Genomic DNA, 144,179 nt, shown 5'->3' on the forward strand with positions numbered 1-144,179 from the left:
ACATAAAATTATCGTGACTACCTTTTTTGTTTAGGCAAATACAACAGCGCTGTAATTTATATTTTGAAAAAATAAAATGCATGCAATATATACGCGCATTGCTTCAGACTACTCTGTAATGCAGCGCTTCTTTCAAATTCGAATCCACAGGTATAAAGGGGAATAATAAAACAGCGATTCTTTACATTATCAGTGCTTTGTTGGTCCAGGTTATTGACCTGCAGCAGCTCCCACGAGGTTCCATTGTTTATAATCTGGGGTTGGGACAGGGACTGTTCCATTCTACAAAGGGTGAAATGCGAGAGTGTGATCGATTCTTCTCCGCTGCTACTTGAAAGCAATACACCACGCAGGGGATGTATTACAATCTGCATCTATAAAAACAATAGTTGCTCTGGAATTGACATGTGCTTCGAGCGGCATCCTGTCTTGCTGCCACGCACCAGATATTTGCCTTCCGGGGTGGTGGTCTTATGGTAGCTCCCGAGGTGATAAAGGTAGCGGCGCGGAGCTGGCGGCTCAGTCAGTTCTCCCGGCGGCTGGGAGGAGGACGGAGCTGGGACGTTGGGCTAGCCCGTACGTAGCCTTACCTTTCTCCTACTGATCAGTGTGGGTGCTCGTGTCATGGGCAAAAGATAAACGCGGCACGGAGTTTTTTTTATATATAAATGTGAAATTTTTATAATGTAATTCTATTGGGAGTATATGTTAAGGAACAGGTAGGGTTAAAAAGCACAAGATGAATATTCTGGCTGAGAGGAAGGTTGGTTCCCATGGATGTTTCTTTTCATGCGGTGTTATTTGGGGGGGGGTCGGCTGTTGGGGCCTGTGGTGTCTCGGATGCGTAGGGGCTTGTGGGAGTTGTAGTTCTATTTCTACCCTCTTTCTCTTCCCCCCAACCTCCCGGCGGGTGTGAGGGGGATGAGGAAAACAGCAGCTCTCCCGCCCGCTCCGCAGCTGCGCACTGCCGTCACTCGCGCACCAGTTGCTCGTCCGGCTCGGTACTGTACAATTCACCCAGAGGGTTTTATTTTGGGCCCGGGCGGAGTGGGTGAGAGGAGGAAACGGCGCGATTTATGGACAGGCAAAGCCAATCGGACATCCTGGGGAAGCAGCAGTAGCAGCTGCAAGTTGGGCTCAGTTTGCTCCAAGGTATGTGTATCCCCCTTACGCTGTTCCGATGCGCTCTGAAGGTGCACAGAGTTGGAACGCATGCAGCAGCTCAGAGACTGTTCGGTTTTAATACATGAACAATTCTGTCACTTTCCTAGCGCCTCACTTTAGACTCGGTTAAATACAGAAGGTATTTATTAGATTGATTGCAAGATTGTTAATTGGCTGACTAAGTGGGGTTGCTGTCCTTGAAGGGTGCGATGGAATCTGATTGAGATATTTAAAGTCAAGAAGGGTATAGTTTGCTTCGGCAGAGGGTCAAGGGCCAGGGAATATGGGATGGAAATGATTAGCTGGAGAAGCAAAAGTGGCCTGAAAATGTTATATAGTAGATGATGACTGAAGTGTACTGCCGGCTGTAGCAATAAAGACAGATTCAATTGCACTGCTAAAGAAGGAGCTGAGTAAGTATCTAAAGGGAAAGAATTTGTAGTCAGGAGAACAAGGAGGTGCGAGGCAGACAGCTGTATTGTTTTTACAAAGTGCCATTATCGACATTATCTGAATTGTCTCTTTTCATGTGCAACCAGTCTTTGATTCTGAATAGCATTTTTTTTTAAAAAGTTAAGCATGTAGTGTTTGTAAATGGGCAAATTACTTTGGGGGAATAGCTGTGGAAAGATTTGGTTTAATTATAATTTGAGTGTCTTCATGAAATAAAAGATTTGATTCAATGGGTTGCTTGAGTAATTGCCTGCTGTAAATTGCCCGTAGTGGAGTGAGAATGGTGGGAGGAGTTGATGTGAATGTGAAGAGAAGAAAATGGAATCAATGTATGATTAGTGTGGCTTGGTGCTTGATGGTATGATTCTTTGATTTAATTAAGTCTCTACCAGCTTTCCATAGAAAACATCTCTAATTTAGTCTTTCCCCAAAACTGGAATCTAATCTGGGTAACTGCTTGTAAATCACCTTTGCTGCTGCTTCTCCATTGTAATCATATCTTTCCTTTATTATCATGTCCAGAATTGTATGCATGACTCTATGATTTTTCAGCTGCAAAATAACCTTTAATAACCTGCAATTCAGACCCAGTTAATGCACAGTTCTGCCGTTAATATATACTACAGCTGTGCATAGAGGATGTCCATCAGCTAATATAAGAAAGCAGTCTTTAGTTTTTATAGCCCTTTTTTTAAAACAATATCTGCTCTCATGAGGTTCCCCAAAATCTCGTACACTCACTTAATATCCTTTCGGGCGCCATGGTAGTTTCGCAGTTAGTGTAACACAATTACATCTTGGGGCATTTCGGATTTTGGACTTCAATTCTGGCGCCACTCTGTAAGGAGTCTGAGTTCAGAGTTCAAATCTGGCACTGCTTTGTAAGGAGTCTGTACGTCCTCCCTGTGGAATGTGTGGGTTTCCCCTGGGTGCTCCGGTTTCCTCCCGCAGTCCAAAGACCAGTTAATTGCTCATTGTAAATTGTCCAATGGTCAGGTTAGGGTTAATCAGGTTTGGTGGAGGTGGCTGGGGCAGTGTGGCTTGAAAGGCCTACACCATGCTGTATCGCTAAATAAATAAATGTACTTGGACTCATTTTACTGATTGAATATTGGTTTTGAAATCACAGATGTGCCTGGTTTCTATAAATTGCAAATTTCCTTTGCATAATTGCAGTGTGGACAAATGCATCTTCCTCAATGCTCATTAATGTATCCTTAATCCAATGAAATTATTAAATGGTGTTGCTCTTATCTTTATATGTTGATATTCATATTTGTTTTTTGGGGTTGAATTGTGAATTTGCAATTTAAAAGAAATTTTGCAATTTAAAAGAAATCTTCATAAATTTTCAGCTATGTCTGCGTTTTTTTTTGGATTTAGTTGGAAGATAGAATCCTTTGTGATGTATGGCATGCAGTCACATATAGCCGAAAGCTTGAAACAAGTCTTGTTACTGAATAGTTTTAATTAAAGATGTGCTGAGAGGGTGTAGTTAAATTGTACTGTATCCACCCATATGCAAAGTAGGTGTCAATCCTGAAAGAGAACGTTTGTGATTTGTAAATCTATTTGCATTCCATGTGCAATTTTGAGCATGAAGAACTTTTCAAGCTTAAACCTTTATTGATGGTAGTATAGAACTCTATTTTTAAATGTACCATTTGAACAGATATTTTATAGTTATGTAGCTTACAAAATATTTATAAAAGTTGGTGACAAATATTAGTATTTAATTTTGTTATAAGGGAAAATTGAGATGAAGTACATCTCAAATGCAGTTATTTTGTTTTGCATAGAGAAGAATCAGTTCTGTTGAGTGAACCCCAATCTAGCTCAAAATCCTTTGCAAAACAAATTTACCTTGTTGAAAATGATGTAATTCATGGCTTTGGATAGCAAAAAAATAGATTGAGTTAAAAGTTGTTGGAGCATTGACAGATGGAATTTTGTCCTGAGAAGTGTGAGATGAAGCATGTTGGAAAGCTAGTTAGAGGGAAGGCTTACACAGTAAAATATTAGGCACTAAGACATGTTGATGAACGGAGGGACCTTGGAATTCAAGTCCATAATTCTCGAAGTGATAATGCAGTGTGGTGAAGAAGCAAATCAAGTCAAGTTTATTGTCATTTAACTATATACATATATACCATCAAACGAGACCATGTTTCTCCGGACTAGAGAGTAAAGCGCTGTAGTATATATAACGCAACAACTTAGGAAAGGATAAAATCCAATATGAATTATGCATAAATTAAATATTGTAAACTGCAGAACAGATTAACCGACACTTCGAATGCAATGTGGCAGGGAGTTCAGAAGGCGAATGGCCAGATGGGAGAAACTGTTTCCCATCCTGAATATTTTTATGCATTGGAGACTCCTGTCTGATGATAGAAAGTCAGAGGATGTTGGATGGGTGGGATCCTTGATAATACTAAGGGCCTTGCGTATGCAGGGCTCCTGATGAGTGTCCCCGATGGATGGTATGGAGACCCCTATGATCCCCTCTTTCCTTCTGTGGTTCCTGCATGGGATGCCATGTTTCAACTTTACAAAACTCTGGATGTGATTCTGATTGCTACGCAATAGGATGGGGAGGTGGTTGCACTGATTGAGTGCAAATGAGATTTACCAAAATGAAGCGCGTATTGCTTACATACTTCAGTTAAATAAGCAAGGTAGCGAAGGCTACAGACCTAAAGAGGGCAAGTGGGATTGGTGTAGTTGGCTACAGGCATGGTGGACCAAAGGCCCTGCTTTTCAGGTGTACCGTGGCTGATAGAGGAGAAACTGGATAAGCTGAGTTTTCCCGCAAGTGAAGGGGGCTGAGTTGTGACCTGGTAGTGATACATAAAACTATAAAAAGCAAGGAGTATATGGTGAGCGTTTCCCCCATTGTAGGGACATTGAAAGCAAGAGAGTCTAGGTTTTAAAGACAAATGGAAGGTGTTTTAAAAGGGACAAGGGGAGTCAATTTGAATGGTTGATAACCGGAACTTGCTGCTGAAAGAAGTGGAACTGGATGGGACACTTTTGCAGTCACTAAAATGGCAAGGCAGAGAAGGCTACAGATGTAAAAAAGTGAGCAAATGGCATTGGTGCAGATGAGTATGGGCCAAAAGGCCTGTTTCTGTGCTGAACAACTCTATAGCTGTGATTTTCTCTTGGGGAGGCTTCATGATTGGTGATTTAGGAAATCATTTTATAAACGGGTACGAAATTTTGACACAGCCTGTTAAACAAAATAGTTGAAGGGGGTGGGATAGAGGTAGGCTGATTCCTACCTTCAAATGAAAAGCCATTAACAGCACATTGTTTTATTCTGTTTCAGTGTAAAGAATTGGGCTAAAAAGATTTTTTTCCCTCCCCCCAGGGGTCCTGAAATCACCTAACTAAGCTTGTGTCAGGTCTTGTAGAAGGAATGATTGACCCAGAAGAGCACAGTGAAAGGTAGTAAACAAAATGAAACATTAAAGCAGATGTATGAGCTCCGAGGATATCCTTTGATATAAGTTACCATTACAGAGTAGGATGGTGGGCTGCACATAGAATTGAATGTTTAGTTGATAAATATGTATTATAGTGACACTTGCTAATCCCCTCTAATCCATTTCATCTCCAAGCTTTCATAGTGTTTGGTAAGGCCTTGTGTTTCTTTACATGAAATGAAGTGCCACCTGATCTGAATTTGTTATCTAGATCCAGCAGGAAGTTAATTTGGAATTTATTAATTTTGCTGGAGACTGCTTCACTTTCTGTTTTGGGGTAGGTGTTTATATTAGAGACCTCATCAACCTGATTTTGCTGCTCATCTTAGAAGTTTGCGTCAGCTTGTTTGTACAATGTATTTTTTCTGTGACTCTTACATTTGCTTTGGAAATATCCCTGTTGAGATTAATGAAGAAAACAGTGTCACATTTCTAAATTCTGTGATCCTTCAACCAATAGCTCTGTAGTTATAACCTTGACGTGAAGTGAAAGTACAACTCTGAACATTTACAGGGACTGTGTAATTGGGGGAAAACAATGTGTATGGCTTTTGCATGTCACATTTCTGATCATTTGAGTATTCTAGCCTGGGAATATTGTATTCCTTTCAAATGGGAAGCAAGTTCTGGCAGGATGGGCAACTCCTAATCTTACAAAAATGTGCTTGAAGGTGTGTATCATGATAACTTAGCAGCTAAAGCTAATTGCATTACATTTTAGTGGTTTGAGCTTGTGGTTTCAATCATACCAAAACATTGAATTATAAATTTCAGTCATCCTTCCCAAGTGGATAATATGTTAAATAACCTTCAGCACATGGTGGAAGGTTACATTCCTGTAATATATCTACTGGAACAGTAAGTTGGTTGGTAACAGGAATATAATTAGGATTTGCATTGATTCTTAAAGGTGAAAAGATTATGATAATAGTAAACTATGCAATGGGTCAACAAATGATTTAAAAATATAATTAAATGGGTTTCCTGCAAGGACTTTTATGCCATTAATAATGTTATGTAATATTTTGAGCTCTTTTAAAATACTCAGTAAAGCTCAGAGTATCTTTAAGTTTCCATTAGGCAGCATCTTTGTCTTAAAATCCTTAACCAAATCCCTTCCTGGCCTACCTTTGTAATCTCTTTAAACTGTAACCCTTTGACATCTCTGTAGGCCCTTTTCACAGATCCCTCTTTTTTTAACCTCCCCTCCCCCCACTACCAGTTGTCATGCCTTATAGCAGCCAAGCTTTGAATCCACCACCTTAACTTCTAGATCGTTGCAGGTGTTTTGTGAAAACCAACCTCTCGAAGCTTCTGGCTGTGTGCCATGATGCTTCTGTGTGGTTTAGCGTTAAGTTTTCTTGATGTTTCTGGTATATTTTACGTGGTAAAAGATGTGTGTGAGTACTTGCTGGTTGTCATTGCATTGAACAATGGTCTTTTGGCCCTTTGAGCTTAATTCAAGTGAATTCTTGAAAATCTTGAGATACCTGATTAAAGCTATCACAAGTTGCTCTGGTATTGGTTCACCAGATTATAGATAATTTCATACTATGTGGAAGCTATGGTTTAATCTACTTGGTTTTCCTAGTTTCTTCAAGTTCTCTTTCAGCAATCCATTGGTGTTGGTTGCCTTTGGCATTTATCCCAAATTATTTGGCATTGACAGTTTGATATGTACAATTAGTTGGCATTGTTCGTTGACACTGGCTGCAGTCTTTACGGTACCCATTTAAGTGACTTACAAAGAGATTCAAGTACTTGTGTTGGGTGTTTTTGTGTTTGTGCATGTAGACTTTTAAATAGTTATTGTAAGGTTTGAATGAATGTAGTTCAAGTCAGTTTGGAGAACTTTTGACATACGGAGTAACTTATCCATGTATATGGATGCTAATCAAAAGTATGAGCTGTGGCAAATAATGCAGTTGTAGCACCCCTATAGAGGTCATTGTATGTGACAGAAGTGAAAATTCACTAAAATTGTTAAGGAGACCAATGCATACTGTAGTTTTTCGATCAGTGATTTGGTGATTTAGTTAAAATCATATCAGTATGTTTGACAGATTTTTCATTTTACACAAGAGATAGGATGAGGTAATGTGACTTAGAGCCATTCATCTGGCTAATGTGATGTTGACCTCAGTGCTTTCTTGTCCAATACTCAGAATGCTTTACTCCTTTATAGCACAAATACTTGTCAGCCTCATGGACTTAATGATTCAACCTTCAGAAGAGAATTCTAAAAATAATATAACTCAGAAGCTAACACTCTATGCTCTTCTGCCCACTGCATGTAATGTTTAATTAAATTCCTCTTTGTTTCTACCTTAAATGGGCAGCTCCAAATTCTGAAACTGATCCCCGACCATCTCCACATCTGTACTATTAGTTCCCTTCAGACACTTCCTTCATCATGTTTCCATTGTGTGCTAGCATCACCATAGACAACCCCTCTATCCCAGGATTCAACTTTTTTGAGCGTTCTCCAAATTGCCTCTAATACAAGAAAACCTTCAGGAATCTTTGCAATAAGGCCTTAAAGTTCCAGGTTCAGGTAAAACATCGTCTTGATTTTGTCAAAAAGACCAATATTCATTTGTTTCCAATTATTTGCTATTTTTGTGTTAGAGGCTTGCTGCTAGCATGGCTGAGAGATTGGCTGACTGACCCAAGTCAGAGTTGGGGATAAAGGAGTTAAGCATGGCTGGCTGTGAGTATGGAGTTCTGCTGTGGGGTCAGCATTGGGATGAAGTAGTCAATTCGACTCAACATTGGTTTGGAGGGAGAAGCCAGAGAGTGGTAGATGATTCAATCTGATTGGAGACCTGTGACTAGTGGTACTTTTTATTATCTATATTAATAATTTAGATAATGTAAACTGGATCAACAAATTTGCAGATGTGACACCTGAAGATTAGGCAGTGGGTAGTCAAAGGATAGCTATCAAAGTCTGCAAAGTGATCTGGACCAGTTTGGGAAAATAGGCTGAACAATGGCAGACAGAATCTGATCCATACAAGTGTGAGGTATTGCTCTTTAGGAGGACAAACCAGTGTAAGATTTACACAGTGAACAGTAGGACTCTGATGTGTGGTAGAACAAAGGCTCCTGGAAATACAGATTCCTGGAAGTTGTGTAAAACATTGGTGCGTCCTAATCTGAGTATTGTATACATGTCTGGTCATCCTAGTTACAGGAAAGATCAATAGGGTTGAAAGAATACAGAAAAAATTTACAAGGATGTTGCTGGGACTTGAGTATCTAAGTTGTAAGGAAAGGTTGAATAGCTTTGGAATTAATTCCTTGACATGTAGGAGAATGAGGAGATTTTGATAGAGGTATACAAAATTGAGGGGTATAGATGGGGTAAATGTAGGCATCTTCCAGTGAGGTTAGGTGACATTAGAACTTGAGGTCATAGGTTAAGGGTGGATGGTGAAATGTTTGAGGAACATGAGGGGGGATCTTCACAGAGGTTGAGTGTGGGATAAGCTGCCAGTGGAAGTTGCGGATGGGATTTCAACGTTTAAGAGAGGTTTAGATAAGTATATGGATGGGTGGGGAGTGAAAGGCGATGTTCTGGGTGCTTGTCGCAAAGGCAGGGATATATTACTGAGGTTCTTAGGCATAGTTAGACTGCATTTGGAAAATTGAGTGTTTGCACGACGTATAAGGAAAAAGGTGCCATCGCTAGAGAGAGTCCAGAGGAAGGTCATAAGAATGATCCCAGGAATGAAAGATTTAACCCTTGAAGAACACTTAATGTTTCTGGGCCTCTACTGGATGGAGTTCAGGAGAATGGAGATCTCATTGAATCCTGCTGAAGGGTTCTGGCCTGAAACGTTGACTGTACTTTTTCCCAGAGGTGCTGCCTGGCCTGCTGGGTTCCTTCAGCATTTTGTGTGTGTTGCTTGCGTATTGAAACGTCTGGATTGAGTGGACTTGGAGAGGATATTCGTCTTTGGAGTCCAGAATCTGAGTGACAGCCTTGGAGTAAAGGGATGATCCTTTAAAACTGAGATGAGGAGTTTTTCCAGCCCAAGAGTGTTGAATTGACAGAATTCATTGCCACAAAGGGCTAGGCATTGGGTGTATTCAAAACAAATATGTTTTTGATTGGTAAGAGGGTTAAGGGTTAGTTGCAGAAGAATGTGGTTGAAAAAAAATCACATGATTGGTGGAGTATGCTCAATGGGTAGACCTAATTATAGTCCTATATTTTATGGTCTTAACTTCGTTTCCTACATTATGTAGTTGTCCTGTGTCCATGCTGCTGAGTTATTTTCCCAAGTTACTCTGAGGCTACAAGGTGCACAAAAATAGCAGCAAATATCCAAACAAGCCTTTTTTTTAATGCAGGGAGTGGTAGATTACCGGGGTAGAAGCGGAAGCAGGCAGATTGGAGATTGAGGGTTTTAGATTACATCTAAATATGAAGGGATATGGATGAAACACAGGAGGAGGATATGTAGTATAAACTGACAAGATATGCTGTACTGCTGTATATCCTAAATGCTTTCTCTCTTTAATATTGTAGAAAGATGGGTACAGTAACTTACTGGAAATGGTACTGGACCAGTAAGTGTTCCAGTTCTAGGAAAAAGATGAAATTGGACTCAAAATATCTTTAGTCACTCTCTATATGCATAAGGTTGAAGAACTGCCTCTCGTACCCAATTGGCTATGTATAATTTGATTTTGATTCCTTTCAGGCAAGTAGAAATGTGAAATAAAGGGACTATTCCAACCAAAGAACAAATATTTACATATTATTTTTTGTCAGTGATTTTAAGAATAAGATTTTATGCACTGCAATTAAGAAGTTCATTGGGATGTCGTGGCAAGAAAATTATGTACCATTGTGCTTGGTAATTATTCTTTGATTAAAAATACTATGTTTTGTGTTTTAGTACGTATATAATTTGCTCCATTTGTTGCTTACCACTAAAATGTCAGACACAGATGTTTAAACTGAAATCTTATGAAATACGTTTGTGCTATTTGTGTAGGTGTTGCTGCATAATATGCTGAGGAAGCTTAAATGGAAAGTTTTGTGAATCTTGATGTTTGAATACTTTTAAAGGCAATTACTTTAAGAATCTATAAGGAGGCAATGACGCAGTAATGCTGTAGCCTCAATGCTGCAGGGACCCAGATTTAATTCACCCTTGGGTGCTGTCTGTGTGCAGTTTGCACCTTCTCCCTTTGACCTTGGGTGTTTCAGTTGTCTTCCGCTTCCCAAAGATGTTTTGATAGGGTAATTGGCTATTGTAAATTACCACCATGGATAAAAGGGAGAAAGAAATTGCAGGGACATAAGGAGAGGGGGAATTGGAAGCATGTTCTCTTGGGAGCCAAAATGAAGCTAATGAGCGGAATAGTCTTCTTCAGAGTCATAATAAATAAGGAATGTTTGTATTCTTTGTTTACCTTTTTTCTCCAAGACTCTTGCAATTAAATACTATTCGCTTGGGAGCTTTCTATCTCTCTGTAAGGGTAAAGGATTTTGTGTAATGTCCCATCCATCAGATTGGTGACTAAATGTTTGCTCTCAAGTAGGACTTGAACCAGTAATCTATTAACTTTCAGGAGTGAAAGTGGTATCACCGGTCTGTTATATTTTTGCATAATTATCCCTGTGCTTTAGCTCTGAAATTTTTGTATTTTTGTGCTAGCGTCTCTATTACTATTTCCTGAACATGGTCTCTAGCCTCTCCCTATGTTACCTTATCGTAACATTACCTTCTCTTGCTTTCCTCCACATTGTTTGTGCTCTCTGGAACACTTGTCTCTTTTTATCCCTTATTTTCGTCATTGCTTTTCTGCTTTTTCATTTGCTCTTCAATCCTCTGCTGCCAGGCACATTCTTTGTCAGTGGGAAATTGGCCATTGGCTTTTGTTGTATTTATAGTATCTAAGGTATGATTTTTGGTTCATTAGTATCCCCAGCTTTCTTTACTTTTGAAACTCGTGCTGTAAATCAGTGTTTTTCTATCCCTTTACCCCTACCTCTGTTTCATAAAACATAATCTTTTATAACCACCTGCCTGGATGCTTTTTTGTACAGCACATTGTCATTTTATGGCCTTCAGTGAACTTAATTGGTTTCTTTTACTATGGCAAAGGTGTTATTTAACTGCAAAGGTCCCAAGGTGCATTTGAAAGTAGAGCTGGTCATCCTGTTTCCCTCAATGTTTCCCTCAATGAAAGTCTCCAAGTCATTTTCACGTGGCTTTGGTAGGACCTTGCTATATAAAATTGAGTGTCAAGTTTCCTTCATTGCGAGTTACATTTCCATTGGTATTTCTTAGCTACAAAATATTTTGCTCCATCTTGAATTTGTGGGTGAAGCCACATAAATACAAAAGATTTTCTTGTATACTTGCATAGATATTGCAGTTCAGCAACCTGAAGGTTATTTTCAAATTTTCATTTTGACCGAAATTTCTATTCATCAATGTTTTCTTAGGAAATATTGAGGCATTAACAAAGACTGTGTTTAATTTCTGTCTGAATTTTTAAGATGTGGTCTGGGGAAATGTTTCCTTTTAAAACTGAGCATGCCTCAGCTTGTGGGTTGGAAAATGTGGGTTTAAACTCCACTTCAATACACTGCCCAAGGTGACAAACAAGCACTAGAGTGATATGCGTTGAACTTCTTATTTTTGAAATTAAATTATGGTCCAGTTTTTTTTGTTCAGGTCAGGATAAAAGATCATTTTTGGGGGAAAAAAAATCCTTGTATTGTAATAGTCATTCTTTGACCAGCATCACCAAATTTGTTAATGGGTTGACTACCTGGTAATTTGCACATGCTTAAAAATAGTTACATGCTGCACTTAACTATTTTGGGGCATCCAGAAGATATGAATCATGATTTGTAAAGGTATATTTTTTTCTTGGTTTTTGATATATCTGGATAAATTAGTTATTAATGGTATACTAAGCAGTGGAAAGGAAAAAAGGAAAGTAAACTCTAAGATTGTGCATCCCTGGTCATAAGGGCCTGAAGTGCTTTACTAAGCCAGTAACGGTCATTGTCTAATGTTAGAAGGAGAGTACTCTTATGTGAGATTTTAGAGCATGGCTACTGTGAAACTTTCACACCATCCTAACTTTGAAACTCCTCATTCCTTCATTATCAGTCCCAAATCCTGGCACTCCTTGACAACACTAAGTACATTCACTTGATCAATATTTCCATTAGGAATGGCTATTCTAAGAAAATAGGGATGGATGAAGTTAAGGATGTGTTGAATTGGCAAATTTATCACACCTTTGGATAACTGTGCACAAGGTAGTTTCTGAAGTTTATCTGGATTCCAAGCATTCAATTGATAAGTTATTGGCAACATCACATTATAAATGTGCATTTATGTTTAATTATTCCTCTAAATTTGTTTATATAATTTAAAAAATGTGCACAAATATGAAACCGCTATATTTTCTATCAGCTTTATATAAGACTTTTCCAGCATCAAGCCGATAATTTCAAATGACTTGTGAAAAGCAAATTGAATTTTGTCATTGTATGGAAAATAGTTATTGATTCTATTTATGGGATGCAGACATTATTGACAGGATCTGCATGACCTATACATTATTGGCCTTCAGAAGTAGGAGGTTGATCAAGTGAATGTACTCAAAGTGTTGTCAAGGAGTGCCAGGATTTGAGACTGATAATGAAGGAATGAGGAGTTTCAAAGTTAGGATGGTGTGAAAGTTGAAGATACTCAATTTCCCTGAGTATTAGCACTAATATATTAGGAGCTATGAAAATATATGCAATATTTTTCAAATTACTAACCAATATGTACTGCATCACATTTTGTTTCTCTTTATTCAATAGCTCTGCAGTGAATTACAAATTAATAGTTGGATGTTACTTCATAATCAGCTATATAACATTATTTCTTTTAGAACTTGTTTGGCAAGATGATTTAATTTTTATTTTGGTCACATGTATACAAGCGTTTGTATATATACACCAAGTGATTGATCAGTAACTCATTGCCAAGAAATAAAATAGCTTGGAGATAGCTTAAACACTTTTTCCAATATAGCGTGGTAAAGAAGACAACTGGCATACTCGCCTTCATTGGGGCATTGATTAGAAGAGTCATTAAGTTATGTTGCAGCTGAATAAAACTGCTACGTTTTAGTCATCGCATTACAAGAAGGGTGTGGGGTTTATGGAGAGGTGCAAAGGAGGCCTAGGATGCTGCCTAGATTAGAGTATTAGTTGTAAGGAGAGGCTGGACATAATTGAAATTGTTTTTTTTCTTGAGTCTAGGTCATTGGAGGCTGAGGGAAGATCTGCTTGAAGTTTATAAAATTTTGAGAGGCGTAGATAGACTAGATAGTCTCTTTCCAAGTACCAAGTGGTGAGTGCCTGAAATGGATGTATCACTGTGGTGTATAAGATCAATTTAGACAGACACATGAAGAGAAAGGGAACATGGGTATAGTCATAGTCATACTTTATTGATCCCGGGGGAAATTGGTTTTCGTTACAGTTGCACCATAAATAATAGTAATAGAACCATAAATAGTTAAATAGTAATATGCAAATTATGCCAGTAAATTATGAAATAAGTCCAGGACCAGCCTATTTGCTCAGGGTGTCTGACCCTCCAAGGGAGAAGTTGTAAAGTTTGATGGCCACAGGCAGGAATGACTTCCTGTGACGCTCTGTGTTGCATCTCGGTGGAATGAGTCTCTGGCTGAATATACTCCTGTGCCAACCCAGTACATAATGTAGTGGATGGGAGACATTGACCAAGATGGCATGCAACTTAGACAGCATCCTCTTTTCAGACACCACCGTGAGAGAGTCCGGTTCTATCTCCACAGCATCACTGGCCTTATGAATGAGTTTGTTGATTCTGTTGGTGTCTGCTACCCTCAGCCTGCTGCCCCAGCACACAACAGCAAACATGATCGCACTGGCCATCACAGACTCGTAGAACATCCTCAGCATCGTCCGGCAGATGTTAAAGGACCTCAGTCTCCTCAGGAAATAGAGACGGCTCTGACCCTTTTTGTAGACGGCCTCAGTGTTCTTTGACCAGTCCAGTTTATTGTCAATTCATATTTCCAGGTATTTGTAATCCTTTGTAATGGATCATATAGAGGAAAATGGGGACGGTTTCATCTGACATGGTGCTCAAAGGGCAGTTTCATGTGTACTAAGTGTCCTGGCATATAGTTAATACAATGAAGAATAAATAAAACGTATCTTTTGTGAGGTTAAACTGCATGGTTGATATTTCTTGAGGTACCCATGGTGCAGAATTTCATAGCAAAACAAAAGTTAAATATTTTTTTCCAAGCATTATAAAATGAAATTATTACTGAACTTTTTCAACATTTTTGTCAGCTTTATAGAAGATTGAAATAGTTGTTTTTGCATTAGTTTTTTTTCTGGCTTCAATTTTCATTAAAATCTCTGCATTATCTTGTGATTGGATAGGTTGTTCTAAGGTGATCAGTTGTTTTATTGTTTGGCATCTCCAGTTCATTGTGCAAATGAAGGACAGGTGCTAATTTGGTTGCATCTTGGATAAAATAGAAACAATTTTTCCCATGATCAAGAGAAAATTCAGAAGATAATTAAGTGAAGAAAAACCGTCAACTTGAAACACTGCATTTGTTTCTATTTCCATAGATGTTGCCTGATGAAATTAGTATTTCCAGTGATTTCATGATATCTCCCCCCCCCCCCTCCACCGATTTCCTTTGAGCCAGGTTATAATTGTCAGAAATCTGAATACTATGATCACTGTGGGATGAGTAGAGAGTATTGAAAAGAAAATTAGTAGAGAAAGATGAGTGTTATCTGATAATACCATAAGGCATAGGAACAGAATCAGGCCATTCGGCCCATCAAGTCTGATCCACCATTCCATCGCGTCTGATTTATTTTCTTTGAAAATTGTGAAAATATTGGTCATTGTATCTTGTTTAGCAGCTATATCTATTGAGGTGTTAATAATCTTGATCTGAGTATACATTTGTGTTTTTTCTATTTAAAAATGTGAAGTACAGGCCTATTGACTTTATTTTATACACTTTAATTTAGATCTCTTATTTTAACTGAAAGAGATTGGTTTCTTTTTGAATAGGGGCAATTACACATCAGGAAGCTTCAGTTTTGGCAAAACTTTACAAAAGTATACATTTGGATTTAAGAATTATTGAATTGAAAACACAAACCTGAGTAATTTTCCATTAGACCTGATATATCCAGGCGCAATCTGGGAGTTTCATGAAAACCTATTTGTGCACTTGGGCTTTTTTAGTGGAAGATCCTTCTGAAGATGTCTAGTCATAATTCCCAAGCTATTTCTTAATGAACTGAGTGAATTTGACAATATGTTGTATGAATGAGTCTGAAGTATTTGCTTTCACAGCCTTTTCTTTTTTGAAACTGAGCTGTGACAAGCCATTTGAATCCCATTTCCTATTAATATCTCCAAATATGGAAAAATAGATGGAAAATTGTGGATTTCCATGATGGCTGAAAAGTACTTGGTTAGTACTTAAGATCAAATGATCTTAAAACGTTGATCTTAAATGACTCAAAACGTTGACTGTTTATTCATTTCCATTGATGCTTCCCGACCTGAGTTCCTCCAGCACTTTTTGTGTTGCTCAAGGTAGATGAACAATTTCCAGTGCAGCCTACTAAATACTTAATTCACCTTGAGTTTTTCTTTGGTCTGTAATTCCTTTTCAGTTCATGTAAGATTGTGTTTTTTTGTCATGTCATTCTGACCATTGGAAACCAATCATTATCCAAGGTTTTCTTTGAGTCTGAGGCTTCCTCAAGTTCCAGTGGCAAAAATATTATACTTGTCTCATTCTTAGGTCCTTGATGATCAAGTGAGCATGCTTATTTTACATAATGCACAAATTAGGACAGAGTACATGAATGATCAGCTAATTCATTTTTTATTTAACAACCTTTATATGACTGGATGCATTGCTTGGCATTCTGATTCCCACAGGAGTTCTTCCTCTAAGCCCAAGATGACACTTAATTTTTGGAAGCTACCTTGTTGTGTTTTTGATTGTATTCTTAGTTTGTCATGTCTTCATTAACTTGTTTGCAATTTTCATGTTTCAACATGTAAGCTAACTGTGGAAATTACTTCCTGTCCTTCATCTGTTATCTCCTGAGCTTTTTTACTGACTGTTCATCTCCATCCATTACAATTGATTTCTGTAGTGAATAGTTTTATACAATAGACATGTGCCACCTTAAAAGTGAAATACCTCAGTTTTCATTTACAAACTTTAGTTAAGAAGGCAGCTTTAGTTTGGCCCATACTTTTATTTGCAGAGGTGAATTAGTATTGGAACAGTGTACATTTCATTACTTTATATTGTTTTGTAAAGGTTCCATCAATTTGCTACCACTTTATTTCATAATTGTTTTCCTCTCATCTGACACGTTTTTCAACAGGCACTTGCAAGCAATAGGTTTAAGTCCTGCTTACAATTGCTTGCCTTGAACATGAGTTCATTGGGGTGGATTTGGTCACTTTGAATGATCAAGTATGAATTCAATGCACATTTTAATTTGTTGAATGTGGATTTGGTTGGCTGCAGTTGTTTATTGCCTATTGTAAGTTGTGCATGGGGGTTGGTTATTTTAGAAGGCAGTTAAGAATTGTTTGTTAGTGTTAGAATTAAAAAGATAGATTGGATAGGCAGGGTGTTGAGAGTTCGGTGCAGTTGGATTGCTCTGGGTGCCAAGATGATTTGACGACGTCGAGAACAGCCTTTTTGGCAGTGAAATCCAGACCCAGAATGATTTATCGTGTTAGGGCCCGGGTTCTGCTGCGAGGTCTGGACAATTTATACACCAGTCCAGATAGTCTGGAGGCTCCTCTCTCTGATGCTAAGGCTGTGAGACTGCCCCCAGCTGCTGTGCTTTGTGCCTGCAAACTTTGTGGCGATTTGCCCCACTAATTTGATACACTGAATACTGAGGCTTTGGGCCTAGTCCGAGATTCTCTGGGGATTTGGAATTAAGGACTCAATTTGGCTCAATGCTGTTGTTGCTTGCTTCTATTGTTAGCATGATTTATTTTGTTTTGTTCCTCTTTGTGGGTAATGGGGGTTGGTCTTATTTTTTAGTTGGGTTCTTTTGGGTTCCTTGCTTTGCGACTGCCTGTAAGCAAACAAATCTCAAGGTTGTATAATTTATACATGCTTCGATAAATGTACCTTGAATCTTTGAAAAAGCATCTAGGCTGAAATAAGACAATCAATTTTGTTTCCTGAAGATACATAGTGCACCATTTCAGTTGTTATAAGCCTTGTTCAAACTTTTGATGGCATTTTGAATTTGTGATTCCAGCTGTTTTGTTCATAAATCAGCAAAGATTCAAAGTACGTTTATTGTCCAAGTATGTATGCAGTATACAACCCTGAGATTCGTCTTCCCACAGACAGCCACAAAACAAACACCAAAAAACCTGTTCAAAGAAAACATCAAGCAGCCAGTGTGCAAAAAAATTGTGCAAGTGACCAAAAAACGAGCGAATAACACAGAATACAAGCATCAAACCAGAGTCCTGAAACAGTAGTAATGTTCAGTCTAGTTCAGTTCAGATCAATTGAGCGCTGTTGTTCATTGACTGCAGGCCACAGAGCTTATTTGCCCCGATTACAGTCGGCCCTCCTTATCCGCGAGTTCCACATGCGCGAATTCAACCAACCGCGAGTCGAGAAAACCTGGAGGTGCTCTTCCAGCACTTGTTGTTCGAGCATATACAGACTTTTTTTCTTGTCATTATTCCCTAAGCAATACAGTATAACAAATATTTACATAGCATTTACATTGTATTAGGTATTATAAGTAATCTAGAGGTGACTTAAAGTATACGGGAGGATGTGCATAGGTTATCATGGATCGGGATTGAAAAAAACCGTAAGTTCTCTTACTAAGTCAGACAGAACAGGTACGTCTGGTATTATTTAGCATCAGTTAGTCAAACGTTTGTCTTAGTATATAGTATATATTCGAGCTTTCTATGCATATAGAACACTTATGTATTTTTCAGCGCCGGGCAATTCAGTGACAGACTGCTGCCGAGCGCGCTCTCCATCCGTGCCGGGTTGATGTGGAGGATCAAAAACCCAAAACCCAGTAATTAAACCACTGCGTTGCTTAGTAATAATTGTAGCTTTCATCGGGGCAGGGCCTTTCTCACTTTATCCTTTAAAATTGTTCCGATCGATGACCGACTGTAGCCTAATGCTTTTCCAATGACCGATGGCGTTTCACCTCTTTCCGATTGCTTTATTATTTCCACTTTATTTTCAATCGTGATCGTGATTATTTTTGTGAACAGAAACACAGTGGATTCAGAGCTCCGCCGCCAGGTCCTAATGTCCATCGTGTTGAGACAGGTTAAATAAGGTCTGGGGTTCCGCTGAGTCCTAAGGTCCACCACATTAAGACAGGTTGAATAAGGGACTTGAGCATCTGCGTTTTTTGGTATCCGCGAGGAGTCCCGGAACCAATCCCTCGCGGATAAGGAGGGCCGACTGTAGCAATAAAAAAAAGGAGTAACCAAAATACACACAACACGAATTACAGCATCCTCTAAAAACAAATCCAGTCCCCAAACTGCATCGATCAGACCTTGCCTAAGACCCAAGACTCTGTCACCTTTCTCCAGCAGTGGAGAGGGAGACTGACCAAACGCAGGCAGACAACCCTGAACACCTTTTTGCCTTCTGCTCTTTTCCTCTTTGCTTTCAGTCATGCTTGATGCTTAGAGCGACGGGAAATGAAATCAATCATGGGCTCACACCCCGTCCCCAGGCTGCTTGGCCTCCAGGCTATACACCCTGCTCGAAACCTCACCGAACTCCCTCTGAGACGGCAAAGTACCTGATTGCTCAATCGGCCCAAAGGCACATCATCAAAGTGTAAATGACAGGTTCACAGGTGGTGTGATTTGAGCTGCATTTTATAATTTTAACTTTGTAATCTAAAATATTAGTTGAGTAGCATGACCACTGTGTAAGAAGTGATTGAAATGTTTTAGTCTGTACTTTCCTGACTGGTCTTGTAGGCTAATGCACTTCATCTACTGATTGGGCCACTTTGTTGCTAATGTTGTCCTTTGGGATTGATCCAACCACAACCCTCCCTGCGCAGACACGCATTCTCTTTCTGCGATTCTTGGAACTTCCCATGATTTCATTTGTTATATTGCATTTTCATGCTGTAAGATGTCTTCAAAATTAGTCTTGAATTCTAATACAGAAAAGGATCTTCGTCATTGTGGGCTGTTGGGTACATATCATGAATATATGGAATTTAACGTTCTTGTGTTCTGGCTATATCTGAAGCTGTTCTGGCGTTCCTGTGTTCTGGCTATATCTATATCAACAGATGTAAGCAATTCATTTAAGCTTTATTCAGTGGGGCACATTGCTGTGCAGAGAGATAGATTCCCTTTTTGGCCAAAATGCGACTTCAGATCCACAACAACATTGTTAACTTAATCCTTCTAGGCTGGCCTTGTAGGTCTTTCAGTTTTATAAAATCAGCTTTATTTTATATTTTTAAAAAATGTAGTTATTGACCGAGGTACCTAACGTGGACATAGCTGAGTGTCTCAACCTACTTGACTTTACAAAGTTGTCCTCTCAGGTATCTGGGGGTCATTGTCTTTGTGAGGAAAGCAATTCCACAGAATAGTTGGTGAATGGTCTGATTTTGTCATCTTTCCTTGGCCTTAATGATAGGAGGATCCTTATCATGAGTGCCTAAGGATTACCATTCACAACTGATTTCATATAGGACATCCAGTTGGATGATCCATCTTCCCGTTCAGACCATCACAGAAGTCAGGTGTCAGCCAGTTCACATCAATCCACATCTTGTAAAGGAATAGCTAAGAATACAGTGATGTACAAAACTCAATCCAGAATTAACAGGATCTTTACATAGCCAAGCTGCTCTAGTATTGTTACGACATTGTCAGTACCCACGTGTTCAGGTATGGTACATCTGAACACAAAAGGTGCATCATATTCAATCCTGCTAAATACTGTTCTGTCTTATCTTAACTATAAATTGTCATCAATTGGCACTTAAACACTGATGGTCTTTTTACCAATGTTCATTGTTTCTTGCCAGGGCAACTTTAGTCTTGATCTCATTAGACTTATGGGCTAAAAGAGTGTAAATTCCAGATGCGAGTGGGAGTAATTGCCCTTCATATGAAACACCAATTGACTTAATGAGGCATCCTTAAATGTAGCTGAAACAGAAAATGGTAAACTTTCTTACATAGTCAGAAGTAGGGTATGTTTGTACAATGTTCACTTTCAATCAGTTCCTCAGCAAAGCTAGTCAGTTCCTGCTGTACTGTAAACCTGGACAAGGTGAAAATGTGGGATAAGTAGCCAGGAAAATAAGTGCCAGGCAGTGACCATCTCTACAAGAAGAATCTCAGAGGAATTTTACCATATCAGTCCACGTCAAGGTGCTGGTAGTTACTGTTAACCAGTTCAGTTGCATGAGCCACATGTAAGAGTAGGCAGAAGCTCAGTATCCTGTAGTAAGTAAGATGCTTCATGACACCGAATTGTCTTTATGCTATTTATAAACCTTAAAGAAAGGACTGATGAATGTAAGACCAGTTGCAGTCAACAAACTTAATACCATTCCTTAAACTTCTACTCACCCTATGACTGGTGGTTTCACTGTTTTCGGAATGCTCTGCATCTCTGAAACCCATGAGGTCTACGTGAAAAAGGGCAAGGCTAGCAATTGTGCAATTTATAGATTTCCCCCAAGTGACTACAATTCTTTATTGCTGATTGTAAATCTTTGAATTCCCTATCACTGTGGGAATTTGGAACTCCTGCATCTGAGGGACTTGCCATGTTTCAAGTGGCAGCCTGTCACCACCTTCTCAAAGGCATTAAGGTTGGAATATAAATTCTGGCCTAGCAAGTATCATGTAAATGAAGTGAATAGGCTCATAACATTGCAGTGGTGACCCAGCTAGTAATATAACTGTAATTGGAGCTGAGTTAGATTTTGTAGTCCAAGGTGTGTTATAGCTTCAGCATATGGAGATTTCAAATTTCACATAAAATTTGCAAAAATAGATTAAATTTGCAATTGTTTTTGAATTTCTGATTTGTAGTACAGGTCGACCTTCACTAATCCAACTACCTGTAATCTGGTTCCTTCGATAATCCAGCACTGATAATGCTTAATGTGATCCTTCTGTAATTTGAGATTTTCACTACTGCTCAGGTCCCAATGTTGCCGGATTAGTGAAGGTTGACCTGTAATTGTATCTTTACCCTCCAAATCTTTCTTAGTTATTTCATAAGGAATTACTGTAGGCTTGTTGGGTCTTTTTATCTGTATGAATAATTAATATTTACAATAGATAGTTTATTCATTTCTGTATTTTTTGCATTATCAGCTTAATGCTCTTATTTGAGTACTTTAAGCATTAATTTGGTGCACACATTTGATAAAATTGTGGTTTGTGGCTTGAAATTGCACAAGTATGTGAGATGAGGCTGCCTCAGCTTTTCATGGTTGATGTTGAGAGCAAGTGTAATGTAAAACAATGAGTTCAGTCCAAACTGAGTCAAAATCATGCAGTGCAAGAAGAGGTCTATGGAGTCAATCGTTCTTTGAAAGAGCTATCTATACTACTTATACTTTGTTAAGCCGTGTTTCTTCCCTGTTCAGGTTGTTTTTTGGAAGAACTTTCACCTCTCTGCATTTTGAAGATTTTCCCTACAGAAATACAATCATGAAGCACTAATTTTCCAAGATGCAGTTTTTATTCTGTCTCTTTTATGCTCTGATTATACAGTGAGAAATCAATTACTGAGCAATAAATTTGCTTCAGAATGTGTCAGGCTTGGCAATGATGTACAAGGTCAGTTCTCCAATTTTGCACTGATTGTGGGTGTTTGCGACATTGTGGATTTACGCCTGGTAGTGATTATCTTAAATATCATTCATGAAATGTTAAAAAGATTGATTTTTGTTCATGTTGAATGAACTAATAAATTTATTTAATTGCATAAATGCTAATGCTAAATATTGATTTGTTGTCTTTAACAATAAAAGAATCTTAAACTGGGGGATAATCATAATGCAGTAGTTTATACTTGGAAGAAGATGCTAACAAATAGTAATTGACATTGCATTTCTTGAAACTGCAATTACCCCAATCTTTATTGTAAATATAATACCTTAAGAGGATGTGTACGTGAATTATATTCTCACTTTTTTATGTAACTACCATAATTAGGCTATTTTAAAGCAGCATTTGCTAGCACTTTTTTTTTAAAATAAAAAAAGAAGTGTTACTCTAAATATACAGTTGCTTTGCTATTTCAGAGCTTATTCCAAAGTGCCTACTATGGTAATCTCATGAAGGTTTTCAGATCAGTCTGGGAATCGGATCAAATTCTTTTGATGCTGGTGCATTTAATAACTAAACTTGTCATTAAATGCAGACTAAATCTAGGAATTCCATATAAATTCTTTTCAGGAAAGTTAGCCGCTTTCCAAATGTGCTGTAACTTTTTTAGTATGACTATATTGCATGTCATGTCTGTGGATCTATTGCCAAGTTATTTCAGCTTTTAATAACTTGCTTTTATTCTGAAACTGCTTTGGGGTGGTATACATGCAATAAAAAAAACTTCTGGTTCCTTTTAAACAATGCACATAAATTACTGGAGCATCTCAGCAGGCTAGGTGGCATCCATGGAAAAGAGTACAGGAATGTTTTGGGACGAGACCCTTCATCAGGACTGGAGAAAAAATGATGGGTCAAAGTAATTTGAAACTGGGAGGGAAGGGGTGAAGTAAAAAGCTGGCAAGTTGATTGGTGAAAGAGATACAAGGCTGGAGAAGGGGGAATCTGATAGAGGACAGAGGGCCATGGAAGAAAGAAAAGGGAGAGGATCACTAGAGGGAGTTTATGGGCAGGTAAGGAGATAAGGTGAATGGGGAATGGCAAAGGAGAAAGGGGAGGGGGGACCATTACTGGAAATTTGAGAAAGCAGTGTTTGTGCCATCAAGTTGGAGGCGGCCCAGATGGAAGAAAAGGTGTTGCTCCTCCAACCTGACTGTGACCTCATCGACAGTAGAGGAGACCATGGACTGACAGGTTGGAATGAGAAGTGGAATTAAAATGGGTGCCTGCTGGGACATCCCACTTTTTCTGACGTACAAAGTGTAGGTACTCAGTGAACTGGTCTCCCCATCTGCATCGGGTGTCACTGACATAAAGGAAGCCATACTGGGAGCACCAGATACAGTAGATCAGCGGTCCCCAACCACTGGGCCGCAAAGCATGTGCTACCGGGCTGCGAGGAAATGATATGAGTCAGCTGCACCTTTCCTCATTCCCTGTCACACACTGTTGAACTTGAACATAGGGTTGCCAACTGTCCTGTATTTGCCAGGACATCCTGTACATTGGGCTAAATTGGTCTGTCCCATACGGGACCGCCCTTGTCCTGTATTCTCCCTCTCCACGGTAGAGTGTTCCTATGAAACCTTTCATGCCGAAATGGCGTAAAGCGAAGAAGCAATTACCATTAATTTATATGGGAAAAATTTTTGAGCGTTCCCAGACCCAAAAAATAACCTACCAAATAACACAAAACCTAAAATAATTCTAACATACAGTAAAAGCATTAATGATACGATAAATACATAGCCTATATAAAGTAGAAATAATGTATGTACAGTGTAGTTGGGAAGATTAAGCCAAAACCGATTTGTGGGGGAAAAAATCGGCACGTGTGCACATGCATGACTTTTGCATATGTGACATGCGCACGTCACATATGCGAACGTCACGCATGTGCACACAGGAACCCACGCAAGGCTTCATGGTCATGGTAGTCTTTCTCGGGGTAAACACAAGTGTGTCGTCAACACACACAAAAGATGCTGGTGAACACAGCAGGCCAGGCAGCATCTGTAGGAAGAGGTACAGTTGACATTTCGGGTCGGGACCCTTCGTCAGGATTTGACTGCTACTTTTGTCCCTTATTTGGGAGTGAGAAAGTTGGCAACCCTAACTATAAAGACATGTTGAGGTGAGTTTACCCCCCCCCCAATATTAAATCGGTCTGTGGTGCAAAAAAGGTTGGGGAGCCCTGCAGTAGATGACCCCAACAGAGACACAGGTGAAGTGTCACCTCACCTGCAAACACTGTTTATGGCTCTGAATGCTCGTGATTGAGGTGGTGTAGGGGCAGGTGTAGCCCTTGTTTTGCTTGCAAGGGTAAGTGCCAGGAGGGATAAGGAAGGACAAGTGCCTGGCCTGAGCTCCTCCATCGTTTTGTGTGTCGCTTGGATTTCCAGCATCTGCAGATTTTCTTTTTTTGTGTGATTCCTTTAAGATGCCTTTTGTTCAAGTTTGTTTGTAGTTTTAAAAAAAATTGAATTTATCAGTGAAATCAGCAGTCTGGCCTTGCACTAAGATAAATTTTGCCATCTGCAGGACTTTAACAAAACATATTTTTCAAATTAGAAAATATTTTTGAAAGCAAGCTGCATCATAGGTTTTTCAGTTAACTAATTTTATACGTGGCAAGTATATGATCTGCAGTTCTCTTGTATTTGAAGTATTGAAAGTCTTTCACCTCATTACGGTAAAATAGAAACAATAGTGGAGTTGCTTGTGTCCAAAGATAGAAACAGATCAGGTCAATGACTTTTTGTAGATCTAAAACACTTCATGACCAACTTTGGAAGGAGTTTTTAATAGATTCAGTGTTTGAGTATTTTTGTAGTAAGTTTAAGAGGTCCGGTCTAAAGTATCACTTACTCAATCTCATTTGCACAGTAACTATGAGAAAAATATTAATTTATAGTTGAATAAATGTTTCAATATAATGGCATTTCAGATTGAGAATGTGTCTATCAAGTTAAACTTCCAATTAATAAATATATTTTAAGTTCTAACAGCATTTTAAATACTTGCATCATTGCTAAATGTGCAAAATATACTTAAGGCACATTGATTAAAAAGAATCCTCTGGTAAATCATAATTCAGGTAGATGTTCAAGGTGTAACCTCATGCCCAATTTGAATTGGTGGCTGAAACTCACTGTTGTACATGACCTTTCTGCCTTGCGTACATAATTTGTCATTTAATGTTTTAATTTTATTTGCATAATCTAAACGTTTCAATGTGGGCAATGAATTTCTATCATGTGTTTTCAGGAGTATGAGCTTACTGTGTGTATATGTATGCAGGAACATGCATTTGATAGCCACAGGACAAGCTAATTAAGGATCTGAGACAGTCAAAATTGCGTTCACTTTTTTTTCTGGTTAAAACTTATAAGATAGCATTCCTGGATGTGCGTGTAATTTTATGAACTTCTGACTGCAGTTGGAGTTGTATGGGTAAAGCACTTCCCAACAAATTCAGAATTAAAATTGACAATGTTGTTGTGTATGCCTCATTATTTGATGGGTGGTTATTTACCAATGATAGGAATTGAATGCAAGTTCCACTCCAGGAGTAATATTCATTAATATGTGTGTCAATTTTAAGATGCTTCATCATTGTGATTTTTAATAGACTTCTGGACCATAGTATGTGTGCCACTATGGTTTGATATATGCCTTGATGCCCTTTTCCATTTTGAAAGTTTCTCAAGCATCTGGGGAATTTTTCAGTCACGATTTGCAAAGACCAGCATCTCAGTATCCATTTGAAAAACAAGACTAAACTGGGTTATCTGGTACAAGGAAAATACTGAAATGAGCTTTGTGGAAGGAAAAATTATTAACTTTTTTTAACTGTTAATCAATTTACAGTGAAGGCCCTCTTTCTAAATGGTCCAGTAGTTTTGGGGTGGGGTCAAAGGGGAAGCATATAGGTACTGGATTCTGAGTTCAGGGAATACTTTGTTCTTGGACTAAGACTTGTATTATCAAAGGTAAAACTTGTATCTGGTGGTGAGTTTCTGTAGTTTGACTAAGTGTGATAGAGAAATGTACCTGAACAGCTAAGGTTATTAATTTCAAGTTTTTATATTCGATATATAAACAAGATTGTTATCCATTTCCATTCTTTGTCTATGAACAAAATGAGCACCAGAATAAAACTAGACTGTAGTTAATGAGAGTTATAATAAAGTTTCAATAAACTTTGTTTCACTTTGTCTACTGTGAATGAATTTTGCAACAAAGCTTTTATTTCCTTGTTGCATTTGTAATTTAACAGGTAATTGAATGTACTAAAGGTTATGTTGGTTCGTGAAAGCTGCGGCTGCCATGGAGGCCAATGAATAAGAACAGGGATACAGTGCGGCAATCGGGGAGTGCATGGGGAATATTGAAACAGTACACAAAAAGCCTCCAATGCTTGCCAGTGTGAGCAGTGGAAAAGAGACAACTACCATGGTAACACTAATCACAGAAAAGCTGCAGAACCAAAGCCTGCAGGATATGACGTGCAAGACCTACAGCATTAATCTGGTAAGAGCTTCACAAACTTCCTGGGTAACTTGGTAGTTTTGACTCATTATTTAAATATCTGTTGTGCTAATCCTGTTTTCTCTCTGCTTCATTAGGGAAAGCTTGCTAAGTGACTTTGAATCATCAGCAGTATTATAGCTTCCATCACTGACTCTTAATATTGAATACATTTCCTAATAGCTTCATATTCCCACTTTAAAATGGAGATCATTGCTTTGAAATGTTCCATCTAATAGTGTCATCAGTTAAGGATAAGAATTTGACATTGAGGTTTAGATTTTCGTTTTGTGAATGTATTTTTTTTTGGGAACAATGTCTTTTTCTATTTGACATAGTCTGGCTAAAATGCCTTACTAGTTTAAGGCATTCATTGAACAATTTGATACAGTACAAGCTTGAGAGATCTGGAGATGGTGAATAATCTGGATAAGTATTAAAGTTAGAAAATGGAAAGTATGTTCTTGAAAAGTTCCACGATTGGAAAAGAAGGAAAGGTTTGACTGGCTTCCTGTCACCATCTTAGTAGGTCAAGCTGCCATTTGTATCTGCTCTGCTATTCTGCAATACTATAATCTTATACTTCAAGTTTCCCACCTGACTCTCATATCTTTTGAGTTCTTTCAGTATCCAAATTTCATTCAATTTCAACAGCTAAATACATATAGCTTTTTAGGGTGAAGATTTCAGAGCTAAGCATAAAGAAATTTCTTGTCTGTCCTCAGTAACTCTTCTCCAGAGGGTATGGTCTTAAGGCTTAGAAACTTAACCGGTGGTAGAAAACTTCTTAACATTGACCTTTTTAGAATATTATTTGTCTTATTGAGCTTGCCTCTTATTCTTCTGAACTGATGTGAGTCCAAAATCTTATGTGCTGCCTGTGTTGAATTTGCACATTCTCCCTGTGATTCGGGTTCTTCAGTTTCCAAAACACATCCCAAAGATGTGTAAATTTGTAGGTTAGTTAACAGTGGGTGGTAGAATGAGAAGAGTGGATTGGAATGTGAGGCAAATTTAATAAAAGAATGTGATTATTGTAAGTGGGTGCTGAGGTGGGGCATGGTAGCACAAGCGGTTAGTGCAATACTTTACAGTGCCAATGTTCAGCAATCGGGTTCGATTTCTGTGCTGTCTGTAATGAATTTACACATTCTCCCAATGATTGCATGGGTTTCCAACATGTGCTCTCGTTTCCTCACACATTCCAAAGACGCGCGGGTTAGGGTAAGTGTTGATGCTATGTTGATGCCGGAAGCATGGTGATACTTATGGGCTGCCCCCCAACACATCCTTGGACTGTTATTGACGCAAATGGCGCATTTCACTGTATGCTTCAATATTTCAATGTACATAGAACAAATACTGCTAATCTATCTTTTTCTTGCTGTGTGCACTTGGTGGACTGGAGGGTCTGTTTCTATTCTGTATGACCCTGACACACTGTTTTTCGTTGTTCAGGACACAGCTATCTTGGCTTTGTTCTGCTCCTTGATGTCTTGTAACTTTCAAGTCATGTAGTTATGCAGTATGTCCTGTGCTCTATAAGCTTTTACCAATTTGCAAATACAACCCCACGTTGCACAGCAAGATAGGTGGGCGTCCAGCAATCCGTCTCTGTCAGTACCATTACTAAGTAAGAATATGATTTATGTTACCTCCTCCCTGTACAGACACACATAGCTATTGCTCAAACCAAAATAAGCCTCAGAAATCAAGGACAGAAATTATGCCAGCTGACATTTCTACATATTGATCAGTTTTTGCGTTTTGGTAAATTGTAACATTTTATCAGACACATTTATCAGAACTCTACTGAAAATTAGGGGTTGTGTTAATGACATTGTGTGCTGGAAATACTGATTTTTGTAGAAGGTCAAAGTCTGGCTTAATTATTTTAAAAGGATAATATATAAAATAGGAAAGGTCTTATTCACTGGCAATAAACTTATGAAATTTTCATATGGATAGTGCACTTCATCAAAGATGAAACGTTCCTGTACATTTGATCACATTTTAAGTAAATTATTGACTTGAATTTTATCTCTAGAAATGAATGTGTGGTCTTTGCTACCATTGTATTTATAGCCAGCTACGGACTTATGCCACGTTTGTGAGTCATAAACGAAGCAATAATTCCTTTTCAGGAAATTCTGTGTGAGCCAAGCAAGCATGGTGTATCTCAGCCATTCAGATTTAAGAATCCTCCAACTAACTAAGCCAGGAGGGTAATGTAGTATACTTAGTCATAGAAAACAATTGAAAATTAGGTTGAGTGGGAGCTGCAAGACCCAGAAATAAAAATAATCAAAAATCATTTCTAGATTTAAAGATCCTGCAAATAATTAAACAACCAAAAAATAAAACTACACATTTTCAATTCAAGGATTTGTTTGATATTATTAAAGACTAGCCATGTCATTTAGAATTTCTCTTATTCTTTGATAGATGAGGCCTGACATTTTCTTCATCGTTTAGGTTTATCTAAAGGTTAATGCCCTTAATGAATGAAATCAGATTTGAGAGCATATTTGTCAGTTTTTATGTTGAGGATGTTGCTGTTTTCTTCTAAGCATTTCAGAGGCTGACGCTTGGTGTTCCTACTATGCATGGCAGTTCCTACAGTATATTTTCGCTACTTGTAAAGAAAGGATTGGCTTTATATTCATTTAATTTATTATATCTTCAGTACCACAATGAATTACTTTTTAAGTGTATTGACTTTTTTGTAAGCAGATGTTATAGCTGTAACTTTTTTCAATGAGATTTTAGAAGTTGTTCCCTCCCTTCAAGCTAATAGGCTTGGGATTTTGTTGTTTTGCTTTGCTGGCCAATTACATTATGTGGAAAATTTGAATATTATTATGAAACAAATGATCATGGAAAGTACAAAGTTTGTGTATTGGTTCATTGAATCAGTTTTTGTAGGTGTGTACACAACTGCTCCCCCCCCCCCCCGCACAGTTCAATTTGTGGTGGGTATGAAACCTTTGGACTTGACATGTTCAGTTAAATGTGTTAGATACTACCCTGATTTTTCTTTGTGATGTATGTGTAGATTGAACGAGGGCTGATTCCAGCTATTAATCTCAGGGCTGATTTGATCTATCTATGACATGAAGTAGAGGAATGAAACTACACAATCTCTGCAAGCTTGTGACATTTTTGTAAATGTCAGAAAATTGGAAAAAATTGTTACCAGTTATTGGGAGGAAAGGCATTGCAGGGTGGAATATTGCATTTGTTTATACAATAATAAATATTGGAATATGGGATTTGTTTATGAGTGATTGTGTAGTTGTGTCCTGCCAATTGATATTGAAAAGATGTTGGATTCTATCATACTTGGGACAGTATACAGGGGAACATTACAATCAACTCCTTTGTCATGTTTTCAGTGATATAGTTTGGAAACCTGGTTGCTAATTTTCATATGAAAATAAAAGAAGGTGCCAAACTAAAATCTTATGTATACAATGAGGCCAAGAGTAGAGGAAAACTAAGATTGGGAAAACTTAGACCAACAAAGAACCACTCGCAAAGCAAGCAGAAAGGAAAGGGAAGTTAGATTCTGAAGGGAAACTCGCACAAAGTAGAAGGACTAGTAGTAAAAGCTGTTATATAAAGGTAGCAAGGGTGGCTAAAGTGAATGTAGGGCCCTTGGTAAGTGAGAAGGAGTTAATATTGAGTAATGCAAAATGATTGAGGGTTTGAATTGCTATCTTGTCGGGTTTCACAGTAGAAGACATATTTGACAATCCAAAGGGGTTATGGATGTGATGGGAGGTGAGGAACTCAATACATTTGCTATCACTAAAAAAAAGTAGTACAGAACAAGCTAACAACAGGAATTCTGCAGATGCTGGAAATTCAAGCAACACACATCAAAGTTGCTGGTGAACGCAGCAGGCCAGGCAGCATCTCTAGAAAGAGGTGCAGTCGACGTTTCAGGCTGAGACCACAGGTTCGTCAGAACAAGCTAGTGAGTCTAAAGGTGGATAAGCTATTCGTTTTGATGCAACGCATCACAGGGTATTGAAAGTACTTGTGCAAATTATAGTAGAGGAATTTGTGAAAACTTGCCAACATTTTCTGGACTCCTGGCAGATTGGAAAACAGTGAATGTCATGCTACTGTTTTTTTTTAAAAAAAACAAGATATGAAGAAAAGACAGGAAAAGGCTTTTGGCCAGTTAACTTTGCATCGATGGTCAGGAAAATTCTTGCTGTCGTTAAGGAAGAAATAGCAAGATACCTGGATAGAAGTGGTTCAGTCAGGCATGGATTTTGGAAGGGCAGGTCCTGTTTGACAAACTTACTGGAGTCCTTTGAGAATAAAACATGCATAGTAAAATGAAGGAAACAGGTGTATTTCCAGAAGATGGCCGATAAAATGCCGCCTAAAAGACTGAGCCATAAGATAATGATACATGGACTTTGGTGGGGTGGGGGGAAATGTATCAGCTTGGATAGATGATTGGAAAGCCAATAGATACATATTAACAATTTGGAAGAGGGGGCCAAGTGTACTGTATCGAAATTTGCTGATGACACTAAATTGAGTGGAAAAGTAAATTATGCAGAAGATGAGAGTCTGCAGAAAAATATAGATGGGGTAAGTGAATAGGCAAGGGTCTGGCAATGTTGGTAAATGTCAGGCCATCTGGAAAGAAAAACAGAAAATTATTTAAATTGTGAAAGATTGTAGCATTCTGTTGTGTAGAGCGACTTCAGCGTACTGGTCCATGAATTGCAACTGATTTTCAAGAAAGCAAATAGAATATTGCCATCATTGGATTTAAGACCAGAGAGGTCATGCTGCAACTATACAATTCTGGTCTCCTTGAGAAAAGATATGCTGGCTTTAGAGACGATTAACCAGGTTGATTCTGGAGTTGAGGGGGTTAGTCTATGCCAAATTTCTCTCCTTTCTGAACAGGGCTGTTATTTTTGTGCCTTCTTGGGATCTTTCAGATTCTGAGAAATTTTGAAACTTTATGACCAATATACAATAAACTAACAGTTATCATCAGACTCACTCTTTGCAACATTGAGTAAGAGGTTGTTTTCTTGACACCACGTGTCAGGGTGATGACTTCTTCTGTATAGGGTGCCTCATTATTATTTGAGATTAGGCCAATCAGTGTAGTGTCGTCAGCAAATTCAGTTAGCAGATTGGAGCTGTGGGTCGCGACACAGTCGCAGGTATGCAGAAGGTAAAGGAGGGGGCTTAGGATACAGCCCTGAGGGGCACCTGTGTTGAGGGGCAGAGGTGAGCCACCTGCTGGCGATCTGACAGAAAGTTCAGGATCCAGCTACACAGGACAAGGTGAAGGCCGAGGTCTCTGAGCTTCTTGTCAAGCTTGGAGGGAATTATGGTGTTGATTGCTGGACTATAGTCCAAGGACAGCACCCTCACATAAGTATGCTGCTCCTCCAGATTCATTTAGGGGATTAATATTTACTTTGGGTTTCCACTTCCTATCGATCCAGTAGTATAAGCTCTTGCTTTATTCTCTTGTCTCTTTTCAATTTACTCATTTCTCCTTTTTGGCAAACATTTGCAGCTTCTGAAGTTTTTCCATTGTTGCTACTCATCTTCATTAGTCAGGAATGGTTTATCCTTTCAGTGGAGCCTTTATTAAATGAAATATATTGATACAAATTGAAATTTCAAATATAGGCTGCAATTTAACCACCAGCTCACTTTTTAATCCATTTTCCTTATCCAGTTCAACGAACTCTGACTGCACATCTTTGAACTTGCCTTTATTTAAGGGACTAATATCAACCTCAGACATTGGATGAAATTCATTGCTGTCATCAGTGTTTCCCCATGAGATCATTAATTGTCTCATTACTCAAATCTGGATCAATTTATATTGTTCATTGAAACTGTCACAAATGCAGAGGTTGCCTTCCAAACTTCCATTGATAGTTAATTTATACAACCTGTAATGAGAGTTTAAGTTTTCAGGGTAACCATGTCATTCTCGTTATTCCCTGTTATTTCTTGATTTGTACCCACCTGAAGTGTAGCTACTAGAAAAGTGCTGTAGATAATTTCTCCTCATGACTTCTTTCCTGTCCTTTTAATCGCTAAATTGTTTTTGCTTTTCTTTAACAACAGATAGCTACATTAATGTGACCATTGACACAAATTCTGTTGACCTTTTGAAATATTTTCAACCTCAATATTGAAATTTGCCCAAAGCACTTTTTACAGTGGTTTATTGATTAGTTGATGTGAAAGCAGTCTTGGTCAGTATCATTAAAATTCTAAGGTGTTGAATTTGGCCGGAGGGTATGTTCATTTGCTTACTTTAAATAAAAAATACGGTGAGCTTTCAGAGCTGAACCTATTGAGTAACCTTTCACCCTTTTTCATTAGAGGAAAACTGATGTATCAGCAAAGCAAACACTTCTTTAATAACTGCCATATATATTAGTTTTATTCAGATGCCCTCATCTGTAGTTCACTTTACAAGGCTTTTGGGTCTTTAGATTTTATCAAGTTTCTGTTCTGTATGACCTGCATATTTTAGTCCATTTTCAGTAAAGTTACAAATGAAGGTTGGTAATTGCTCCTTGTGTGACAGTTTCTCTTTCAGATAACTAACATCCTTTTCAGTTGCACATCCGAAGTCAATAAGTTTAGATTTCCTTGCTACCCTGAAGCTGACAGCCGGGCTTATGAAAGAGCCATTAATAAAAATATCCTCCCATTGCTTTTTGCCTCCACATACCTGATGTGCTTCGGTCCCTTTGCATTTCAAATCATTCAGTCATAAATTATACAAGAAAGTGATTTTGTGCCAGATAAAATTATACTTTTTAACAAACTGGTCTACGTTCTAAAGCTTATTTCAGTATTTCATTCTCCAAAATGAATTTGCTATTAATGTAGATAACCTTTTAGGCTTGACACCCAAAATATTCAAAATCTTAAAAGCACATTCTTGCTCAGCCTATACTATAAATAAAAGATATAATGTTTCCAACAGAGTAAAACTGAACACCAGACTTTTCCAGCACTCGCCAGAGCACTACTTTGTCAGGTATATTTGCTGCACTTTTTAAACCCTTCTTTTGAGAAGACCATTCGGGTTTCATTCTGCACAAGTGGCGGCTTCTATTTTAAACTCACATTCTCTTGTGACAAACATAAAAGTCTGCAAAAGATTTTATTGATATTCAAAACTTAAATATTAGTCCAAGAAAAATATGGTGTGACTGGGTTTGCTGAGAATTTACAGTACCTTGTTAAATTGTTTGTGAAGCTTGTGGGAAAGCCCATGTGGAGATGATTATTTTTCATGTTAAGGTTGACCTGAAGAGTTTAACATCAACTCTACATCTAAATAAGAGGGTTTTTTTTTTGTCCAAGTAATACAGTTGATTATTGATTTATTTCTCCTACTCTGGTCTATCTTGAGCTTGAAGCTATTATGTTATTCAGAGCTATGTTTTTCTGCCCTATGCCATAAAAGTGGCAGAATTTTAGCTCTGTGTACTATCTTTTGAACTAGAAATGTCCTTTCAACAATTTTATTTAACATCTGCCATCTGAAATGGAGCCAAACATTATTCTATGCAATGCTTCTGCTTTAACTGCTTTTTGAGAATGGAGTTTTAACTTTAGCTCTGCAGGTAATGGCAAGAAATCATGTTTAATTGCTTACCATTCAATTAAATGTTCAGGTACTGGCACTTTTCAAAGTAGTTAAATAATATTATCTGGCAAAATTGGCTATTGAGTAGTTGCTGACTTAGACAAACTAGTAGAAGCTTTCGACTGCAGACAGAGGGTTCAAAGGAGGTTCACAAAAATGATTCCAGGATTAAAAGCTTTATTATATAAAGAGCGTTTGAGCCCCTGGGCCTGTATTTGCCGGAATTCAGAAGAATGGATGGGGATTCTCATTGTGATACCTATCAAATATTGAAAAGCCTAGGTGGAATGGATGTGGGAAGGATGTTATCTATAGTGAGGAGTCTAGGACCAGTTGGCACTGCCTCAGAATAGAGAGACATCCATTTAGAACAAATGAGAAAAAAAATTCTTAAGTTAGTTGGTGGAATTCATTGCTACAGACAGCTCTGCAGGCCAGTTCACTTGGTATATTTAAGGTGGAGGTTGGTAGGTTCTTGATTAATCAGGGTGTCAAAGGTTATGGGAAGAAGGCAGGAGAATGGGGTTGAGAGGGATAATAGATCATCCATGATGGAATGACAGAGCAGATGCAGTGGGCAAGATGGCCTAATTCTTATGGTCTTAATAAAAGATCATGGATGACTTTAAATATTGATAAAGCCACAGTTTGCCATATTTATATGCATCTCTTATCACCACACCATAAGAGTGTGCTGGAATGGATGGCGAGGGAATTTGAATTTGCTGGGATGCAGGCAATATGTTGCGTGGAGTGGAAGACTGGATAAGCTGGGTTTGATTTCCTTGGAGCAAAGGAGGATGGACCTGATAAGAAATTTGTATGACGAGGCAAAGTTGTAATAAACTTTTCTCCATGGCAGAGGTGCCAAAGACCAGAGGGTATGAGTTTACGGTGAGGACCGAGAGATTTAGAGGGGATCTGAAGAAAAGATGAAATCTGGAAAAGACTGCTTCATAATGCAGTACTTTCAGAAAATTTTAAGATGCATCTAGATGAGTATCTGAGTCACTGAAGCATAGAATGCTATGGATCAAGTGCTAATGGGGTTAGTATAGATAGGCACGGTGAAGGGTTTGTTTCTGTGCTGTGACTCTAATTGCAATGAAGTGTTACCAGAGAACAGCATTGGATTCCCATAGTGTATAGTTTTTCCTGATGTTACTTATTGATCCTGGATAGTTTTGAGTCTTGACTTTCCTTTTTTGTGCTCCATGCTTGTACTGATACATGTATTATACACCATTTTCTCAACCTGACTTGCCACTGTTGATTGCTGCACACGTAGCCTCTGCTCCTGCACCCTCCGGGTTTTTGACCTAGTGACAGTGAAGGAATGGCTTCGTATTCCCAAGCCAGGGTGGTGTGTGGCTTGGTGGGCAGCTTCCAGATGGACGTGTTACCAGCTGGTGAAGGTTGTGGCTTGGAAACTGCAGTCTAAGGAGTCTTGATGAATTGCAGCTGGGCATCCTTTAGGTGGCTGAAACTGCTGTGACCATGCTTCAGTGGTGTGGGGGGGAGGAATGGGGTCTCTTATGGTATCGAGTTTCTGGTGTTGCTGAAACTCGACACCATAAGAGACCCATCCACTTTCAGCTTCCCTCACATTTGAGCCTTGTAGATGGTGGACAGGCTTTGGGGAGTTACTCATCACAAGATTCCTAGCTTCTGACTTGGTCTTGTAGCTATGTGTGTACAGCTGCTCCACTCCAGTTCAATTTCTGGTCAGTGGGTTATTGAAAGTGGGCTATTCAGCTATGCCATTGAAGGTTGGGGGATGATAATATTTTCTCTGGTTGGATATTAACATTACCTGACATTTGTGTGAAGCAAGTATTATTTGCCACCTATTCAGCCCAAGCCTAGATATTGTCTTGATCTCTGTCCACATTTAGATGTGGACTGTTTCTTTATCCCTATATTAGCAAATGTCCCTACTTCTGACCTTCAGTTGAAGGAAGGTCGTTGATAAATAGAGCAGCTGATGATGGTTGCCTGTAGGACTCTATTCTGAAGAACTCCCACAGAGATGTCCTGTGGCTTGAACCATCTTTGTGCAAGGTAGGATTTCAGCTAGGGAAGTACCCATTAACTTAGTTTAGCCAGGACTCCTCAATACCACGTCAATTGAGTGCAGCTTCGATATCAAAATTAGTTAGCACTTCATTTCTGGAGTTCCGCCACGTATGGTCCAAAGCTGTAATGAGCTAAAAGATTTTGGCAGAACCCAAAGTGAGGATGGCTGAGCAGATTGTTGCTAAGCAAGTGCCACTTGGTAGCACAATCAATTATCCCTTCCATCACTTTGCTGTTGCAATTTATCACCATCCTTTCTACAGCTGAGAATATTGCCAAGTTTTGTATCATCTGAAAATTTAGATATTGTCTAAATTTAAGTCGTTAATAAAAAAATTTAAGTTAAAAATGTTCCCAATGCCGATACCATTATTCATCTTCATGCTCTCTGCGCAACAATGTGACATTTGTTTTGTGTTACTCAGACATTTTAGCTTCCTGCTGTCAATGTCCCTTCATAGTTGTGGTGTTATATGTTATCTTCTGGTAGTCCATGTACATCACCCTTATCCATTCTGTTACATCATCAAAACATGTAGTAAAATACATCTGGGTGGTTACAATTTTATACTTGAAATGTTGAAACAGTTGCTTATGGTACAAAACTGACTGAATTGCTTGGTGCTTATTTTCTTTGAACATTGAATGAAAGGCTCATTGACTCCCGCAGCTCTATTTGTGCACAACTTTTACAGACATTGTTTCATTCTGACAGAAATAGCTATTTTAATTTGTGAAGATTTTGACTTAGTTTGTTCTTGCAGGCTGCAATATGTCTCAATTAGTGTGTAAATAAACACTTCTGAAGTTTTTAAGAAGGTTGAGGTGTTTGCACCCAAAACAGTGCATTTTTAATAGTATTACTCAATGATTAATTGCAGTGCAAGGGGACGATGCTAAACAATGATCTGTTTTTAGTATGCTTTTATTTCTATTAATGATCAAAGTATTATTCGTATAATCCCCACAGTTAGCTAGTTTATCATTAGGTTCTGCTTGGTTTATACTTCCGCAAACAATGATTATGTGAAATGGATTGGAAGTTAATTTTGTGAATGCATATAGATTTGTACATTTCTCATGATTTGCACTTATTTTCAAAAGACTATCAGTAAATGTTAAGACATTTCTGTAATCTTTGATATTCAAGTCTGTTACTTTAGCAGTCTTAATTGATAAAGTTAGAGACTGGTAAGTAACCTTAGGTGAGAATTTGATTATTAAACTTGGTATGTTATTCCTTACTGAAATGATCAAGTTAATCTTTTTCTATTACTTATCAGGGTGCTATATTGAGTTTGCTGAGATTCATTAAGTTTTTTTTTGCAGTATTCATTTGTTCAAATAAAAGCAATTAAAGACCTTAGTCCTATGGCAAACAAGAAACTATAAAGCTGAGTTCTGGCCCAAATCTCAATTTTATTGCATAGTCCATCTAATCACTGACTTTTTCCACAATTTTTATTTGTGGTGTTCAGTTATTTTCTCTTTGGTTAATTTCAGCACTCATCCGAGAAACTGAACGAAAGTGGCAGCTTGTTTCCATATGAAATTGTTGGTAAGTTTTCCTTGCATTTTCCTCCTTGGGCAGAATAAAAATAGTATTGCAGAGCTCTTACAACTTAGCAACTAGCACTGCAATAAGTAGTGCCAGAACAGTAAGTAAGCCACAAAGTTTCTCCTACTGCTCCAGCATTCAGTTTGATCACGTATATCTCAGTTACCCATTTTTCTATATCGTTTGACATCTCACTGGACATAAATCTGTAAATACAAATGCATTTTCATAGCTTCTTTAAAATAATGTCAAGTCACTTCGCGGGCATAATTCAAAAAAGGCGAGAATAGGAAAGAAAGGATATTCAGATGTGACTTGATCAAAATAAGGATCTTAAGGAGCATCTTACAGAGGTGGGTGAGGGGGAACTTGGGAGAGAATTTTACTGCTTGGGGTGTAGATGGGTATGGGCAGATGTGCATACTCTATCCTTGTAGTCTTGTCCCTTTAGCTGGCTTATCCTCTGGAAAATCAAGAACAGCTTTCCACTGGAAGGCAAACTGAGCTGTGCATATTTTCTATTTTTTAAATTGTCACAGAGTGTGGGTCTTTCAAGCCTTGTAGTACTTTTATTGAGTAATATGCTACTTGGTCATAATTTAATAATACAGATTGACTTTAGAAGAAACTGATTTTCAGTAAATATTAGAATTAAATATAGTGGAGCTTGAGCATTTAAATTTAGTCACCATTTTGTTACAAGTAAATCTGCATACAGAGTTAATACTGGATAATTTCTCCACTGGATCACTTTTACTTATAGACAGATTTGTTATCCAAAAGCATGAAAACACATAAACTGAGTAAAGTATTGAAAGGTTCTTTTTAAAATACAGTAAAGACTGGTAGTAAGATTTCTTTTCAAAGTAAAGCTGTAGTATTAGTTATCAAGTGGACCCAAGAAACTGGTCTTTTTGCAGTCTGTGAGGGTTAAGCTAAAATTAACAAAAGCTCCAAATGTCCTAGCTAATATATCCTGGATTTTTTTCTGCTACTTTTCATTGCATTCTTACGTTAGTAAGAAATTGTGTCCATGAGCTAAGAACATGAGCTATGTAAACTTTAAGAGTGATGGTTGAATGATATTTGGTGTGAGATGCTGTACGGGCAGCAGTATGAATGCCATTTTGTGTACAATGGTTTTGTAAACACAACTTTTACCAACTGTTGGGCCTTGCATTAAAGAGCTTGAGGCAATTTTCAGTATGATAGAAGTGCAGTTAAACCATTGGACTGGTAATTTCTAAGATCTGAAATAATTGTCTGTGGTTACAATCAGAAATTCCTGCTGGTGCTCTGGGAAGTTTAAACATGATTAAATCTGAAATTTAAAGGCTGGCATTAGTAATGACTATTAAATTAATGGGCCATTTAAAAACTCATCATATTAATGCACCAAGTTTCAGTGAAAGAAACTTTTTCTCAAGTAGTTTCTTGTACACAATTCCAGAACCATGAATTATAGTTTACTCTTGAATGGTCTGCAGACCATTTGGATGAACATAAAATGGATCGGCAGTAGTTGCCCAAAATTCATTTAAAAAAAAAGTCATATGTATGAACCATTCACTTTTTCACTCTACAAGTCTTAGCAAGCTTTTTCTGTGTGTTGAAGACTTTGGGGGGGGAAATTTAGACCATTTGCAAAAGTCACGATCTAGTGGCAAGAACATTGAACTGCCTATTGTGTAAGTAATAAACTTAGCAAGTGCTGATGCAATTCTGTGTAATCTCAGTTTTCAGCCTTTTATTTGTGCCAGTAAATGAAAAACTGACTCCTACCTTTTTAATCCAATGAAGGAAGGACAGATGGGTAGATTTAAGAAAAAGGTCGGGGGGGGGGTGGAGTTGAAGAAAAGATTTTTGAAAGAGCAAAATGAAAGGATTAAATTGCTAGGCCTAATTGTGGGTACAGCTTTGGTATTCTTGTACTAGTGTACCTTTTTTCCCCCAGTGACTATTGAAATATATCATGAAAGTTCAATTGTGACCATCTTGACGAAGGAACAGGAAGTGTTATCTAGTATGTGTAACATGTATGCTGGGTGAAAGACACGGTGCGCATGCTTAGTTAAAACAAGATATTTCATCCTATATTTTCTTTTATCCTAACTAAGATAAAGGTAAAATTTGACTGCGTAGTTCTGTTGCTTTAAAATTTTAGTATTTTATTCTGTGATGGAATAGTGTGCTATGTTTGAATAATTATGGATATTTCCATTGAAGAGGCATGAGAAGTTATTAACCTTGTTTTCACTCTTCTCTAATAGAAGAAAGTCCGTGGGCACTCGTTAATAGGACTTGTCCGATTAAAGCTGAAACAAACCGCAATGTGGCTTTTCCTTTTTCAACGTGCTTAGCTGACCACGTTGGTTTACAATGGCAGATCGACATGAATAAAAACTCTGTCTCCGGCTGGATCAGTGAGCTGAATCTCAATGAGAACTCGAGCGTTCCCTTGGCCCCTCCCACAAAACGGCATTGCAGGTCTCTTTCAGAGCCTGATGAATTGTCCCGGTGCCGATCCCCATGGAAACCCTGCAGTTCGAAGATCTGGACTCCTGTGTCGAAACGGCGGTGTAACAGTGGTGGCAGCGCAACTTTACAGCGCTGCAACAGTCATGGAAGTGCCACATTGCAGCGAAGCACAAGCATCAATATGCTTCAGCATACCAGTAAACACACATTATCCCTCAACAACAGTATATTTAATATCACCAGCTTCAATACGTCGCCAGTACCAAGACCCTCATCGGCCAGCAGCGGTTTTGTAGACAGTAGCGAGGGAAGCACATCAAGTATTCGTTGGAACTCTACTGGACCCTTTGATTTTAACCCAAGGCGGCGGTTGTCACTTTCGCAGGAACACATTACAGAAACAGCGAACCTCTTGCCTTCAGCAAGCAGCTCACCTACTTCCACACCGGAGCTGAGCCGCCGGCAGGGATTGCTGCGATGCCGCTCGCAGCCTTGCGTGCTGAATGAAAGGAAGTGTGGGCTAAAGCGCAGGCGGGAGGAAGATGTCAGGTGGACGCGGCCCTCTTTAGATTTCCTAAAGATGACAAGAGTAAGTAGGGGAATGTCTTTCCTTCTAATGTTCCTGGTAAATGATAATATTTTAGTTTGAGATGTGCCGAAAGGGCTTTAGATTTCTCCATTACTTTCAGTGTGTATATGATGGCATTTTCAACTTCACTGTCCTACTTAGCTTGCCAGCATTTTAGTTCTCTTAATTTAGATTTAATAACTCAATATAAAAACAGGCTTGTATTTCAGATAGTCTTTTCTTCAAGATCCAGTTTGAAATTATATCACCAAGTTTCTTACTGGATTCCATGCACTGCTGTTTCCATGCAATTATTTTGCTTGCTGGAGAGAAGTTGTATGATGCTGTAACTTACAAATTCAGTTAGGCAATGAAGAGGAAATATAGTGACTAAGAGTTCATAAAGACCATGGGTGATATCAGAAACAGTTGTTTTGGGACTTATAAGGAGAACATACCAGTTTTGGCAATTGTAAGACATGATGATCTGAAGGGCAACTTCCTTTGCCATAAATTTCTTTAGATTTTATATTGCAATCATTCATTTGTCTTCAAATTGTCAGCATCCAATTTGGAAAGTCATTTCAGTATGTAATGTGCAGTCATTAAATGTATGAAATGTCCCTCAGCTACACGGATCAATTCTGAATCTCTAGGTATTGTTTGCACAACGCTGTGCTGCATTGTGTTTGAGCCAGTGCATAGCAGCTGAAACCAGGCATCTTTAGGTTGGATGATGTTAGGTGTGGGTGTGCTTTGATCATATTCTACTCTTGAAAATGAAACTTGATTCTGTGGAGACGATTTATAGCATAATCCAGATTAGCCTCCTTGAATTGGGAACAAGGCACCTATTGTAGATGCAAAAGGTGGAGGTTCAAGAAAACATCTCAGATTTTTCTTGCAATTTTATGCCTAATTTGGGAACCTATACTGTTACATGTTTCAATACATGATTAAAGTTTATTGGTCTCAAACCTATCCTTATTGTTTAATAACTTCTGCATCAGCTAGTATCTATGGGAAGCATTTAACCACATACGAGCGCATAATCTCCACATAGTATGAGTCAATAAATTGAACAGCACATGCTAGCTTCTCAAATTGTGATTGTTACCTTTTTTAAAGGAGTCTGTTTCTGCTCTTGGTCTGTTTAAAAAAGAACACTGAATACATTGAGATAAATGTTTACAAGCATTGAAGTACTTGCCAGACTCTTATTTTATATTTATAAACTCATGATTTAGCAACAGGGGAAAACTAGTGACTGTATGAGCTAATTAGTGTTATTAGCCATATCAAAAACAACTATCAAGGAACTTGAGAAAGCATAGTATTTAAGCCTTCTTGCCAAAAGTGGGTTTTCGGGTCTCCTTCCTTCTCCCTGAATTCTTTTTTTTTTTTTACATTCCTATTTTTTCTCTAAATAATGTGATATTAAGTTCCTGATTGGGTTACATTTTTTTTCTTGTCTTCCCAGTTTTGATACAATATTTCTAATTGTTCGTGAGCTACTTCAGATCTAACTGTCCCTGTCAGTTAGGTGTCATCTGTTCAGCCTGGATTAATTATTGAACTTAAAGTAGATGATGGGGAAAGAAATGAATGCATATGGTAATGAGATTTACTGAAGTATGATTGGAAGGAAATGGAGAATAAGTATTGCAGTTTAGGCTAGGTCATTGGCTTGTACTATGTTGTAATTACCATCTATGGAAATTATTATATTGAGTCATTAACTATGTAGAGATGTTCTGACTCACTTCTAACCTCCTAACTCTCAATAAAAATTGCATTGCAGCCTGGGTCAAAAGTAGACAGAAGATGCTAATTGCACTTGACTTTGGGCATTATTTTGATAGTCTGCTGCTAAGAGTTCTGGTGAAACACAAGTGAATGACATCAACGAATAAACTTCAAGATACTAGCCTGCAACAAGGGAGAATTTGACAGTCTCATTTTGGGTATAATAGCCATGCAAGTGTTCATGGGCTATGTATTCAGTAGCATGCAATTTTCACAGGGCTTCTTCCTCCAACTGTAGGGCACAAGTTCCATTGCCTGTGTCAGATTGAAGTTTTTGTACCTTTCCTGAATAGGTAAAACTACTGTAATGCCCAAGAAGCTGAACATTCTGCTGTGCAAAGCAGACATAACTGAGTCAGTCCTTCTACCACAGAATGTCACAGTCCAATCAAATCTCTGCCAAATGCACACCTTCACCAAAGACAAGGGCATGGGAGTCGTTGTCATTTGCAGAGTGCACACCAGCCTTGTTGGTTACATGTTGCATGGCACTTGATTACTACTGAGTCAAACCTGCATCCAACAAAATTGAGAGGTTCATGGTGACATACCAATATATTTTTGATGTCACAGGGAATGGGCAATAAGTAATAGCTTACTTATTGTAAGCTGTGGCTCCAATGTGCAGGGTAGTTTTTTGCATTGTCGCGGTACTGCATTCCAATCTAATAAAATGAGTACTTGATTGGGAAATGGAGACTGAAGTTCAAACTTTAATCATTGTAGTTTAGGTGATCCATTTTACTCTATTTAGGTTGGGTTCAGGATCACCTTTACAACACATTGCAGGCTTTCTCTTGTTGAGGATTAAATTCTATTAAAATGAGATGCAGTTAGGAGAACTTAACAAATGCCATTTTTTTTTTGCTCGCATTGTAAATTGTTGCCGTTAGTTATTGAAGAAACTAAGCAATTGAATCAAGTGCTGACTGGGACTTTCATGGTTATTTATATCAACAGACTGTATCTAGGGACTCAGTACAATCTTTGTGGATGATGCTGACTTAGAAAGACCAATACACTGGCCAAGTAAAACTCATGATTTGGTAGGAAAGAGCGGATCAGTTACAGAGTGGACAAGTATAAGGCTCAGGATATTCATTTAAAAATACTATTTCTGCAGAATCAATTTATTTTGCTCCAGACACTGGTATAATTTCTTCAGAGTAATAAAGGAAATAAAAAGTGGGTTTTTGATAAGAGTTTAGAAAATGCTCAACCGAAATTGAGCCATAGTCCATGTTCATATTGGTCTTGAAAATAAAGTAGAAACCTAAGAAAAAAAAGTTGATCAGAATTCAAATAGGGAAACATAGGGAATAGGGAAAAATATATTTTCAAACTTATTCAGTCTTATTGAGCACTGAACAATAGGTAGAGTAAATAGAGATATCTGGAAAAGAATCAGCCTGAAAGCTCAGCTGTCTCTTTTCCCACAAATGTGACCTGACCTACTGAGTCTTCCCAGAATTTTCTTTTTAATTGCAGAGAAATAATGTGGAGTTTTCCAAAGAGGCAGAACAAAGTTTGTATTGAATGTAGAACAGTACAACACAGTGCAGACTTCGTGGCCCATGATGTGCTGACCTTTTAACCTACACTGAGGTTAATCTCATCCTTCCCTCCCACGTAGCCCTCCATTTTTCTTTCATTCACGTGCCTGTCTGAGTCTCTTAAATGTTCCAAATGCATATGCCTTACATCACCTCTGTCAAGTCTCTTCTCATCCTCTGCTCCAAAAAACCCGAGCCAATCAACCTTTCCCCTGAGTCTCTAATCCATGTAAATTATGAAACAACCAGAACTGAAGTCAGTACTCTGTAGTCTAACCAGAGTTTTATAGAGCTACAATATTACCTCACAGCTCTGGAACTCAATCCCCTGACTAACAAAGGCCAATACACTTTCTTCACCACCCTATCAACTTTTGGGGATCTGTAGACTTGAATGCCAAGATCCCTCTGTTCGTCCACACTGCAAAGAATCCTTGTACTCTGCGTTCAAGTTAGACCTTCCAAAGTGATAACACTTCACGCTTTTCCAGATTGAGCTCCAGCTGCCATTTCTCAGCCCAGCTCTGCATCCAGTCATTGTCCCATTGTAACCCACAATCTATTACACTATCCTCAAGAGCAGGGGTCCCCAACCTTTTTTGCACAGTGGACCGGATTAATATTGAGAATATTCTTGCAGACCGGCTGACTGGGGGGGGGGTGGGGGCTGTTGTTCAAGTAGGGTGAAACTCACCTCAACATGTCTTTTACAGTTAGGGTTGCCAACTTTCTCACTCCCAAATAAGTGACAAAAGTATCAGTCAAATCCTGACAAAGGGTCCCGACTGGAAATGTTGACTGTACCGCTTCCTATCGATGCTGCCTGGCCTGCTGCGTTCACCAGCATTTTTTGTGTGTGTTGACTGGACGCTTGTGTTTACCCCGAGAAAGACTGCCATGACCATGAAGCCTTGCGTGGGCACCTGTGTGTGCATGCATGAATGTGCATATGTGACGTGTGCATGCGTGTAAGTGCCGATTTTTTTCCACATATTGGTTTTGGCTTAATCTTCCCAACTACACTACATACATCATTTCTACTTTATATTGACTGCGTATTTATCATATCATTTCTGCTTTTACTATATGTTAGGGTTATTTTAGGTGTTATGTGTTATTTGGTATGATTTGGTAGGTTATTTTTTGGGTCTGGGAACACTCAATTTTTTCCCATATAAATTAATGGTAATTGCTTCTTTGCTTTACGCCATTTTGGCATGAAAGGTTTCATAGGAATGCTCTACCTTGGTGGGGGAAATAAGGGACAAGGGCGGTCCGGTATGGGACAAACCAATTTAGCCCAATATACGGGATGTCCCGGCTAATACGGGACAGTTGGCAACCCTATGTTCAAGTTCAACAGTGCATGACAAGGAATGAGGAAAGGTGCAGCTGACTCGTATTGTTTCCTCATGGCCAGGTAGCACATGCTTTGCGGCCCGGTACTGGTTCGCGGCCCAGTGGTTGGGGACCGCTGCTCAAGAGCATCGACCTTCATGTCATCTACAGACTTGCTAGCCCTCCCTTCTGCTTCCTCACCCAAGTCACATAGGTATCTCAGAGTTCTGCCTATTCAAATGTGTTGAATTCTAGCTTTGAAATGATTTAAACTTCCAAATAATTTAACTATGTCCAGAGTAGGAAAAAAACAGCTTGTATCCTCATTGAATGCATTTCAAGCCATGATGTCCATAGTGATGTTCATTTCGTACATCAGTTATGTTTAGTAATACTTTCTACCTCCCAGGGCAAAATGGTGCTACTTAATTTAAATACATAACTTTTCTAAATTGAGAAAATGATCTGTAAAGACTTATAGCAGTGGTAAGACAGGGCTTAACATTTAGGAGGAGTCCTTATGATCAAGGATTTTTGTGGAGAGGAGTGTGCTACCTATGTTCTTAGGTCTGACAACTTTACGTTCTGCTTTTCCTTTCTTCTATAGATTTATCCATGGGAATGACCACAAATAGGGAATCATAAAAAAGTGAGAGACGATTCATCTGTAATTATCACAGAAGCATACAGTATAGAAGAGGGCCCTTCAGCCCATTGAGACAATGTTGACTATCAAACACCCAATTATAGTAACGCTACAGTTTAACCCTCACACCCATAAGGTTTATGTAGCAATACTTATTTTATTGGAAGTAAAAATTGCAGCTGCTGAAAATCTGAAATAAAAGCAGGAAATGTTGGAAATACTCAGCCGGTCAGGAAGCAATTGAGGAAAGAGTTAATGTTTCAGATTAGAAACACTTCAAAATTTCTGTTTTCAACCTAAAGACCATAAGATATAGGAGCAGAAGCAGGCCGTTTGGCCCGTCGAGTCTGCTCCACCGTGGGCTGATCCAATTCTTCCAGTCATTCCCACTTCCCTGCCTTCTCCCCATACCCTTTGATACACTGGCTAATCGAGAACCTATTAAATGCACCCAATGACTTGGCCTCCACAGCCGCTTGTGGCAACAAATTCCACAGACATACCACCCTCTGACTAAAGTAGTTTCCTGTTCTAAATGGACGTCCTTCAATCCTGAGGTCATGCCCTCTTGTCCTAGACTCCCCATATCTGGTCTGTTCAGTCCTTTTAACAATTGGAATGTTTCTGAGATCCTCCCATATTCTCCTGAATTTCAGGGAATGTATACATCTTTGTCTGGTTGTTCATGGTGAAATGAAATGTTTACGATGTTTATTCATTTTAATCGGCTCCATTGTCATCTTTAAAGCTAAACAGAAACCTTATTGATTTGTGTTTGATAAGAATAAAAATGTAGCTGGGCCAGTTTTATTGCTAAATAGCAAAAATGTTGCTTAACCTATATCATGTATTTTTAAAAAAAAACCCACCTGACTTCAAAATGCGGCTTTCAAAGCAGGCTAAAAGCATTATTTTTGAATAATAATCGCAGCTTGAACATGATTGAGAATTCAGTTACTAATTGTCGGTTTCTGTTGTAAGTAGCAGAAAATGCAACGTGCAATGTTTGAGACCACAGTTCATGTTATTCATATTCAAAAATAAAAGTTTGAGATTGAAAAGAAATGTGCATGTTTAGGAGAGGTCTGAAAACTATCTCAAGCAATTGGTTTTTCTGTTGACTCATTTGCAGCATGTATATCTCAACAAAGGCAGGCTTGTGATTTCTGACAGAGGAGCTGCTTTGCAGCGTATCTTCCCAGTGTTATTTTTAAGAGGAGAAAAGGATTTCATTTTCCAGAATTTTATACCTGTCTGGGATGGGTCTACATGAAAATTACTGGTGTAAAGTAAGGCCATTTTTATTAGGAATCCATTTATTTTGTAATTAGTAGCTTTGAGGAAATCCATTGCTCTGGCACTCTGGCAAGGATTAAGGCTATAGCTACCACTTAAAGGATTTTGTATTCAGTTTTTTTTTCTAACTCCCAGCCATCCAAGAAGTGCATGTTTTATGAAGTATGTCAGTTAGAATACTGGAAATCTTAGTGTTGCACTGAATCAGAATCAGCTTTATTATCACTGGCATATGTCGTGAAACTTGTTAACTTAGTCATAGCAGTACAATGCAATACATGATAATATAGAAAGAAATTGCAGTGAGTGTGTGTGTCACTGCAATTTCTTTCTATATTATCATGTATTGCATTGTACTGCTATGACTAAGTTAACAAGTATATATTAGATTAAAAACAGTACATAGCATATTTTAAAAAGTTAGGTAGTATTCATGGGTTCAGTGACCATTTAGGAATCGGATGGCAGAGGGGAAGAAGCTGTTCCTGAATCACTGAGTTTGTGCGCCTTCAGGCTTCTGTACCTCCTTCCTGATGGTAACAATGAGAAGAAGGCATGTCCTGGGTGATGCAAGTCCTTAGTAATGGATGTCATATCTCAGGGGCACCGCCCCTTGAAGCTGTCTTGGATTCTTCAGAGGCGAGTACCCAAGATGAGACTGACTAACTTTACAACTTTCTGTAGCTTTCTGTGCACAGGAAGATGAACTGCTTTGGCATCTTCTAAAGCAGTCACCGTTTTGAGCTGAGAGCCTTCCTTTCCGATCCTGCTAAAGGGTCTCGGCCCAATACCTTGACTGATTACTTTTTTCCATAGATGCTGCTTGGCCTGCTGAGTTTCTCCTGCATTTTGTGTGTGTTTCTTGGATTTCCAACATCTGCAGACTTTCTCATGTTTGTCACTATATTCTGCATTCTGTTTTTACCACCTTGATATAATTTATTGCATACACAAAATTTTTGCCCTAACTCAGTACATGTGGCAGCAATAAACCAATATCTACATTGATTGAGGGATAAATATTGACCAGCTACCAGAGGCCTTTGAAGTAACATGGATTCATTCTTCTGAGAGGTCAGATGGAGACCGCAGTTCAAAGCTTCATCTGAAATGAGACGCCTTTGACAGGATGCAGTGCTCCTTCAGTGCAACAAAGTGATCGACAAGAGATTTCTGCTTAGCTCTCCTGACTAGAACTTGGGTGTAAATCATTCCACTTCAGTGGTTGGTGCTATCAAATAAACCTCTGTAATCAAAGGTTCAAAGTAAATTTTTTTTTAATCAAAGTCTGCAGTACATGTCACCATATACTACCCTGAAATTCATTTACTTGCAGGCCTTCAGAGTAGAACAAAGAAATACAATTGAATCAGTGAAAAATAACAAACAAAAGATTGACAAATAGCCATTGTGCAAAAGTAGACAAATTGTGCAAATACAAAAAAATACAAATAATAAAATAAGTAATACTGAGAATGAGTTGTAGAGTCCTTGAAAGTGAGACCACAGGTTCCGCATGTTGTGGAAACAGTTCTGTGTTGAGGTGAGTGGTGTTATCCACACTGGTTCAGGAACTTGATAGTTGAAGGGTAATAACAGTTCCCAAACCTGGTGTGTGGGAGCTAAAGGTCCTGTACTTCTCTGATGGCAGCTGCAAGAAGAGAGCACAGCCTGGATGGTGGAAGTCATTGATAGAGGCTGCTTTCTTGTGGCAGTGCTTCTTGTAGGTGTGCTCAATGGTGGGGAGGGCTTTTCAGGTGATGGACTGGGTGATATCCACCACTGCACACTGCTTTTCTTTGTTTTGCCTCCTGTATTCATACGTCCTGTTTCTAGGATCTGGAAATTCACCCAGATGATTTAGTATTGAGCAGATGAGTTGAACAATTCTTGTTTTTACCTCGAGTGTGGGATGTGGGAAGGCAGGGTGACCTCGAGTAACCCTGACGACTGCACATGCAGGAAGTGCACGCATCCAGCTGCAGCTTCTAACTGACTGTGTTAAGGAGTTGGAGCTGAAACTGGATGAACTCCAGATCAGTCAGGAGGCTGGAGGGTTGATAGACAGGACATGCAGGAAGGTAGTTCCACCCAAGGTACAGGACACAGATGGAGCCACTGCAGAGTATCCCTGTGGCTGTTCCCCTCACAACAGATTTACACTTTGGATACTGTTGTGGAGATTGAGCAGAGGAAAGCCACAGCAATCAGGTCTCTAGCACTGAGTCTGGCTCTGTGGCTCAGAGGGGAGGGCGAAGAAGAGGCTTTCTGTAGTGATAGGAGATTTGTCAGCTAGGAAAACAGAAAAGGAGGTTCTGAGGATGAAAGCAAAATTACTGGGTGGTTTGTTGCCTCCTCAGTGGCAGGGTCAGGGATATCTCAGGTGGAGTCCATAGCATTCTTAAACAGGATGAGCAGCCAAAGGTCATAGTCTACGTCAGTACCAGTGATATGCGTAGGAGGGGGTGATGAGGTCGTGCAATATGAATGGAAGATCAGAGTGGTAATTTATGTGTGGAGCTGAAAGAGGTGGAGATATTAAATTGATTTTTTTTTTGTTTTCACTTAGGATATGGTCACAGAATCTATAGGTGTGAGGCATTGCAGTGGTGAGGTCATGAACTCTATACAGATTAAAGGAGGTGGTGCTTGCTGTCTTGAGACAAGTTAGGGTGGATAAATCCCCAAGGCCTGACAAGGTGTTCCCTCGGCTTGTGCAGAAAATGCAGGGGCCCTAGCAGAGATTTCAATGTGCATATGTCACCACATACAACCCTGAGATTCTTTTTCTGTGGGCATACTTCGCAAATCTATAGAAAAGTAACTGTAAACACGATCTTTCAACTCTAATTTTAAGATATATGGTTATGAATATACTACTGCGATGTTGGTGTCAGTAGGAAATGAGTGCTCAGGTGTAGGGGTGTGAGGGTGTCCAGGCAAGGGTTGTTGGGGTGTGATGGCCAGTTTTAGTTTTGGGGTCTGGTGGGGTTTAAAACATCCCTATCCATGGATGAGGTGCCAGATGATTGGAGGATAGCTAATTTGTTTAAGAAAGGAAAGGCTGTGAGAATAAACCAGGAAATTATAGAGTGGTGAGACTGACAGCAGTAGTAGGAAAGTTACTGGAAGCTATTCTAAGTGACTGGATATACAAGTATTTGGATAGACAGGGACTGATTAGGGATAGTCAACATGACTTTGCATGTGGTATATTGATCTAATCAATTTTATAGACTTTCAAGGAGGTTTCTGGGAAAAGCTTGAAGGCAAGGCGGTGGGTGTTGTCTACATGGACTTTAGCAAGGCATTTGACAATGTTCTGCATGGGAGGCTGGTCAAGAAGTTTCAGTCCCTTGGAATTCAAGATGAGGTAGTAAACTGGATTAGACATTGGCTTTGCAGAAGAAGTCAGAGTAGTTGTAGATGATTGCCTCTCCGGCTGTAGATGTGCTGCAGGGATTGGTGTTGGGTCCGTTGTTTATCATCTATATTAACGATCTGGATATTGTAGTTAACTGGATCAGCAAATTTGTGGGTGACACCAAGATTTGTTGTGTAGTGGACAGCAGCAAAGGCCATCATGGCTTGTGTGGAATCTGCATCAGCTGGTGAAATGGATTAAAAAATGGCAGTTGGAATTTAATGCAAAACAAAAAGAGTTGCACTTCAGAACAATCATCCAGGGTAGGTCTTAAACAGTGGGCAGTAGGACACTGACGAGTGCAGTAGAACAGAGAGATCTGAGAATACAGATCCATAATTCATTGAATGTGGCACCACCAGTTAGATACGGTTGTAAAGAAAGCTTTTCGCACATTGGCCTTCATAAACTAATTGAATTGACTTTATTACTTACCTCCTTCATATACATGAGGAGTAAAAATCTTTAGTTGCATCTCCATCTAAATGAGCAATTTATAGTAATTTATAATAAATGGTATATACACAGGATAGTCAATATAACATAGAAATACAGTTATGTCAGCATGAGTTAAGCAGGGGGCTTAGTACACAGCCCTGAGGGGCATCGGTGTTGAGGGCCAGAGGGGCTGAGGTGAGGGAGCCCAGTGTTGGGATGTTATGTTTAAATAGTACAAGATGTTGGCAAAGTCTAATTTGGAGCATTGTGAGCAGTTCTGGTCATCTACCTACAGGAAAGATGTAAACAAGTGAAAGAGTGCAGAGAAAATTTTCAAGGATGTTGCCAGGACTTGAAGGTTGAATAGGTTAGGACTTTGTTCCCAGAACATAGAAGGTTGAAGGTAGATTTGATGGAGGTGCTGTTGCGTGAATGAAGTCACCAGAGAAAATCACTGGTAGATACAAAGCCGCTTCTTTGTTTGACAAAACGAGGTGCAGCAGGTATCCTATGGAGATGATTTCAGTTGAAAGGTCTGGCTGGCCCAATGTGGGGCTCGATATTTTAGGTGCCTAACATCAAAGGGCAACTCCATGTTTACTGTGCTTTCTTTGAAACTACATACAACCTTCATACCTCCTGATCGGCATCTACACCACAGACATACAAATAAATTTTAATCAGCATTGCCTGGGATTCACGGCTTTTAGGAACCCACGTTCAGAGCTGCATTCCAAGTTAAATCCATAATACATTTTCAGATGTGAAGACTGATACCCAAAGTCAATTGCTAAATGTATTTGTCCTAAACTCAAAAATCTCTCTAATAAGAGGTATGCAAAATTGGGGTATGAGAGGTATAGATGGGGTAAATGCAAGCAGGCTTTTTTCTACTGAAGTTGGGTGAGACTAAAACTGGAGATCATAGAAGGCAAAATGTTAAAGGGGAACTTTGCTCAGGGTGGTGAGTGTGTTGAACAAACTGCCAGTGCAAGTGGTCGATGTGAGGTCAGTTTCAACATTTAAGAGAAATTTGTGTAAGTACATGGATGGGTTGCTGTGGGAGAGCTATGGTCTGGGTGCAGGTTGATGGAACTAGGCAGATGATTGGATTGGCATGACTAGATGGGCCAAAGGTCCTGTTTCTGCTGTAATGTTCTATACTCTGACTGCATCAGATGTGCTTCCTATTTACTAAAGATTTAGCATTAATAAGCTGACACATTTTGTTTTGATATTATTGAGAATGTCTGAAGGACAAAAGTTGCGTTGTAAAAAAAAATTATTTGCAAAAAAAAGTTCCCCAAATATAAATGATGAGGTTGCATTAACTTGTATTTCCATTGTGTACATATAGCTGTACTGGGCGTTAGTGGCTTTGCAGCAACACTTGGGTGAAAGCAGGATATTGATCTGATAAAAGGCAATGTTCAAAATACATTTATTAAAGTATGTATACTGTATACAACCTTGAGATTTGTCGTCCTACAGACAGCCACAATTCAGAGAAACCCAGTAGAACCCATTAAACAATTAAATACCCATTGTGCAAAAAAAGAACAAATCGTGCAAACAAAAAGTAAGCAAGTAACATTCAGAACTAAAGTTAAAAAAAGTGAGGAATGTGTATCAAGATTTGCGTCTGTCTGATTTATCAGAATGCTCCCTCGACATTGTTAATTAGTTCTTTGCAGTCATGGTAATAGGCAAGGAGGATACTTCTGAAAGAATTGTTACAAGCTTCCGTAGGGGTTCCCAACTTGAGGTCCAAAGACCTTATGGTTAATGGGAGGGGTCCATGGCATAGAAAAAGGTTGGGAACCTCTGACCCTACAGGTCCTGCATCTTGCAGTAATTTGTTGTCAAATGTAGACTCTGGAGATTGAGAATGGCCTGGGCAGGCAGAGCCTGAACATGGCAGCTGGGTGGGTTGTTGAATTACTGTATGTACTCCTGCGGTATTTACTTGGATAATTTTCACTTGCTGTCCAATTACTTGCCCATCAGAATCCATCTCCGCCATTTTGAGTAGTCTTGGGCTCGGGATTTTCATGACTTGATGTGGATGTTGTATTTTTTCCCCTAATAAGACTGAGGAACATCATTGAAGTTTATTTTCTGACCTGGAACTTACATGAAGTGATGGAGCTCTTGAATGCCTGCTTTTGTAAGTGTAATAAGACCACAAGACGTAGGAGCAGAATTAGGCTATTTAGCCCATCGAGTCTGCTCCGCCATTCAATCATGGCTGATCCCGGATCCCACTGGCCCCCATGCACCTACTTACTCGCCAGATCCTGCCATGCATGCATGCCAATGATGTAGCCTATGCATTGGGGTTGGGTATGTAAATCAAGCCTTGATATTGAACTGGAAAAGTGCAGATCCCACTTTTGTGCAGCACACACAATAACTGGAGGAACTCAGCAGGTTGGGGAGCATCAATTGATGGAAATAAACAGTTGACGTTTCAGCTGAGTCCCTTCAGGATTCCGTTGATATGGAGTCTGGTGGGCAAATATTGACCATTTGACCTGTCTGTTTTGGTCGGGTTTTGAATGTTGTTGCTGAATAGATGCAGGTGACGTGCAAATATTGCATTGCATTAATGACATTGAATGGGTCAGGCAGAGTTACTTGTTGCTGAGTACCAAGTGACTGGTTCGTGTTGCTGATTTATGTGTTGTGGTTATGATCCCAGCCAGTCAGTATTGACTAAAATGTGTTTATGTTGAGGGATGTATGTATCTGCCCCAAGCTGCAGGCATTAAAACCGTGAACTGTTGAATGTAAACTGTCAATAACCTGTTTAACTTCCAGCTCTCTTGTGCTGATGTAGAAGTTGATGTGATATGATATAGATGAGTGAGAGAAATGTAAAGAAATTGTGTATTCTGGTAAATCTAGCTGACAAATATGTGTAATCCTGTCACTCAGCCACTTTCACTATACACCCAAGTACAAATTGTGGCATTGCAATACTAAAACTCTGAACTCCTCAGATGAACAGTTCATGTACAATGCAGATGCTTAATAAACTTCAGTTTCCTTGGAATCAGTTTTAAAAATAGAAAGTTGGGTAATTAATGTCACCACACATTAACAAAGTGCAGAAGGCTTATTGTGTGAAATAACTGAAAAATAATTGGTAATAGATTAACATTATCACAGGCAATGTACAACTAGTGAAGACCAACCTTGTTTTGAGACTTGACATGCTTCTCAATATGCTGCATTGAAATGGTTTGCTTTTGAGCATAACCAGGACAGAGAAACAAGGGGTGGGTGTGCCAATCTGGAAATGTACAGATATTTTTAATGCAATGTTAATAGTCCACAGTAACCTGTTTTTAAATTTCTATTGTACATAACACAGTACTGGCACTAACAAGTGGAAGTGACTCCTTGCTTTCACAAGGATCTTGCATACTTTGCATCTTTTGGAATTAAAGTGGTCAGCTGTATTGACAGCAGGTAGAAGTTTGATTTTAAATTATGCCTGTAGTAAATGCAACCGTACTATTTCTTGACTTTGTGGCCTATAGTTATTTGCAATTTTCTGAGGATAAGAAATTGTTCCATTATTTGTGAGAAATTGGTATGAGTGGGTTGAGAGCATTAGCTTGTGCACAATGAATGTCTGCTGGATGTTCAGCAGGCAGGTTCATAACGTCAGTCTGTGCAATGCTTCTTTTACCAGTGCAAGAACTTTTTTTTTTAATCAACGTCTGTCTTAATATTGCTGCACACTCATTTAGCAGCAGGAACGGCTATGCCACTAGTGGTACTAGGGATCACCAGCAAAGGCCAAGTTAGTGGGTGGTTACTTGAGTGTCTGATGTTTGTGTTTTCAGTTGCAAAGCACCCTGATCAATTCAGATGGTTTCTGCACAGACTGATTATTTCAGGGCAAGGATAGATCAGGCATTAACACAATTTAGAGACTGAGCTAAGGACATTCAGAACAGGGTAAGCTTCTGGGACTGGGAGGAGGTTAAGGTACTCAGCAGATCACATGAACCCAAGATGTTAAGTGCTTCCTGAAACTGGTCCTGCAACAGAATCTGAGAGGACTGCATGCCATTGAAAGTATCCTCACTGAAATCTAAAACCTTCAGAATTGCAATGGAGGTGGGGTGAGTGGGGGGGCGGGGTTTGCAGGCAGTGTGTTGGTGGTTGTCAGTGTGACTGGCAATTAACTTGAATTTGTCTGGCACTGCACAGACTAGAGCTTGAGATCTTTGTACTGTCTCACCATTCACCTGCCCACAACAGGGGAGGTTCATTGTTAAATTTATTCCACATTGCCATGAGCAAATGGGCAGAGTGAGATGGAAGTTCTGTGCCAATTGCTGCTTTGTAAGATGGTGCAGTCTGTTGTTGACTGTTAACCTGTTGGCATTGCAATGAATACTGTAATCATAGGGTTGTTGATCTTTTGGTGGAGGGGTTTGGCATGTCCTTGGAGGATGTCTTCAAACAGATTTTGATTCTGTCTGGCAGTTGATGGCAGCTGCCCATGTACTTTCAGCAGATTGACAGGTAGAAAGATGAATGTTTTTTTTTCTGAAATACCCTTGAATGTCATTTGTAGTTCACAATGTGACAGCAGTTTTAATACAAGTGTGACCCTGCTTCATTTAAATCCTGGAAGTTGAACCAGTGTACAATGGAAAATGAAACATCAGGAGTTTTCTTGCATTTGAATGTTGACTGCCATTTCCACAATAAAAAGGCTGAGCTCCAGCTTGAAGCCAACATGTATACTATTAGGGTCAAACTTTCCTTTGCTTCCCAATGATCTAGTCCACCAAGCATTGTCGTTACATGTGACAGTTGAATATTTTCTGTAAGCTGACCCATCAATATTGAATTGTCTGCAACAGAAGTTGTATGCAGTTTCTTGAATAATCTAACTTCACCATTTTTGCTTTTTCAGTAGTAGTTACCACCATCTCTTTCGTGAAGCTTGGGAAATGCAGGAGTAGGTGGATTCTTCAAACTTGCCCTTCACTTTCTAGTTTCCTTCTGCTGCCTAGATTTGAAACTCACTTTCCCCTCCAAGAGAGAATGGTCAATGTCATGGAGTATCACGCAGTTGGTTGATCATGCATTGTTATGGTTGAACACTGGGCAATGTGTTTAAGCTGAGAAGTAAATGCATGGCCTGCAATACTGCCAAGCATATCAGATGCATTTGGCAAACTATGCAAATTGGTGAATTGATGTTGAAAGATGAAATTTGACCAGAGAGGCTAGTGATCTGATTGTTGAGAAGTGGCATTGGATGGTGTATTCATTACTTTGATTACTTGAGTAAGCCTGTAGAGCTTTCTGCTATCCTTGGTCTTGAACTAAACTTCAACTACTTTCTTTTCCCCTTGCTCTTTGACAATATGCCTGGAGCTGTCCCACTGAGAAGTAAGGGCTTACTTTATTTCTTTCACTTTCCAGCAAGCCATTGAGTAAAGCTCCTGAAAACATGGGAGCCCCTTCTCTCTTAAAAGGAGATTAGCTGGCACCAGGTCACCTGTTACCTTGGCATCACACACTCATCCTCTCAAATGTTGAATTGTTCCAGAACTTTGGATAATTTGAACTGCAAACATTGCTCTTTTAATTAAAAGATTTTTAAACATTGATTGGCCTTGTTGTTGCTGAGCATTTTAAATGAGCACTGTTGATTAGAGCAATTTTGATGTACTGTGGCAATATGCCAAGAAACTTGTTGCTGTACTTAAAATTTTGTATGATTTAGGCTTCAGAATAGAAGAGTACAGGCACAGGCCCTTTGGGACATGATACCTGCACTGACCAGATTGGCAGTCAGTAGAACATTCCTTTTCTACCCTTCCCCCCCCCCCCCACCCCCCACCACCAATCGTGTCAAATTTTGTCTCGAACTTAACTCACCTTGGATCCATTGTGACTTTCTGGACCACCCTATCATGAGAAATATTGTCAGATTCTTTACTCAGTCCATACCCTAGTTGCCTCTTCAAAAAAAATAATGATCAGATTTGTGACTGATGACCTCCCCTTCAGAAAGCCATGCTGACTATCCCAAATGAGTGAGGCCTCCATCAGTCAGGGTCGACCATGGATGTTGCATTCCAGCAGTCTGGAGACACAAGCCTGGACAGTACAACATGGAGAGCAATCTGTTGCCCATGTAGCCAGCTCCCTCTCTCCATGCATCTGAAACCAAAGGAGCGGCAGAACCCGAAGGCAGAGACCAATACAACTTGGTGCCAGCAGCGTTGTAAGAGTTACCAGATAGTGTTCAACTCAACACAGGACTTCCTTGGACACAATTGCTTCAGATTATTTCCTTCTGCATTTACTCCTGAAGCCTTCCCCATGAGTGGGTATAGCCACAAGGCAACGGTGGTTTGAGGTCAGAGTTTTCCTTCTCCTAGAGTCCCATCTGCCTGAAGGGACTAGTTTTAATGCGCCAGTAACCTGCCTTTGCCCCTTCTGTCAGTGGAAATGGTTCCGCCGGGCCTGCTAGCTAAACCACAGGTAAAGGCCAGGAGCTGAACTTGGTTGTCAGAGGCTATTTTGAGGAACATTCAATAGTGGGAGCATATCCCCTTAACCACCTCTGGCTATAACTTGAAGGAACCAAAAAAGTGCATACTTTTTAAAATGTGAATAAATTTTGACCCTAAGAATCTTCCATAATTTCTCTGCTTGTGCATCTTAATGTTTTTCAAGATACCTATCATATCCTCAATATCGACGTCTTAGAATATCAGTATACCTCGCCTCGTTTTAACTCACCTGTGGCAAACTCTTTGAACACTGATACAAGGTACTTAGGCAGTACCTTGCCCACTTCCTGTACCTCTGGGCATGAGTTCCCTCCTTTGTTAAGTGTTCATACCCTTCCCCAGCTACCCTTTTTAATATGTGTATAAAATGCCTTGTCGTAGATTTAATCACTCTAATTTCATGTTTAAGTTCTTTCATGCTCTTTTATACTTTATAAGGACCTTCGTTTTTCTTTTTGACTAAACTTACAATATCTCTCGCTGTCCTTATCTTTCACCCTCACAGGATCATGCAAGTACTGAAGTCCAACCAGCTGGTCTTTAAATTTTTAGTTTAAAAGACTCCTGCATGGCAGATGTAGATTTATGTGCCATTCCACCCCCCCCCACTCTGTTCTCCTCAGTTCCTGTGTAACTAATTCTGTTATAATTACCCTTCCTCATCAAAATGTGCATTTCCCTAGACACATGGCCCTTGAACTGCAGCAAGATGGGAAACCCTGCAATCTACTGAATATAGTGTGAATGTATAAATTGTTTTGAAATCCATGTATTTTGAAAACAGGATGTTCTCTTGACTTTGGGGCTGACATCTTCTTTAATCTGATATATAATTACTTTGTGGGAAGATTGAGTGCAACTCTCGTCATATTACAGGTGTTAAAAATTAATCATTTTCTTTAAGACTAGTAAAACATTGCTTATGAAGAATCATCTTTCCTCTTCCTGTAGTGCATTGTATTTGCTGGAAAGGTGTAAGCCAGGTGACATTTATTATTTTGGAATCTAGCCATGGATGTAGATGTTTCATCTATACAAAGGCATTAAAACCGATGGTGAATCTAACTCTGTTCATTGGTGTAAGTCTTTCAGCAGTGATCACTGTAGGTAGAGGAACAGGAACACAGGAATTTGGGTTAATATTTCTGCAGCCTTACTGCAAACGAAATCGTGTCTAATTGTAGCTCCCAGGCCTCCGGCTGAATTTTGTAACTGAAAGCACATTGGGCATCTTAAAGCTGTTGTGCCTGCTTCAAGTGGTAGGGTTTCCTTTGAGCTGACGTCTTCAAATGTTGGATCCCTTTTGAGGCTCAGTGTACTGTTTACCAATTGATTAGAGTGCTGTTTGATAAGTTCTTAATATCTGAGCAAATACATTAATGCTAGCTTGAGATATATCAGTTCTGAAAACCACCTTACACTGCCTTAGTAACCTGTATCCATGACTTAAACTACCTATTCCATAGACTACAATGCTGTACATTAAATTGCAGGTTGAAACACTAGCCTGGCACTCTTGGAGCCTGCCTGTGGCTAGACCACCAATGTTGCTCCTGATCACCTCTGTCTTCTCTCCCCCAACGTATAGGTTACTCCATTGGTTATGTGAGAGTTCTATTCCTAAGAACAGCCGGTTAACTCAAAGCTTCACTAAATTGCAAAAGCTGTCACTCAGTTGCAAAAATTGTACTGGTAGGTTAATTAGGCACATCTTAGTACAGCTCTTAATTTTGGAACTTTATTAGATCTTAGAATTTATCAGAGCGATTCTGTTCTACAAATCTAAAATATGCCAGATCAAATTTTCAGTCTGTACAATAATCCATTTTATACTTTGCCTCAGGCAAGCAGTGGAGGGTAATAAAATGAAGAATCTAAGGTTTTGCCACTTAAAATCCCGAAAGCTCGGGAACTTTTCTGTAGTACAAAAGACAATGAAAACTGGTTTCTAGGCAAAATAATTTAACCAGAAGAAAGGGAAGGAAGTGGAAGTAGGAAAAAGAAATTGCAAAGGTACTGAGAGAAAATTGGAGAATGTAAAAATGTTAACTTTGTTTGAGGATGGGCAGAATGATTTGTGTGTTCCTCAAGCAAAAACAAAGTAAATGAAAGCTAGAAGTGGGTGCTGATAATTTAGTTAATTATAGAATTACTTTGTGAGAAGTTTCTGGTGACATTTGTACTAACCAATGGCTTGTGACACATTCAGTTGGCTTGGATCAAACCCAAAGCAGGCTAAAATAATGTTTGGTTTCTGCAAACTGAGTTTCATCTGTTGAGGTTGAAGAACTCTAGAACTGCAAATTGCTCTTGTGTCAATGGTGTAGCAACTGAATGAAAAATTGGTGCATGAACGTCACACCTTTAAAGATTGTGGTTATACCATTATTCAGTGCAATTTGATTTTCCTGTCAATTAAGTGTTGGCTGCGATGGTTTAGACCAATATGCCAAATGTTATGAATTTGTTGCTTTCAAAGATTCGAAGTACATTTATTGTCAAAATATGTGTACAACCCACAAGCAGCCACAAAACAAAGAAACACCATGAAACCTGTTCAAAGAAAATATCAAGAACTCAGTGCATGAAAAAAGAACAAATTGTACAGACAGCAAAAAGTGAGCAAATAACAAACATCAAACTAGAGGTCCAGGAGTATTCAGTTTAGTTCCGTTCAGCGACATGTCCCTAGCCGACTGCAGGCCGCAGAGCCGGCCTTTGCCAAAGCGCTGTAGTCCTCACTGATCGCCCCTATAAAACCGCTCAAAAACAGCAAAAAAAGAGTAACCAGAATCCATAAACACATGCAACGTGAGCCTCAGAGTCCCTCAAAATAAGTCCACAGCCGCAAGCTTTGCTAATCAATCTTTGTAATGTGAATCTTGAGACTCTCACTTTTCTCTGACAGCAGCTAGTGCGAGGTAAAGGAAGATGGGTCAAATGCAGACTTGCCTAATCTGTGTTCTCCTGATTGGCTGTTTGTCTTGAACCTTAATCTTCCAAGCTGTCTTTATTCTCCATTCTGTATCTTCACAACAAGGGGAATTGAGTCTAAGAGCAAAGAGGTCCTTCTGCAGCTGTACAGGGCTCTGGTGAGACCACACCTGGAGTACTGTGTGCAGTTTTGGTCTCCAAATTTGAGGGAGTGCAGCGTAGGTTCACAAGGTTAATTCCTGGGATGGTGGGACTGTTATATGTCGAAAGATTGGAGCGACTGGGTGTGTATACTCTGGAATTTAGAAGGCTGAGAGGGGATCTTATTGAAACATATAAGATTATTAAGGGATTGGACACGCTGGAGGCAGGAAGCATGTTCCCGCTGATAGGTGAGTCCAGAACCAGAGGCCACAGTTTAAGAATTAGGGGTAGGCCATTTAGAACGGAGTTGAGGAAAAACTTTTTCACCTAGAGAGTGGTGAATATATGGAATGCTCTGCCCCAGAAGGCTGTGGAGGCCAAGTCTCTGGATGCTTTCAAAAAAGAGATGGATAGAGCTCTTAAAGATAGTGGAATCAAAGGTTATGGGGATAAGGCAGGAACTGGATACTGATAGTGGATGATCAGCCATGATCACAGTGAATGGCGGTGCTGTCTCGAAGGACCAAATGGTCTACCCCTGCACCTATTGTCTATTGTATCCTAAATTGCACCAGATTATGTTCACTTTTTTATTGGCTTGCATTATTTCACTTGCACTTGGCTGTTTTTATTCCTTAGTTTTGTGGCATGTTAGCATTAAAACAATTTCCTGTAATGCCACTTATCTCTTCTCCTTTGATCAGATCTGCTTGGTTTACACCATAGCTCAACTACATGTTAAAGGGTCTGATTTGTACAGTGGTTATCCATTCAAATAAGCTGTGAAAATCTAGAGCTCTTTGGTGGGCAATGCTTTGAAGTACTTTATCTCCAAAAGGATTATATGATGTGGAATGTGATTTTGAAAATATTTCTTTAAAAAATTGTACCTTTCCAAAAAATGCAGCAACCTCGGGTTATAATTACGCCAGGAAGTAGATGAAAATATATTAAGGGTCTTTTAGCTAGTAGAACTGGACTTTTAGTGCATACTTGGTAAGTGCAGCATTGTTTTCTTTGCATGCATATCTGCACTATGAATTGACGTATTTGTAAAGCTGGTATACTGTTTTATTTTTTAAGAGTCTTCAGTTATCTCAGTGCCTCAGTTGCTGATGGTTCTGTTTAGCTTGCTGTTACCAAATGCCAATTCAAATTGCAAAAACAGTTCCAGATGTGTTTTTTGTGGCTTTCCACCTGTATTATGGATATTTTGCAATAATGCATTTTCTTCGTTGCACCCCCCCCCGCCCCAAAGGGAAGTTATGATGCTTCACTTCCTCTTGTTACCCTTACACTTCCGCATAAGTGTTTAAAAAATTGGTTTTGAGTCCTAACAACACAGATTGTGGTTCTTGTATTTTCACCCTCAGGCAATCCTAGCATTTCCGGTTACAGAAATGCATCCTTCCACAAATTGTTGCTCAAAATTTTGAGATGTGGAGTAAAATTTGCTCTCATGACATTCAAATAAAAAAAATGAACATTTTCTTTCAATTTGATTCTTGGTGCATATGTAGATGACCCTGTTCAAGTTGGAGAAAGGGGTTATCCTGGAAATTAAAGACCAGATCAGTAAAGACCAGTGGTTGGAGAGATACTTTTTCATAGGTATTATGAGTATTTGGGGAAAATGTGGAAAACGTTTCATATCAGGTCCCTTTTAAAACTTTCCCCTGTCATCCTTAATTTTGCAAACGAGGAATTCTGCAGATGCTGGAAATTCAAGCAACACACATCAAAGTTGCTGGTGAGTGCAGCAGGCCAGGCAGCATCCCTAGGAAGAGGTACAGTCGCAGTTTCGGTCCGAGACCCTTCGCTTAGCAGAGTGGTGGTAGAGGGGAACTGATTAGGTCTGGAATTAAAAAAGAAGCGGAGAGCTTTGAGACCTTCCTGATAGGGGATGGAAATATATAGGGACTGGACATCCATGGTGAAAGTAAAGCGATGGGGGCCAGGGAACTTAAAATCATCGAAAAGTTTCAGAGCGTGAGAAGTGTCACGAACATAGGTAGGAAGGGATTGAACAAGGGGGGATAAAACCGTGTCGAGGTATGCCGAAACGAGTTCGGTGGGGCAGGAGCAAGTTGAGACAATAGGTCTGCCAGGACAGGCAGGTTTGTGGATCTTGGGTAGGAGGCGAAGGGTCTTGGCCCGAAACATCGACTGTACCTCTTCCTAGAGATGCTGCCTGGCCTGCTGTGTTCACCAGCAACTTTGATGTGTGATCCTTAATTTTGGGCAACTCTACCCCGGGGAAAAGACTGTTACCTTAATCACAAGAGATTCTGCAGATGTTGGAAATCTTGGAAACACCCACCCACTTTCCCTTCCATCTGGTCTCAGCTATCACCTGCCAGCTTGTACTCCTCCCACCTGCCCACCTTAATCTGGCTTCTGCTTCCTTCCTTTCCTGTCCAGATGAAGGGTCTCAGCCTGAAACGTCAGCTGTTTATACCCCTCCATAGATGCTGCCTGACTTGTTGAGTTCCTCCATCATTATATGTTGCCATTCACCTTATAATTTTAAAGATTTCTTTAATATCATCCATTATTCTCCTACATTCTGAGGAATAGACCTAGACTGGCCAACCTCTCCCTACAGTCATGGCAACATCCTCATTAATCTTCACTCTTTCCAGTTTAACCACGGGTGACCAAAGCTATACCCACAACTCCAAATGTGGCCTCAACAACAACTTGTAAAACTGCAGCAGAATCTGCAACTCTAATTCTCAAAGCCCTGAATGAAGTGTGCTAGGTGCTGCCTTTACCACCCTACCTGTGACACCACTTTCAGCAAACTTGTGCACTTGAGAGTTGGAGAAAACTAGTTTCAATTCGTAATTTTTAACTCCGTTTTGCAGTAAATCCAAAAGGTATCAGCTCTACCATTTGCAAAGACATCTACTTGTAGAGAAAGCAATGCCAGAATGATCGGAGAGGCTCTTGGGATAATGTTTCTACATTAAAAACATGGAAATGTAAGTGACTAAAGATGAACTTAAAATCTGTATGTGGTGTTAGTCTTTGGAATGGTGTTCAGCAAAGATTGTCAAGACCAGTTTAAAAAAGGCAGTATAAAATGGTCAGAAAAGTTTCTAGAAAAACCATACAGACTGTGGCAAATTTTGATCCAGATTTTGAAGGAAATAAGAAAGGCTGTTGTTGGAAGTAGTTATGCCCAGCCTTTTTATAAAGTACTCTCAATACTTAATGCAGTTTCACAAGTAACAATCCACTTCAGGTCTATAAACAGCTGCCTGCATCAGATATTTACTGCTGTCTCCATAGATACAGAATGTGCAGGCCAGAGTTTCAGATAATGAATACAGAATTGCTCTGTATATGGCACAGCTGAAAGTGTATTTGGGCAAATACTGTAGAATTCCTGAATTTTAAATAAGAATACAAACTTGCATCATTATTGTATTTTTTTGCTCTTTGGCCCATTGTTTTAACTTCCCTACCAGCTTCCTGTGAAAACCCAATTCCCTCTATCTCTCATGCTTGGGTTTTCCATTGATCTATCCATGTGGAAATTAAGGGAGCAAAATCTTGGTCTTGATGAAGGGTCTCTGCCCCAAACATTGACTGTTCACTCTTTTCTATAGATAGTCCTGACCTGTTGAATTTCTTCAGCTTTTTGTGTGTGTTGCTTTGGATTTCTAGCATCTGCAGATTTTGGCATGCTTGTGAAAATCTTGAGCTTTTTCATGTTACGTTCTTGTACATGTATTGATATAGAACCATAGAACACCACACAGAAAACAGGCCATTCAGCCCTTCTAGTCTGTGCCGAAACATTACTCCCCTAGTCCCATTGACCTGCATCCAGTCCATAACCCTCCAGACCTCTCCCATCCATGTACCTATCCAATTTATTCTTAAAACTTGAGTGAGCCCGCATTTACCATGTCAGATGGCAGCTTGTTCCACACTCCCACCACTCTCTGAGTGAAGAAGTTCCCCCTAATGTTCCCCCTAAACCTTTCCCCTTTCACCCTAAAGCCATGTCCTCTTGTATTTATCTCTCCTAATCTAAGTGGAAAGAGCCTATTCACATTTACTCTGTCTATACCTCTCCTAATTTTGTAAACCTCTATCAAATTTCCCCTCATTCTTCTACGCTCCAAAGAATGAAATCCTAACTTGTTCAATCTTTCCCTGTAACTCAGCTCCTGAAGACCCGGCAACATCCTAGTAAATCTTCTCTGCACTCTGCTATATTGGATTATTCTTGTTTACTGTTTGTAACAAAATAGCACAATTAATGTTTAGGTATCATCTAGTTCCAATCAGTGTGTCATAATAGAACTGAGAATTTTCTTAATTTGAAGTATCTGTAGCTTTGAAAGCACTCAAACTTTCAAATATGCTTGTTTTTCAACTGAAGTTAGTGAAACAGTTTTACCATTCCTATATGCCTTGTGTTGCTGTCACCTTTAATTGTGTAAATGAAGATGTGAAATGACATGTGTATGTACTGGTTACTTTCTTTCAGCCAAAATTTGTAGATGTGAAACTTCATACTTTTGCCATTCCTCTTGAGCCCCTAGATGGCATACATGATGTTAGTAATTTATTATGCACCACGTCACAGCCTTGCAAGATGTTGCTTCCACTAATTTGCTTAAAAAAATATAATAAGTGCTTAATTGCTTTTTAAACTGAAGTCTATGCATTAAGCCATAGACTGAAGTATTTCCCAGCTGATCTATCGTTTATGCTGAGTTTAGTAAGAGTAGCCAAGGGCAGTTACAGGATACTGCTAAAATTAGTAATTTTTGAGCAGTGGAAAATACGCTTAAAATGTTAAGGCTGTGATAAAGGGCCTCATCAAATTGACAGAATAATCTTTGTACTGATCAGAAATTAACCCAATATGATCCACATATGGCTGCATACTAGGAACAAAACCATATGAGATAGATGGACGAGTTGTCTTTCATATAATGTTTGGCAGTCGGCCACATCTCACAGCCTGAATCTCATTCAGATTGACACTGCACATGTTATTGCAGCAGCCTGCTGCTGGAGTAAGTGGCCGTGAGTTTGCTTCAGCAATCAAATGTAGAAAGTGTATTCAAACTAATGCAGCTAGACCTAAATTGTAGACATGAATTTGATTATATTGGGATATGAGTTTTAGATATTCTGTCTTGAAACTTCATATGAGTGGTATCTTGTAGAATGGGAATAGTCAAGTTGTAACAGTAGTAGTAAGTGCTCTGGATTAGCTTTCAGTAAACTGGCTTATTTAATAACAAATTCACTTTCCTGCCCAATCCCCATATCTTCACTTTATTTGTTCGACCACCACACTATCTCTTTCACACATGCCTTCATCCAGTTCCTGTGAAACGACTTAACCTGCATGAGGCAATGTGGATCCAGATCAATTAATATACCCCTTAGCCTCGGTGAGATTCAAAAATAGTTCATTAAATTTCATGGTTTCATATCAGATTCATATGTACTTATAACTGCCCCATCTATCTCAGCATTATATTAAGTCAGTCAGCATCCACTGCACCAGCTGCAGTGTATTTCAGGGACTTGCTACTCAGCAGAAATGAGAATTCCTAAAAAGGTCCATTCTTGAAAAGCTTAAGTTATTTAAGCTAAGAGTAGCTTTTCTTGGATCTTCTCTGCCCACTAAGATGGGATCTGGGCCAAAAGTGGGCACTGTACTCGTAACATTCTTTGGAAGATTAAAAGTATCTCCTTAGAATACTTGTCATGGTAACTGGGAAGCAATTTGATGTGTGAAGATATATTTACCCATGTTACTTGGCTTTTTTTGAGTTGGCTAAAAAAAAACAGCATTGTTATTTTTAGATTGGACTATATGCTGGGCCTTTAATACTCAATTTACTTTCTGAAGTAAAAGTACAGGTGGCCTCCGTTTTCCGAACGCTCACTTTACAACACCTCGCTGTTATGAAAAAAGGCAGCGCGTGCCCAAACAACCAAGCTCCTTCCCCGGAACTGCATTTCTAGCCGGCATTGCTTAAACACGTGCTTTATCTCGATTTATTTTGTGCATCCGTTAGCAAGATGAGTTCTAAGGTATCGGAAAAGCCTAAAAGAGCTCATAAGGGTGTTACATTTAGCGTAAAACTAGACATAATTAAGCGTTTCAATCGTGAATGAAGTAAGGACATTGTCCGCACATTGAACTTGCCTGCGTCCACCATTCACACTATTTATACACAGAGAGAGAGACCCTGAGAGCTGCCAATGTTACTGTTGGTTCTGCTCATAGCAAAGTGGTCTCTCTTAATCGGCATCCAATAATGGATAAAATGGAAAGTCTATTGCTTGAGTGGATTGATGGGTGTACAAATCGTGGTGTTCCGTTAAGTTTTCTTATACTTAAGGAGAAATCAGTCAGTCTTTTTAATAAGCTGAAACAGAAAGCACTGGACGATAGTGATGAAAATGTTGCGAAAGTGGAATTTAAAGGTAGTCATGGGTGGTTTGATCGGTTTCTGAGGCGGGGGCAGCTTCAGAGTTTAAGCAGTGGTCCCCAACCTCCGGGCCTTGAAGAATGCAGTGGTGTAGCAGTAGTCAGAATGCACACAGCACATCTTTAAGAAAAAAGCTGAAATAAACAAGCTAATTAATTAGGTGCTGCCCAGCACGCAAATGTCGGCCCTGATCCGAGGTGAATGCTGATTGCGTCAGATGGTTATTCGTATAAGCAAGTGTTTTAACTGTGATGAAACTGCAATTTATTGGAGTCTTCCCGATTCTGGTAAGTGAAACTACACTGTACATACATTATTTCTACTTTATATAGGCTGTGTATTTTTATGTGCTATTTGGTATGATTTGGCAGCTTCGTAGCTTAAAGGTTACTGGAGAGAGTGTTTCTGCCGAGAGCACTTCCGTGAGATTTTCGCTGCGCTGGACAGTGCTGCAGAAAAGTATTTCTACTTTATATAGGCTGTGTATTTATTATATCATTCCTGCTTTACTATATGTTACTGTTATTTTAGGTTTTGTGTGTTATTTGGCATGATTTTGTAGGTTATTTTTTGGGTCTGGGAACGCTCAAAAATTTTTCCCATATTAATAAATGGTAATTGCTTATTCACTTTACGACATCTCAGCTTACAAACTGTTTCATAGGAACGCTCTACCTTCAGATAGCGGGGGAAACCTGTATGTCAATGTGTATGGTTTAGCACTGATTAATTTAAAAAAAACCTAAACCTCATAGTTATTGAAACTTTAAATTCAATGCCTCATGTTCTAATAGCAGCAACTTGTAGGTAATTTAAAATAATATAACATGTTTAAATAAATTGAAAAAGTACCCTCTGCTAAATGCTACTTTTTAAAATAGTGAAGTTCTAAGTTAAGTAAAAATACAAATGAAAATTACCATTTTGAGGAATTTGAGAATTATGAGTGCAAAGTAGTTATCCCATTCATTTGCAAACAGGAGAAAATCTGCAGATGCTGGAAATTCAAGCAACACACACAAAATGCTGGTGGAACGCAGCAGGCCAGGCAGCATCTATAGGAAGAAGTATAGTCGACGTTTTGGGCCGAGACCCTTCGTCAGGACTAACTGAAAGAAGAGATAGTAAGAGATTTGAAAGTGGGAGGGGGAGACCTGAAATGATAGGAGAAGACAGGAGGGGGAGGGATGGAGCTAAGAGCTGGAAAGTTGATTGGCAAAAGGGATACGAGACTGGAAAAGGGAGAGGATCATGGGATGGGAGGCCGAGGGAGAAAGAAAGAGGGAGGGGAGCACCAGAGGAAGATAGAGAGCAGGCAAGGAGTTATTGTGAGAGAGACAGAGTGGAAAAAGGGAAAAATAAATAAGGGATTGGGTAAGAAGGGGAGGAGGGGCATTAACAGAATTTGGAGAAGTCGATGTTCATGCTATCGGGTTGGAGGCTACCCAGACGGAATATAAGGTGTTGTTCCTCCAACCTGAGTGTGTATGATACCCCAGACAGTCCTTCCAGGTGAGGTGACACTTCACCTGTGGGTTGGTTGGTGTGACATACTGCATCTGGTGCTTCCAGTGCAGCCTTCTATATATTTGTGAGACCCGACGCAGACTGGGAGACTGTTTCACTGAGTACCTACACTCTGTCCGCCAGAGAAAGCAGGATCTCCCAGTGGCCACACATTTTAATTCCACATCCCATTCCCATTCTGATGTGTCTCTCCATGGCCTCCTCTACTGTCAAGATGAAGCCACACTCAGGTTGGAGGAACAACATCTCGTATTCCGTCTGGGTAGCTTCCAACCTGATGGCATGAACATTGATTTCTCTAACTTCCATTAATGCCCCTCCTCCCCTTCCTACCCCATCCCTTATTTATTATTTTCCCCCTTTTTTCTCTCTGTCCCTCTCACAATAACTCCTTGCCTGCTCTCCATCTTCCTCTGGTGCTCCCCTCCCCCTTTCTTTCTCCCTCGGCCTCCCGTCCCATGATCCTCTCCCTTCTCCAGCCTCGTATCCCTTTTGCCAATCAACTTTCCAGCTCTTAGCTCCATCCCTCCCCCTCCTGTCTTCTCCTATCATTTCAGATCTCCCCCTCCCCCTCCCACTTTCAAATCTCTTACTATCTCTTCTTTCAGTTAGTCCTGATGAAGGGTCTCGACCGGAAACGTTGACTGTACTTCTACCTATAGATGCTGCCTGGCCTGCTGCGTTCCACCAGCATTTTGTGTGGATCCTGTTCATTTGGCAAGCGTCACAGTTTCAGTTACTCTGAAGGAGAATGGATATTTATTGAGAAATTCTAATGCAGCCTGTTCACTTACAGGTTTTTTGACATAATATCCTTCCTTGCTATTTAAGAAATGACTGGCAATTGTTTCAGTATATTATTGAACCAGCTTCCTCTGTGTAAATGTAATTTTATTCCTGTGACTAAGTGCACAATATTTAAAAAAAACCTACTGTGCCAGTTTTCAAAACACTGTGCGCTTAGTCAAATCCATCCATTTCTTATTTATCTTTGCATATGCACATGTACGGCACAACTGTGACAAACCTTTCTTTCTGATAGTGCAGGTATACCATACAGATTTATTTGGTTGGTTTGAACTATGGAGGTGTATTGATCAGACCCCAGCTGCTAAACCAGCTTTTGCTGTGTTCAGGTAGGTCTGTTCCCCGAAGAGATCGATGAGGAAAAAGTTCTGTCTGAGGGTTGGTGATTTCTGAGTAACCTTTCACGTAACGTAAAGGCAAGAAGGATGTGTCATTTTTTTTGGATATTTCTGAAAAATATTGGTGAACTTTAGGTGTTGTGAATACCTTCTGCATCAAGATTTCATTAAGTTATAATCAAACAGTTGCAGTTTGTGGTCATAGAAAAACCACGTTCATAACTAGAGAGCAGTAAAAAAAAAACACACCCTCTATTCCTGTCTGTCTTGAAAGTATTCACTTATGGTTAGTCATCTGTTAGTCTCATACTTGAATTTCTCAAAAAGCTTGTTACCTTATATGGATCAATAAGTGATTTTATTATTGGCCTTTTCTCTCCCTCACTCTTCTGTCCTCTCCAAGAAATTTTAGTGAAGTTATTTAAACCCTGACTACACTCTCTTTATAGTTAAAGAGCAAGCACCATTGTTTTATGTGGTAGACGGGCATCTGTTGTGTTGCTATTTGTTAAATCAATGTGAACAGTGCAATATTCAATCACTATCAGATTAATGTTGGCAAGGCCTCATTAGTGTTTCAGCTTTCATACTGGTTCATTAATGCTAGTTGGTGTATAGTGATGAACAGGTAAGGAATGCTAATGACATGTTTGCCTATCACACTATCAGCTGGGCACACAATCAAACTACAGTTCATCGATCTTTCTTTGTTAACTTGTTCATCGAATTCCAGGTGGGAGGTTTTGTCTTTTGTGGAGTTGGTCATCACAGTCCCCTTTAAGTTTTGCTGTTAAAAACTGAAGAAGGGTTTCTGCCTGAAAGATCAACTGTATTTCTTTCCGTAGTTGCTGCCTGATCCGAGTTCCTCCAGAATTTTGTTTGTTGCTTTGGACTTTCAGCTTCTGAGGAATTTCTCGTGTTTGTCTTTGGAGAGTGTTAGGATCAAGGATTTTCATTTGCGTATACACCCCACTAGCATGCTCTTCGGAGTTTTTATTTCTGCCTGTGGGTTTGCACATGTAGCACTTTAATCAGCTGTTCTGTATCCCTTTCTGGCCACCCTTCAGATTATCAGACCTGCTATGGGTGTTCCTCAGTTGGTGAGTGGTGATGCATGGAAAGTTTTCACAACAAATTCCTGAAAGGCATCTCTGTGCTTCTTCTGAAAGAAAATTCCCTCCTCTTTTGCATTCACATCTTCTAGCATGCACACTCTTGTCTTCATTCATGCAAGTCTTCATCCAGGTAACAGAATTTAAACTTTAAATGCTTGCTCATCATATATACTGGTCATATATATTCAAGGTGGGGGGGGGAATTTAAGGGAGATTTGCGAGGCAGACGGGTTTTAGATTGGTAGGTGCTTGGAACATGTTGTCAGGAGAAGCTGTAGAAGCAGATACTGTAGCAATGTTTAAGAAACATTTCAAAGTTCAAAGTATGTTTGTGTCACCATATGCCTGATATGTTTTCTTGCAGGCATTCACACTAGAACAAAGAAATAGAATCAAAAACTACAAAGACTGGCAAGCAAACACTGCAAAAGAAAATAAATTGAAAATATAAAAGTCAATTAATAATTAGATATGTATTAAATAATATTGAGAACATGAGCTGCAGTGTCCTTGAAAGTGAGTCCATAGGTTGTGTTCAGTGTTGAGGTAACTGAAGTTAGCCACACTGATTTGAGAGTCTGGTTGTAGGGTAATGGCTGTTGCTGTACCTGGTGGTGTGGAACCTAAGGTTCCTGTACTCTTCCCCGATGGCAACAGCGAGAAGAGTGCATGGCTTGTAAGGTGGTTTTTGATGGATGCTGCTTTGATGGATTCATGAACAGGCAAGGATATGGACCTTGTTAATGTAAATGGGAATGGTTTAAATTGGCACATTGGTCAATGCAGATGTTGTAAGCTGAGGGCCTGCAGTGAAGTTCACTGATTTTCTGCTAAGCTCTGTTTTAGTGACAAATGGCAAAATCGTTTGGTTTATTTCAGCAAGGCAGTGGATTAGTGGATTTGATCTCTGATAGAGTAAGGTTCTGCATTTTGTCTAAATTCTGCATTCATTATGGAAGACTGAATAGGTCACGCCAGTGAGATCTGATGCTTTAGCGAACAGCACTTGGTCTTTAATTCAACATAAACGACAAGTTGCTTGCTGATAAACTATTTGTGTTCCTGCCTTTTCAAGAAGAGAATTCTGCAATCTGTTGATAATGTTCATTTGTGGTATAGAATGACTCAGCCAGAATAATTCTAGATGCTACCAGTCCATAAATATTGTCTGTTCCAAGCAGTGTATCAAAGTACAAAATGGCAAGTTTAACATCTAAAGTATTCTGTAGTTAGAGAAAAAGTTTTAATGGTTAAGTACATTGTATCTCATTGGTGGTATTTTAAACACTGATTTGACTTGCACTTCGCTTCTGGAGTGTTGCATTGGTGAAATACCATGTTTAAAGCCACTTGTTAAACCAAGTTAAATAACTTGGTCATGTAAATAACTGCTTGAATGTCCAGTCGTGAGTTGGTTGTTGGCTGAAGATCTGTGTGAATGAAGGCAAAGCATCCATGTTAGAAGATATGAAGCAATTAATTTGTATAAGAGCATTGTGTCTTGGTATTATAAATACAGATTTTTGTTTGGTGTATGCTATGGCATGCTAGTTTTGTTAACTAGGCTATTCCATAAGTTGGTAGTGCTCCTTTAGTCTGGCAGTTGCCTGACTACAATAAAACAGCCTATATTAATGACTTGAATGAAGGAGCAGAGAACTTGCTGTTGATATAAAGATAGGTTGGTTAACACACTATATGGAGGACACAGCTGAGCAAGTGAAATAATGAGTGGGAAGGAAGTTCGCAAGAGTATATTGTGGGGAAAATGTGAAATTATCTACTTTAGAAGGAAGAATGAAAAGATCAAATTATTTCAAAAGTTAGACGGCAAAATATTGTTACAAGGATCTGCGGGTCGAAGTACATGAAACACAATTAGCATACAGGTACAAGAAAGTATTAGGGTAAACCAATGAACTGTACACCTTAATTACAAGGGGTATGAGGTGTACAGTTTTGGTCACCACCTTTAAGATGCTTGCATGGGAGGAAATGCAGAAGAGGCTCATTAGGTTGATGTCTAATGTGAAAAGATTAACATATGATAGAATATTGTGCCAATACTGATTGGCATTTAAAAGAATGGAAGATTTAATTCAAATTGATAAGATTTTGAGGGAGAGTGACAAGCTGGGTATATCGTCCATTGCAGGCATCTTGGGTATACAAGGTGCTACCTATTTTAGACAATTGTGGGTAATAATTTCTTAGGGTCATGGATCTTCAGAATACTCCAGAAATTTATTGAATTTATATGAGGCAAAGAAATTGGTAGGGGAGAGAATAATCATGACCAGCTTCTCAGCTAGCTCCTTTGACTTTTTTTAACATTGGTCCACTGACATACACACCTCATCCAGTTACAATGGAAAACCATTAACATCTCTTCAACGCTTGGATTCTTATTTTCATGCTTTCGTTTTTGGGACGTTGTGCCTTGCATAATGCCCATTCTTTTCACAGTTTATCTTGCAGATGTATCAAGCGCGCAATTGTAGATTTCAGCACTCAAGTTATCTCTGCCAGCTGACGATGACTGGCGTTAGGCAGATGGCTTTCAAATTGGTCCAGTAAGTCAAAAAAAAAGACGAGGGGAATCCCGGCTATTTTCTCGATTAGTTTTTGTTCTTTAAGAATTGTCCCAAATAAGTAGCTGTCCCGATTAACCGATGGGACCAATTAACCCTAATCCACTATATTTCAATTCAGGACCTGAAACGTTGCAGTTATGTTAAAGTTGCTGTTAACTCGTTAGATTTTCAAGTAGAATTATCAGGTTTGGGTTTATTGTCATTGGCAGTCATGAAATTTGTTTTTTGTGGCAGCAGTACTATGCAGGAATAACAAATTACTGATCAGTTACAATAAAAAAAGAGCAATAATGAGATAGTGTTCATGGATTCTTGAATTATTCAGGAATATGGTAGAGGGCTAGGAGCTGTTCCTAAAACTTTGAATATGGGTTTTGAAGCTCTTGTACCACCTCTCTGATAGTAATGAGAAGAAAGTATGTCCTGGATGGTGAGGGTCCTTAATGATGGGTGCTGCCTTCTCAAAGCACCAATCTTGTACCTTTTATCACTGGGGTAGAAGGTACAAGTGCCTCAGGACCAGGTTCAAGAGCAAACATCAACTGTCAGGCTGTTGAATAAAGGGAGATAACTACGCTCACTTGCCCCATCATTGACATGTTTCCCACAATCAGTGATTGTACTTTAACGATTCTTTATCTTATTATCTCATGTTCCCATTATTGCTATTTATATTTACATTTGCACAGTTTGTTGTCTTCTGCACTCTGGTTGATCTTTCATTGATCCTGTTAAATAGTTGCTATTCTATAGATTTGCTGAGTATGCCCACAGCAAACTGAATCTCAAAAAATGAATCCCAGGGGTTGTATATAGAGACATACATGTACTTTGATAATAAATTTACTTTGAGGAAGCTTGTGTCTGTAATGGAGCTGGCTGAATCTACAACTCTCTGAAGCCTCTTTCAGTCCTGTGCATTGATACCACCTCACCAGGTGGTAATGCAACCATTCAGAATGTTCTCCATTGTACAACCTTAGAAATTTGTCAGAGACTTAGGTTGCATAAGAAATCACCTCAAACTGCATACAATAAAGCAAAATGTAATTTTTTGTGAACACCACTTAATATCCTAGTAGTCAAACAATTTATATGAACTATTTTCTCTCCACCAGAATTTCTGTAATGCAATTTGTTCTGCAACGGTTTGCAAAAAAAATTGCTTTTGTAGAACTAGGCAGGCATGTTCATTGAATCTGAAAATGCATCAGATATTCTCTCTGCGCATGCAAGAATAAAAACATTCCTTGAGGGTTTGCTCCTACAATATAATGCCACTGCATTGCCTCTAACTTTCCTACATTTGTAGCATGATACATTGAAAGAGATGTAGGAGTTGCATTTTTGCAGGTAAGTGCTTCATCAGTACACCCATGAACAGCCCGGTCTACCACAATGGATGGTTTACTTATGAGAGCAAGCAAGTACTCCACTAGCTTCAGTCAAACTGCTTATACATGGTGTCTAGGCTTTTGGCTATTGGCTTTTTTTAAAACAATGATTTTACTTGTGGTTAGGCAACATAAACATAGTCCCATATAAAATGCATTTGGATAGAAGTTACTCATTTTGGTTACACATATTTACATTGCACATGTAAGTGTCCCATTTCTTTCCAACACTGCATCCCAGCACATTCCTGAATTCAGACTTGCTTTGCCTTCCCTTTAACCAAAGTGACATTGTTATCTTCGTTTTCAAATTCCTTCATGAATTCTGTGTTTGTATCCCACCAGTGAGGTTTCTGCACATCCCATGATTTAGTGACGAAAGTAATTTGCTCTTCAGTGTCTTTGATTAGTATGTTCCATAGTCTTTTCAGTTCAACATTCCTCCATCTTGCTTCCTGTTTTTCATTTCTGCCCTGTGATTATTCCCAATTTTAACTACATTGCCATTGATACCTTCAAACTACCAAGGGCTTAAACACCCCTCCAATTACTCCTTCACCTTTCCACTGCTCTTAGATGTTCTTTAGAGTTTACTACTTTCACCATGATATTAGATAATCTAATATGTAATGGCTCAAGTATCAAACTTAGTTTGATAATGCTCCCTTCAAATGTTTACAGGACGTTTATGAAAGAAGGACCTTGTATCTTTGACCCAAATTTACCATAGAAATGCTTAAATTAATTTATCAGCAAAGCCTCCTTCCTTTCCTATTAACTATTTGATAACAGTTACTAGGGACACTACACAATTTACAGTTCATTCAATTGCAAATCTGCACTAATGTTCTTGGACAGATTTTTTAAATATTGGGTTTTAATCTTGATTTTTTTTTCAATTGAATGAATTTTTATTTCAATAGGAACATCTATACTCACCATTGGCCAGAGTGCTTGTGCGTTTTAGAATGGCAGTCCAGGAAACCTGATTCTTTTGAGATTTCTTTTTGAAAGATTTGACTTGGGGCAAAGCAGTGCCCCACTCAGCTTGTTTCAGCAATCCTTTTGGTGGGGGAGAGTGGTTTGTACAGTGGTGGGGGTGCCAGTCATGGGAGGACATCTCTCACTATGACATTTTTTATTTTTGAAGTAGTTGAAGTCGTCTGTGGACATTAAATGACATCTGCATTTATTCAGTTGTGATGTGCTTCATTGCGGATAGCAATTGTTTAAGCCATAACAATCAGCATGACAGTGATGGGGTACCGGAGATAATGACCTCTGGAGAAATACTTGGGGTAACAGTATAGGAGAGAAGCTATGCATGATCATGATTGTGTCATTATACTTTGTTTAATTGTTTAAAGTGTAACATGAAACTTTTATCCCTATAACAGCTTTGACATCCTTTCTATGCACGCCTAAGAACTTCACCAAGGAAATAAATTTGAAGTCTTATAAAATGTAGGAAGTTCCCACAAATAATGTGACTAAATATCTTTATCAGTAAAGGTAAATCCTCACCGAATTTCAAAGAAAATACCATGGGGTCTCTACGTAGCCAGAAGAGAGAAGAAGGCCTGGTTAACCTCAAAAATCAGTACTTTCAACAGTCATAACCACTCATCAACCAACTTTCATGCTCAATACTGTGGAAAGAGGTGAATTCACAACTCTGATTCAGCTAAAAATGCCAAGGAATTACAACTCACATTGATAATACCAGGGTGACAGAAAATGTCTGTTATTAAAACAGATTAACAAAATATTCTTTGCCATATTTCTATGCACCACTGAATGTGTAGTCATAGAAGCATTGACAAAGCACTGGAGTAGTTTGACCCCCTTGTCGCTAGCTACTTTTTGCTCCTTGGTTCTAGACTCCTTTTAGCCATCAGAAGTTGACTCTCTGCATCCAGTCTCTCTCATCATACATGAAACAGACCCTTCAATCATGCCAACCGTTGTAAACCTATTTACATTATTTATGTGATCCCTGTTTTATTTCTACCCACCTTCCCATCAGCTCTCCTGAGGGCAATTAATGTCCAATTAACCTAACAACATGTTTGTGATGTGGCAGAAAACAGCATCTGGAGTAAACTCATGCAGCTGCAGGGACAACATTTAGACTCCTCATGGATATCACTAGAAGTTGTGAATGAGCCTGGGTCACTTACTGTGAGGCAGCAGTTCTATTAGCTACCATTATAATTTTCCTTTAAGAATTGCATTGATTTCTGAGGCCCCTTTTTTTTTACTCCACAGAATATAGGTCTAACCAAGCAAATGTTTTGTCTTGTGTCAATTCTGCCATCTCAGGAATCAGTCTCCTAAACCTGCATGCAATACCTTAAGTGGTGTCTCATCAAGGCCCTGTACAACTGCAGCAAGACATCGGTGTTCCTCTTGCAACAAATGCCATATACTCTTCACTGCTTGCTGCACCTGTATGCTTTTCATTAGTGTCCAAGGACACCAAAGTATGCACACAGGAGTACCCAAATTTGCAGACGGCATGGATATTAGTGGTATGGTGGATAATAAGGAAGGAAGAAAATTTACAAGTATGCTGCTGGGATGTAAGGACCTGAGCTATTGGGATTTGATATAGGTATATAAAATTGAGTGGTATAGATCAGCAAGCTTTTTCTACTGAGGTTGAGTGAGATTGGATCTGGAGGTCTTGGGTTAAGAGATGAAAGGAGAGCATGGGGAATTTCTTCACTTGGGATGCTGAGAGCGGAAGTGATGAATGCAAGTTTAATAAGAAAAATTTAAATAAGTACATGCATGGGAGGGGTATGGTGGCCCACGGTCCAGGAGAGAATCTTGTGAAGTTTGCTTCAGATCCACCTCTCCAACCTACTCCCTTGTTTATCATAGAACTAGTATAATCTGGCGTGAGCTCCATAATAATTTCACTTTACCTGACTTCTTTCGGACTCCATCATAGTTTTAAGATTAAAGTGAAAGCAAAGTTGCTTTCAATGGCAAATGGGTGTGGTGTTTAAGTTTTTCTACAATATAGATGAAACTTGGATTACAGATGGAGACAGTGAAAAGCTGTTTATCAGTTAGGTTATCATCCAGCTATTCAGATGTATATTGTTGCTTTGCATTCATTTTGTTTTGACTTGGCACTGATCCATGAGTGAATTTCCATACAGAACTATTAACTGTAGTGAAATGTTTTAATATTTATTCTCCTTGATTGTACAGCTGTCCTTTTAACCAAAACCTTAGCTTTGCAGTGCTGTGGCTTTTGTTTCAGGATCCTGCGTTTCACATCATTGTGGTTTCAAACTTCAGCTTGATGTTGGCTCAGCAAAACCTTTGCTAAGCAAAACTAGAAAGAAGTCTGTTGAAACTTTGAAAAAATTGAAGCTTTAAACAGCTTTTTCGTATTGAAATCTTTGTTTAGGATGAGGAGCCTTCCTATTTCAGTGCTGATTTTTGTGACCTTTTACAGAGAATGGCTTCTGTAAAAGCCAAATTTATACCAAGCCTTTTGAAGGTTACAGTATAGCATTTCAAAGCCCAATGAAGGTGAATTAATACCAGTCCAATGTTAGCTATGGAATTCTGGTGTTTTGCATTTTAAAAGGTGAATGCCAATAGAGCTCCAGTATCATTGCTGGCAGGTTCACAGAACCCACAGTTCATTGTTCTAACCCCTGGAGCGCTCAGAATGAGCCCAGCTGGGTTAATTGAGTGTGAGGCCAGACACTGAGTTGGTTACTAAGAGTGATGGCTGTAAAGAAGGGCTGGGAATGAAATATAAAGCATAGACTGACCTACATCCTGCTCTTTTGAAATTAACAACAAGCAGCTAAAACACGGTGAAGCCAACAAGTGATGCAGCTGGCATGAGGCCTCCGAGACACATTCAGTGGGTCAATTAGATGGTCCTAATCAAAGCCAAGCAAACCTTGTGGATAATGTACCATTTTTTTTGATAATTTCTCTCAAAAAATGAGGTGACAGTCTCTCAGTGATTCCAAGTATTTTGCAGAATATTTGGTAAGAGTATTTCCATTTGCAAAAGTTACTCTATAAATTTTTATCTTCAATTCATCTGTAGGCTTACACCATCATAAAAGGGCAGTTTACTCCAATGGCCAACAACACAAGACTGAGTGAAATGCTGGAACGGTGTAGTCATTGTGAATGTGCTGAAAACAAAAAATGGTTTATGTAAAAGAAACCCCGGCTATTAGTCATCAGCCTTTTAAAATACTGCAAAGGCACTCTTAGAGGTCTATGCAGAATCCAAGCAGAGTGATTTATGAAGTACATTGAATAGAAACATGTTCTAGTATTTCAGAAAGGCCTATAAAAAGACTTTTTACAGCCTGTGGACATCTATTCAGGAACTGCGCGAGAGAGAGAGAGAGACTGTATTATGCTACATTTGCTTAGCTTTGCCTTAGCTGAACTATCAACTATCTCTGTTCTGGTCCTTAAGTAAAACCAGCTTTGCATCTGTTTGACATCTAAAAGTAATTTCAAGAAGATGCAATTGTTGACAACATTTTACATTGTTTTAAAAGGAAAAGAATTTGCTCACTAAGTAAACCTGTTCTCCTGAAGAGTTTATTTGGAAAAATAAATTTGGAATTGTATTTTTCTTTTGCTGCTTTTTTCAATTAGATTTTTTTCCTGGCCATTTGTGTTCCTTATGGTTGTGAATTTGCAGAATACTTCAGGTATAGGTTTTGTGGGTGGTTTTAGTTTCTGTCGTTTGGATTTTCTGTCAAAATATAGATGGTGTGATGGTTTTTACATGCCTGATCATATCTGAGCAGATTGAAGTGTAGTAAACCTGACTGTCTGTCCTGGTTTTAAAGTTGGATATTAATGAGTACACTCGCTGTTGCGAAACTACTGTTTTTTAAGCTTGTTCTGGTTTGCCACTGGTAATTCAAGCCAGCACCGGAGTATTCCAGCTCACTACCTTTCTGAAACTGAAGCAACACAGGCCACTGTATTTATTTCCAGTTCCAGACCACCCACTGAATGTGGGTGACAGTGAAAAACCAGAACCATCTTGACAGCAAAATTCCTCTTATAATTCCTCAAAATTCAAGGTGACCAAGTCAAAAGTGGTTACTCATTGAGAGAATTTTACTAATAAGCGTATTGCATTGCACAGAAACAATTCTATGAAATATTTGCAATCCCTCAACTTCAACCCCTGAAAAGTTCAGGACTCTGAAAATTTTCGGTGTGTCCTGATACGGTTTCGGAATTCAAACCCATGGAGCGTATTGGTAACCATTAGCTTTCTGATCAAAGTTCATTTGCTGAGAATGGTGTGATGGATATAAATTTCTGTTTTTCTGGATCTGTTCATGTGCGAGTGCCAGTGGGACACAATTAAATTTTCTTGGTGTAATTTGACTTTGTCATGTTTCTGAATTGCTGCTGCACTACGAAGCCCACCCTGAAGAAAGTTAAATCTTTGCTTTGGGAGTTCAGAGAAACCCTCTCTCACTGCTCCTGTTCTGTGATCTCTGCTGCCCTCCAATTCTTCGACCCTTCACCTCTTCCTTCCCAGCTAGCTGCCATCCCCTCTGCCACCCCCACCTTTTTATTCTGGTGTCTTCTCCCTTGCCCATTCCTGAAGAATGGTCTTGGCCCAAAACGTCAGCTGTTTATTCATTTCCATAGATGCTGTCTGACCTAATTCCTCCAGCATTTTGTTTGCGTTGCTTTGGATTTCCAGTGTCTACAGATTTTTTTCATGTATGTTGTTTGTTTCCTACCTTTTAATAGCTTATAAATATATTTTGCAAAATGCTTTATTTTCTTTCTGCTCATGACCAAAGGCAACCATCAATTTTACTTAATATGTAGTAGTTACTGGTTTAATTAGTTCAACGTGACATTGTGGGCCAAAGGGCCTGTTCCGTACTATTCTGGATATTCCTGTCATGGAACCTGATTTTAATGCAGAAGGCTTGTCCTTGTTTGGTTTTGAGTACCTTGGTTTAGATATCCCATATCTATTTTTCCATGTTTCCATTTTTTTTCATTCTTTCACTCATCATTGCATCATTATTTCCGCACCAAATTCACAATTCCCTGTGTGACAACTGCATTCAAAGATTTTGAAAGTTTAAAGGCTCTGTAAATTATCTTAGAGAATTGGTCCATAAACAAAAGAAAAACCTTGCTCTTTCTGACAAGCAAATGTGCTGCTTATACTGTGGGAGTCGGCTTCAGAATTTTCAGACTGGCATTTCTGGTATACTAGTGCTAGAATTGTTTTAGCTGCAGCGATCTTTGATATTTCATATTTTCAATTCTACCCCTTCCATAATTGTTTAAATTTACAGTGAATATAACTCTTGTCAACTTGTAAAAGGAATTTTTAAAAAAGTAGTGGTTATGGGTTCAATGTCTATTTAAAAATTGAATAGCAGAGGGGAAGAAGCTGTTCCTGAATCGCTTAAATTTCACAACATATGTTGGCGATATTAAGTCTGATTCTGACATACACTTTCAGCTGTATACCGTGCTTAAACTTTTTAAAGCTTTTGCATGAACAAGAGAATGAGGAACAGCCAGCATCATTTGTGCACTTGTTTACCACACCTGTAATGTAACTTGTGTTGTCAGATTGCTTTTGTTTTTTTATGCACATACGCACTTAGCATATGAAATCTGTGGAAATAAACTTCAAGTGGGACAGGCCACACCACTGCAGAATCATCTTTTTGAGTTTCATTAAAAAGCTGATAAATTACATATAGCAATCATTTACAGATGAAAATTACTGGAACAATGTTCACCATTTCTCTCCTCCCCCCCCCCCCAACCATTTCCCATCCCCTTTTCCCTCTCACCTATGTCCTTGCCCACCCATTGCCTCTCTCTGGTGCTCCTTCCCCCCCTTTTTCTTTCTTCCTTAGCCTTCTGTCTCTTTCACCAATCAACTTCCCAGTTTTTTTTTTACTTCATTCCCTCCGCCTCCAGGTTTCAGCTATCACCTGGCATTTCTCTCTCTCCTCCCCTCCCCATCTTTCAAATCTACTCAGTTTTTCCCCCCAGTCCTGCCGAAGGGTTTTGGCCTGTAATGTCAACTTGTACTTTTTTCCATAGATGCTGCCTGGCCTACTGAGTACCTCAAGCATTTTGTGTGTGCTGCTCAGCCCTCAGTCAGACCATGGTTGATCTTGCACTGAAGTGTCACCTTTCATCATTGGCCTCCTATCCTTGGGCTGATATTCTTATACATCAAGGAAGTCGATGTTAAATATACTCAGCAACTGTTGCACAACGTAGTTAGCTAACTATAGCATGATACTTTTGTATTTTGATGTTGAAGAGGCATTGTACAAAAAGAATCCATTTACTGTGATTCATAACCATACTCCCAACTTCAAATGCCTATTTATTTTTAAATGAGTAAGCCTTTTTTTGGTGGTGCAGTTTAAAACAAAAGCATCTTAATAACCAGTAATTTATTGAGACAGAGAACCTTAGCAGTGAGGTATGATGTTCTTAAATCCCAGGGCTGTTTGAACATCTGTCTGAGGGGAGCTTTGTCCCTGATCTCCATCAGGATATGAAATCTATTATCCAAACCGTGGCAGTTTTGCTGAGTTTCTTGCTGCACATGGAAGCCTCCCAGGTGTGAAATGTTTCATGTTAACGAGTGGGAGCAGAGTCTCTGCAAGAAGAGTTAATTTGAAGGCTCTTGGGCCCAGCTCTCGGGTGGCAGCTGCGGCTGCTGTCGCTGGCGTCCTCCGCTGAGGGGAGAGGAAGGCTGGCAGCAGCTGCTTCCACTTTACATTTTCCTCTCTGTAATTTAGTTTGGTCTAACAGAGTGAACTTGTTACAAAATATCATTAGGTTTAATGAGCTTGAGACTTGGCAAGCAGCTCCTGGATAAAGCTGCCAGGAATGATTGTTTTCAGCTGGCTTATTGCAGTTAATGAGCATTTCAGCATCAGTCTTACCTTCCTGCAGATCTACGATTCGGTGTCCACCTTTTCAAAACAAAATACTCTCATTTGGATAGTGAGACATCTAATTTAGAGGCTGAAATATTGCAAAGAATATGTACTCATTTAATCATGTGTTGCGTTCGGATGTATTCATGCTAACGAGTGGAATAAGTACATTCTGGCTTCTTTTCCCTTCATTATGACTCCTGATGAAGGGTCGCAGCCTGAAATATTGACTGTGTATTCCCCTCCATGGATGCTGCCTGACCTGCATTCCTCCAGCATTTTGTGTTGCTGAAGCTTTCCAGCATCTGCAAAATCTCTTGTTTATATGTTCAGTTGTTTAGAATTATCAGTGGAAAAGATGCACAAGTTAAAAAAGGGTTCTCGTGAACTCATTTTGTGAATCAATTGAGAGCATATTAGACAGAATGTTGGGATAACACAAAATACTCTGCAGGTGCTGGGGTCAGAGCAACACTCACAACATGCTGGAGGAACTCAGCAGGTCGGGCAGCATCCATGGAAAAGATCGGTCGATGTTTCGGGCCGGAACCCTTTGTCAGGACTGAAGAGGGAAGGGGCAGAGGCCCTATAAAGAAGGTGGGGGAGGGTGGGAAGAAGGCTGGTAGGTTCCAGGTGAAAAACCAGTAAGGGGAAAGATAAAAACGCAAACAACAGGAATTCTGCAGATGCTGGAAATTCAAGCAACACACATAAAAGTTGCTAGTGAACGCAGCAGGTCAGGCAACATCTCTAGGAAGAGGTACAGTCGACGTTTCAGGCCGAGACCCTTTGTCAGGACTAACTGAAGGAAGAGTTAGTAAGACAAAGATAAAGGGGTGGGGGAAGGGGAGGCAGGGAGGTGATAGGCAGGAAAGGTGAAGAAGGAATAGGGGAAAACGCAATGGGTGGAATGTTGGGATAGTATTTCACCCAGGAACTTAAATGTAAGAGTACAGTCCTAGCTTCTGGAGATTGACCATTTTGTACCAATCCTATTAATTTAATACATATAATGTGTCCAAAATAATGCAAAACCCATACAGTGGAGTTGATCTTGGTGTGAATCTGGAACTTATTGCCACGGATGGCTGTGGAGGACTAGTCATTGAGTATATTTAGAATGGAGGTTGATGGGTTCTCGATTAGTAAGGATGTCAAAGGTTATAGGGAGAAGGCAGAAAAGTGGGATGAGGGAACAATAAATCAGTCATGATGGAACGGCAGAGAAGCTCAATGGACCAAATGGCCTAATTATGCTCCTATAGTTTTGTGGTTTCCAACATATACAGGTCTCCTGTGTCTGCACAGAGCAAATGGTCTTTTTTTCATAGTGAAGTTTTAAACTGAAGGTTTAAAATGAGGGGGAGAAATTCAAAATGCATCTGGCACACAGGGTGATGGTTAAATGAATTGAATTGACTTTGTTTCTTACATCCTTCATATACATGAGGAGTAAAAATCTTTGTTACCTCTCCATCTAAAAGTGCAATCATAGTAATCTATAATAAATAGAACAGTCAATATAACACAGAAGTATACTCAAGTCAGCGTGAGTTAATCAGTCTGATCGCCTGGTGAAAGAAGCTGTCCCGGAGCCTGTTGGTCCTGGCTTTTATGTTGCGGTGCTGTTTCCGGAAAGATAGCAGCTGGAATGGATTGTGGTTGGGGTGACTCGGCTCCCCAGTGATCCTTCGGGCCCTTTTTTCACACCTGTCTTTGTAAATGTCCTGAATCACGGGAAGTTCACAGCTACAGATGTGCTGGACTGTCTGCACCACTCTGTGCGGAGTCCTGCGATTGAGGGGGGTACAGTTCCCATACCAGGCAGTGATGCAGCCAGTCAGGATGCTCTCAATTGTGCCCCTGTGGAAAGTTCTTAGGGTTTGGGGGCCCATACCATACTTGCTCAACTGTTTGAGGTGAAAGAGGCACTGTTGTACCTTGACCAAGTGCAATAAGCTATCAAAGGAAGTTATAGGGGCAGGTACAATTACAAATTTTAAGAGGTATTTGGATAGAAAAGAAGAGAAATGTGTGCCAAATGTAGGCAAATGGGAGATGTAGGAATCACACATGGCATGGGTGGAATGAACTGTAGTATTCATTTTTATGCTGCATACTTCTAAATTTCTAATTGCTACATCAATGGAACACTGCCTTTTTAATGTTTCTAAAGAGTTGAGAAAAATTCTGTATTCATTATTTCATTTACACAAAGTATTTGATTCAAATTACTTTTGATAAAATGTCACTTGCACACAGATGTCTGAAGTGCACATTTATTTTTTAGTTGTTGTATGGTGAAGGCAGACACAGCAATGGTAATGCTTGCTCTCTGATCAATGTCCCATTAATCCATCTTCAGCTGCTGTCTGCACTTAACTCATAAATTCACAGTAAGTGTGGAATTTAAGCTAAGTAGTGACAGTTCAGGTCCAATAATTGATGGTTGGAACAATCTAGCTTGAGGCCCAGAAATTGTTGGAGTTAAACTAGATTTTGTTATTTATTGGGCATTTGGTTTATTGTCGGCTGGGTTCAGTTATTGTGCACACCACATCATGAGGATAATAGCTGACTGAAGGATGACACAGTAAAATACCATTAATTTTGTTTTTATTTCAAGCTACTAAAATAATACCAAGTATTTCAATTTATTTGGCATTTTGCCAGATAGTGTTGACACATTAATGTTTAGAATTCGATGAACCCTATTATACAGATAAATATAGCATGGCTATATCAGGACATGGAACAATACAGAACAGGAACAGGCCCTTTAGTCCACAATGTCTATGCTGACGGTAATGCCAATTTAAAATTCCATGTCTGCCTCAAGTGATGCACATCATTCAGTCCTTACCTATTCACGTCTTCCTTCAATGTTGCTATCTTATCTGGTTCCATCATCTCCCCTGGCAGTATATTCAAGGCACCTACCAATTTGCGTAAAGAAAACAAAAACATCAAAATACCTTTAAACTCTTCTCCCCCCCCCCCCCCCCCACACACACATAAAACTGTGCCTTCTAGTATTTGACTTGACAATCTATCCACTCATAATTTTATGGACTTTGTTTCTTTCTCAACCTCCTGTCCAGAGAAAGCAATCCCAAGTGTGGAAATTTCTTTATAGCTAGTATTCTCCAGCAACATCCAGGTGATCTTCTTCTGCACCCCCTCCAAAACTTTCACATTCTTCCTGAAATGCGGCAATCAGAATGATATGTAATGTTCCAAATGTGACTAATCAAAGTTTTATACGGCTCTAACATAACTTCCCAAATTTTATACTCAGTGCCCTGATCAATGAAGGCAAGTATTATGTATGCCTTTGTACCCCATCTACTTGTGTTTCCACAAGCTATGGACTTGCACATCAAGATCTTTCTGCACATCAACGTTCCGAAGAATCTGGCCATTTGCGGTATACCCTGCTCTCACAATTAAACTCCCAAAATGAAACACCTCAGACTTGTCTGGATAAAATTGCTATTTGTCTACCCACATTTCCAACTGGTCTATATCCTGCTAAAATCTTCCTCATTAGCTCTGCCATTTTATGTGTCATCCGCAAAACTTATAATTAGCCTTATTCTGTTTTCATCTAAATCATGTATACATATCACAAGCATTGATCCTTGTTGAATATCACCCATCAGAATGATAGCCTTCTAAAGTTGCACTCTGTCTTCCATGGCCAAACAATTCAAATCCAATCTACCATGAGCCTGTAATTTCCTGATGTAGCCTACCATGTGGGACCCTGCCAGAAGCTTTGCTAAAGTACATGGTATATATCATGCCCTGCCTTGTCCTCATCAGTCATTTTTTCATCAAGCCATGCTCTATATTTGCAGCGGAGGGAGTGTCATGAAGAACAGGAGTCTGTCCTTTAAGACTATTCATATGATGCTTGGCTGTGATACTGACAATCACCAAGCCTTTTAATGGACTCAATCCAATCAGAAACTTGATTGTGTAACATTCTGACCAAGGTGTGTGAATCATGGTGGCATCTTCACACTAAGAACATCTGGCTTGTGTGGCATTGTGGTCATTTTACTGGGGCAGACTGAAAGCAGATGTCACTGGTGAAATCATTCAGGGGATTCAGGGTCAATCTAGGCTCAATTCAGACCTTCTGAATGAGGAAGGCAGAAAGTTAGACAAGGGATCAAGTGCCAGTGCAGCTGAAACACAGCTCCATGCAGAATAGATAGCAAGAGCAATTTGCAATGGACCAGGCCATAACTCGGTAGTCCTGCCATGTCTTGTGAAATGTGGTTGATGTTTAAGCAGCAAACAGGAAGAGGTGGCTCCAAGAGCATTCCCACCCTCATCTAATCAGCCCATCAAGCAGTGTGCTCGCCAGTGACCATTTTGGATTGTGCCAGGACTGTGCTTTGCATCTCTTTTGCTAACAACCCCAAATCTTTCCGGTATTTAAAGGACATGTTTAAAAACAGTCAGATGCTTGTAGTACCCTCTAGTTGCAGTTCCAACTACACAATCTCTATACCATCCAAGCCAAAGCAACCATTTGACTGCAACTCTTTCCATTCAATGGTGGCACAAAATGACAGCAGTGTATGCAAACAGCAAAATGCACAGCAGTTGCATGCCTAAGCTGCTCGACCACTGACCTCTACCACCAAAGGGACAATTACAAGTCATTAGGGACTCCACTACCTGAAAGATTTTTCCCGAACAGCATGTCAGCCTGATTTATCGCAGTTCTTTGGTCACCTTTTGATGGGAAGTTAAGATCGAGTGATTAAATGTTGGTCTAACAATGAAATCTGCATCCCTCAAAATGAATTTTAAAAATAACTTTTTTAAAACATTCAAAGCTGATTAAAACTGGTTGCTCAATGGTTAGAATTGATGTTATAGGGTGCTTTCACCACTGATGGCAGCAGTGTGTGGTAATGCTTCATTTTTAGACCAATTATCTTTGTGATTCAAGCTAGTGAATTGTAATAAAAATAGCAAAATCTTCTTACGAGATTGTATTTAAAACAGCTTAAAAACCAGATGGTATTAATTTTGCAATTTTTGTGACAACATTCACATATTTATAAGTAAAAGACCATAATTGTTGTTTTACCCCCAGGCGTGAATGTTGGTTGTGGTTGGAGAGCAGTAATCTCTTGGGCTTTTATTTCAGGCTTCATTTCTTTTTTGTGAATTTTCAACTGTAACGGGAATATATTAAATAAACATCTTCCAACCCCTTAAATGCAATTCCTAAGATATTAATACAGTGGCAGTAAATCGCAGCAACAAAGGCTGCCAATAGGCTTACATTAACTCCGAAATATTTATCTGCATGTGTTCACCCAAAAACGACTGGGCTTTTGTACTTTATTTCACAATCCTATGGTGCTTTGCTATTAGGTAAGTATTCTGCAAGTCTGCTCACTGAGCTTCCACCAAGAGCAATGTAGCAGTGGCCGGAAATATGGTTTTAGTAATGTTGACTGAGGCCTATAAATACTGATTTATAAAGTTTAAGCAAAACGTCTGCTTCTGTTTCCTTTGTCTAGTTACGAATCCCAGGGTTTCATATGCCTTGCCATCTGCTCCTTAAATGACTGGACACTTCACATAACTGTGCACATGAGCCCCAGGCCCCTCTGTTCCTGAACATCCTTTAAAAATCAGGTGAAGTGATTGACTTGGGAAATAAAATTTATTTGTTAGCTCCAAAAGGAAGTTGATGGGCACATGAGAGAAAGTAAGTTACGGGGAGGTGAAAATAGGAGTTGGTGGGACAGCTGTTTTGTGTTGTGAGCTAGCATGCACTGAATAAGTTGAGTGGCTACGTCCTGTGTCATTATGAGTAATACTGTGAAAACAAAGAATATGTACTAACTTTCAGATGAGAGATTGTGGAATAGGACTGGATGTGTGTATTATTTATGTCTATCTCAGTACATGTGTTTAGGTTTCAAAACTGGCTGTTTGCCAAAATAAAGCCTGTTCATTCAGAGCAAACATTGGTTGAACGTGAGGGTATTTTTTCTGAATGGAATTGAATGCCGTGGCTACAGGCAAATACCTTAATTTATAATGGAACTAAGGCATGAGTTCTAGCCAAGCTGAGCCAAAGATGGATGTTGGCCTTTTCTTTCTAAGTAATACATGAACAATCAGTTGCTTTTACACATTGTTCCCAAGAAGAGCATCCATTTAAAGTTCAAATTCCAGCAGACTTGAAGAAGGAAAGCCAATAGCAGTAGCTGGGCCCAGGAGATGATAATCAATTGTCAGGACTGAGCTACAAACAAATCAATGCTTTATCCTGTGACAGCAGATAACAGGATGGTGTACTTAGTTATGAATAGAGGCTAGCGGCATTTGCAGCAATGAAAGAGCACTACTAAGGTGGCGGGCACTGAGAGCATCTGGCGTTTTGCTGCTTTCTGATCACCATGGGGATCACAATGTGAAATTAGGCTTGAAGTGAGCTTTAATGAAGTAACCTTCTGTATTCATAGTTTCCCCTTGGTCTTTGACAATGGGTTGTCTAAAAGATAGCCAATTCAAGGCCTTGGGGAAAGAGATCTGTGCCAACCTTTTTTAATATATTGACAAAAAAATTATCAGGTATTATTCACACTTGTTGAATCAATTTATCGTGAATATTTCTTTTGATTCTCCTTCCCCGCCAACCTTCTTCAATCTGACCAGTAAGTTAAACAATCAAAATCAAGTCTAATATCACTGGCATATATTGTGAAATTTGTTGTGAACATGACAATTGTCATGTTCATTTTAAAACTTAATCATGTGGTTTTCTTTGTCTTTCTATCTTTGTTACATCTTTGTCTTTCATTAAAATTACAAATTCATTTCATTGTTATGTCACACATTTTATTAGACAAGTTTATGCAGATACAGATTTTCAGGTCCTGGAGAAATGGCCTCAACTTTCCAGCCTGGCTTAATCATTGTGCAAAATGTCACAGTAGCATTTTGTTTTATCTTCAGGGCTCCATCTTGGAGCTATTTATTGTAAAGAAACATTGTCGGATTAAGGTTGAAGAAACATTCTGAATATAAGCAGTGAATGGCATGAGAGAGGAAGGTGGTACTTCATGTTTTTTTTTAAGTTTTTAAATGTGGCATGATGAATGAAAGTTACGTCAGCGAAATTTTTAGAACTTCCTAAATTTACTGTTTTTAACCACAGATGACTCAAAGGTCCACAGGTGAAGCATGATAATAGAACAGTACTGTAACGTGCTGGGTTGATCAGGCCTAAAAGACGCAAATCAATTCGAGTGTCCAGGAAGTGTGGTAATAAGCATACAATCACAACAATAACTTGGGTCTACTTTATTAACATAAAATAGAAAGCACAAATAAACCACACTGAATACTACACAGTAAGTTACAAAGATATCAGGGGTCATGTTGCTGAAGGTTGCTGTTGTCGAGGTATTTGATTGTTGTTTTTGTCAGGGGAACCCGAATTCCAAGTCCTGAAATCGCCCTGGGTCAGTCCTAGGCACCAATCGATCATGATTCCTCGGTCCAGGTGAATTTGCAAGAACCGAGCGAAAGGTGCCTCAATAAACAGATTGAACCCACAAGTTTAGTGAGATGCACATTGACAATCAGAGACCTTTTGTTCTCATGCCACTGCCTAAGGCCAGAAAGAATCCAGCCGCTGTTAGAAAACATTTAACAAACCTACTGTTTAACTTGTACAAGCACCATGTATGCTGCAAGCTCAAAAAGTTGGTATTACTTTAGAATTGTTCAGACTTTCTTCTAATTTTTTACAAAATTTAATATACCACAGCATACAGTATAGGCCCTTTGGCCCACAAAGTTATGCTGACCTTTTAACCTACTCCCTCTTACATAGCCCTCCATTTTGTAAAATCACCAGTGTGCCTTTCTGAGAGTTTAGGTGTCTCAAATGTATGTACCTCACTTGCTATCCCTGGCAGGGTGTTAATTGCACTCACTACTCGCTGTGTAAAGAACTTGGCACTAACACCCCCTTGCATCTCTGCTCCGTGCTCTCTCTCACTCCTGTCCTCCACTCCCCCTCTCTTAGGAGGGACAGATGATGGGGATATATATATACACACACACACACACCACCGGACTCAACGTGCCTAGGCATCACCCTAATGAAGATGGCAGAGCTTGTCATCAAAATGTCAGTTAAAAACAACACCTGTACCCAGCTGGAAGCCCAAGAAGGGTTTATTCATCATGTAGGCCTGGAAAGCATCAGATCCTTTTTTTATCGCCCTTGCACTTGCCTCCAGTCACTTTAAAACTATGCCGCCTGGTATTAGCCATTTCTTCCCTGGAAAGATGTCTTTGGCTATCCACTCAATCTATACCTCTTAACTTGTACACATCCATAAAGTCCACCTCTCAACCTCCTGTGCTCCAAAGAAAAAAGCAAAGGTATAACGACGTCCATATCACAAGCTAGAATTTTTGTAGACAACTTGCTCTGTGGTGCAAGGCAAGGCCCCCACTTTGCTACTGACTGCAAATATATTGGTGTTTGCATAATCAAAGGTGTTTGCAAGTGGTGAGCCCTGAAACTAGGTGTGATGGCTTAAAATGTGATCTGCAATTCAAGTTCTTAGCTGATTTTCTGGAAGGACTATTGAACCATGAACTGCATTTTTGTTTTTGTAATGTGCTAGGGAAATGCAGCGTTGATTATCGTTATACCATGAAATTGACAGCAGCTTCTGGATTGTGTCTATCCACAGTTAGATGGAAATTGTTGCAAATAATTCCACGTACATGAACAAGATACACTGGTTAGCATTCTTTTCCACGTTCATAATTCAGTAGTCTGATATAAACCGGGTTTCCGTGCACTATTGGCACTATAAATGTCACCTGTAAATATTTATGCTTTGAGGTAAAAATGTGTTAGTGGCATATTGTCATTATCTGACAACCTCAAAGGCACTATAATTTACTGTTTCAAAAAGATATATCTTTTTAATTTACTGCGAGTTATTTAACTTCATGCAATCTAATCTTTATTTCATGCACTATAGATTAAATATTGTACCTTGTATCTTCTGGTTTGCTCAGAATTCCATAGCAAGGTTAACTGCACTGCAGTTGGACATGAGAGGTTCTTAGAAGTGACAGCAACAATTGTGAAAGAGGAATCGATTTTACAAGCGGCATCAAAGACCCTCAGCACCCAGGCCATGCTGTTTCCTCGCTGCTGCCATCAGGTAGAAGGTGCAAGTGCCTCAGGACTTAGACCACCAGGATCAGAATCAGGTTTATTATCCCCAGCATGTGATGTGAAATTTGTTAGCTTCACAGCAGTTCAATGCAATACATAATATAGAAAGAAAAAAAATATATAATAATAATTACAGTATATGTATATTGAATAGATTAAAAATTGTGCAAAAAAACCCCAAATACTTAAAAAAAAAAAAAAGGTGAGGTAGTGTCCAAGGGTTCAATATCCATTTAGGAATCAGATGGCAGAGGGGAAGAAGCTGTTCCTGAATCGCTGAGTGTGTGCCTTCAGGCTTCTGAACCTCCTACCTGATGGTAACAGTAGAAGAAGGGCATGCCCTGGGTGCTGGGTACTAGCATAAATGGACGCTGCCTTTCTGAGACACCACGCCTTGAAGATGTCCTGGATACTTTTGTAGGCTAGTACCCAGGATGGAGCTGACTAGATTTACAACCTTCTGCAGCTTCTTTCAGTCCTGTGCAGTAGCTCCCACCCCCTCCCCATACCAGACAGCGATGAAGCCTGTCATAATGCTCTCCACAGTACAACTATAGAAGTGTTCGAGTTTATTTGTTGATATGCCAAATCTCTTCAGGCTCCTAATGAAGTATAGCCTCTGTCCTTGCCTTCTTTATAACTGCATTGATATGTCAGGACCAGGTTAGATCCTCAGAGATCTTGACACCCAGGAACTTGAAGCTGCTCACTCTCTCCACTTCTGATCCCTCTGAGGATTGGTATGTGTTCCTTCGTCTTGCCCTTCTGGAAGTCCACAATCATCTCTTTCGTCCTACTGACGTTGAGTGCCAGGTTGTTGCTACAGCACCATTCCACTAGTTGGCATATCTCACTCCTGTACGCCCCCTCGTCGCCACCTGAGATTCTACCAACAATCGTTGTATCGGCAGCAAATTTATAGATGGTATTTGAGCTCTGCCTAGCCACACAGTCATGGATATATAGAGAGTAGAGCAGTGGGCTAAGCACGCAACCTTGAGGTGTGCCAGTGTTGATTGTCAGCGAGGAGGAGATGTTATCACCAACCCGCACAGATTGTGGTCTTCCAGTTAGGACGTCGAGGATCCAATTGCAGAGGAAGGTACAGAGGCCCAGGTTCTACAACTTCTCAATCAGGATTCATGAACAGTTACTACCCCTCCTGAACAAAAGGGGATAACTACACTCATTCTACATCTGGTGTTCCCACAGCTGATGGTCTCACTTTAATGACTTTACCTTGTTATTTCATTCTCATTATTTATAGCTATTTATTTATAATTGCATTTGCAGAGTTTGTTGTTCATTGATTCTGTTTACAGTTGCTGATCTACAAATTGGCTGAGGATGCCCGCAGGAAAAAGAGCCTCAGGATTGTATGTGTTGACATGTTTGTACTCTGATAATAAATTTTAGTTGAAGTTCGAAGCTAGAATTTTGGTAGACAGCTTTCTTTGTGGTACAAGGCAAGGCCCCCACTTCACTGACCGCAAATTACAGGAAATCGGAGGGTAATTTTTACTCCGGGTCAAATGGAAGAAGAATGTTGTGGATTCATTATTGGGATGAAAGACAAATTTGAAAGTTCTTTAGGGCAGCTGCATTGATACTTGGCCATCATTAACATTATAAAGATGGCTATTTGTATGAATTTGTCATAATTTTATCGAGTTTTTTGTTGGTCTCTTTAAAAACAAGCTGCTGCATCTTTCGTCAGGGTAACAGTTGAGACTAAGACAGGAAATGATCACCACAACCCATCACCCTGCTGTTCATTTGGTAGGATCATGCTGAAATCAACACACTTTTCTCCATTTTCCCTGATTTCCTGAACATGGGCGAACTTGATATGAATGTACTCTAAAAGACACAACATCTATTCCTTCTTTGCATGAAATTTACCCCACAGTGGAAGAATTTCAACCTTGTGTAGGATGGGTTGTATTTATCGTGGACTGTTATTGGTTTACGGTGAATTAAAGTGAACATATTATCTCCTGTTCGACAGTTGAGTGTTCAGGTCCACTTTTGCTGAGACGCTCATTGAAACTCTCTGCTGGCTATGCACTTTTACAGCTGCTGTTAAATCGAAGATAACTAATCATTTATAAAATAATTGTCCAGATAAGTGCGGTTTAACCACAATTGCAGTTTAGCAGTGCTGAGTACAGTTTCTGCTTGCTGCGATTATTCTTGACAGGGTATTATCACAACTTGATATTTTGGTGTTTACATTAAAATCAGGAAAGGCTTTCAATTGCTGAAAATGACTTAATCTTCAATTTTAGCTTTCTGACATTTAATTGTCTGTTAAAGATTGACTTGCAGCATTCTGCCGGTTAGAACCTGCTGTTTAAATTACTTTGTTTGTAAATTAAAATGGGATCCAGTGCATTGCTAAGTTTAACCTGCTTATTGACTGGAATGTTTTGAGATTAATGCTACTTAGACCCTATAAGACTGCTTACAAAGTAAAATACAGAGGCTTAAATATCTTGAGAAGTTCAGCCTTTTTAGTTGACTTTAAAACTACCAATGTTACAGTAAATAACTCAGTCTATCATACATGTCAGTTCATGGTTAAGAAGTCTCAAATTAGTCCTGCTGTGCTGTTCTTTTCTACCTCAGCTCCTAATCTTGTTCAGTGTTATAAGTTTTCATGCCATTCCATTAGAGGAAGCTTGAACAAATACTTTTAGAATCTAACAAATTAACATTTAAAATAAAGATTCCTACCTCAGTCATTGGTCTCATAGCTATTTGAAATTGGTGATCCTGTGGCACTGACCTCTCCACCAGAGGAAATATTTTCTAGTTAAATATTTAACCTCCCTAACTTTAAGATCGTTTTAAAAATCATCTCATTATCCATAGTTGGAATAGAAATAGTCGCTGCATCTCTAATCTCAAATGTTTTGTGTGTCAGATATTCTACTGATAAATCACCTTTGACTTTGATGTACTTGTAAAGGAGTTTTTAGAGTGCTACAGATGACTTTGTGGCTTTTGCTTTGTATCAATTTTAACTTGTAGAGAGTTCATGAAAAGGAAATGGCCTGATCTGTGTGTGCCATTGTTGTGGATTCCATTTAACCACAGTACTAGCTCAGATGGATGCAAGTATACTTGAAAAATACATAACTAAACTATATTTTTAAATGCAGAGCTCTATTTTATCATGTCAAGGTGCTAGCGTCTCTCTCTGAGAAGCAACTGTAGAAATTTAGCTTTGTCTTTCTGCAAATTACTACTGCAGCATTGCTGTGGCAAATGAAGATAAGAAATGGCACTGACATGTTTATCAACAGCATGAAATGTATTGGAAGCTGTAAAACAGGATTGAGTCATTTAACATTCTTTATCTCTTAATTTGATCAGTTTCAAATTTGCTGTCAGATAGAATCCACAAAAGGTGGTTAAAAATATTTGTAACTGAAGTGCGTTTCAAAAGCATGAAAACATTCAGTAGGCCATTCTTTTTACAGAAAATATCATGTTATGAGTCAGTAGATGTACTGCAGTGGGTTGATCTCCACCACCCTGTTGTGCAAGTGTGGTATTAGTGCGAAAATGTGTGATTCTGGGTTTGGTCACTGCCTCCTTGCAAGCAAAACCCATTTTAATAATAGCTATTGATTAAATTTGCTCGTCTAACATGCAGGTCATGTAAATTTTATGCATCTTATTCCCAATGTATACATTCCAGGCTGTACTTAATTCATAGCATGTTGCCTTTCTGGAAGAACAATGAAATTATTTTTAACTGTGATTGTATCCTTAAGCATGGTATGAAAAGGCAGAGGAACAGATTAAATCTCAAAAGCCAAACGCCTTTTTATTTAGAAATTTTGTTTATTAAATATATAGATCTGTGCTATTGAGGCCTCGGTGTATTAGATAATGAACCTAGAATTCATTAATAAGTCTGATCGGTGCCGTTAAAGCATCATTAGGCAGCTTAGCACCATTATTCTCAAGGCCTTTCACAGCAGATCAGATAACAGTTTGCATTTATATAGCACATTTAACCTAGTAGTGTGCCTTAAAATTCTTTGCAAAAGTGGAAGCAGGCAAAATTTGACACTGTTACATGAGATTTGAGGATAGCAGAGTGATGGATGAAAAAGGAGTGATTGGGAAGAGTAGAGTCAGAAGCTGAAATGCCTAGGGAGGCAGTTTACAGCTGAAGATTGGTAATGTAAGGGCCTTAAACAGCAGGGATGCAGAAGGGAGACATAAAGCTTCAGAACTGAGGCTTCCTTCTACCTTATATAACCTTGCCCTGTAATTGCATTATTCCTTTCTTCAAAGAGCTTTAAATAGTTTATTAATCCAAATTTTCTTTTTTTTAAATTTTAGACATTAAAGAGCTCAAAAAGCCTTTGCTCTCTCGACTATGAAGAAGATGACGACGAGGAAGATGATCACCATATGAAGACTATTGTCTCTTCACCATGTGACTCAAATGACCTTTTAATGAATATCATCACTCCAGGCACCAGCCCTATGAAAGAGCATGACTCTGTAAGGTATCATGTCGCAGGGAGCCGAGATGGTTGCCACCCAAGAAATTTTGGGAAAGAAGTCCCTGTGAGTGAAAGTGAAGAAGATACAAGTGATTGTGAAAGCACTGAAGAAGGAATATTTCCACTAGACTATGGCGATCTGGATCTAGAACAAATAGAAAATAATTAAATGCTGCAACAAAGTCCTAGATCAGACTGGTTGTTTTTATACTTTTTGTTGTAGTAGAGGATTACTTTGCATAACTCGTGTCCATTTAAAGAAATCCTATTGGTTATTTCGGGCTGCCTGAAAGTTTTTTTGTACAAAGCATCAGTAGTCCCTTTCATGTGCACAGGAGATGGTAGTGTATTCAGTAACTTTATCTGAAATGCACAAGGTTGCCAGTTGTGAAGGGTTTTAGAAATCTTTTTGAGGAAGCAATTTTCTATAAATCCTTCTGCTTTGATATTTTGCAGTCTGTAGTTTTTGAAATGATGGGAAAAGCTGACCTCTACAATTATTTTTTAAAAGGGCATTCTACATTAAATTACACAGGTTTCACCACAATGACGTTGGTGCAGGAATAGTGCTGGCTTTTTAGGGAAAGAAGTCAGTGTTCCAATAAAACAAACTGGTGTTTTCTTTTTTAAGAGAAAAGAAATGGCTTAGATCAACCTGAAATGGCCAAATAGACACAATGGACATCTCTTATAAGGTTGCAGGAATGTAATAAGCATCTGAGCTTTGGAAAGAGATTGTGAATGCCGTTGTGATCAATTTCCCAGGAGTCAGAACCCTCAGCAATACTAGAAGGAAGACTTATGGTCTTTAAAATAAAATAAAATGGATTTTTGCTTTGCATTTCCTTCTGTAGAGTGCCTTCTTTATTTCATGGAATTGCTATTTATTATGTTCTGTACAGTTTTTTAAAAAATCACTGCAGTAAGTTTCTTCACAGGCAAAGGTATTCTGGGGCCATTTTTTTGTTTTTGGAAGTGCCTTCCTTTTCGTGAAAATATTATCCTGATGTGAGGAGTCTTTAATGATTCTTCAAAATTAATTTTTGGTTCAAAAGAAACATTGGTAATGTTTAAACATTGCTTTAGATAAAAATATGTAAAAGAAGCCCTATAAACCGGGGGTCCCCAACCTTTTTTGCACCGTGGACTGGTTTAATATTGACAATATTCTTGCGGACCGGTCGACTCGGGGGGCGGGGGGGTATTAGTCAACAGTGAGCATGACAGGGAATGAGGAGAGGTGCAGCTGACTCCTATCATGTTGTTTCCTGGCAGCCCGGTAGCACGTGCTTTGTTGGTTGGGAACCACTGCTACAAACCATTGACAAATAGTTGTTCTTTCATACTTGAGAGACCTAGGTAGCATTCATTTTAACCAGATGAAATAGGGATTCCTATTGTTAAGGGGAGGAAATGCTGGGATTACCTCCAATATTCAATTCAATTATGTTCGTAACATGCCATGAATGAAATTTTCAATATATACATTTCTGGCAGGCTGTGAACACAGTTGGGAGTCCAGGGTTGATGCTGTTATTATCTTTGCATTTGAACTCCAGATTTAAACCACACTCGTAGAACTGTGGGCATGTAGCCTAGATTGACAATTCAGCCCAATTCTGCTGAATCGTTGCTCTATTGTAAAAGCTATCTTTATGAATGTGCTATTAAATCAAAACCTTGTCTATACTGGCAGATGGGAATAAAAGATACTCTGGCGTTCACAAAGAACTGTTGAGCCAACCCAGATAATATTCATCAGAAACTTCAAATGCAGGTTATCTGGTCAATTATGTGTACATTCCCTATACTGATAGCTACACTCAAAATTACTTGTAAAATGATTACATGTCCTAATAGTTATTGTGTATACAGCTGGTGGTGTAGTAGCGTCCGCACTGGACTTCGAGGCGAGGGGTCCTAGGTTTGAATTCAGCCCTTTCTTTAAAAAAAAACAAATGCTAAGGAAACGGAAAGGTTGCCACCCAATGCACCACAAGACGCGGACAAGAGCAACGTTATACAAGACAGATTGGGAATTATTGTAAATTACCCCCGTACAGGTGTGTAGTAGAATCTGGGGAGAGTTCTGACAGGCTGCATCACTGTCTGGTAAGGATGGACTACTGTGCAGGACCGAAGGAAGCTGCAGAAGGTTTTAAATCTAGTCAGCTCCATCTTGGGTGCAAGCCTACAAAGTACCCAGGACATCGTTAGGGAGCGGTGTCTCAGAAAGGCAGCGTCGATTATTAAGGACCTCCAGCACCCAGGGCATGCCCTTTTCTCACTGTTACCATCAGGTAGGAGGTACAGAACCCTGAAGGCACACACTCAGCGATTCAGGGACAGCTTCTTCCCCTCCGCCATCCGATTCCTAAATGGACATTGAACCCTTAGACACTACCTCACTTTTTTTAATATATAGTATTTCTGGGTTTTTTTTTTGCACGATTTTTAATCTATTCAATATACGTATATTGCAATTGATTTACTTATTATTTTTAATTTTATTTTTTCTTCTAGATTATGTATTGCATTGAACTGCTGCTGCTAGGTTAACAAATTTCACGTCACATGCCGGTGATAATAAACCTGATTCTGGGTTGATAGTCACAGCATACCACAGCACAGCAGCCCCTTCAGTCCATCTAACTGCCAGTCCAGTCTCATCTCCTGACAACCAGGCTAGTTCGTTGCAAGCTTCTCTTAAGTATTACAATTGAACCCGTGTCTACCATTTCTGCTGGGAGTCCATTCCACTCGCAGCACATTCTGAGTGAAGAGGTTTCCCCTCAGATTCTCCTGGAAAATTTCACCTTTCACCCTAAACCTATGACCTCTAAAGAAAGATTAGCTTTATTTGTCATAAGTACAGCAAAACATACATTTCACTGCATGTTATTTTGCATCAATGACAACACAGAAGATGCGCTGGGGGCAACCTGCAAGTGGTGACATGCCCCCTGCACCAACCTAGCATGCCCACAATTTACTAACCCTTAATTGTACATCTCTGGAATGTAGGAGGAAACAGGAGCACTCGAAGAAAACCCACAAGGTCATGGGAATATTTTTAATTTCCTCACAGAAAGCAGAGGGCATTGAACCCCGATCTTGCAATCGCTGAAAAGCATTACAATAACCACTATGCACCCATGCCACCCCAGTTCTATTCTTTCACAGCCTCAGGGAGCTTGCATGCATAATGCTGGGGCTTAATTTGAAGTATTGCATACAGTTCTGGTCATCTACCTACAAGAAATATATCAATGAAGTTGAAGAGTGCAGAGAAAATTAACAAGGATGTTGCCTGGACTTGAGGACCTGATTTGTAGGGAAAGGTTGAATAATTTAGGACTTTATTCCCTGGAGTGTAGAAGACTGAGGGTTGATTCAGAATGGGATTTAACATCATGGGCATTTGTCATGAAATTGTTTTGTGGCAGCATTATGTTGCAATACATTAACAAACTGTAAATTACAATAAGCATGCATATTTAAATAGTTAGATTCAGTGGTGCAGAAAAACTAGTGAGGTAGTGTTCATGGGTTCAATGTCCATTCAGAAATCTGATAGCAGATGGGAAGACACCTTTCCTGAATTGAGTGTGTGCCTTCAGGCTCCTGTACCACCTCCCTGATAGTAACAATGAGAAGAGTGCATGTTCTGGGTGATGGGGGAGGGGGTTTCTTCATGATGAATGCCACCCTTTTGAGGCATCACTCATTGAAGATGTCCTGGTGATGCAGCCAGTTAAAATGATTTTCAGGGTACGTTTCTAGAAATTTACAAGTGCCTTCGGTAGCATACCAAATCTCCTCGAAATCCTAATGAAAAAAGCCACTATTGTACTTTTTATGTAACTGCATCAATGCGTTGGGCCCAGGATAGATCCTCAGATGTTAACACCAGGAATTTGAAATTACTCACCCTATTCCACTTCTAACCCCTCAATGAGGACTGGCGTGTGCTCTCTCTCGACTTCCTCTTCCTGAAGTTCACAGTCAATTCCTGGTCTAACTGACGTACAGTGTCATACAACAAGCTTGCACTCAAGTAGCTGATCTATCCCACTCCTGTACGCCTTCTTGTCACCTTCTGAAATTCTACCCACAATAGTTGTGTCAGCAAATTTATAGATGCCATTTGAGCTGTGCCTAGCCACCCAGTCATGGTGTCGAGAGAGTAGGGCAGTGGGCTAAGCACACATCCCTGAAGTGTGCCAACGTTGATTATCAGCGAGGTGGAAATGTTATTTCTGATCCAAACAAGCTGTGATCTTCCGATGAGGAAGTCAAGGATCTAGTTGTAGAGGGCAGTATAGAGGCCCAGGCTTTGGAGCTTTTTGATCAGAACTGTAGCAATGTATTAAACACTTAGCTGTAGTCATTCAACAGCAGCCTGACATGCGTATTAATATTGTCCAGTAACGAACAAAGCCGCGTAATGAACCAATGAAATCACATCCGCTGTAGACCAATTGTGATAGGCAAACTGCAGTGGGTCCAGCACCTTATTTAGGCAGGAGTTGATTCTCGCCATAACCAACCTCTCGAAGCACTTCATCACTGTAAATGTGAATGCTACTTAATGATAGTCATTAAGGTCGCTCACCCTGCTTTTCTTGAGCTCTGGTTTGATTGTTGCCCTCTAGAAGCAGGTGGGATTTTCTGACTGTAGCAATGAGAGACTGAAAATGTCTTTGAACTCGGCCGCCAGTTGGTTGGCAGGTTTTCAGAGTCCTACCAGGTACTCCATCGGGGTCTTGTAAAGGTTCACCCTCTTGAAAGACGTTCTGACATCGCCCTCTAAGATGGAGATCATGGGGTCACTTGATGCCTCCTTTCCAAGCGTGCATAACAGGCATTGAGCTCATCTGGGAGCGTGAAGCATCACAGGCACTCATAATGTTAGGTTTGCCTTGTAGGAAGTAATGGTCTGCAAAGCATGCCGGAGCTGATGTGCATCCGATTGTGCCTCCAAGCTCAATCAGAATTGTTATTTCGCTCTTGAACTAGCTCTCCGTGAGTCATACCCAGCCTTGTACAGTCCTGGATCACCAGACTTGAATGCCACAGATCTAGTCCTCAGCAGACTATGAATCTCCTGGTTCTTAGTCTTTTGATTTGGGTATGTATGGTATGTTAGCATAGGTGCACACTCATCCACGCGGGTTTCAATGAAGTCACTGACAACCGTGGTATATTCATTCAGACTCAAAGATAAATTCTTGAATGCAGTCCATTCCGCCGACTCAAAGCAGTCCTGTAAGCGCTCCTTGTCCATACCTCCTTAGTCCTCTACTGGTGCTGCCGTCTTCAGTCGCTGCCTGTGCTCGGGGAATAGAAGTACAGGCAGATGATCAGACTCTCCAAGGTGTGGGTGTAGGATGGCTCTTGATGGTCATATAATAGTGGTCCAGTGTGTTGGCTCCTCTGGTTCCACGAGTGTTAAGCTAGTGATAAATTACTTCAGATTTTTCAAGATGGCCTGGTTAAAATCCCCCAAGATGATGGGGAAGGTGTCAGGATGTGCTGATTCACAGCTGTTTATTACATCGCTCAATTTATTTTAATGGGTTCCCAAGCCTTTTTATATAATGGATCCCTACTGTTAACCAAGAGGTCCATGGTCCAAGCTTGGGAACCCCTGCTAGAGCCTGAGGTAGAATATACACCTCTACTAAGATGATGGCTGAAAACTCCAGTGGCAGATAAAAGGGGTGACACTTTTGATTGTGTGATGTTCCAGATTGGATTGAGCAGGACTGGGACAGAACTGCCAAGTTTGTGTAACTCAAGGAGTTAATCATAAAAGCATACTCCACCTCGTCTGCCTTTGAAACACTCACCAGTCCTATCTTGGCAGTGAATTGTGAAGCCAGCGAGCTGTATCACTGCATCTGGAATTGTAAGGTATATCCAAGTCTCCATGAAAACAAAACTCCCTGATCTCCCCTGGTAGAGCAATCTTGCTTTGATGTCTTCAATTTTATTTACCAGAGACACTGCGCTTGCTAGTCAGTAGTGGAAGTCAGAACCTGCTTCTCCTTAAACAGACTTTTATTCCAGCATAGCATCCACTGTTTTAAAGGGGATTATTTAACGGTCTCATTATTTATTGCTATTCAGTTATCTTTGTATTTGCACAGTTTGTTGTTCATTGATGCTGTTTGCAGTTACTTCTCTGTAGATTGACTGCAGGGAAAGGAATCTTAGGTTGTATGTGGTGACATGTATGTACTTTGATAATAAATTTTACTTTGAACTTTTGAACTTAGAAACAGCACTTGCAACTGGAGAGTGCCGTTGGAGATTCATGGACTTTGAGTAGCAATGGAGTTTTTAAATACCTTAAAACAATGTTGCTTACTCTCTTGTCCATGGCTGTAGCTGTGGAGTTTAGCAATAGCTGTCTAAAAGGGGAATATTTGATGATTTCTATCAGAGCTGCTCACACGAGTTGCCTGCTTAATGGTACCCTGGATTTGATAGAGGTATACAAAATTGTGGGGTATAGATAGCGTAAATGCAAGCAGGCTTTTTTACGCTGAGGTTGGGTGAGACTAGAACTAGAGATCATAGGTTAAGGGTGAAAGATGTGAAATGTTATAGGGGAAACTTCACTCAAGGGTGGTGAGAAGTGATGGGTGTGAGTTTGATCTTGATGTTTAGGAGAAATTTGGATTGGTGTATGAATGGGAGGTGCATGGAGGCCCAGAAGAGGGGTCTGGGTGCCAATCGACGGGACCAGGCAGATTAAATGGACTAGATGGGCCAAAAGGCCTGTTTCTGTGCTGTAGTGTTCTATGACTATAATTTTGTATGCCTCTACAAGGTCTCCCCTCATTCACCCACTTGTGTTAGAATTCATTCACAAAGTGCTGCTGCCATTTCTGTACTCATTAAACATTTTGAGTTATCTTGATTGTGAAAATGCCATGTAGTAGAAATTTGTATAAAATGTGATGCAGCATCTTTTAAAGGTGAAAGTCCTTGATAAGTTAACAGTCTCTTAATAGCTGCTATTAGCAGTGGAATGTGAAACTTTCATGCCTTGCCTCAGTTGACTTTGCAAGGAGCAATTGGTTTCATAAATGCTCAGCTCCCTGGTTTAATAATTGGCTTGCTGAGCTATTGAATAATGCTGGAACCCTAAATGTAAATCTGTCCTTTCCAGAAAGAGCTGTGGTAAGTGGTGAGGAAGGCAAATGCAATGTTAGCATTCATTTCGAGAGGACTAGAATATAAAAGCAAGGATATAATGTTGAGACTTTATACCTATAAAGCTCTGGTGAGGCCTCATGTGGAATATTGTGAGCAATTTTGGGCCCCTTATCTTAAAGGGTGTGCTGACATTGGAGAGAGTTCAAAGGAGGTTCACAAAAATGATTCCAGGATTGTAAAGTTTGTCATATGAGGAGTGTTTGATAGTTCTGGGCTTCCATTCACTGGAATTCAGAATGAAGGGGTGACCTCATTGAAACCTATCCAATGCTGAAAGGCCTTGATTTCTTTAGCTAGAGAACATAGAATAGTACAGCACAGTACAGGCCCTTCGGCCCATAATGTTGTGCCGACCCTCAAACCCTGCCTCCCATATAACCCCCTACCTTAAATTCCTCCATATACCTATCCAGTAGTCTCTTAAACTTCACGAGTGTACCTGCCTCTACCACTGACTCAGGCAGTGCATTCCACGCACCAACCACTCTCTGAGTAAAAAACCTTCCTCTAACCCTTGAACTTCCCACCCCTTACCTTAAAGCCATGTCCTCTTGTATTGAGCAGTGGTGCCCTGGGGAAGAGGCGCTAGTGGTGAATCTGGACATCTGTTGCCACAGGCAGCTGTGCAGGCCAGGTTTTTATGTATATTTAAGATAGAGGTTGATAGATTCTTAATTGGTCAGGGCATGAAGGGATATGGGGAGAAGGCAGAAGATTGGGAATGAGAGGAAAACTGGATCAGCCATGAATATATGGAGGAGATTCGATGGGCCAAATGGCCAAATTCTGCACCTATATCTTATGGTCTATTAATATTTTCTTCTCTGCTGCCCCTCCTATCCCCATCCACTGCCCTTGAGTGGAGAAGCACATTGGAGAATTATATTACTTCCTTCATTGTGTGTACTTTTTAACGACCTGTTTTGTCACAAAACTGGAAATATTTACCTTTTACAGCTGCATAGCCTCAACCATTTTATCACAAAGGACAATGCAAAGAGCCTGTTTGTCTCAAAATAAATTCTTTGTTCTATAATTGGTTTCTACTGTAAGTGAAATTATTGCAAAATATTGTCTAACAAGAATCAGCACACTTCAGGAATTGTTTGATCATAGGGTCAAAAACAAATGATTCATGTGTATTTGGAACAGAACAGGTATTTATAAGCTAGGCAGCTAAATATCAAAATTTTGGCCAAAGTACAATTAATCATAATTTAGGATGTCAGGCTTTTCAAGTGAGCACATATTTGTTAAGGGAAGATTCTGGTGGACTAACCTGATCTTAAAATCTGAGTTAAATTGAAGGGCATATTTGACATAAATCACATCAATTTTAGTTAAGATATCATTGTAATGGTATGAAAGAAAGTGGTCAGAGCTGGGTGCAGAATTAAAATAACAGGAAACAGTTCAACTTTGCAAATTGAACAGAGGTGTCCTGCAAAGCCATTCCCTATATTTGTCAAACAGCAGGAATTCTGCAGATGCTGGAAATTCAAGCAACACACATCAAAGTTGCTGGTGAACGCAGCAGGCCAGGCAGCATCTCTAGGAAGAGGTGCAGTCGACATTTCAGGCCGAGACCTTTCGTCAGGACTAACTGAAGGAAGAGTGAGTAAGAGATTTGAGAGGGGGAGGGGGATATTTGCCTTTGGTTCTCAATGTAGAGACAATGTTGTAAGCAACAAATGCAGTGTACTGAATATCACTGCTTAGTATCTGAAGGAATGTTTAATCCCTTGGATGGTGAGAAAGGAAGAGATGAAAGAGTTGGTACTGCATCTCCTGAGGTTGCACGGGAATGTGCTACAAGGGGAAGAGGGGTGGTGTTTAGGATGGAAGTGTGAACCAAGAATTTGCAGTGAGAATGGTCCCTACAAAAGGAAATTTTCTCTTGATGTTATCATACAGAATGTGAAGGAAGTTACAATGGCTAATTCATTATGCATGAAGACTGGTGTGGTGGAAGACGAATTCTATCCCATTATCTCCCTCCAGGCTGTTATCACTCACTCACTAGGGGCGATTTGTTTGGTGGACCAATTAAACTAACAACCTGCATGTCTTTTGTATTTAAGAAGAAACTGGAGCACACAAAGGAACATGTAGTTATAGGGAGTTTATGCAAATTCCATGTAGCACCCAAGGTCAGGATTAAACCCCATTAAGATATAGGAGCAAAATTAGGCTATTTGAGCCATTGAGTCTGCTCTCCATGTCATCATGGCTGATCCATTTTCTCTCTTGTCCCCAATGTCCTGCCGCCTTCCCACATCCCTTCATGTCCCGACAGTCAAGAATCTACCAACCTCTACCTTACTAACACTCAATGACCTGACCCCCACAGCCACCTGTGGCAACACAACACTCACGACACGCTGGAGGAACTCAGCAGGTCGGGCAGCATCCGTGGAAACGATCGGTCAACGTTTTGGGCCGGAACCCTTCGTCAGGACTGTAGAGGGAAGGGGCAGAGGCCCTATAAAGAAGGTGGGGGGAGGATGGGAAGGAGAAGGCTGGGAGGTTCCAGATGAAAAACCAGTAAGGGGAAAGACAAAGGGGTGGGGGAGGGGGGCAGGGAAGTTTTAGGCAGGAAAGGTGAAGAAGGACTAGGGGAAAACAATGGGTAGTAGAAGAAGGCGGAACCATGAGGGAGGTGATAGGCAGCTGGGGGAGGGGGCAGAGTGAACGCAGATTATTTTGTGTTCACCTGTGGCAATGATTCTCCACCCTCTGGTGAAAGAGATCCCTCCTCATCTCCGTTCTAATAGGATGCCTCTCTGTTCAGAGGACGTGTCCTGTGGTCTTGGACTCCCCCATCAATGGAAAAGAATAGTTGATGTTTCAGGCTGAGATCCTTCAGCAGGCCTGAGGAAAAACAATAAAATTTTTAAAAAATCTCCAGTCCTGCTGAAGGGTCTTGGCCCAAAATGTCAACTGTACTTTGTTCCATAGATGCTGCCTGGCCTGTTGAGTTCCTCCGGCATTTTGTGTGAGTTGCTCGGATTTCCAGCTTCTGCAGATTTTTTCTTGTTTCTGCACAAAATTGAAGTTGGCCATAGAAGAGTTTAACATTGTGTTTCGTTTGGAATTCATTGAAATGAGGAATAAAGTCAAGGACATAATTTAGGCTCATAAAGGGGGAGACTGGAAGAAATTGTGTAAATGCGGCAAAAGGTAAGATTGGAGGAAAAGATGGGACTGAGGAAAGTGGTGAAAAATGTCTGGAGTATTGGAATTCAATGGGTTGAAGTTTGCAATCTCTGATGCATGAAAGGAAGAGAAGGAATGGCAAACAAGCAAATGAAGTGCAGGACTTGATAGGATGCTAGGACTAGAGAGGAAACATGTCCTCTACAGTGAAACCTTTCCGAGGATCATCACCTTCTCGTGGTGGAAAGGCTTGTGAGTTCCTGAAATCCCGAGATCATGCTGTCTGGAGTTTAGTCAGGGTCAGCCACAGCAATAATGTCAAGGGCGAGGTTCCAGACAGGACACTAGCAGTGGAGCTGGTGGAAGGTAATGCACATCATCACTGGAGTGAAGGTGGAGGAAGCCCACAGCAGTGAAAGATCTTCAGCCATTTTGCAGTCCATGCCACTGGGTCCTGACCCCAATCTGTCAAGGACCATGTGGTGGCTGCTCCTTGCATCAGCCATCCCATGTTAAACAAAGTGTCGCACTATAGGAATCCACCCTAACATCCCATTTAACTGGATCCTGGATCCCGGATTGACCTCTACGGATATCTGAAGATTCACCAATAGATAACCCCTTTGGAAAACATCATGTTCAACTCGAGTGATTGCACTACTACATTGAACATTATGAATGTGTTCAAGGTGGATTCTCTCATTAGCTGAGGGTTAGAAAATAGGGGGAAGGTCAGCAGGAAATCGAATGAAAAAACCAGTTACTTCACAGCTTTAGTATTCTACACACCTCTGGTTACACTGCAGGAAGAAATACTACACGTGGGTGCAAAGAATGTTGTTTCCAGAGCTGAAAAAGTCTGGATCTGAGGAAAGGTTGACTAGACAGGAACTATTTTTGGAACAGAATAAGCTAAGAGTAGTCACCTAAATAGGGGTTAGAAATAGAACATTTTGTTATTTTAAAAAATACTTGGGTAAGCATTTGATTCATGCAGGGCCACGGTGAAGGTTGCCTGTGAGATATCTGAGTAGTTTGCAGTGTGGCCTGGATACATGAGTGTGTGGGCGCCTTCTACACTGTAAGTTCCTTTAATATTTGCCCAGATCCAAAAGACCAACCTGGAAGTTTAAGATTAGATTTGTCAATAGTGTGCTGAAAACAGGTAATGCATAAGAGGCCGGAGTCAGAAGAATAGAGTTAGTGTGAAGTATTGGTCTGGCAGAGAATGAAGATAAAACGATGAGACCATTGGAAAGAAACAAGGAAATTTCAGGCAATAGTGGAGTCATGAGAGAAATTAGATGGCTGCAGTTATTTTTTTAATTATAGACAATTACATCTTTTCTAAAGAAAATATTTTGTCATTTTAGAATTCTGTAACACAGCATTTATTTGTATCTACTTTCACATATGCAATTTGTTATGGATTGGTAGTATTATGTATTCTGAATAACATGGTTCTATTTCAGCACACATGCCTCTAGCCTGAGGAAGTGGGTGAGGTACTAGAGTACTTTGCCTTGGGATTCACTGAAGAAAAGGGCGTGGAGTACAGTGAGGGGGAAGGAAGGGGTATGCTGATGAAGGGTCTTGGTCCAAAATATTTATTCCCGACCTGCCGAGTTCCTCCAGCATTTTGTGTGGGTTGCTGCTGATATCAAGGTGAAGAGGACAATAACCAGTGTTGTTCCTCCGAGAAGTGCACTGGAGACAAATCAGGAAATTATTAATCAACGAGCTTTACCTCTATAGGGAAATTACTGGAGAAAATTTGTAGAGATAGTATCTATTCACATCTAGAAAAGCATGGTCCTAATAATGATATTGTAGGGATTCCGTAATTTCATTGGGCAGAATTCACCCAGACTGTTGAGGGTTAAGTTTGCCATGTATGTTACTTGTACGTTATTACGCTTCGTGGGCAGGCTCTTTTCTGGTATATATATGACGTTGCTTGCCGGGCAAATAAAGTTTGCGTTAGAAGTAATTGCACTCGTGTCGGTTTTTGCCAACACTCCTACGATACTCAGCCTGGCTCTCTGTAGAGGAAGGTCATACCTTTTTATAAGCATGACAGATTTTTGAGGAGGAGATGATGATTGATAAGGGCAGGGTGGATTGATGAGTGAGGAAAAGTAAAGCTGACAGGGTCCTTCATGGTGGGTTGATCCAGAAGATGAAGGCACAGGATCCATGGAGTCTGGGTGGACTGGGTTCAAACTTGAGTTGGCTGTACAAGATGAAAGGTAGTGGTAGGGGGGTGTTATTTTGACTGGAGGTCTGAGACCAGTAGTGTTCCACAAGGATAGTGGAGTGGCCTCTGTTGTTTGTGTGATATATTTATAAATGATTTGAGTATAAATGCAGGTGGACCAATTAGTAAGTTTGCAACTGACGCAAAAATGGGAAAAGTTGTGAAGGCAGGAAAGATTGTGAAACGATTCAACAGGATATGGGTCAGATAGGTGGCAGATAGAATTTAATCTGAATGCATGAAGTGCTGTATTTTGGAAAGTCAAATGTAAGAGGAAAATGTATAGAAAATGACAGAGCCCTGATGAGCATTGATGTACTGAAGGATCTTGGGTGCAAGCCCATAGTGTCCTGAAAGTGGCGACTCATTTCGATAGGGTAGTAAAGAAGGCGTATAGATTGCTTGCCTTCATCAGTCAGTGTGTTGAGTACAATACTAAAGAAATCATGTTGCAACTCTATATAACTTTGGTTAGGTCACATTTGGGGTTATGTGTGCATTCCTGGTTACTGAATTACAGGTCAGATGTGGCGGTGATGGAGAGGGTGCAGAAGAGGTTGATCTGGATATCACCTGGATTAGAAGGTATGAGCTATAAGGAGAGGTTGGAGTATGGGAGGCTGGGAGCTGTGGGTGATCTGAGAGAAGTATATAAAAATCGAGAGGCATATGTAGGATTGGTAATCAGAGCCTTTGTTTCCAGGGTGGAAAAGTAGAGAACATAGCTTTACGGTGGTGGTGGGGGGGGGGGGGGGGAGAGGCATTTAAAGGAGATCTATGAGGCAAGTTTTTGATAGTGGTATGTGCGCTTGGATGCACAGCTGAGGAGAAGGTGGATGCAGATTCAATGGTAGCTTTATTTTGGACAGGCGCATTTGGTAGAAGAAATGAAAGGGTTGATTATTTTGTAAATGGAGAGAAAATACAAAAAATTAAGGTGCAAAGGGTCTTGAGTCCTTGTACAGGATTCCCTAAAGGTTAATTTGCAGGTTGAGTCTGTGGTGAGGAAGGCAAATGCAATGCTAGCATTCATTTCAAGAGGACTAGAATATAAAAGCAAGGATGTAATGTTGAGACTTTGTAAAGCACTGGTGAGGCCCCACTTGGAGTATTGTGAGCAGTTTTGGGCATCTTATCTTAGAAAAGATGTGCTGAAACTGGAGAGGGCTCAAAGGACGTTCACAAAAATAATCCAGGATTGAATGGCTTGTCATATGAAGTTTGGCTCGGTGCCCGTATTCACTGGAATTCAGAAAAATGAGGATGACCTAATTGATACCTATCGAATAGTGAAAGGCCTTGATAGAGTGTATGTGGAGAGGATGTTTCCTGTTGTGGGAGAGTCTAAGCCAAAGGACACAGCATCAGAATAGAGGGGCATCTTTTTAGAATGGAGATGAAGGGGAATTTTTTCCAGCCAGAGAGTAATGAATCTGGAATTCTTTGCCACAGACAGCTGCCGAGACCAGGTCTTTTTGTATAGTTAAGGCAAAGGTTGATAGATTTCTGATTGATCACAGCATGAAGGGATACAGGGGGAATGCAGGAGATCGGGGCTGTGAGGGAAATTGGATCAGCCATGATAAAATGGTGGAGCAGACTCGATGGGCCAAGTGGCCTAATTCTGCTCCTATATCTTATGAACTCACAGAGAATGGAAAGATGTAGACTGTGTGCAGATGGGTGGGATTAATTAAATTGTTGAACAGACGTTGTGGGCCAAGGTGTCTGTTTCTGCACTATACTGTGGTCGATTTAGGATATGGTGAATAGTAGTCATTTATCTCCAACTGCATGAATTTCAATACCACTTACTGGTAGAAATAAATGACCCTTTTGGCTTGGTGTGCATCCTCCTATTCCCTAACATTTATAGAGGTCCATGTGAAGCAGACTTAAAAGAACCCTTGCCTGCCAAACTCCTCACACCACTGTGTGACTTGATTTCACACCTTATACGAATTGGGTTTGGTGTTAAGGTACTGGGAAAAGATCCTGGACCTAGTGGCTTGTGGGGAACGCTGGAAGCTAATGGATTTCAGTGGCAATACACGCAAGCTCTTTGAATTAGTCAGCAATTGAAATTGGTCAACTGAAGCAATTCTAAGCAAATGGTGGCCTATATTTAAATATGAGCAATGGAAAGTAGGTGTCAGTGAACACCCAGTTTAGCATCGCATCTCCGGGCTCCAGGAAGAAGAGTGTCAAGTATGTTGCACTGGAGGGAAATAGGAGAGAGCAGAAGAGGTCAGGCCCTTGCTACGGTGCTTTAACCCCGAGTAAGTACAACATTTATATGGAGGAAGGAAAAGGAGATCAGCTATAAATTAACCTGTGCAGTAAAATCCATATCAGTGCATTTAAATTATGCATTGTGGCTTGAGCTGCCAATGAATCCATTTGAAGTATCAATGTTTGTTCTGTATTACTTTACGATATCAGTCATACAGACATAAAATATTTAATCTGTTCATAGATCTTTCTCAGATCTAGTGTGAGGGTCCAATATCCACAAATGCTTGGTGCAGCATTCCTTAAGGTCACAGTGTCATAGAGAACTATGTTGCACAAAGCAAGCCCGTCACCCCACCAACTTGGAGCAGATCTTTCGGTTTAGCAATGACCAGATGGGCTAAAGGGCCTGCTTCTGTGCTTAGCATTCTATGACTCTATCTTTGATCCAGATGCATTTATATATGGCAAGTACATCAGCATATACAGTGAAGTATGTCATTTTTGTGTTTATGGACAACACAACCCAAGGATGTGTTGGGGACAGCCTGCAAGTGTTGCCACGTGTTCTTGCACCGACAAAGCATGCCCTCAATGTTCAGCCACCTGTTTATACCAATCGTACATTAACTCCATTTTTTGTAGACACTGTCCACTGCTAAAGTGGATCAGAAGATCAGAATCGGATTTAATATCACTGGCATATGCTGTGAAATTTGTTGCTTTGCAGCTGCAGTACAGTGCAAAGAGGCCTCCGTTAGTCAGCGGTGACCATGGATATTGCGTCCTAGCTGTCTGGATACACAAGCCTGGGCAGTACGATATGGAGAGCAAGCTGTTGTCCATGTAGCAAGCTCCCCCCTCCATGAATCTGGTGAACCCAAAGGAATGGCAGAGACCGATGGAGGTTGGCACCAGTGATGTTGCAAGAGTTGCCAGTCAGCATTGAACTCAATGTAGGACTGTTTTGGGCACTCTAGCTCTGGGTTTTTCCCTTGGGGTTTACTCCCGAAGCCTTCCACATGAGTGGGTGTAACCACAAGGCAGTGGAGGTTTGAGATCAAAGTTTTCCTTCTGGATGAGCTGCCAACCACGGCTGACGAGTGCCATCTGCGCAAAGTGACTGGTTTTAAGGCACCAGTGACATGCTTTTGCCCATCCTCCTGTTAGTAGAAATGGTTCCACCAGGCTTAGTGACTAAGGTACACGTGAAGGTCAGGAGCTGGACTTGGTTGTCAGAGGCTATTTGAGGCACATGCCATTGTGAGCATTTAATAGGTAGTGGGAGCTTATCCCCACTACTAACCCGGCTACAACAACCTTAGAGAACGATCAGTGTAATACATAGTAAAAAAACACAAATTACAATAAGAATATATATGTATAAAATAGGTAGTGCAAAAAGAGAACGAAAAATGGGAAAATAGTGAGGTAGTGTACTGGGTTTATTGTCCATTCAGAAATCTGATGGTGGAGGGGATGAAGCTGTTTCTAAAACATTAAGTGTGTGTCTTCGCCCTTTCCACTGCTGATCCCTCGATGAGGACAGGAGTGTGTTCCATCGACTTTCCCTTCCTGAAGTTCACAATCAATTCCTCGGTCTTAGTGATGTTGAGTACAAAGCTGTTGTTGCGACTGAACTTAACTATTTGATCAATCTCATTCCTGTATGCCTCCTCGCCACCATCTGATGTTCTGTCACAACAGCTGTGTCATCGGCCAATTCCTAGATGGCATTTGAGCTGTGGCTAGCTACACAGTGAAGGGTGTAGAGAGAGCAGAGCAGTGGGCTAAGCACACATCCTTGAGGTGCACCAGCGGTTTGCCAGTGAAGCAAAATATTATTCTTAATGAAAACTTATGATTAGATGAAACTTTAATGTAATATGTTCAATTTTTGCCTAATCCTGTCTTTTCAGTGTCTGAGTAGGTTTTGTTGGTTGTTAACAAGACAATTGTGGGCATGCTGTGTTGGCACTGGAAGCATACTGATACTTATGAGCTGCCCCCAGCATATCCTTGGACTGTGTTGGTCATTGATGCAAACAGTGCACGTCACTATATGTTTTGATGTGCATGTGACAAATAAAGCTAATCTTTAATCTTTAGGAGTGTTATCAGACAACATTCCAGCAATAGTATTTAAGCCTATTGAAGTGATGGCTTTTCAACCCACAGTTCTGAAGGATGTTGAAGCCTGAGACATGTTCTTGATAGGTAATCTTCCTGGGGTGGAACAGTAGATGATAAAGAAAATATGTGTTGAAGTTGCATTACCAGATTGCTGTCATCTAATAAGGAGACAATACATATCATAGAATCGTAGAGCACAGGACCCCCTTTTTGCCCACCTCATCCATGTCCACTATATTGCAGGTGATATTCAATCTGATAATTGGTGACAGGATTGTTATTGTCACGTGCCGAGGTATAGTGAAAACCTTTGTTTTGCATGCCATCCATACAAATCATTTTATGACTTTAGTACATCAATATATAGGCACAGAACTGCTGAAATTGTCTAGTTTCCTCACTACACTAACTTAAGACTGGATCTTGAACTTCCAATCCACACAAAAACATATGATCAATGGTAGATGAAAGCTATTAAGCACATTATCAGCAGGTATAAATAATCACGGTAGCATTTTAATACTGAACAAATATACAACATTGCACTTAGAGGTAACAACCTGCCCACCTTATTCACATTTCAACCATATGGTTCTTGAACTATCTGTCAAACCCCTAATCACTACAGTTTAGCAACATTATGGCCACTTTAACCACCTTGCACTAAAATAGACTTTGATGTAATTTTGTTCTAATTGTGTATTCTTGTAAAAATTGTGTATAATCTGTTTTATTTATGTTTTTTCTCTGAATGCTGCATATGATGCCATGTGCATGAGATGCTGCTGCAGGTTTTTCATTGCATTGTGCATGCATGTTACATGTGCTGATGACAATAACTCAACTTTGACTTCATAGACTTGATCTAAACTCTGGGAGAGGTGACGCTGGGTGAATTACATATTCATTATTCTTTACAAAAATTGTAAGGATGCCAGATTGTTTGTGGATATTTACATTCATATTTAATAAGGGTGATCGAAAAGGACCCGAGACAGTCAGCTCAGTAGTGAGAAAATAATGGAAGTCTTACTGAAGGAGTAAGTGCAACTATTGTCAGATCACAAATATATAAATTAATTCTTTAAATTTCAAAGGGATGTGTTTTCATGCCAAAATGCCCAAGGAGGAGGAGGAGAAGATGGCGACTCGTCGCAGCTTGCGCGCCCACTCCGGTGAATGATATCTGTAATCTGTCAAGTAGGGTGCTGTGCACAATCCTGATTTGAAGGAGACAGATGTGAGAGAATGGAGGAACATCTGGAGAAACTTCTGAAATGCCTGTTTCACTGCTGCTGCTACTGTGTGGTCCAGAATCTCTGGAGGGGAAGGCCCTGAATCCTCAGATTTGCTTGTTGCTCGGCGGCCGGGACGGGGTCGAAGCACTCGGCAGAGATGGTGCTCGGTGTCAAAGGGCTGGTCGGAGGCTCAAAGTTTTCGGATGGACTTAGAATCGGCTGTGGTCGGGTGCTTCCAATGCATGCATCGACAGTTGTCAGTGCCTGGAGGTTTATGGCAGAGAGAGTTTCTCCCTTCTGCCGCCTGCTATCGGGGACTATTGGGAGTCGATCGGAACTTTGAGACTTTTTTTTTACCGTTCCCATGGTCTGCTCTTTATCAAATTATGGTATTGCTTTGCACTGCTGAAACTATATGTTATAATTATGTGGTCTTGTCAGCGTTAGTCTTTGGTTTGTCCTGTTTTTTTGTGATATCACTCTGGAGGAACATTGCATCATTTCTTAATGCATGCATTTCTAAATGACAATAAACGAGGACTGAGTGTCCTCATAATCTAAAAAAAATTCATTAACAGGGCACTAGCCAAGGTGACGTAATAGAAGTAATATATTTATATTTCCAAAAGGCATTTAATGAGATTGTTTCTCTGAATAAATCAGAGCATCAAGGGTCATAAGACAAACAGAAGACTAGATAGCCAGTTGATTAAGCCAAAGAAAACATAATGGTGTAAAGTAGCTGGAAAGTGAAGTCTTGTTTCATGGTTTTCATAATTTACATTAACGATTTAAATCCAAAAAAGTGTCAAGTGATTCATTTTGGAAGGTTTTATTTGATGGCAGAATAAAATGTAATGGCAGAATTCTTGGTAGTGTAGAGGTACAGAGGGATCCACCCATAGAATCTTCAAAATTGCAATGCAAATTAATAGGAGTTGTAAATAAGGCACATGGTCAGTTGGCATTCATTATCCAGGGGATTGAGTTCAAGAGTTGTGAGGTAATGTTGCAGCTCTGTAGAATCCTGGTTAGAACACACTTGGAGTATTCTGTTCAGTTCTGATCGCCTCATTATAGGCATGATGTGGAAGCTTTAGAGAGGGTGCAAAGGAGATTTACCAGGATGCTGCTGGGACTAAAAAGCATAGGTTATGAAGATGCACTGAGTGAGCTAGGGCTTTTTTCCTTTTGATCATAGAGTGAGTGCAGCGTTGGCAATCCCCTGGTGCTCTGACAACCTCCAGCCAAGAAGACTGGAAGTCTATGTCCAGAGTGACCACTGCTTCCATTGTTACTACCCTCAGTAATGTGTCAGATCCAATAAGTGCCTCCTTGAAGAGAGCTGGCAAGCTGAGGACCAAAGCTGCTCATTGTGTTTGTAAGTTTGGTTATGCCATGCAATAATATGAGGAGACATTATAGGTCATTTCCTATTCCTGTCATACTTAACAGTTACATTTCAGAACCAAGCACAGCCATACTAAAACATGGCTAGAGCCTAGTGATATTCATCTACCCAACTGTGAAGAAACTTGTCCACATATATCCTGTATACAAAATTGGGACCAATCTAGTCTAACCAATCACTATCCAATTCACTTGCATTCATTCCTCAATAAAATGTTGAAAAAACGTAGCTCACTCAAATAACTTGCTCACCAGTTCCCCAGTTTGTATCTCCAGGCTTAAAACCACTTTATGGTTTTGGTCCAAACATGGACCAAAGAACTGAATTCCAGCGGTGAGAGTGGCTGCCCTTCACATCACGGTAACATTTGACTGAGTGTAAATTTAAGGAACCCTGGTAAAACTGATGCCAAAGAGCTTCAAGGGAAGAACACATCAATGGTTGGAGTCCCACAATGCATGGAGGAAGTGGTTTTAGTTATTGGAAGTCAATCTCAGACTTAAATGTATAATTGCAACTTTCTTCACCTCATCCCTCTGAGGATTGGTTTGTGTTCCCTTGTCTTAACCATCCTGAAGTTCACAATCGGCTCTTTGGTCTTACTGACACTGAGTGCAAGGTTTTTGCTGTGACACTACTCAACTAGCTGATATATCTAGCTCCTTCACACCCCTTCATCTCCATCTGAGATTTTACCAACAATGGTTTTAACATCAACAAATTTATAGATGGTATTTGAGCTATACCTACCCACACAGTCATGGGTATAGAGAGAGTAGAGCAGTGGGCTAAGCACACATCTCTGAGGAGCGAGACTGTTGTTTGTCTATGAGGAGATGTTATTACCAATCCACACAGATTGTGGTCTTCTGGTTAGGAAGTCGAGGATCCAGTTGCAGAAGGAGGTACAGAGGCTCAGGTTCTGTTGCTTATCAATCAGGGCTGTGGGAATGGTGGTGTTAAATGCTGAGCCATAGTCAATGAACAACATCCTGACATAGGTGTTTGTATTGTCCAGATGATCTAAGGCCATGTGAAGAGCCGTTGAGATTGTGTCTGCTGTAGACCTATTGTGGTGTTAGGCAAATTGTAGGGGGCCCAGGTCCTTGCTAAGGCAGGATTTGATTCTAGCCATGACCAACCTCTCAAAGCACTTCATCACCATAGATGTGCTACTGAATACTTGTCATTAAGGCAGCTCACACTACGCTCCCTGGGTACCGGTATAATTGCTGCCTTTTTCAAGCAGGTGGGAACTTCTGCCTGTAACACTGAGAGGTTGAAAATGTTCTTGAAAACTCCTACCAGTTGGTTGGCATAAGTTTTCAGAGTCTTACCAGGTACTCCATCAGCACCTGCGACCTTGCGAGGGTTCACCTTCCTAAATGACAGCCTGACATCGGCCACGGACACAGAGATCACTGGGTCACCGGGTGCAGCAGGGATCTTCACAGCTGTAAGTATATTCCCTCTTTCAAAGCGGGTATTGAAGACATTGAGCTCATCTGTCTCTGTTACCCCCACTCCACCAACACAGCGAGGCTGCAGTATTTATCATTTCAGCGAACAAGGTCTCATCTCTCAGACATGGAGATATTTATTGTTTACCTTTGCTGCTCACTACATGCACCTTGAATTATATTTTATTAACTTATTTGTGGTAATAATTTGTTTTATGTGATGTGTGTGATAAGTTTTATGAGAGCACGGTGGTCCGGAGGAAAGTTGTTTTGTTTGGTTGTATATACATACAGTCAGATGACAATAAACTTGAACTTAATCACTTAAGCCATGCTAATAGCTTCTGCCAATTCCATGACTTCTACTCTCAGGAAGTTCAAGGACAGAAGGTGCTTGGGGACCTCACCACATACGGGTTCTCCTCAAAGTTGTACACCACCCTGATGTGAAAATGTATCGCTGTTATTTAATTAGGCTTAACTCCTTGTAGTTCCTCCTTATTAACACTATGAAAGTACCTTCACCAAAAAAACATCATCATAGTTCAAGAGGGCTAATAAATACTGGACTTTCCAATGACACTAATATTCCAGAAGAACATGTTCAAAAGTCTCTGTTAGCAACTGAGCTTATCATTCTAGTGTTATTTCATTTCTTTTTGACAGAAGTGAAAGTAAAAAAGCTAGATCGTTAAAGAATCACAACTTCAAATGCAAGTCGCTTTCAGCAATGAGTCATCCTCCAAAACATAGGACAATACAACACAAACACAGTGTAGGCACTTTGCCCCCCTCCCCCCCAGTGTTATGCCAACTTTTTAACCTCCTCCAAGATGAACCTCACCAATTCCCTCCCACATAGCCCCCCTATTTTCTTTCAAGCATGTCAAATCTAAGTCTCTAATATATCTAATTCTATTATTAACCCTAGCAGCGTGTTCCATGCTCAAAACCACTTTCTACTTAAAAAAATCTAACTCTAACATCTACTCTATAATTTCCTCCAGTCACCTTAAAAGTACATCCATGTCTCTTGAACTCAATCCGCTGATTAATCAAGGCCAGCTCAATTTTAACCACCCTATCAATTTGTGCAGGAACTTTGCAGGGTCTATCATTGTGGACCCAAATCCTTCTGTTCCTCTACACTGCCAAGAACCTTGCCATTAACTTTGTACTCTGCCATACCGTTCAAAGTGTATCATTCCACACACATCTGAATTGAACTCCATCTGCGACTTCTCAGCCCAATTTCACTTCCTGTCAATGATAACCTTCTACACTATCTATGGCATCATCAATTTTCATGTTATCTGCAAACTTACAAAATTATCATTCCTCTTCTTCATCCAAGTCATTTATTTAAAAAAAATTAATAAAGAGAAGTGGTTCTAGAAAAGATGCCTGTGGAACAACAGAGGTCAGGGATCTGTAGGCAGAATATGCTCTAACTATTATCTCTGCCTTCTGTGGGCAAGCCAATTTCAAATCCATGCAGGCAAGGGTTCATGGATGCCATGCTTCCTGACTTTCTGAATGAGCCTACCATGGGAAACTTAATCAAATGCCTTACTAAAATCCAAATATATATAACATCTACTGCTCTATCTTCATCAATTTGTTTTGTCACTTTCAATTCAGAATTTTAGATTGCTCCCACACGCAGTGTGATGTACGCACTGGCATTGTGACTGTCTGGTGCTCTTCCACACTAGAAGGACGGGAGGATTTGTTTCACAAGTGGGTGTGTTTGCTTTGTTATACAAGATATTTCTCAAGGTAGCTGGCAACTAGTAGTGTTACTGATACAAACTAAAAATCAGAAATCATCGGTGAGATCTCATTCTAACCCCCACAGAACACCAATGTACAGATAAATCGCAAGATAAAGGCCCCATTTATCCTATTTGCTGCCTCAGTTTGCCAATGTGGTCTTTGAGAAAAAAAATGCTGTCTACCTTCAATTGAACATAGCAACGCACACAAAGGGGAACTCAGCACACCAGGCTGCACCTATGGAAAAGGATGAACAGTTGATGTTTTGGACTGAGACCCTTCAGCAGGACATGGTTCATTTTGAACGTGGTTTCCAAAGCTGAGCAATGTGATATTTTGTTATGTATCATACATAGGGCTTGATGGGGATGCTCTACCTTGAATTTCTTCCAATTCCTCTAAACAATTTAAAAATAAACTTATGGTGGTGACCATATATAAGATTAGGTGAAAGTAAACGGTTAATGGCTTTCATTAATTTTCTATCACTTTAGATCCTGATTCTTCCAGGTTTTATTCCAGATCTGCTTGAGAATATAAGAGTGTCTGGAGTTGATAATGAGGTCAAGGCAGATCTGACCTTTGACCTCCACCCTATTGCCTTGCCAAATCTCCATAATCTTGGAAAATGAAAACAATTTGCAGATGTTGGAATTTTGAGACAGAAGCCAGGAATGTGTACCATCTGTAGAAGTAGAATAAGTTACCATTTTGGCTCTTGAGCTCTTTATCAGAAATGGGAATGAGAGCAAACAATTTACTGGGGGGAGCTCAGTGGACTGAGCTGCTTCTGTGGGGAGGGGAGGAATTGTCAAAGACCTGCAACAGGACTGAGAATGGAGAGGGAGGATGGTTCTCAGTCTACTATCTGCCTTGATGCAGGGCTCTAAAATGTTGACAATTCTTTTCCTCCCCACTGATGCTGCTCGAGATGCTGAGTTCTTCCAGCACGTTGTGTGTTACTTCAGATTCCAGCATCTGCAGTCTCGTGCATCCCCAAGAGGGAATGTTAGGTTTCAGTAACTGAGAAAGCGGGGGAGTGATGGGCAGAGCACAGCGCTCTCGGAACCTGGTCTTACAAACGTGCAGTACAGCTGCTCATTTTCCTTTGTAATACATGGCAACCTTTCAATTCCCTAACTAATTACTTAAACAAGCTTACCTCAGCTGAGGCAGCCATGCAGTCACAGTTATTATTGACATTGGCACTCCTGAGCTGGAGAAGGGCAAAGTCTACCAGGCTCTCCTGCGCCTGTTGGAAATTGGCTGTGCATGAATGCCAGGGCCCAGCTGAGACATCACAGTAGCCAAATGGCACACTGGCACCAACTGTGCCTGACAAAACAGAATTAAAACTGGCATTACGGGTTGTTTGGCTGCCATGCCAGGCACCTGGCTTGGAAAGAAATATCCAGCAGCTTCTATAACGGGCATTTGAACCACACCACCATTATTAGATTCCAACAGTGAGAGTCAGCCCCTGTGTATTCAAAGAAAATGGGGATGAAATCAAATGAAATCATATGTTACTGAAGTGACTTTTTTATTATTCCGCAAGTGTTGCTGACATTTTCTCACTGCATTACTAAGGAATAATAACACCATTGGTTTGAACCTGTGTTTATCATTTGAAGATCATGTAGCAATGTAATAAGGGGTCCATTTGCTTCATAATGTGCTTATTTCCTGCCTTATGTTGTTTCAGTCATTTTAAATAATGGAGCCATTTGATGGGGTCATGGGTCAAGAGGGTGGAGTTCCCTTCCACAGATGGCTGTGGAGGTCAGGTCATTGGGTATATTTAGAAGCTGATAGGTTCTTGACTACTAAGGGTGTCAAAGGTTATGGGGAGAAGGCAGGAAAATGGGGTTGAGAGAGATAATAAATCAGCCAGGATGGAAAAGCAGAGCAGACTCAATGAGCCAAATGGCCTAATTCTGCTCCAATCTCTTATGGTTACCTTAACTGAGTAAATCAGCTGAGTTATGAGGTAAACAACAGCAGGAATTCTGCAGATGCTGGAAATTCAAGCAACACACATCAAAGTTGCTGGTGAACGCAGTAGGCCAGGCAGCATCTCTAGGAAGAGGTGCAGTCGACGTTTCAGGCCGAGACCCTTCGTCAGGACTAACTGAAGGAAGAGTTAGTAAGAGATTTGAAAGTGGGAGGGGGAGGGGGAGATCCAAAATGATCGGAGAAGACAGGAGGGGGAGGGACGCAGACTGGGAGACCGCTTTACTGAACACCTACGCTCTGTCCGCCAGAGAAAGCAGGATCTCCCAGTGGCCACACATTTTAATTCCACATCCCATTCCCATTCTGACATGTCTATCCATGGCCTCCTCTACTGTAAAGATGAAGCCACACTCGGGTTGGAGGAACAACACCTTATATTCCGTCTGGGTAGTCTCCAACCTGATGGCATGAACATCGACTTCTCTAACTTCCGCTAGGCCCCACCTCCCCCTTGTATCCCATCTGTTGTTCTTTTTTATACACACATTCTTTCTCTCACTCTCCTTTTTCTCCCTCTGTCCCTCTGACTATACCCCTTGCCCACCCTCTGGTTTTCCCCCCTCCTTGTCTTTCTCCCTGGACCTCCTGTCCCATGATCCTCTTGTATCCCCTTTGCCAATCACCTGTCCAGCTCTTGGCTCCATCCCTCCCCCTCCTGTCTTCTCCTATCATTTTGGATCTCCCCCTCCCCCTCCCACTTTCAAATCTCTTACTAACTCTTCCTTCAGTTAGTCCTGACGAAGAGTCTCGGCCTGAAACGTCGACTGTACCTCTTCCTAGAGATGCTGCCTGGCCTGCTGCATTCACCAGCAACTCTGATGTGTGTTGCTTGAGTTACGAGGTAATTGTCTCTTCCAAAACAAGCCAGCTGAACCCGATGACTTGGAGTGAAGGAAACCTGAATTGACAATGCCCGTAGAAGCAAGGATCCTGACTCTGGTGTGCTGTCATTGTAACTCTGGTGTACGATTGTAGTTCCCAGGCAGCATGTATACAATTTTAAATAAATAAGGCATCCGTTAATCTTGCAAGACCATGGATCTGTGCCTGGAAAGTCTTCACTCTCCAGGGTGCAGGCCTGGGCAAGGTTGTATGGAAGACCAGCAGTTGCCCATGCTGCAAGTCTCCCCACTCTACGTCACCAATGTTGTCCAAGGGAAGGGCATTAGGACCCATACAGCTTGGCACCAGTGTCGTCGCAGAGCAATGTGTGATTAAGTGCCTTGCTCAAGGACACAACACGTTCCCTCGGCTGGGGCTTGAACTCACGACCTTCACGTAGCTAGTCCAATGCCTTAACCACTTGGCCACGTGCTCACAATTTTATGGAGGTATAATTTGCAGTCTGATACTGCACCAACTCTTTTTATGTAATGGTAACCATATATTGGAATCTAACAATGTCACTGCATGCCCAGTGATGGAAGGAGCAACACACAATTTGCTGGAAGCAACGTCCCTTGAATTTTTTTACAGCTGCGTGGACCAGCTATTTCTCTGAGCAGGAATTTTTTTTACATGGCCTGAAACCTGTGTTGTATTTTAAATGTTTCTTTTTGTAATATGCATTCTATGAAGATTCAGAATGAAAATTAAAAAGTCACATTCTTTCGATTTTGTTCATTAATTGAAAGGTATAATGAAGTACAGTACAACAAGGAAAATCTTTCAGATTTTGTAAACTTTTAAATTTAGACAGCATAGGCATTCAGCAGGCCAGTTGTTTATTATCAATGAACTACGGTTTCCATTCTGTGTTTATTGTTACAATTTGTAACAGTGTTGTAACTTGAAACACTGACAATGTAAATATGTTCAAACTCTAAATTGTTTCAAAGTAAAGGTTGTGATATGTTTATTATTTAGAAAATGTATGGATTATATTCATTAACACATAAGTAATTGTAGGGTATTTCACAATTACATTAACATAGATATCAAAATTATATGAACATATAAAAGAAAATTCCAACTGTGCGGCAACAAAGACTATGAGCATGGGAGCATTTCAGTTAATGCGTGGCTGCAGAGGGAAGTGTGACTGGTAAATAAATACAAAGAAATTCTGCAGGTGCTGGGAATCCAGAGCAACACACAAAACGCTGGAGGAACTCAGCCGGTTAGGCAGCATCTATGGAGGGGAATAAGCAGTCGACATTTTTCCCTGAGCTCCTTCTTCAGGACTGGAAAGGATGTGGGCAGAAACCAGAATGAGAAGGTGTGTACAAGCTGGCAGGTGATAAATGAGGGGGAAGTAGGATGAAGTGAGAAGCTGGTAGGTGATAGGTGGAAAGGGTAAAGGGCTGAAGAAGAAGCAATCTGATAGAAGAGGAGAAAATGAAGGGGGGGAGACACCAGGGGCAAGTGGTGGGCAGGTGAGAAGGGAAGGGATACAAGAGCAGCCAGAAAGGGGATTTCAAAAAGTGAGAAGGTGGAAGGGGTATAAATTGCCAGATGTCAGAGAAATTGATGTTCATGCCATCAGTTTGGAGGCTACCTGGACAATATGAGTTGTAGCTCCTCAATCCTGAGAGTGGCTGTAGAGGAGGCTGTGGTGCAAGCTGAAAGCACTCAGAATGGAATGGTGAGACTGTGGCCATGGGGGGGGGGGGCGCGGTGACTAGAAAGGACGTCAAGGAGATTGATGGACAGGGCAGGGGTGTAAGATGACAGGCAGGTAGCGGAGATTGGAGTTGGAAGACTGTGGTCGGTAAATGATAGATGGAAGCAAACAAAGAAAGAGGAAAAAGAGGGAAAAAAAACAACAGATAAAGCATGGTGGGGAAGATGGGAAACAGCTGCAGAAGGGAGATGAGTAGTGCTGGATCCTGATAAGTGAAGGAGATGAGAATGGGAACCATTAGAGAAGAAGGGGAAGTGAAAGATGATTGGAACCAGATGGGAGGTGGGTCTGTGGGAAACCAGTGTGTGAAGTTGTTGGATGGAGGAGGAGGAGGAAGAGAAGGGGACAAAGATGGGTGATTAGGGGCTGTGGGGAGATGATGTGGGAAAAGGGAAAAATGGGAGGACAGGATGAGCAGAGGAACAGGGGGGGAGGGTAAAAAAGGGAACTAAATAAAGGGGGCAGTTACCTAAAATTGGAAAACTCAATATTTATGCCATTGGATTATAGACCACCAAGGTAGAACATACAGTGTTGCTCCTTCATTAGGTGGAACAGTAATGTAGTGGCTAGTGTAACACTATTATGGCTTCAGTGACCTGGAATCAATTGCACCGCTGTCTGTAAGGAGTCTCGCATATTCTGCCTGTGACTGTGTGGGTCTCCACTGGGTGCTCTGGTTTGCTCCTGGGACCTATGGGTTAGTAAAGATAAAAATAAAAATTTTCTTTGGGAGTAGAGAAGGCCAAGGATGGACAGGTCGGTGGGAATGGGGAAGGGAGTTGAAATGGTCCCAGTTGTAGAAGCGTACAACCTGAGGCACAAGTTGAAGTGTTCTGTGGAACAGTTACAAGGAAGAAGGGAAATATTTTCATCCTTACCTGCATCGCTATATTCTTGCCAGGCAATTCACAGTCACGGAGAGATTTAACAATAATTTATCCTGCTCATTGCAAAATCAATTAGTAATAATGCGCTATCATTCAAGGTGGAAGGGGCAGGCAATGAAAAAAATCACTGTATCATCATATGGTCTAGTTACAAAGGGTTAAAAATTCTTTGGTTATTTCAGCACACAGGAGAATTTCATATCAGTTCGTCACCAACATTATTGTGTGACTTTCATCCTTCCCTCTCAATTTTTTTTTAAGAGATGATACTCTGCTGCACTGTTTAATTGAGAAATCACCAGAATGAAATGATGAAATGACTCACTTGCAGGAGAGATGAGACAAACCTTTATGAGGTTTTTCTTTGATTGATGGATGACATTTCTGTTATGCTTTGTAACTCCAAAACATAGAATTAATTTGAAGAAAAGGATGAGGTCTCAAATATGAGCCCAGCTTAGTTTTATTTTAAGCAAAGCACACACGTATCATATGGTTGCATCATGACACACGCAATTCACTTATTTTTACCTATAACTCATCATGAATTATTTAAACAAGCAAAGAGTGTTTAATCAACAACATGTTTACAAGGTTACCCAAATATTAAATACACAACAATTTTGGTTCTCAACGTTTATTTTGGGAGTTAAATCCCAAATGTGACCTTATCACTCACTGGCTGTTTACCTAAGTATGTGAGTACACAGGGTACCAAACAGATACCTCAGGAACTTCAACCGCAAGATTCCACAATATAGGGGTCCCTGTTCCCACTGACACTAGCAATTCAAACTTCTCTGATCTCAGGTCACCAGCTTTGCTGGATTGGGAACTGGAACTTGGTAATTGAATTATTATTGTTATACATCCCTAGATAGTGTAAAACTTGGGCGTGTCATCCATGCAAATAATTTCACAACGTAAGTACATCAAGGGAGTACAAAGGAGAAGCTAATAACAAAATGAAGAGTACAATTTTGCAATGACAACTTAAGAGGAAGTACAGTGCAGAACGTGCATCAACCACCAAATTCCACCTTCCCGCAAAAAAAAACAAACAAAAACTGATCAAGCACATCAGTCCCCAAATCCCAAATCCCAAATCCCAAATCCCACACAAAAAAACCCCCGAACAAAATGGATCAGGCACATTGACCCCAAATCCCTCCTTCCACTCCAAAAAAGAACAAACAAAATTGATTCATCCTCTAATCAATGGGAAATGTCATGGAGACCGTTTTCTTCATCCTTGTTCCTGCTTTGTGATATATGAAGATGGGATTAAATAAAACATACTTAGACTGTTTGTGCTCCAGAGATGTGGGTGAATCTGTCAAACCAAAAATCTCCTTTAGGAGTTAGATATCTGAAGTTTCCTACATGGAAATAAGATTCCTGAAGCAAAGGGATTTGAAGTTCTAGTTAATAATGTTAATGTTAGCCTTTGCATATGTAAGTTTAATTGTCCTCACTAAATATGGGACATTAAAGGACTCCCACCTCCCACCCATGGTTGAAAGGTAACTTGAAATCCATAACGTTAACAGCTGGACCCCAGTTAACCTGGGAAGAAAATTGGACCACACCAATCCTTGGAAGTTAAGCCCTCTCCCAGGACTGGTGCGGTCCATAGTGCGTAGGTACTCCTCTAATGATCCAGGCAGGGATTTCAAGGGTACTGAATGAATGGAAAATCACCTGCTCTTCTCAACCCTGAAAACACGCAATGCCTTTGCTGCAATGAACTGGCACTCTTGTTTTTGATGCTAAAGACCACAGCAGTGAGAGGTACAGTACTGTTGAAAAACAACCAGAAAGGCAGACTCATTTTTCACTGTTCAATAAAAGCTATGTAAGACTGTAAGAACATAACATATAGGAGCAGAATTAGGCCATTGGGCCCATGGCGTCTGCTCTGTCATTTCATCATGGCTGATCCAATTTTCCTCTCAGCCCCAATCTCCTGCCTTCTCCCCACATCCCTTCATGTACTGACCAGTCAAGAATGGATCAATCTCTGCCTTAAATATACATAAAGACTTGGCTTCCACAGCTGCCTGTGGCAATGAATTCCACAGATTCACCACTCTCTGGCTTAAGAAATTCCTCCTCATCTCTGAACTTAAAGGACTGTCCTTTATTGTGAGGCTGTGTTCTCTGGTCTTAGGCTCTCCCACCATGGGAGACGTCCTCTCCACATCCACTCTATGAGGCCTTTCACCATTCGATAAGTTTCAATGAGGTCACCCTTCATTCTTCTGAATTCTAGTGAATACAGGCCCAGAGTCATCAAACATTTTCATACGACAAGCCAATCAATCCTGAAATCATTTGTGAACCTCCTTTGAACCTTCTTTTCTAAAATATGGCGCCCAAACTTGCTCACAATATTCCAAGTGAAGCCTCACCAGTGCTTTATAAAGTTTCAATATTCCTTCCTTGCTTTTATATTCTAATCCACTTGAAATGAATGCTAACATTGCATTTGTCTTCCTCACCGCAGACTCAGCCTGCAAATTAACCTTTACAGAATCTTGTACAAAGACTCCTAAGTCCCTTTGCTCCTCAGCTTTTTGTATTTTCTCTCCATTTAGAAAATAGTCAACCCTTCCATTTCTTCTACCAAAGTGTATGACCATACACTTCCCAACATTGTATTCCATCTGCCAGTTCTTTGCCCATTCTCCTAATCTGTCTAAGTCCTTCTGTAGCATCTCTACTTCCTGAAAGCTACCTGCCACTCCACTTACCTTCATATTGTCTATAAACTTTGCAACAGAACTATCAATTCCATCATTCAAATCACTGATATATAACGTAAAAAGAAGCAGTCCCAACACAGACCCCTGTGGAACACCACTAGTCACCGGCAGCCAGTCAGAAAAGGCTCCCTTTATTCCCACTCTGCCTCCTGCCAATCAGCCACTGCTTTATCCATGCTAGAATCTTTCCTGTAATACCATGGGTTCATAGCTTGTTAAGCAGCCTCATGTGTGGCACCTTGTCACAGGCCTTCTGAAAATCCAAGTACATGACATCCTTTGTCTATCCTGATTGTTATTTCCTCAAATAATTCCAACAGATTTGTCAGGCACGATTTTCCATTGAAGAAACCAAGCTGACTACAGCCTATTTTATCATGTGGCTCCAAGTATTCTGAGACCTTATCCTTAATAATCGACTCCAAAATCTTCCCAACCACTGAGGTCAGACTAACTGGCCTATGGTTTTTTTTCTTCTACGTCTGTTCCTTCTTGAAGAGTGGAGTGTCATTTGCAATTTTCCAGTCTTCCAGAACCATTCCAGAACCTAGTCATCCTAGAAAGATCATACCAATGCCTCCGCAATCTCTTCAGCCACCTCTCTCAGAACCCTGGGGTGTACACCATCTGGTCCAGGTGTCTTATCTACCTTCAGACCTTTCAGTTTCCCAAGAACCTTCTGCCTAGTTATGGTAACTTGTGGTATATCATTTTTCTATGTGAAGTGGACTGCTGCCTTCGTTACAGAGGGGAACAAATTCAACTTAATAATTCCCAGCAAATATAAGATATGAGTTAAAACAAGTAGGTCTTAAACCTAGCATTTTAACAGAAAATATTGCACTCTACCCTAAAGTAACAAATATTTCAGATTCAGATTCTTTATTTATTTATCACAAGCACATTAAGACATGCAGTGAAATTCTGCATTCTGGTACTTCTTCTCCCTTAGTAATGAATTGACCTGTAGTGATAGCATGCAAAACAAAAGTTTTCACTTTCTCTTGGTGCATGTGACAATAATAAACCAACTTACTGAATGTTCTCAGTTTATCAGTTGAATGTCATCATTTCCAGTGGTCAATTAGCTATATATTTGTTGCATTGATTGTTCCAAGAACTGTGCCTGATACTCAACATTTAATCTAATTTTGAGGAAACATTTTAAGACATAAGACATAAGACAAAGGAGCAGAAGTCGGCCATTCGGCCCATCGAGTCTTCTCCGCCATTCTATCATGAGCTGATCCAATCTCCCATTTAGTCCCACTCCCCTGCCTTCTCACCATAACCTTTGATGCCCTGGCTACTCAGATACCTATCAATCTCTGCCTTAAATACACCCAATGACTTGGCCTCCACTGCCGCCCATGGCAACAAATTCCACAGATTCACCACCCTCTAACTAAAAAAATTTCTTCACATTTCTGTTCTGAATGGGCGCCTTCAATCCTTAAGTCATGCCCTCTCGTACTAGACCTCCCCACCATGGGGAACAACTTTGCCACATCCACTCTGTCTATGCCTTTCAACATTCAAAATGTTTCTATGAGGTGCCCCCTCATTCTTCTAAACTCCAAGGAATACAGTCCAAGAGCGGACAAACATTCCTCATATGTTAACCCTCTCATTCCCGGAATCATTCTAGTGAATCTTCTCTGAACCCTCTCCAACATCAGCACATCCTTTCTTAAATAAGGAGACCAAAACTGCACACAGTACTCCAAGTGAGGTCTTACCAGTGCCTTATAGAGCCTCAACATCACATCCCTGCTCCTATACCCTATTCCTCTAGAAATGAATGCCAACATTGCATTCGCCTTCTTCACTACTGACTCAACCTGGAGGTTAACCTTAAGGGTATCCTGTACGAGGACTCCCAAGTCCCATTGCATCTCAGAACTTTGAATTCTCTCCCCATTTAAGTAATAGTCTGCCAGTTTATTTCTTCTACCAAAGCTCAGAACCATACACTTTCCAACATTGTATTTCATTTGCCACTTCTTTGCCCATCCTCCCAATCTATCCAAGTCTCTCTGCAGACTCTCTGTTTCCTCAGCACTGCTGGCCCCTCCACCTATCTTTGTATCATCAGCAAACTTAGCCACAAAGCCGTCTATTCCATAATCCAAATCGTTGATGTACAAAGTAAAAAGAAGCGGCCCCAACACTGATCCCTGTGGAACACCACTGGTAACCGGCAGCCAACCAGAATAGGATCCCTTTATTCCCACTCTCTGTTTCCTGCCAATCAGCTAATGCTCCAGCCACGTATGTAACTTTTCTGTAATTCCACGGGCTCTTACCTTGTTTAGCAGCCTCATGTGCGGCACCTTGTCAAAGGCCTTCTGAAAACCCAGATACACAACATCCACTGCATCTCCCTTGTCTAGCCTACTTGTAATTTCCTCAAAAAATTGCAATAGGTTTGTCAGACAGGATTTTCCTTTAAGGAAACCATGCTGAGTCCTGTCTATCCTGTCATATGCCTCCAGGTACTCCGTAATCTCATCCTTGACAATTGACTCCAACAAGTGCCCAACCACCGATGTCAAGCTAACAGGTCTATAATTTCCTTTTTGCTTCCTTGCCCCCTTCTTAAATAGCGGAGTGACATTTGCAATCCTCCAGTCCTCCGGAACCATGCCAGAATCTATTGACTTTTGAAAGATCATTGCGAATGCCTCTGCAATCTCCACAGCTACTTCCTTCAGAACACGGGAGTGCATTCCATCTGGTCCGGGAGATTTATCTACCCTTAGACTATTCAGCTTCCTGAGTACTTTCTCTGTCGTAATTGTGACTGCACACTTCTCTTCCCTGACACCCTTGAGTGTCCGGTATACTGCTGATGTCTTCCTCAGTGAAGACTGATGCAAAATACTCGTTCAGTTCCTCTGCCATCTCCTTATCTCCCATTACAATTTATCCAGCATCATTGTCTATTGGTCCTATATCTACTCTCACCTGTCTTTTACTCTTTATATACTTGAAAAAGCTTTTAGTATCCTCTTTGATATTATTTGCTAGCTTCCTTTCATAGTTCATCTTTTCCCTCTTAATAACCTTCTTAGTTTCAAGCTTTTAAAAACTTCCCAATCCTCTGTCTTCCCACTAATTTTTGCTTCCTTGTATGCCCTCTCCTTTGCTTTAACTTTGGCTTTGACTTCTCTTGTCAGCCACGGTTGCATCCTTTTTCCATTAGAAAATTTCTTCTTTTTTGGAAGATATCTGTCTTGCACCTTCCTCACTTCTCGCATAAACTCCAGCCACTGCTGCTCTGCCGTCCTTCCCTCTAGTGTCCCTTTCCAGTCAACTTTAGCCAGTTCCTCTCTCATGCCACTGTAATATTCCTTTACTCCACTGAAATATCGACACATCAGATTTCAGCTTCTCATTCTCAAATTTCACAGTGAACTCAATCATGTTATGATCACTGCCTCCTAAGGGTTCCTTCACCTCAATCTCTCTAATCATCTCTCGTTCATTAGACAATACCCAATCCAGTACAGCCGATCCCCTAGTAGGCTCAATAAAAAGCCATCTCGTAGACATTCTACAAATTCTCTCTCTTGAGATCCAGTGTCAACCTGATTTTCCCAATCCACTCACATGTTAAAATCCCCCACAATTATCATAACACTGCCCTTCTGACAAGCCTTTTCTATTCCTGTTGTAATTTGTAGTCCACATCACGGCAGCTGTTAGGAGGCCTGTATATAACTGCCATCAGGGTCCTTTTACCCCTGAGATTTCTTAGCTCAACCCATAATTTTGAAGGAATTTATGAAAATGTATTTCAATTTATTGATGTCAACATATGTTACTCAAAATTTAACCTAATTTTGTGGAATTTATTCATTTGAGGAAACATTTTGGAGGAATTTATTAAACTATGGCTAAAACAAGGGCTAGTCATTTTTGCAAGGTGACAGAGCTAACTTCCGTGGTGAAAAGAATATTCAGCAATTTTGGCATATTGCTGATGGAAATCTGGGCAAACTTGTCAACTTACTGGAATCGGACACATGAACTTCTGATTTTCACTGGGGAGAGAACTAATCCCCACAACGACCCGCTCAGTAAGCAATCTGTTAAGTCTGTTCAGCATTTGTCTGATATATGTGAACAAGATGTAAAAATTACTAACCTTAGCGGATTACATCATACTGATGCCTTTTTAATGCACAGTGAATGTATCCAAAATCTGATGACCGACAGATCAGTAAAACTGGATTTTTATGGTTTATTAAAGGGCAGGTTGGGAAACCAAAAAAAGACTTTACATTTAACTCCAGCTGTCAGCACCAAGTTCTGACAGAGCAGGGCTAACAGTAATCTTAATGTACGCCATCAACTCTTCCTCAGTGTCACAAGGCCCTCTATTTCACATTATGACCCTCTTCCATTTCTAACATTATCAACTTTTGACCACTATGGGTGTGCTTGTTACTTTAATTCTAGTGCCAGTACTAACTATTTTAGTCCTAGCATTATGCTCTAGGCCTTCATATAATGAAGAATGAGCTGAGATTGAAATCAATGGCTTTAATTGTCTCAGATGTAAAGTCATCAAAGAATTTTCTTTTAAGTAAAGTTTAGTGTTAATGATATTCACATGGAATTTGCCACATTTTCATTATAAAAATAGTGTGCCTGTTTCTTTTTGTGAATGTTGCTTATATAATGTCTTGAGCCTGTGATGCTGCTGCAAGTAAGATTTCCTTGTACCTGTACATACCTGAACTTGTGTATATGACAGTACATTTGACCTGTGCGTACCTGAACCTGTATATATAACTGTACATTTGACCTGTGCCGACCTGAACTTGTGTCTATGACAGTACATTTGACTTTTACTTTGCTATCCTAAGGGTACATTAACCAGGATGACAAGTCATAAATAAGCAGAAGAAACCGTTATGGTACTCCATTAAAAGTAGTGGAAGTTAGGAAGGGAAATCATTTTGGGGAACGCTATGGTTGTGATTTAGTGACAAGTCAAGATATTGACTGAGAGGTATTGGAGAGGAATTCAGTCAAATACTCTATGTCAATGATTTCACAAATATCCATAGGGGTGAGGAAGGGTAATGAACTCTGGCTGCAGTCACCAGGCATGCCATTTGTGACTTTGGTAAGGTCCATTTTAATACTGTGGCACATGGTTACAATACCCTAATAGCAAAAAAAAAACAAAACCTGCAGAATCTGGAAATCTGGAATGAAAACAGAAACTTCTGGTGATATTCTGGAGATCGAGCAGCATCTGTGAATGGGAAACTTCAAGTCAACAACCCTCCATCGGTCTTGCGAAAAGTTAGAAATATAACAAGCTTGAAGTTGCAGATAAAGGGAAGAATGGCAGAGGTAGCAAAAAGACTACAGCAGTTGTAGTACTGTGCAATACATAAAATAGACTCTAAAATACAATAAGTTGTATATATTTCAAAAATTTAATAAGTAGTGCAGACTGTGATTAAAAACTACTGAGGTATTGTTCATGGCTTCATTGTCCATTCAGAATTCTGATGGTTGAGGAGAAGAAGCTGGTCCTAAAATGTGAGCTCCAGTCTGATTACCAGAAACTATCGAGTTTTATTGAATCTTGAGGTAATGTGCTAAATCTGTTCTCGGTCCCCTCAAAGTCTTGTCCTATCCCCTTCCTCAAAGATTAATAACATTCAATTTTATGGTTTCTAAACTTTATTCTTAACTTAGTCTCATCACTTTATTTAGGTTGGCATGAAATTTAACGTTCTGCTTCAAAAACCCAATCCATCCCAATCCCTTGGCTTCTGATCAGTCTTGCTGCACTTGGAACGAATCAAAGCAACACGGAGTAGGTGAGAAATAGAGCAGAATTTGTTAACTTGGGAAGTGAAGAAATGAAGAACCAAAAATAAACAAGCTGACAAGTTTATCAACAGCTCATTTTAGAAAGAAGCATGGGCAAACACAGATTAAGTGAGAGAGCTACAGACAAGGAAGGTAAGCCCAGAGAAGGGGAAAGATTGTCATCAGGGAAGCACTGATCAATTTGTTGATTTTTTTGAACGTTGAGGATTATTTTTGAAAGAATAGAAAGACTTGCATTTATATAGCATTTTCATCTCTCTTTTCGGATGTCCCAAAGTTCTTGGACTCAGTTAAGAATTCTTGAAGTATTGTCATGTTTTCACTGTCAGATAAATTACAGCCAGTTTGGATGCAACAAGTTCCTACTTCACTGACTAGATAATATGATTTTTACGTTAATTGAGGCCTGACTACTGCCCATCATAACAGCATTCTTGCTCAGCCTCAGTGTAATATTGTGGGTTCTTTTACATCTGCCTGAGACAATGTTTGATTTGATTTGATTAGATTCAACCTTATTGTCATTGTGCCGAGTACAGGTACAAAGCCAATGAAATGCAGTTAGCATCTAACCAGAGATGCAAAGAATATTGTTATTTACAAAATAACTGTGAATAAAAAGTAAGTGCTACAGCACACAAATATAAAAGTACTGAGACATTACAATACGGATGCAATACCGCTTAGCGCTGTGATGCGAGGTTCAGCAGGGTCATAGCCTCAGGGAAGAAGCTCTTCCTGTGCCTGCTGGTGCGGGAGTGGAGGCTCCTGTAGCGCCTACCGGATGGGAGGAGAGTAAAAAGTCCATGGTTAGGGTGAGATGCATCCTTGATAATGCTTTTCACCCTGCCCAGGCAGCGTTTATGGTAGATGTTCTTAATGGTGGGAAATTGGGTGCTGATAATCCGCTGGGCAGTTTTCAACACACACTGGAGTGCTTTGTGGTCCGATACGGGACAATTGCCATACCACACTGAGATGCAGTTGATGAGTATGCTCTCAATGGTACAGCGGTAAAAGTCCATCAGTATCCTGGGACAGAGGTGAGCTTTCTTGATGCTCCGCAGGAAATAAAGGTGCTGTTGCACCTTTTTGATCAGGATGGAGGAGTTCAGGGACCAGGTGAGATCCTCAGAAATGTGGACACCAAGGAATTTGAAGCTTGATACATGCTCCACTACAGCTCCATTGATGTAGATGGGGACATGAGTGTGGTTCCTAGCATGCCTGAAGTCCACAATGATCTCCTTGGTTTTCTGGGTGTTAAGGGCCAGGTTGTTGTCGGCACACCACGCAGCCAGGTGCTGGACCTCGTCCCTGTAGGTCGTCTCGTCATCCCCTCTGATCAGGCCAACCACCGTGGTGTCGTCTGCAAACTTGATTATGGAGTTAGAACCATGTACAGGAACGCAGTCATAGGTGAAAAGGGACTTCAGAAGAGGGCTCAGCACACAGCCTCGAGGCACGCCGGTGTCTCAATGTCTCAGTTTAGCTTAATCTATCATCCAAAGTAGGGCATCTCTGGAGTGGAGATGCTGGGTTTGTTCTTCTTGGAATTAATTCATTCAGTCCTGATCCAAAACTTCGACATCCATTTTCCTCCAAAACTGCTGCCTGACAGGTTGAGCTTCTCTAGCATTTTGTGTGTTGCTCCATGTTTCTAGCACCTGCAGAGTCTAGATTTGTTCTCCTTAGAATAAAGTGAAGACGTACCAGATCTTGAAAGGACTGGACAAGCTTCCCTCTACTTAGATTAGAATAGAGGGAAGAATCTCCCACTAGCAGATGATCTAAGGAACAAAGATTTAAAATTTGTAGCAAAAGATGCAAGAAATGGAGCAAGGAGTTACAACCAGGAACTCACTGCTTGTATGGACGGTGGAAACAAAATCAGTTAGGGCTTTCAGAAAGGAAAGTTATAAATAAAAATATGCAGATGCTGGAAATCTGATATAAAAAATAAAATGTGAAACCAGTAGAAATACTCTGCAGGTCAGGTGGTATCACTGGGCAGACAAACAGAGAATATTTCAGCTTGAAGATGGAAACAATGGGGAATGAGAATGATTCCATTGCTTTAGTAAGAGCTGGGATTGACTCAACAAAGAAGCTGGATAAATGTGATAAAAAGATATACAACGTAGAAACCGGCCATTTGGCCCATTACATCCTGCTGACCAGTGGGCACCCTTCCATTCTAATTCTGTCACCCTGTTCTTAGCCTATACCTTCCTATCCCTGATTCGAGTGCTTATCCAGACAACTCTTGCATGATGTCAGTGACCCCCACTTCAATCACTCTCTTAGGCAGTGCATTCCAAGCACTCCCTACTCTCTAGGTGAAGAAGATCCTCCTCATATCTCCTCTGCATCTCTTACCCCTTATCCTATCCTAAACCCATGTCCTCTAGTTTTAGCTATCTCTGATATGGGGACAAGTTTCCTGTGGTCTTACCTTACCAATATCCCTCATAATTGGTATATTTTATATTCCTCAGTCTGGTTCCCTCTTAACTTCCGGCACTTCTGGGAGAACGCAGCTGGCTTCCCCAGCCCCTCCTCGTAACTGAACTGCTCCCTCCCAGGTAACACCGGTGAATCTCTTCCGCAATCTCTCCAGTGCTGTCCTCCTTCCAGTAGTATGGTGCCCTGGATTTTGTACAGTAGTCCTGCTGAGGTCTTACTGAAGTTTTATGAAGCTGAAACGTATCCTCCCTGCTTTTGTACTCAATGACTGAACTAATTAAAACTCACATCCCATACCTACTTGTGCTGCCATCTTCAAGGATCTCTGGACTTGTACTCCAACGCCCCAAGCACCACTACTGCTCTCACAAAGCATTTACTCACATTTATGTGGAAGGCAGCAGTAACTCAAATAACCATGTGTGCAGAAGATCTCTGAATGCACAACCTTGAAGTGAACGGGCTACTGAAGCAGAGGACCACAGACATACACTCAATGGCCATATTATTGGGTACAGGAGGTACCTAATAAAGTGGCCACTGCATGTAAATCTACAGCATAAGACTACATTATCTATTACTCTGCCAATTATTTTGCAAACTTGCTGATTTTGCTTCCTACATCCACACTTCCCAATGAGAGGCACAGATACTGTTTGAAAGTAAAATTGGTCTACCTTTGAGAGTTTGATAATGCTGAAAATGGGCTGAAGATGAACTGTTATTGGACTCAGTGTAACTCATGCACCATTTTCTGCTGCTGACTCATTCCAGTGATGTTTGTGTCATTGTATCAACATTGGGGCAGCATGGTGGTGTAGTGGTTAGCGTAATGCTATTACAGCACAGGCGACCAGGGTTCAATTCCTGCTTCTGTCTGTATGGAGTTAGTACGTTCTCCCCATGAGGGCATGGGTTTCCTCCAGGTGCTACGGTTTCCTCCCACATCCCAAAGACATATGGGTGAGTAGGTCAACTTGTTACTTGGGTATGTTTGGGTGGTTTGGGTTCGTTGGGCTGGAAGGGCCTTTTACTATGCTGTATCTATAAATAAAAAATAAATAAAATAAACAAAATTACAAGGGACAAACAATGGAATCTCAGAGGTAAGTTCTTTACATAGAGAGTGGTGGCATGAAATACCCTGCCAGGGGTGGTGGGAGAGACAGATACATTAGGACGTTTAAGAAACTTTTAGATAGGCACATGGATGATAGAAAAATGAAGAGCTATGCAAGAAGGAAGGGTTAGATTGATCTCACAGTAGATTAAATGGTCTGCACAACATTGTGGGCCAAAGGGCCTGTATTGTACTGTAATGGTCCAGGTCCTATGCTGCTCATTAACCAATGCATGTCCAAGCAGATAACATCAAGAAGGGTTTCTGCTATTTAAAACTAGCTTGCACAACTTAAAACTGAGGAGCTCCTTTTACAAAGAGGGGAAATGCAGTTTGTAGGTGTACTGGGAATGGTGCAGGAAAAGAATTGACCTGGGAGGTAGTGAAAAATGATAAATGTTGGGGAGTTGGATACAGCTGATTTACAAGAAGCACTGCCATAAGAAAGAAGTGAAGGTCTTTCTATTGCAGTAAGGATATAATAACATTGAAGAAGGCACTAAAACATTTAAAGAGATTAGATTAGATTATGAGGACACTCAGTCCTCTTTTATTGTCATTTAGTAATGCATGCATTAAGAAATGATGCAATGTTCCTCCAGTATGATATCACAGAAACACAAGACAAACCAAGACTAAAAAACCGACAAAAACCACATAATTATAACATATAGTTACAACAATGCAAAGCAATACCGTAATTTGATGAAGAACAGACCATGGGCATGGTAAAAAAAAGTCTCAAAGTCTCTCGAAAATCCCATCATCTCACGCAGACGGTAGAAAGGAGAAACTCTCTTCCTGCCATGAGCTTCCAGCGCCGCAAACTTGCCGATACAGCACCCTGGAAGCACCCGACCACAACCGACTCTTGAGTCCGTCCGAAAACTTCAAGCCTCCGACCAGCCCTCCGACACCGAGCACCGAGCACCATCTCTGCCGAGCGCTTCGACCCCGCCCCGGCAACAGGCAATAGGCAAAGCCAAGGATTTGGGGCCTTCCCCTCCGGAGATTCTCAATCGCACAGTAGCAGCAGCAGCGACGCAGGCATTTCAGAAGTTTCTCCAGGTGTTCCTCTGTGCTTCTCACGTCTGTCTCCATCAAATCAGGATTGTGCATGGTACCTACTTAACAAATACCGATATCATTTCGGAGAGGCCGCGCGCACTGCGTCGCGCCGCCATCTTCTCCTCCCCTCCATCTACTATTAATAATCTAAGATTCTATTAGATATGAGAATCTAAGCTGATCAGGAAAGATTGAATAGGAATCTGAATAGGGAATGTGGGTCTGTACTGGTTAGCATCATGCTTCCAGCGCCTGCTATAAGATCAAGGTTACAATTCTACAGCTGTCCGTAAGGTGCATGTCCACATGGGTTTCCTCTAGGTGCTGCGGTTTCCTTCCACGTTCCCTGGGCCTATGAGTTAGGCTCAGTAAGTTGTGGGCATGCTGTGGGGAAGTGCGGTGGCACTTGCCGGCTGCCCTCAGCATCTCGGACAGTGTTGATCGTTGACACAACGATGCATTTCACTGTATGTTTTGAAGCTCATGTGACGAGTGAAGCTAATCAATCAATCAGGCTGTTAAGCAATGGTTGGATTTGCCCAACTTTTCAGGGTCATTGCTAATTTATGCAGCAATATTTGCCAATATAGACTGAAAGTGATACGAAAGTTGCACAATATTAACCACCGGTAATAGTCGAACGGTACAAAGAGCACATCTCTTTAATTCAGCCTTTAAATTGCTAGGTATGTTTCAATTGTCCTACATGGCATCAAGGATAATTGCCTATCAAGGATAGTTTCCACATATCCTGTGTGACAGTGTATGTGCTAGAGCAGATGGTCCTTTCACTTCATTCAGATCTACTGTAAGTCAGGACTGATGGAAAGGAAACTTTTTCCCTCTAATTGATGACAGGGTCCATGAAGCTGTTCTGTTTTTTTCTCAATTCAATCACAAATAATCGGAACCTCATTTGGGACTGGGAGTATCCTCCAGGTCCTTGGCTCTGAAAAATAGGCAAACAATGTCTAGCCATTGCTGTCTAAAATGAAGTGAAACAATCTGAAAAAATACAGTTTACACACATGCACACAAGTACATGCTAATGCACATGTAGACAGTCATACAATACATGTGCACACACTGATAAATGGGATAACATGCATGCAGGTATGAACTACATATACACACAGACATGCACACACACAAACTAAAATCAGATCAAACAAATTCAACACATTCACAGCCTGGCACCTTGTTCAGTTCTCATTGTCTTTATTTTTGCGCTCTTGTGCTTTTATGTTACTGTGAAGGCTAACAAAATGGCTTTTCTGTAATAACAACTGCGATGTAAGGAGATCTCGCTCTCTCTCTCTGCTTGTTTGGGCTATATTACTGATAAGAGCATTGCATTTATTTGTTAACCAATTGGGATAGATGTTATTCTTTCTTGTGTGTCTGTAAGCTATTGTTCACGGGCTTTAGAGAGAAGGCGATGGGGACAGAGAGAGGAGACGCGATGCTGTAAGCTGGGCAACAGGACGGACCTCGAGCAGGAGTCTGAGGCCTAGGGTGTTTGGCGAGGAGAGGAGATGAAGACAGACTAGTGTGGAGCGTCTGGTCGACCACCGTGGTTGGTCCCAGGTGGTCGGAGGGGATCGAATGGTGGAAAGAAGGCTCCGTTAATTGAGCTCCAACTGTTGTGCATGAAGTGGTTAAACTTTGATAAGTTTGGTGCCTTTTATTTTCCTTTGATATTTTATCTCTATTAATTACATAGTTCCTGTAAGATCTATAAAGTGTAATCATTTAATTGCATATGGTGTATTGTCTGTTATTTGGCAGGGTGGGGTAAATCACACAGTATCCACCCAAACTTGATTACCCAGATGGTGGGGCAGAAGGCTCCCCCTAGATGAAAGCGAGTTGAGCGAGTCTGAGGCTTAACGGGGGCTACATTTGGGGGCTCATCCAGGATTTGATTCAGTGGGGCACTGTGTGATTGCTCTGTTTAAATCGGTGCTGCTGTGTCTCTGTGGGATTGTGGTTAGTAATGTGTGTCTCTGTGGGATTGCTGGTTATTGCTGCAGGCGTGTTGGGTGGGATGGTTGTTGGTACCCCGGAGGTCTTTGTTCGAGTTCAGACTAGCGCTGACGAGTTGGTGGTGGGACTGACAGTGTCTATTAGTGCCGCAGGTGAGGTGGAACCATGGGCTGTCCATATTGTTAGGAGAGAGAGGAAACAGTGGTCTGATTCGGAGGTACTGTCCGCGAATAAATGTTCCAGCTACGGCAGGCTCCGCCTGGCTTTGGGATATCGTCCACCCCGAAAGGGGTGGAGGTGTATGAGACGTGGGTGGAGCAGATCTCTCAGTTGTTAGATGAGTGGCAGTGCTCGGTTGAGGGAGAGCGACAGGGATTGGTTGAAAGTTTGAGTAGGCAGGCTGTTAACCGTGTTAGAACTGTCAGGTTCAATCACCCCATAGTGACAGCTGCCAGTTATCTGAAAGCGGGGGAAAGTGCGTCTGGTTCGACTGGAAGTAAAATGCAGCATCTGGGGGGCTTTCCATACCTGTGTCAGGAGATTGGGGAAAAGCTTTCAGTGTATCTTCTCTGGCTAGGAGGGCAGCTAACTTGCTTGCAGTGCCGGGTGGATCATTTAAGGGGATCAGCCCCTCCCTCAGTTGTTCAGCTGATCAGAGAGGTGTCGGAAAACTTAGTGGAGGCCCAGTGGGGGAACGGCTTGGGGTCTCGGGGAGCACGTTCCCAGCAATGTACCAAGGAACTTCCGAAAGGAAAAGGCCCTATTCCTGAAGACTTAGAGGGACCACACCCCCGTGTGTCATTACAGATAGATGGAAGCTATGCTAAAGCCATCCTCGACACCGGGGCGCAGGTCAAGTTGTTGTACAGTTCGTTTTACAACCGGTTTCTGAAGCATTTACCCTTGAGACCATTAAGGGCATTGGAGATTTGGGGTACCAGTGCCAGTGATTATCCAGAAGATGATCATTGGTCAGTGAAACTGGAGTTCATGGGGGCATTGTCTGTGCACCCAGTGTTTCGAGTTGCTTGTGAGGACGTGTGTAGCAGCCTTGGACTGGTACCGAATTTAAAAGAGAGCCGATTGTGGTACGGCCTGGGGGAAGTATCTGAGGGCGAGACCCTCTTAGTAGACACTCCGAAATACCACGAGGGAGGGGAATTGACCGCTGAAGACACCTCGGTGACAGAGAGGTCGCGGCAACTGGACCCTGCAGCCGTGGAAGATGGAGGCAGAGTGTGTGTGGATTATAGGACTCTGAACAGGTGCACTGTCATTGACCAGTATATGGTCCCTGAGGGCTGAAGACGCTATGGTCTGTTTGTGTGGTGCGACGCGGTTTAATGTGCTGGATCTGAGGAGTGGATGCCAGATCCCGATGAGCGAGGTCAACAAGGAGAAGACGGTTGTTATAGGTCCCCTAGGATTCTTCCGGTTTGAAAAGATGCCACAAGGCATATCTGGAGCCCCTGCAACTTTCCCGTGGGACATAGGGAAGACCATGGGGGATGGGGAGGTGTTTGGAGTTTTGGCGTATGTGGATGATCGCCTAGGGTTTAGATTTGCCTTGGGGGACTATGATGTGAGGCGAGTGCCGGAGCCCGAGACAACCACTGAAGACTTGGAGTTCACGCTCATCAAAGTGGAGACGGAGAAACGGAATTCCGAGCCGAAACTGCGGTCATGTACTGATGAATTAATCCGGAGAGATGAAACAATGACCAACCTTTTAAAGGATCATCAGAAGACATTGATCCAGAACAGATTGGAAGAAGCTGGTGGTGTAATTGTGTCCCAGATGGAGATGGACATGAAGTGTGGGTCAGGACTGCTGAGACTGGGGTGAGAGTTGGAGAGTCAGAGAAGAAGCTGACGTCTTGACTGCAGGAGGCTGAAGAGGCTGCAGAGGCTGCCCAGGCTAAGTGCTTCAGTTTGGAGAAAATCAAACAGTAGCTACCGATCGAGGGAATGAGGAAGAATACAGATTCGAAGGATGAGGTGCTGGATGTGTGGTACATGCTGCCTTTCGCTAACTTCCCCTTGATTGAGGAAGAGACTTTTGGCCCTTCTCCCACTGAGTCAGGTGTAGTGGGGAGGGCTAGCTGTGGGCAGCCTGGGTTACTGCAGGACCCAGAAGGAAAAGAAGCGGGGCTCTGGACACGGGACAGGGGGCTCCGAGTTGCAGTGGGGGCATGAGTGAGAGATTGAGAGAGGATTTAGCAAGCAGACCCAAGGTATCCCCCGTAGTGTCCAAGCCTGAAGGGTTTAGGTGAGGGGGTACGGAGGTCTCGGAGGATTAGGAAACTCCCAGATAGTTTGGCCTATGTAGTGCCCATGGAACAGGGCGTAAAGTCTACTGTTTAGGGAGTCATGTGACTGTTTGTACCTGGATTGGGTTTTTGTGTCTGCAGGAATGGTTGGCGAGTTATTTAGAAGCCATAAGGACATGACTAAATTTGGAGGGGGAGAGTGTAAAGGGTTTCTTCTTTTATGTTACTGTGAAGGCTAACAAAATGGCTTTTCTGTAATAATAACTGCGATGTAAGGAGATCTCTCTCCCTCTCTGCTTGTTTGGGTTAAGAGCATTGCATTCATTTGTTAACCAATTGGGATAGATGTTATTCTTTCTTGTGTGTCTGTAAGCTATTGTTCGCGGGCTTTGGAGAGAAGGTGATGGGGGCAGAGAGAGGAGATGTGATGCTGTAAGCTGGGCAACGGGACGGAGCCCAAGCAGGAGTCCGAGGCCCAAGGTGTTCGGCGAGGAGAGGAGATGAAGACAGACTAGTGTGAAGCATCTGGTTGACCACGATGGTTGGTCCCAGGCGGTCGGAGGGGATCAAATGGTGGAACCTGACTCTGACTCTGCTTTGGACACTTTTAACTTTTAACGCTTATAACTTGATTTTAACTGACATGTGGCTGTTGTGTTTTACTATTTATTATTATGTTTATGATTTAGTTTTGCGTTTGTTATGTTATGATTGCACTGCTCCTGGGAAAAGCTGTCTCATTCTGCCCTGCAGAGCTGATGTACGGTTAGAATAACAATAAAGTTTTTTGAATCTTGAGTCTTGAATCTTGAAAGAAGACTCCGTTAATTGAGCTCCAACTGTTGTGCACGAAGTGGTTGAACTTTGATAAGTTTGGCGCCTTTTATATTCCTTTTATATTTTATCTCTAGTAATTACACAGTTCCAGTAAGATCTATAAAATGTAATCATTTAATTGCATATGGTGTATTGTCTTTTATTTGGTGGGGTGGGGTACATCACACGGCATCCACCCAAACTTGATTACCCAGTTTGGCGGGGCCGAAGGCTGCTCCCCCAGACGAAAGTGAGCTGAATGAGCCTGAGGCTTACCGGGGGCTACAATAGCATTTTGAATTTTTAAAAAAGTC

General features: G+C 40.4%; 1 protein-coding gene across 2 annotated transcripts; it reads left to right on the forward strand.

The window, feature by feature from the left end:
* The first annotated feature begins 487 nt into the window (after nucleotides 1-487).
* Nucleotides 488-98,915, forward strand: LOC140196807 (protein FAM53A-like). Of its 2 annotated transcripts, none has more exons than XM_072256625.1 (5): nucleotides 488-576; nucleotides 26,379-26,632; nucleotides 37,878-37,932; nucleotides 40,203-40,999; nucleotides 96,930-98,915. In XM_072256625.1, exons 2-5 carry the CDS (start codon nucleotides 26,480-26,482, stop codon nucleotides 97,263-97,265), a joined length of 1,341 nt encoding a protein of 446 aa, XP_072112726.1. In that variant the 5' UTR covers nucleotides 488-576; nucleotides 26,379-26,479; the 3' UTR covers nucleotides 97,266-98,915. The 2 variants fall into 2 exon arrangements, with proteins under 2 accessions (XP_072112726.1, XP_072112727.1); XM_072256626.1 differs by lacking the exon at nucleotides 488-576 and adding an exon at nucleotides 1,004-1,152.
* Nucleotides 98,916-144,179: the final 45,264 nt, after the last annotated feature.

Source organism: Mobula birostris, chromosome 4 (genome assembly GCF_030028105.1).
Source record: "Mobula birostris isolate sMobBir1 chromosome 4, sMobBir1.hap1, whole genome shotgun sequence".
Taxonomy (NCBI): domain Eukaryota; kingdom Metazoa; phylum Chordata; class Chondrichthyes; order Myliobatiformes; family Myliobatidae; genus Mobula; species Mobula birostris.

Bases quoted from the DNA above. Each gene is read 5' to 3' on its own strand.
- LOC140196807 (XM_072256625.1), top strand. From the start codon at position 26,480: ATGGGGAATATTGAAACAGTACACAAAAAGCCTCCAATGCTTGCCAGT. The intron at 26,633-37,877 runs GTAAGAGCTTCA...GGTTAATTTCAG, and splicing joins AGACCTACAGCATTAATCTG to CACTCATCCGAGAAACTGAA. The intron at 41,000-96,929 runs GTAAGTAGGGGA...TTTAAATTTTAG, and splicing joins ATTTCCTAAAGATGACAAGA to ACATTAAAGAGCTCAAAAAG.